This window comes from Nelumbo lutea, chromosome 3 (genome assembly GCF_056320005.1).
Source record: "Nelumbo lutea isolate HS-2025 chromosome 3, American lotus-T2T, whole genome shotgun sequence".
Taxonomy (NCBI): domain Eukaryota; kingdom Viridiplantae; phylum Streptophyta; class Magnoliopsida; order Proteales; family Nelumbonaceae; genus Nelumbo; species Nelumbo lutea.
The window spans coordinates 8,695,946-8,840,124 of record NC_142686.1 but is presented as its reverse complement, the minus strand read 5'-3'; the positions used below and the strand labels follow the sequence as shown (position 1 = coordinate 8,840,124).

The 144,179-nt window shown below is 39.1% G+C and overlaps 6 protein-coding genes and 1 long non-coding RNA gene across 39 annotated transcripts in view; 2 read left to right on the top strand and 5 right to left on the bottom strand.

The window, feature by feature from the left end:
* RCK (DNA helicase ROCK-N-ROLLERS) overlaps positions 1 to 14,998 on the bottom strand; it is a 20,770-nt gene extending 5,772 nt beyond the window's left edge. For 2 of the 7 annotated variants that reach the window (XM_088974584.1, XM_088974586.1), the window contains exons 1-12: positions 14,081 to 14,994; positions 12,425 to 12,557; positions 11,618 to 11,801; positions 11,104 to 11,265; positions 10,776 to 11,013; positions 10,608 to 10,644; positions 10,456 to 10,502; positions 1,549 to 1,586; positions 1,344 to 1,365; positions 1,006 to 1,218; positions 665 to 821; positions 493 to 544 (exon numbers count right to left, since the gene is read on the bottom strand). In XM_088974584.1, coding sequence (XP_088830710.1) covers positions 493 to 544; positions 665 to 821; positions 1,006 to 1,218; positions 1,344 to 1,365; positions 1,549 to 1,586; positions 10,456 to 10,502; positions 10,608 to 10,644; positions 10,776 to 11,013; positions 11,104 to 11,265; positions 11,618 to 11,801; positions 12,425 to 12,504 — 1,230 coding nt within the window. In that variant the 5' untranslated portion in view covers positions 12,505 to 12,557; positions 14,081 to 14,994. Of the gene's footprint in view, positions 1 to 492; positions 545 to 664; positions 822 to 1,005; positions 1,219 to 1,343; positions 1,366 to 1,548; positions 1,587 to 10,455; positions 10,503 to 10,607; positions 10,645 to 10,775; positions 11,035 to 11,103; positions 11,266 to 11,617; positions 11,802 to 12,424; positions 12,558 to 14,080 lie in introns of those variants that run through there. The other 5 variants (XM_088974590.1, XM_088974585.1, XM_088974587.1 and 2 more) reach the window with 5 other exon arrangements.
* A 15,600-nt stretch (positions 14,999 to 30,598) lies between these two features.
* Positions 30,599 to 51,599, top strand: DMS11 (Histidine kinase-, DNA gyrase B-, and HSP90-like ATPase family protein). Of its 22 annotated transcripts, none has more exons than XM_088976605.1 (22): positions 30,918 to 31,183; positions 32,083 to 32,247; positions 32,334 to 32,383; positions 32,695 to 33,069; positions 33,389 to 33,463; positions 33,586 to 33,620; positions 34,688 to 34,766; positions 34,900 to 34,989; positions 35,078 to 35,153; positions 35,841 to 35,919; positions 37,491 to 37,625; positions 38,408 to 38,506; positions 38,594 to 38,695; positions 38,787 to 38,933; positions 40,984 to 41,076; positions 44,228 to 44,282; positions 44,394 to 44,505; positions 44,725 to 44,984; positions 45,064 to 45,170; positions 46,171 to 46,250; positions 50,769 to 50,811; positions 51,275 to 51,599. In XM_088976605.1, the coding sequence occupies exons 3-22, from the start codon at positions 32,362 to 32,364 to the stop codon at positions 51,374 to 51,376; spliced, it is 2,166 nt and encodes a 721-aa protein (XP_088832731.1). In that variant the 5' UTR covers positions 30,918 to 31,183; positions 32,083 to 32,247; positions 32,334 to 32,361; the 3' UTR covers positions 51,377 to 51,599. The 22 variants fall into 22 exon arrangements, with proteins under 22 accessions (XP_088832737.1, XP_088832736.1, XP_088832742.1 ...); XM_088976603.1 differs by having other exon boundaries at positions 30,964 to 31,183; positions 32,331 to 32,383; XM_088976604.1 differs by having other exon boundaries at positions 31,117 to 31,283.
* A 21,400-nt stretch (positions 51,600 to 72,999) lies between these two features.
* On the bottom strand, positions 73,000 to 74,166 carry LOC148862764 (uncharacterized). Its single transcript, XR_016109110.1, has 2 exons — positions 73,453 to 74,166; positions 73,000 to 73,279 (listed from the first exon to the last, which is right to left on the bottom strand). It is a non-coding gene; the product is annotated as an uncharacterized LOC148862764 (long non-coding RNA).
* Positions 74,167 to 77,037: 2,871 nt separating this feature from the next.
* On the top strand, positions 77,038 to 80,305 carry LOC148862763 (polygalacturonase At1g48100-like). The gene is made up of 8 exons (XM_088980670.1): positions 77,038 to 77,376; positions 77,494 to 77,622; positions 77,760 to 77,927; positions 78,024 to 78,059; positions 78,201 to 78,408; positions 78,593 to 78,674; positions 79,408 to 79,516; positions 79,676 to 80,305. The coding sequence occupies exons 1-8, from the start codon at positions 77,080 to 77,082 to the stop codon at positions 80,078 to 80,080; spliced, it is 1,434 nt and encodes a 477-aa protein (XP_088836796.1). The 5' UTR covers positions 77,038 to 77,079; the 3' UTR covers positions 80,081 to 80,305.
* A 5,983-nt stretch (positions 80,306 to 86,288) lies between these two features.
* On the bottom strand, positions 86,289 to 93,816 carry LOC148862762 (uncharacterized). 4 transcript variants are annotated; one of them, XR_016109031.1, is made up of 5 exons: positions 93,553 to 93,816; positions 93,395 to 93,441; positions 91,904 to 93,246; positions 91,597 to 91,666; positions 86,289 to 86,660 (listed from the first exon to the last, which is right to left on the bottom strand). XR_016109031.1 is itself a non-coding variant. In XM_088974690.1 (3 exons), the coding sequence occupies exons 2-3, from the start codon at positions 92,498 to 92,500 to the stop codon at positions 86,598 to 86,600; spliced, it is 660 nt and encodes a 219-aa protein (XP_088830816.1). In that variant the 5' UTR covers positions 92,501 to 93,246; positions 93,395 to 93,526; the 3' UTR covers positions 86,407 to 86,597. The 4 variants fall into 4 exon arrangements, 1 of the variants encoding a protein (XP_088830816.1); XR_016109032.1 differs by lacking the exon at positions 93,553 to 93,816 and adding an exon at positions 87,642 to 87,702 and having other exon boundaries at positions 86,407 to 86,660; positions 93,395 to 93,526; XR_016109030.1 differs by lacking the exon at positions 93,553 to 93,816 and having other exon boundaries at positions 93,395 to 93,526.
* A 21,388-nt stretch (positions 93,817 to 115,204) lies between these two features.
* Positions 115,205 to 132,142, bottom strand: MOS1 (modifier of snc1). Of its 2 annotated transcripts, XR_016110486.1 has the most exons (11): positions 131,958 to 132,142; positions 131,416 to 131,482; positions 127,180 to 127,245; positions 125,682 to 125,765; positions 125,533 to 125,577; positions 124,008 to 124,386; positions 123,706 to 123,802; positions 120,341 to 120,421; positions 118,383 to 120,094; positions 115,674 to 118,300; positions 115,205 to 115,579 (listed from the first exon to the last, which is right to left on the bottom strand). XR_016110486.1 is itself a non-coding variant. In XM_088980181.1 (10 exons), exons 3-10 carry the CDS (start codon positions 127,209 to 127,211, stop codon positions 115,751 to 115,753), a joined length of 4,980 nt encoding a protein of 1,659 aa, XP_088836307.1. In that variant the 5' UTR covers positions 127,212 to 127,245; positions 131,416 to 131,482; positions 131,958 to 132,142; the 3' UTR covers positions 115,205 to 115,750. The 2 variants fall into 2 exon arrangements, 1 of the variants encoding a protein (XP_088836307.1); XM_088980181.1 differs by having other exon boundaries at positions 115,205 to 118,300.
* Positions 132,143 to 137,933: 5,791 nt separating this feature from the next.
* Positions 137,934 to 139,146, bottom strand: LOC148862760 (uncharacterized). Of its 2 annotated transcripts, none has more exons than XR_016110858.1 (3): positions 138,778 to 139,146; positions 138,600 to 138,698; positions 137,934 to 138,497 (listed from the first exon to the last, which is right to left on the bottom strand). XR_016110858.1 is itself a non-coding variant. In XM_088981442.1 (3 exons), the coding sequence occupies exons 1-3, from the start codon at positions 138,943 to 138,945 to the stop codon at positions 138,462 to 138,464; spliced, it is 324 nt and encodes a 107-aa protein (XP_088837568.1). In that variant the 5' UTR covers positions 138,946 to 139,084; the 3' UTR covers positions 138,310 to 138,461. The 2 variants fall into 2 exon arrangements, 1 of the variants encoding a protein (XP_088837568.1); XM_088981442.1 differs by having other exon boundaries at positions 138,310 to 138,518; positions 138,778 to 139,084.
* Positions 139,147 to 144,179: the final 5,033 nt, after the last annotated feature.

Here is a 144,179-nt window from a genome sequence, read left to right as displayed (position 1 = left end):
CCATGTATTTTTCAAATCCTATGGAGCAATTCTTTCAATACTTTGTTATTGATGGGCTGTTCCATCTGGCACCTCTGGCCTTTCTGTGATGTTCTGAGGAATGCATTTCCTCCATTAATTCAAATTTTACCATTTCTCAAAATAAAATTATATGCAAGAAATTCCATTCTGACAGTGCTGGACTCCACTTGCATCTATATTCCATTTATACGTTCATGTAAATAACAAAGCACAGACTATATGGAAAAACTAAATATATGAGATGCAGGATACATTACAAAAAGGAATTAACCATAGCTATGAGTTGCTTAGTCAAAGAGAAATGTCATGGAGGAGAGAGATAAAAAGTTAAACTTACATGAATACATTGGACCAAATAATTTTATCTTATTTCCAAATCTTAGGAATGGATATGCAAGGAGTTCCACTATATTCCTAATGCAAGGAAAGAAATCTATTTTAACTGAACCCGAAGACTGTGATATGGCATACCTGTAGTATCATGGACCTATCATACTCCACATAAAGGCCTTTCTCCTTGTTGCTGAACAAGGGAAAAATTTTTTTAGTGTCTAAACATGATGTCACTTATGGTACTCTTTGATCATTATAATTCAGAAGAATCAAACTCCAAATATGAATAGAGATCAACACTTTGACTTACTAGTATTGTGTTGATTTAATGACTACTGTATGTGCTGGTAAGTTTATCCCATGTGCTAGAGTATTTGTAGTGCACAGAATTTGAAGATCACCATTAAGAAAAAGACCTTCAATTAGGTTGCGATCTTTTAAGCAAAGTCCACCATTGTGATAACCAACTGCAACAACAACTAGCTAATAAGAAGAACAACAAGATAAAATATTATAAAGCCCATTTCCAAGTGTTATCAGTAGATACTCCAGGATCAAGCAGCTAGCCTAAGATGACAAAGAAAATTAGATAAAAAGAAAACATGATTGAAAATAGAAAGGACAATATCAAATAGTAAGCCAAGAACATACCACCATAAAGAATACATGATTGAAGTTGCTTGTCACTGCATGCTAGAGAAGCTTCTCTTAGCCTCTCCTGTTGCTCTTTGTATTTTATGAATGGATTTGAATGGCCTAAGTCCATTGCCATCTGAGAGAGACGGAGTGCAGCTTCTTGTGCTCCTTTTCTGGTGGAGCAGAAAATCAAGGCAGATTTTCCTCTTGAGTGTTGCATAAGAATGTCTTCAAACCAAATCTCAGCATCAGATTATTTTCAAACATTTTAAGAAGAAAGTAAGAGAGTGTAAAAAGAGGTAAAAGAGGGAGATTGGATCAACATTACAGTAAGATATGTGATCCCTGCTTACCAAAAATGAAGTTTTGAAGACGCTGAACAATGAACCAAGGGATCATCCAATCAGAATTTCAATTTTCCATTTATGACTAAGAATCTACATAGTACTTGAAAGTAGAAATCAAAGATTTATTTTTGATAAATGAAAATAGGGTTTAAGAGGATCCAAAACACTGAATATAGAAAGCAAAACAAACCAACCTAAGGTAACCAAATACCTTTTCAAATAAGAAGTCATTCTTGGTAGGAGAATAACCTACAAGTTTAATTCACTAAACAAATTAGAGACAAGCACAGCATATATCAATAAATAGAGAAAGCCTAACGCCCTGTTTGGATATACTTTTACAAAGTACTTTTGAAAATATGAAAGTACAAAAAGCACTACATATCATTTAGATTGCATACTTTGTACTTGTGCTTTCATACTTTTTAAAAGCACGAAGTTAGCTTTTATTACTTAATGCTTTTGGCAAAATTGTGCTTCCATTTTCGTGTGAACGGTGGTCACATGTGACCACCCTTAGATAAAACCCCTCGACTGAAGACTCTTCCTTTGACTGCCGTCTTCAAGCCACGGCCCTACCTCCTGCTGTTCAACTTGCTCTGTCGTCACCTATCTCTGATCACCAACCACCAGGAATTGTCGCTGGAAGCACGGTCAATTGTCGCCACTACTACTTCTTTGCTGGAATCGCCATTAACAGCAGAGAACTTGCAGGAAGTAGATAGGTTAATAGGGGGCACCAGAGTGTTGAAAAAGGAAGAGCAAGAGAAACAGCCTGAAGAGGTTTTCAGTCCAAATTCTACTATCAGGACAAGAAGGGCCGAGGAAAACTGAACGGAGTAGATAAAAAAAAGATCATCTGCCAATACCACTTCTGAGTCCCTCAAACCTCTCCTTAGTCTCAGATCCCAAAAGTCCTCAGAGAAACGAAAGGAAGAAATAACTTGAAACTTTTTCAAATAAGGGAATAGATGATTGGTAAACCATCCTTGATGGGAGAGTCCCCAGTCCAAGTGTCCTCCCAAAAGAGTACCTTATTACTTAGGCAAGCATCATACCTTATGAAAGGTGAGAAAACAGGCAGTACACCAACAATGTCTTTCCATGGGGAAGAGCGAGAAGCCCTTGGGAAATCTCCACAACCATTTGCCCAACAATGTTGTGCTTCTTAATCTATACTGCCAATCTTCGATCCCTCTTTGTCTTTCTTTCTAGACACCACTTCCCACTTTACCCTATGATCCTTTTTAGAATCACCAGGTTCCCAAAGAAAATCTCTTTCAATCTGGTCCACAATCTTAACAGGCATTTTGAAGGTAGACAAAAAGTACACAAGCAGGTTTGTTAGTTGTTATGCAGGAAAGAAGAATGAAAGAAGAGAGAAAAGAGACAGAAGAAGAGAGAAGAGAGAACTGAGAGCAAAAAGATTACCGTTGGCGGCGCAGCTTTTTAATATATATACTAGGGCGACAACAACTAAAATAAAAAAGGAGCAAAAGTACAATAGTACCCCTGCAGTACTATACATAGGAAAAAATAACAGCTGTTAACACTCCCCCTCAAGTTGGGACATAGATGTCAATCATGCCCAACTTGTCACATAAATCATGATGTCTTGAGTGGTGTAGTCATTTTGTAAAGATGTCTGCAAGTTGATCCTTAGAGCTGACATAGGGAGTACACACTTCCCCTTTGATAACTTTCTCTTTGATAAAATGCTTGTCGACTTCGATGTGTTTAGTTCTATTATGTAGCACAGAGTTAGCAGCAATGTTTATGGCCGCTTTGTTATCACTGAATAGAGTCATAGGTCTGTCCACTGGAAAACCCAACTCACTCAACAGATTCTTTATCCACATAATTTCAGCCAATCCATGAGTCATTGCTCGATATTCAGCTTCAAAACTAGATCTAGCCACCACACTTTGCTTTTTGCTTCTCTAGGTAACTAGATTTCCTCCTATGAAGGTACAATAGCCACTAGTTGACTTTCTGTCATTCAGGGATCCTGCCCAATCTGCATCAGTATACACTTCAACTTTCAAGTGCTCGTGCCTTTGAAACAACAAGCCAGCACTTAGAAACCTTTTAAGGTATCGGAGGATTCTTTTTGTTGCTTCAAGATGAGTGGTCATAGGGGCATGCATGAACTGGCTAAGGACACCAACTGCATAAGCAATGTCTGGGCAGGTCATAGAAAGATATAACAATCTCCCTATAAGTCTCTGAAACTGTTTCACATCCTCAATAGGTTCACCTTGGCTGTCACCTAATTTATGGTTAGGATCAATGGGGGAATCAACTGGCTTCACTCCCATTTTTCCTGTATCCTGGAGTAAATCTAGGACATACTTCCTTTGGGAAATGAAGATACCCATTTTTGAGCGGGCAACTTCAATTCCCAAGAAGTATCTTAAAGGACCTAGATCCTTTACTTCAAACTGTGTGGCAAGAAAACTCTTCAACTTTTGGATTTCATCCTTCCAGTCGCCAGTGATAATTATATCATCAACATATACAATCAAAGCAGCAATTTTACCTTCTCCTCTTTTCACAAACAATGTGTGATCAGATTAACATTGCTTGTATCCTTTCTGCTGAACCGCTACATGGAATCTGCTGAACCAGACTCTCGGTGATTGTTTCAGCTCGTATAAAGACTTCTTCAACCTGCACACCTTTTGTTCATTGCCTTGAGCCTGAAAACCATGGGGTTGTATCATGTAAACTTCCTCTTCGAGGTCACCATTCAAGAAGGCATTCTTGATATCAAGCTGATGTAGATCCCAATCAAGGTTAGCAACAAGAGAGAATAAAACTCTAATGGAGTTCATCTTGGCAACGGGTGCAAAAGTCTCTGCATAATCAACTCTGTACACTTGTGTAAACCCCTTTGCCACTAAACGAGCTTTATACCTCTCCACCGTGCCATCAGCCCTATGTTTGACTGTGAACACCCATTTACATCCAACTGGATCCTTTCCCTTAGGAAGATCTACAAGTTCCCATGTGCCATTTTTATGAAGGGCATTAATTTCTTCCTTTATAGCATCTGTCCATTAAAATACTGAAAGAGCTTCTGCCACATTCTTAAGGATAGGGACACTGTCATTGGATGTGAGAAAGGCTCGAAAAGAGGGTGAAATGTTTTCATAGGAAACAAAGTGGGACATGGGGTGTTTAGTGGTGCACGATCTAACACTTTTCCTGTGAGCAATAGGAAGGTCAAGGTCATTAGGAACAGAAGTATCAATTGTAATGGGGTCAGGGACATCAATGGGAACCAAGATACCTGAGTGAGTATGATCCACCCCCGAAGAGTTTAATGGCACTGGAGGTACAGCTTCTGGATTCTCCACAGCTCTTGAATTTGGTTGGCCTTTGTGACGACGGAAGAAGACACGAAAAGGAGGAGGATCAAGAAGAGGAGGGAGTCGAACCAGTTTCTCCTCATTCCTACTCTCCCCATGAGGAGAAACAAGGAAAAAATGCTCATTCTCAAAGAAAGAGACATCCATGGAAACATAAAATTTTTGAGAAATATGATAAAAACGGTATCCCTTCTGAGTGAAGGAGTACCCCAGGAATATGCAAGGAATAGCACGAGGATCCAATTTCCCACGAGTGGGGGACAAATTTTGGACAAAGCAACGACACCCAAACACACGAGGAGGAATGGGAAGAAGGGGGGCCTTAGGAAAGAGAAGTTGATGTGGGGCTTTGCACTCTAACCAACGAGAGGGCATACGGTTGATGAGGTAGGTAGCACAAAGGACAACCTCAAGCCAAAAGCATTTTGGGGCATTCATATGGAGTAGTAAACCCCAAGCCACTTCAAGGAGGTGTCAGTTCTTTCTTTCAGCAACACCATTTTGTTGTGTTGTTCGGGCACAAGAGCTACGATGAAGTGAACCACGTGACGCAAAAAATTCCGTAAAATCACTATGAAAATACTCTTTGGCATTATCTGACTGAAAAATTTGGATTTCAGTTTGAAATTGGGTGAAGACCATCCGCTGAAAATCTTGAATAACTTTTGGTACTTCATCCCTGGTTCGCATGGGATATACCCATGTATATCTAGAATAATCATCAATAATGGTAATAAAATACTTGTAACCACTCTCAGATGGTAAAGTAATAGGGCCCCACACATCTGAATGAACAATGTGAAAAGGAAATTCAGATTTATTTTTTTTTTTTTTAAATGAGTTCTACACTTCTTACTCAATTGACAAGTTTGACAAGAGAAATCTGAAACGGACACTGACTTGAACAATTCTGAAAACACCACTTTCAAAGACTCAAAAGATAAATGACCAAGACGACAATGCCATAAATAAACTTGACTCTTACAGGACTGACTCTTAGACTCTGTGACTTGAAGACCAGCCTTATTCTCCAGCATGTAAAGTCCATCAACCATACATCATCTACCAATCGTCCTCCCCGAGGCCAGATCCTGGATCACACAATAAGGGAAAAAGGTCACTAAGCAGTTTAAGGAATTAGCAATACTACTAACAGAGAACAAATTAATGGAAAATTTCGGAACATGTAAAACATCAGAGAGGGTAAGGCCGAGAGGGAGAGAAATGGTTCCTTGACCAGATATGGTAGTATATGATCCATCAGCTAGTCTCACCTTGTCTCTTCCAGAAAGAAGGTGATAGGTTTGAAAGTAAAAGGATGTACCAGTCATGTGTTTTGACGCTCCAAAATCAATGATCCAGGGAGTGTCAGGGTTATGAGAAGCAACATGGAAAGCTATGGAAGAGTTACCTAATGTATACGCAAATGAATTTGAGGGAGGAGCATCCATCTGACGAATTGTTCTACCATAGAGCTCTAAATGGTCACGGAAGAAATTTATAATATTCTCCCTTGGGTCAGATCCAGATGAATGTGTTTGAGTCACAGTATGAATGGGGGGGTTGATTCTCTTGAGTAGCCATGTTTGCCATAGTGTGTTTGCTTGTACCTTGCTGTCCTGACTTTTTATTCATATCTGAACTTTGCTTCTTATTCAGATCTTGAGCTCATTTCGGCTTTCCATGAAGATCCCAGCATGTGTCTCGGTTGTGTCGGGGTTTCTGGCAATGAGTACACCACAATTTGTCCTTGTCATCCATCTTTTTCTGAAGATCTCCCTTCCTAGAAGTATTTCCCCCACCGGTAGTAACACTCCCTTTCGCTGCCAACACAATTGCATCTCCTCCAAAACTGTTCATCAAATTCCTTCTGCTTTCTTCTGATTGTACAAGAGCATAAACTTCCTGAATTGATGGAAGATCCTTGCTACCTAGGAACTGGACTCTAATATATTCATATGTAGGGTTTAAACCATGTAAGAAAGCAAACACTCTCTGTTGGGAGACAAGTTTTTTGTACAGTTTTGCATCTTCATCACACTTCCAATCCACACTCTGATAATGATCTAACTTCTTCCAGACAGAGGTCAAGTCTAAGTAGTACACAAATAGACACCTCTCCCCCTGTTTACAAGTAGACGATTCTGCCTGTAGTTGGTAGATTTTTGCATAGTGTCATAGTTCCGAATATGTTGATTTTGCTTGTTCCCAAATCTCATTTGTCGTTTCAGCCCGCATGAAATTCCTTCTTATTTGAGGTTGCATAGAAACTAAAAGCCAAGACATGACCATGCTGTTTTCCTGGTTCCATCTGTCATATTCAGCACTCCCAGAATGTGGTTCTTTGATTCTCCCATTAATACAACCTATCTTTCCCCTTGCAGTGATGTACAGCTCGATCCCTCTTGATCACTCTAAATAATTTAAACCATCAAGAGGGATAACAGCCATGGGAAAGGATAGGTCCACACCCCCACTCATTCCATTCAGCATTGAGGAAACATGGATGTAGCAGAATCTTCACCAGTCATGATTTCAGATTCAAAAACAACTCTTAAATGAAGTACACAGCCTTAAAGTGTTGTTACAGGTGCTGTTACAGCACTAACAGGTCATCCCTTGACTTAATAGTTCAACACTAGTGTTGCCACAGTGCATACAGGTCATCTCTTGACATACGCATCAACAGGACTACTGTTACAGCAGGTACTGGTCACTTTCTGACCTTCAATTCACCATAAAAGCTGTTGTTACAGCACACAAGAGGTACTGGTCACTTTCTGACCCACAGTTCACCACAAAAGCTGCTGTTGTAGCACACAAAAAAGGTCCTCACGACCTACAGTTTCGCAAGGATCAGTCAACCCCACAAAAAAGGAAAGAAAGAGGTGCTAATCACCTCACATCCAATCGGCAGACCTAGTACAGGTTCTGCCCTGGCACACGACCAGAAAAAAAAGGTAGGAGAGAAAGGTTACTTCAATGTGTGAGATCTTCAATCAGCCGAAAAGCAGATGAGGGCGGCAGATCTGCTCGACTTCTCTTTTCAGATCTGGTTGTCCTGCTCTGATACCATATTATGCAGGAGAGAAGAATGAAAGAAGAGAGAAAAGAGAGAGAAGAAGAGAGAACTGAAAACAAAAAGATTACTGTTGGCGGTGCAGGTTTTTAATATATATATACTAGGGCAACAACAACTAAAATAAAAAAGGAGCAAAAGTACAATAGTACCCCTGTGGTACTATACATAGGAAAAAATAACAGCTGTTAACATTAGTATTGACTTAATTAAAGTGATTTTACCCCCTGAAGAAATGTAGTTTCTTTTCCATCCTGCTAACCTCTTAGAGATTCTCTCCATCATTGTGTACCAAAAACTTTCTAACCTCAGGTTCCCCCCAATGGTAAACCTACGTATTTTAGGGGCCAGTCACTTACCTCACAACCTAGAGATCTAGCTAAAAATGCCACCTTTGCTTATTGTTTATTAACTCCAGCTACACAACTTTTGTTCCAATTTACACTCAAGTTGAAGACCTTTTCAAAGTTCTCTACTAGAAACTTTAGGTTTTCCATCTCCTCTGGGTTTCCTTCACAAAATAGGATCAAATCATCAACAAATTGAAGGTGGGTAAAAATTATTACCTCCCTCCATACTCTCCACCCTCTAACCAAGTTTATAGCATCAACTATAGAGATTTGAACACTCAAAACATCCACTATTAGAGTGAAAAGGAAAGGGGAGAGAGGGTCCTCTTGTCTTAGTCCTCTCTTTGTAGGGAAAAAAATCCCTGGCTACCCCATTAACCAAGCTGGGGTAGTGGCAAGAAGAGATACAACCCTTAACCCAATTACACCACCTCTCTCCAAATCCTCTAACTCTCAACACTTAAAGCAAAAATCCCCAATCCACCAAATCATAGGCCTTTTCCAAGTCTAGTTTGCAAATTAACCCCTTTTCTCTGTGTCTTTTTTCTATGATCCACACATTCATTGGCAATAAGGATCTAATCAATAATTTGTCTTCCTGACACAAACGCTCCTTGGTTTGGAGAAATCACAGATTGTAGCACCTTTTTTATTCTCTCTGCTAAAACCTTTGAGATTACCTTATACATACTACCACTTAGGCTTATGGGCCTAAAATCCTTCGGGTGACTTGCATTTGCCTTTTTAGGAATCAAAGCTATAATAGCAACATTGGCTCCTGAATTGATCTTACCTCTCTCAAAGAATTTAGAGAAAACCTCCATTAAGTCACCACCTATAATGTCCCATCAATCTTGGTAAAAGGCCACTGTGAATCCATTTGGGCCTGGGGCTTTAGATCTTTCCATTGAAAACACAGCATTTTGTATTGCTTGGGTCTCAAAATTCTTTTTCTAGCTCAGCCATCAGATCTTTGCATTCCAATTGCCAATCAAAATCAGGAATATCTTCTCTCTCTCTTCTTGGGCTATCATATATGGATTTAAAATGATCCACAAAGGCTCTTGCTATTTCCTCCTTTCCTGTTATAACTATGCACTCTACCTATTCGATCTCTGATTTGAAAGGAACCCACTTCATGTGTTTAATGGATTCCTTGATGGAGCTCTGTCAACGAACTGTTATTTCCCTGCTTTTTGACATTCCCATTACTGACTTAACAACTGAATCACATGATTGTGGTTTAACCAAATAGGAAATGGTTCTTAGTTCTGTTCTGGAAAGTATACAATTTTTTTTACCCAAATGGTTTTCAAAGCAAAAATACCAAAGTAAAAGAATTTTATGTACCTTGTACTTTAGTACTATTAAAAGTACAAAACTAGAAGTCTACCCAAACATAGCCGATGTTTGTATAGTACTATCAATAAGAATTTCAAGAGGGAAGAAACTAATAAAAGAAAGAAAAGGTAATTCCGTTTTAATTTTATCCTCATGATCGTTCATTTAAATTTAAATTAGAGCAGTGGTAAATAGTTTTCAAAAGGCAGCAAGGTTCAGCCGTTCAGGAAAATAATTCATTTAAACAAGGGAAAAAGGATCTCATACTGTAGTTGGTTGTCATGTCACATCAAAAGTCTGCCCACTAAATTAGGAGGAAGAAAGTACTGCAACTACAAAATTTACTTTTTTGTTACATCAAACTTTGAAATTAAATGATGTTGTAATAAATTCATATCAAAATCTAACAGAAATTGTGGATTTGGGTTTCAACAAATTGTCACAAAGAAATCATGGGGAAAGAACTGTAAGTACCTGATGGTTTTGAAATTCTCAATGCCTAGAAGAGAAAACATGTGAGATAGACTGCCCTATGGAATATGGAGTCTACTTAGCCCTAGTTGTGTTGAAAATAACAAATGAACAAATGAAGAACTAATATGAACAAACCAATACAAATGAGTAGTGGTTTTATTTTTTCAGTTTCAGCCGAGACAAAAATCATTTTTCCAGTTAATCTATAAAGTGCATAACCTGGATATAAGATGAGTAATAGTTTAATAGTTCATCATGCCTGCCCATCAAATACATTTCAGACCTTGAGGGGTTAACATGAGGGATTTCAGATGAGGCTGCAACTGGAGTCTTTTTCCTTGATCCCAGTTGTGAGGTTCACACACCCTCTGGCACACTTCTTAGAACTAACTATAATTTTTTTCTTATCATTGTAGCTTGTTGCAAATTATTAGTATAATGGAGCAACACCGCTAAGCAGAAGCAAATTCTTTAGGAAGGAAAAGTAGAGGTTCTATGCATACCAAATACTTTGGTAGTCAATTTAACAGGCCTCATTTCTTCTCCAAATCTGCAAAGAGGTGTTAGAAGGATAAAATAAAAATTAAATGGGCTCTGCAGTGAAGAACCAAGAATTGTGATTAGTCAGCATGACAACATCAAGATCAAAGAGTACCTTTTGATCCCATGCACTGGAACCATAAGCCATTCAGCTGCAGAGATCAATATGGGGCAAGAAACACTCAAAATGTATGAAGTTTTGATTATTTCAGATGAAGTAATACAATAGACCTCATGCTATTTTTGTTACAAACACTTAAATTTTACCGAATATAAAATTTACCAAGGTCTTCAATATTTGGGATAGTGGCAGAAACAGCAAGGAAGCGAACATGGGCCAAAGGACTTGATTTCATTTCGGGGTTGCATGCAAGCATCTTTATTCTACTAACAATTGCTTCCAAAGCAGCACCACGTGTGTCACTTAACAAGTGAACTTCATCAATAAGCACAAGTGCTATATCACTGAAAAAGCTCAAGCCACCATCTCTTATACGGTACCGGGTCACTGCATCAAACTTCTGTGCAAATGATAAGCCATGCTGTAGCAGGACATAAAATTCAAGCAGATGACAAGTTAGTAAAAAAGGGCAAAATCCCCAATTATTTACCTCAGGAGTAGTTAGAATAATATCTGCTTCTTGTATATTTCTTATGTTATAAGAATCGCTGTCACCTGTAAGCTCCAAACAATTGACCCCCCATGAACCAAGCTTCTGGTTCCAATCCCGGAGCTTCTCTTGTACCAAGGCCTTTGATGGAGCTATATAGATCTTTTTTTGCAACATTCAAGCAAATGAAAGAAGGTGTCAGTTTTTGTAAGGGAATATATTTTACCAATGAAATAAAATACCAGGCAGAAAGGCATAGATTTCCCCTCAAGCATGCACGTTCAAAGACTCAAGATGTAAACTGTTCTATGTCAATTAGAAGGTACTAAATGCTAATCAAGATCGGTTATCAACACCAAAACTGAGATTTAGAGTTACCTTGAGAACATTTAGTTTAGACATGATCAGAATCAATAGAATAAAATATCAAGAACTTTTAAATGAAAAACTAAACTGAAAAAGGGCTTGATTATGGACGTTTGAGTCTTAAGGAATCTAGAGGTAGTTAACGTACTGTTTTGAGAGTTCCCTTTATATGAATGAACTCTCCTTCCTTTGAGAGGAACTTTGAGAGAAGCCTCAAAATGCACAGTTCAAATAAGACCGTTTTACCACTACCAGTTGGTGCTGAAATGACCATGTTTATGTCAGAGAGATAACTTCCAGAGAAGCACTCACTCTGCAATGAATTAAAATATCTGCATGCAGAAGAAACAAACCCATATTAATTCAAACATTTGAATCTCTGTGAATTTCAATTCAACATGAGCATCTTGCATTTGCAGTAACCATTTGTTATCATAATGCAGCTGCAATGCTTCTCAATATCACCACATCTAAGAATGATGCCATATCAGTTCAAATTCAAGCCAAAATGAAATACATAGAATATTAATATTTTAAAGCTGGAACTGATGTTTTGCCAGAGCCAAGTTAGCAATTAAATTCTTACATAGTTATCATCTATTTAGCTTACACCATTAGCTATATATAATTGGTACTGACAAGAATACAAAGGACAAAAACCACATTTCAATTGGACAAATAATGCCATAGAAGTCTAAAGGGATCAGAATACGAAGGCGCTTCCTTGTGTTATAAAGTTTGGGCCCACCATAGATTTGGTTTCAAAGAAAATGCACCTAACCTATGTTATTTGAAATAAAAAGATTATTCAATTTTTATTATTATGCAGGAAATTCCCTAAAGTCCAAATACACATTTGCAAATGATTTTCAGAAAACAATACATGACCAAGATAACAGATTATTTGTATGATCCAATGTCAAGGTGATAAAATACAATTGATTGGGAATAGCACCTGAAACTAAAAGTTGAACGAAAAGGTGCAGGCAAATCTGACACAGACTTTAGATCATATGAATGAATAGTTGAGCTCATCTCTTGTAAGACTGATGTTAACAAAAGACTAAATGAAGATCACTTTCACCAACCTAAACAAAAGAGAATAGCAAAGTTAAGTTCTGCTTTCAGACAGCTGCTACATCAAAATGATTTGCATATAACAAGAACAAAAATTATTCTAAGATACAAAAGTGGCCTATGGGCATTCAGATGAAAGCTAGCATTATTCATTGTTATAAATCATGAATAGAGTATCCACGTAGAACTTGTTTTCTTCATAATCTCAAATAAATTAAAGCTGCATGTATTATTACCAAAATAAACAAATAAATAAAGTTGCACCAGATTATGAAATGTGTTTCTATTTTCTCATCCATCATAATGCAAAATTGTACATAAGAAATTGACAAGCAAAAAAGAAAAGTATCAAAAGTTGACTGGTAATATTTAGTTTTTCAATTTTCTGGATAGACTAAATCACTGAATTGAGACCTGGAAATTCCAATCTAACAGTACAAAACCTCAATCATTGCCACGTGGAGAGCACTTATTTTCAGATGCATAAAAAATTTTCAATTTGTATCTTAAAAAGCAGTAAAGCATGACAAGCTTGCAATTTTGTCCACTGTTTAAAATTTCAATGGAATCAACTTAAGGCTTCCAAATTTGCAGTATATACATGAAAATACCGATGCATATGTAGCAAGCCTTCCTCTCTTACATCTAAACGAAACAAAATATCAAAATTCATGAAATGTCAAAAGAAATCAGTCCATCTTCTACAGATTCAAATATTTTCTTTAGAAGATTTAAAAAAAAAAAAAAAGAGTACCAGGATCCCGAAAATGAAATAGAATGCGAAGTTCATCTCTTCTACGCATTGTTAAGAAGAGGACCAGTAGAATTTTGTCCACTGTTTAAAATTTCAATGGAATCAACTTAAGGCTTCCAGATTTGCCGTATACACATGAAAATACCAATGCATATGTAGCAAGTGTTCCTCTCTTACATCTAAATGAAACAAAATATCAAAATTCATGAAATGCCAAAAGAAATCAGTCCATCTTCTATTGACTCAAAGATTTTCTTTAGAAGATTAAAAAAAAAAAAAAAAGGAGTACCAGAATCCCAAAAATGAAATAGAATGCGAAGTTCATCTCTTGTACGCATTGTTAAGAAGAGGACCAGTAGAAAGAAAAAACAATTCTGAGTTTCTTTCAAATTAAGCAACAACAATTCACCGATCTGAGTTTGTTAAGCAATCGGCAAATGCTTAGAAACAGAAATCCACACGTTCGACCATAATAAATCAAAATAAGTTCGGCGACACCATGAACACAATCGAGTTCGAAGCAGGAACTCACACATTCGACCATAATAACCAAAACGATACCGACAAACGGATAAACAAATTAACAAAATCGCCAAGTTCAATCTTCAATTCCTCCAACGAAAATGCAATAAAAGCAGGCAGGGATGAATCGATTGATAATCCTGACAGGTGAACGCTACTTGAATCAATAGATCCAGAAGAAAAAGAAAAGTAAAGCAAATTTAAAAAAAAAAAAAAAAAAGAAGGATGGAAGTGCAACATGGAGAGAAACCGCAGTACCTAAACCCGTAGGAAGCACAAGCTTTGCAGTTAGAACAGAGAAGTAGAGCAACATCCGCACCTTATTTATACTGTCAGTAACGTGTGGTCGAAGCGGTGATGAATAATGAATCGTTCTTTGGCGGGAGATTCTTTAACATGGCACCAGCAGACGTGGCGGACTATTCTATTTATACTGTGTCATCAAGATATCCTGTTTTTGTTAAAAGATATTACAGCTCTGTGCAGTGTGCAGAGACAGGTTTAGCACCTCGTGAGGCTAATACTGCTGCTCACAAGTTGGGTAGGCGTGGACTTAGCTAGTTAGCTTGGCTTTGGGCTTTGGCAATGGATGATTGTTTTCCTTTGTACTTTTGGATATAGTAGTGGGTGATCGGGTCGCTGGCCCCTCTTTAGGCTTAATTTCTTTCCCTTGTTTTTCCTTCCTTTAGTTTTTAGTCTCCTCTGTTTTTCTGTGTTTGTGTTGCTGTTTGTTGTTCTACCAAAAAATAGACGTGGCAGACGAAGTTACGCATGGCTAAAAGTTCTATGCTGCTGAAAATACATGATACCATAATAACTTTGATCTCCTACCCATATCTCTACACACGCCAAACTTCATGCTCGTATTGAAAATATTTCCCACATTCTTACTCACAAACTCTTCCCACATCCATGCGCTTAGTATTATAAATGTTTTAAATCAGAGATCCTTTGATCGCCCCCCATCGCTGTGGTCTTTGTCACAGGAATTATACTCTCTGGGAAGCTTTATCTGTTAAATTCGATATTGTTAGCAGATCTGTGAATGGCGTAGCCTTACACTGGGACTCAAGAGGCGTACTTGTGTGCTTTACTTCATGCAGAGATACTCAATGCATGGTTGTAAAAAACTGTTAGAAGGATGCGGGCTCAGGTTTGCATGCCCTGATGAAAGCCGATCTCCCTCAAGAGGAAGGTTGGGCTACTATGCATAATGGAGGAATCCCCTGGTCCCTCTTCCGTCTAATTGTTTGATCCAGCTGTGTTGTGAAGCCTCCTTAGTTTATTAGTTTTCCTTTTTTCTGTTCTGTTGTTATTTCTGCTGTGTCTTGTCTGTTTTCTTTAGGGGTGTTCATTTTGGTTCGGTTCCGAAATATAACTTAACTGATATATCGAATTTAAATCGGTCTGGTTCGGTTTTAATTCTGTTAACACATCAAGTTAAAATATAAATATAGTTTATATTTATATTAATGATTGTTATTAAAATATAACAACATTTATAATTAAAATATATATTATATATTATTATTAATATAAATAGTATTGTTAATATATATATTTATATATATATATATATTATTGCTAATATTAATATGAATATTTATAATTAAAATGTAAATATATGTGTATATTTGGTTAATTTGGTTTTCGGGTTGCATTCTTTTCTCAAACCAAACCAAAAATAAAAAAACAAGAATTTTAGAATCTTAAAAGTGAACCAAACTGAAATTTGAATTGAGTAAATAGCTATATAGGTGGGCATTTATGTATTTTGGTATTGGGTGGAGAAAGAATGACACAAATACCCCCCAACAACTATATAACAACTAGTTTGAGGGCATTTTTGGTAAAGTGATAAATAACTTTACAATGACCAAAATACTCCTCCTAACAACTAAAAGACGCTAGGTTTTAGGGTATTTTGGGTAATTTAATTATTTTCAATTCCTATAAATAACTCTATCCTCCACCATTCTCATCAAATCAATTCAACAATTCTTTGAATCTCTTCTCTTGTTCTCATACTCTCTCAAGTCTTAATCTCCCAATCTCTCATACATTATTTGATTATCTAATTCTTAACTTCATTGAAGTTTCAATAAGAAGAATGCTTGCTTAACAAATCAAATATCTCAAGTTAGCAATTTGGGAGGCTTTGACTCTTGGAATTGAAAGTCTTCAACCATTGAAATCAAGCTAAAATTCCGAACTAGCAATCCGGGTAAGTGTAATTAAATTAATTTTTATATTTTTAGAATAAAAAAATGATTGGCTTCTCCCAAAACCAATTCGCCAATGCATTCAATGTTGACGATATTCAATCGCAGCATTGTAGTGTTAACACCGATATGGATGCTATTGATATTGATGAAACTTCCACCCCTAGTATTGAAATTATGAGAAAGAAAAAGAATGCCACTAAGTTGATTAGCCAAGTTTGTAAAATATTTAAAGTATAAGAGGTTCAAGGGAAGGGAAAAAAGAATTGTTTTCTAAAAATTTATAAAAGACTTTACCTATTGTAGCAAGGGTGGTACTGGGCATTTGGGTAGACATTTGCTCACCCATGAGGAAGAAGAAGAATAAGGGAGAGAAACAATGCAAATACAAATTGGAGGGGGGGTTAGTACTTTTAAATATTCTCAATAAAAAATGAGGCAATAATTAACAAAATACATTGTGCATGCTGAAGATACTAAACTTGAAAAATGATTATGTAATTCAGTAAATCCATAATTTAAAAAAGTTTATAGGAATACTATTAGATCATATGCTTTAAAAATTTGTTATTCATATAAATAAAATTTAATTTATATGTTATAAAATTTTAATTCTAAAATGAAATTACTTATAATATTTGGACTTCTAAATTTAGCATAAGTTATATTTGTGTTACCGATCATTTTATTGATGAAAATTAGATTTTAAATAAAAGAATTTTAAGTTTTACTAGGCTTAAATGGCTAGATGTTGGCCCAGCTATTGCTACAAGTATTTTTAAATACTTTGCATGCTTATGGAATTGACAATAAATTATTTTATATTGGTTTTGATAATGATAGTAATAATGATTTAGCAACAAATATTTTAAAAACTCAATTAAAATCATGTTTAAATGGTAAACTATTTCATATCAGATGTGCATGTCACATCTTAAATTTATATATTCATGATGCTTTAAATATTGTTTATACTCATAATTCTAAAATTAGAAATTGTATTATATACATTAAAAGTTTTAGAGCAAGAAAACAAGAATTTAAATATTTATGTCAAAATCATGGTTTAAAATATAAACGTTTTTATTATATGTTAAACATAGGTGGAATACTATATTAAAAAATTGTATTTCCCACAAACAAATTCTTAGTGATTTTTATATTGCAAAAATGCCTACTAATGTTATATTTGAAGAAAACTAGGAAATGGCAATTTGTATAAGAGATTTTTTAAAACATTTTTATGAAGAAACTACTAAATTATCAGGCATTTATTATCCAACTAGTTGTAATTTAGCTTATCAATTAATGATGATTAGTGATTGTTTTGCAAAATATAAAAAGAATTCATACTTTAAATGTATTATTGAAATAATGGAAAACAAATTTTAAAAATATTGGTAGAACATTTTTATTCTTTATTGCTTAACTACAATATTATATCCTAGGATTAGGAAATATGGTTTAAATATTTTACTTGAAACATATTGTGAAAATATGAATATTGAAATTTGAAATAAAAGAAAAGAGGAAATTAATAGTTTATTGCTTGAAATGTATAATTTATATGAATCTGAAGTAATAGGAAATAATAAAGATTCTACAACTTGTACAACTGCATTTTTCCACTTCTAAACTTGAATCCAATAGTAGAAGAAAACTTTTGTATTTAATAAGTAAGAGGCAAAAATCCATCGCCTCAACAACAAGTTCATTTATTGAACTTAATTTTTATTTATAAGCAATTTTGTCTACTTTAGGTGATTATTCCTTCACCTCAAAGGGAATAAATAATTTTGATATTTTAGCCTAGTAGAGTGAACATGCAAAAAATTGTCTAGTTCTTGCTTCCATGGCACATAATCTATTAACCCCTCCGGTGTTTACAGTTCTATCGAAGTATTGTTTAAGTGTAGGTACTAAAACCAGGCATGGCACATAATCTACTAGGATATTGGACGATAACATAAATGTATGAATGATGAAAGTCTAGAGATGTGCATATGCTTTAAATATTGGTTGGATGTTGAATATAGATTACAAGACAAAGGAGGGCATAACACTACACCTGATGTTTCACATGAAGCAAATGATTAAAGTCGAGAACAATAGGAGAAAATGATGAAGCCAATATTTTTTGTATACTCAATAATTTTATAGAATTTTTTCAAATTATTGTAAATTTTGTTTTAATTTTATTTAATTTATTTGATTTTTTTAATAACATAATTTTTTATTTTCAATTTGTAACTATATTGTATTATTTATATTTTATTAATTTATTCTATTTTCCAAATTTCATATTTCATTAATCCAACCATTGTATGCTTTGTATCATTCAAATTTAAATGAAATAAAATTCCAATTTTCTTTCAATTTGTTATTCACTTTGAGTCTTTGTCTCTTTTACTTCTTATTTGGTTAAGTTTTTTTTTTCATTTCCTTGTTAGATTTTTTATTTTTTCAAATAGTTTTCAAATGAAATTTAAATATTTTAGTTTTATTTAGCAAATAAATAAAAAAATAAAAAATGTCAAAAAAACAAAAAACCAGTCTAGCTCAGATCGGCCCACGCCCAAGGCCCAGCCTGTGGCCTAGCCCAATACAACCAGCAACTCGCCCGACCCAGGGCCTACACAAGCTTGAGCTATGGGTCATGCTGGGCTAACCCCAACATGGCACATTTTACACCTTTAGTCCAGTGTCTACAATTCCATCGAAGTCTTGTTTTAATGTAGGTACTAGGGTGGTGGACAACAAAATAAGCTATATGAATGATGAAAGTCTAGAGATGTGCATCTGCTTTAAAGATTGGTTGGATTTTGAAGATAAATTACAAGACAAATGAGGGCATGCCACTACACCACCTGATGTTTCACATGAACAGATGATTAAAGTCAATGACAATAAGAGAAAATGATGAAGCCAATATTTTTTGTATACTCAATAGTTGTATAGCATTTTTTTCAAATTATTGTAAGCTTTTTTAATTTTATTTAATTTATTTGATTTTTTAATAACATAATTTTTTTATTTTCAATTTATAACTATATTGTATTTTTTATATTTTATTAATTTATTCCATTTTCCAATTTTCATATTTCATTTATCCAACCATTGCATGCTTTGTATAATTTAAATTTAAATGAAATAAAATTCCTATTTTTCCTCCAATTCGTTATTCACTTTGAGTCTTTGTCTCTTTGACTTCTTATTTGGTTAAGTTTTTTTTTTTTCATTTCTTTGTTATATTTCTTATTTTTTCAAATACTTCCCAATGGAAAGTTAAATATTTTAGTTTTATTTAGCAAAGAAATAAAAATAAAAAATAGATGTAAAAAAAAAACAATCTAGCTTGGTTCGGATCACGCCCAAGGCCCGACATAGTCCTGGCCCACAGCATGGTCTATAGCCCGCTTAGCCCAGACCTGCGGCATGGCATGGGCCTGCACGGGCTTGGGCCATGGACAGTGCTAGGCCAGCCTCCCAAATTATCCCTGGAGAGGACGACACGGCCCAAGACAGCTTGCACTTTGCATGGGCCACAAGCAGACCATATCGTACCGGCCCAATGGCCAATATGGCCCGTTTTACACCTCTGTTATTCCTTTGAAGTTGTGGTTAAAAAGTTGAAACATTGGAAACTTTATTTATTTATTTTTGAATAAAGAAAGCATGAGATGGTGTCCTACATTAGAATGGAAACGTCAAAAGCCACACAAATTGCTAGGAAGTCAAAAGCCTATCAAGAGGGGATTCCGGATTCGTCCAATACTCGGGAGTGTGCTAAAATTTTAGTAGCATTCTCCATGAAAATCAAATATTACATGCAATTAAGAGTAAGTTCTTCAATCGTGCTTGCCAACATTAATGGTTTTGGTTTTCTAAACAAAAAAAAGAAAAGGCAAACATCCTCGTTGTAGCTCTAATGATGAGCTTCATTTGTAATATTGATAAAATATTATCAAATGATAATGCCAATACTTAAGCAGAGTAGACATGATTCTTACAGGTTAGCACAAGTTGTGGTGGATTTGAAATATATCACAAAGGGAAGAGTGGTGATAATTAAAAGCACAATGAAAAGATTTAGTCCATTACACATTTTTTTAATGTTTCTTGTCATTCTAAGACTTAGTAATGGATGAAATGAGACAACTTCAAAGATATTTCTCATACTGTTTAAGGAATCATATTAATTGTTCAAAAAAACAAAAGACAACGAATTCATATAAGAGATTTGATTAGATGTATTGACATTTGGATTGTCTGGAGAGTTGAAACCCAAGCAAGAGTCTGATATTATAGATATGGTTCCACACTATTATTAGGGTGTTTAAATAAGATGATAAATATAGAAGTGGAACATTAAATGGCAATTGCTTTTTTGTGGTAGCATGCCTTTCCCCTGGTATTTTACTATAGAAATGGGAATAGTAAATATTAAAATTTGTTTTCTTGATCTTTGGACCTGGTTTGTTTGTGGTGCAATTTCATTTGCACTAATGCAAAAATATGAAAGTGGAGGTGAGTTTTATATGAATTTTGATTTATGTTTTTGAATTTTTGCTTTGTTTTGTTTGCTTGCAATGCAAATGGAGTAAAATAAAATCTAAAACAAAGTAAGGTAAAACCTAAGGCAAAAATTAAAGAATCAGAAATTATACTTCTGTTTACACTTTCATGCATTTGAACCAATGCAAATGGAGTTGCATTGCAAACAAACAGAGACTAGTTAGGATTGTACTCAAATATCCAAGTGTATTTCATTTCATACTAACACCCATGCAATGAAGAAAAGGATGGATTACGAATGCTCTTACATGGGATTTCCAACAATAAGAGATACTCGCCCTATGTTTCTAAAATTACAACTATTAAGAAACTCTTAGGCCAATAGAATTTTGCTGATGCGGCACAGTTTCTTTTGTTTTCAAAAATAAAACCAATCATGTTGTCAAGCACCTCTTAATGATAAATGCATGATGGTATAGATGCCCCATTCTATTATATATGATCATTAAAATCTGAAAGAACTCTTATCATCTTTAGTCTCAGTTTTTATGTTATTGTACTTAAGTTAAATGTCCTCTAAACAAGTAAGCCAAAGATGTAGCTACTATTTTGAAACGTCCAAATAATGTATCAAAGAGTGCAATTTGATCGTTAACTTGGAAGGCAATATATAATTGGAAAAGAGGAAAAGAGAGAATGGAAAGGAAAGGACTAAATTTTTGGAATGGTTGTCATTTTGACATGAGGCCAAGGCAAGCATTGGTATTATGTGGTAAAAACATACAGGGATAATTACTTAAATATACCTATATATGGTTTCACTAGGGCTATGTTTGGTTTGAAGGAAAAAGTAGGGAAAGGAAGGTTCCTTCAAACCAAACACAGCCTAAATTGCTTTAGTATACCCTATGATTTTGCAAAACAACTTGGATATACCTTGTAAAATGGCCCTACATAACATAAATAGCTTATCTGTTAATAAAACATTTTGAGCCATTTCACAATACAGGACCCCTTCATCAATTGAAGTATTTAATCATCGCCTTTTCAACTAGAATTGACATTGTAAACTTTGCTTTAGGGCTGCTTACAAACAATGCCAAACCAACCAAACTGCCCAACCTAATCCGATTTGGTGGGTTTTGGGTTGTGAAGAGGGATAAACCGAACCGAATTAGTTAGTTTTTGATTTCCTATTCTTTCCCTCACTAGGTAATTTCTATTATAGTTTCTTCTTTCTAGTTAGTTACTTATTTTTAACATTAAAGAACAATAAAATATTAGTTAAATGAGAAATACTTCTGTCTTTAAGATTGTTTGCCTTTTTTGAGTAGGAAATTTTACACCAAATATAGGGTTGTTCACAAACAATGCCAAACCGACCCTTCATGTTTGGGTCGGTTTTGCTTAATGGCAGGTCAGTTTTGGTTTGCTTTTTAAGTAACTCGACCAGTTCGGATCGGTTGAAAAAAAATCTATTAAACCAATCCAACCTGACTCGTGAACAACCCTACTTTGCTTTATGTGATTATCCTTTGTTTGCAGAGGTCAGGTCCAAGTATTTTTTTTCTCTGATTTTTATCTGGGGTTTTGTATTGTTTTCTTATACTTGTGGAAGTGAGTGAGAAATGAAATGAGATTCCTCAATCTTGGTTAATTCTTCATTATCACAAGTTGTAGAAAAACTAAATTGTTCCTTTTGGTAAATTATTTCAATGTACAAATGATGAGGCATTTTTATAAATATAGAGCATCATTAATTGACGATGGTTGGGAGATGGTGCCTTATGATCTAACTACATAAACTAGTGAGGTTTTGGATTCCATCTTGTAGGTAAGGGTGTCAATGGACTGGTTTTGGACCGGACCCCGTCTAGTCCAAAATCAATTTGGACAGATTGAACGGACCAACAAGACATATTGGATTAGACCAATCTGATCCAAAATATTTATTAGATTGGACTGGACCTGGTCCGTTTGTAATAAATTTATATTGGATTCAGTTGAATTAAGCCAATATCCGGTCCATTGATCTAAGATAAGAATATAGGTGTTAATGGATCGGGTTTGGGTTGAAACCAATCTAAATTAAAATGAATTTGAATAGATTGAACGGTCCGGACATTGAATTGGACCGATCCAAAATGGTCCAAAATATTCATGGGATTGGATTGGACCTGGTCCATTTGTAATGGACTCACATTGGATTGTATCAGATTGAACCAAATCCAGTCCAATTGACACTCCTACTTGTAGAGAGGTACACCATAATTCCCTCACTTTTTTTTTTTTTTTTTTATTTCCATAGGAGCATTTTGGTCCAAAGAATAAACTTTTCCCACCTTAACCAATATTGATTTTTATCAAATTGACAAACCTCATGATTTGTGAGTTGCCAAAGGGGATAGTGTAGTGGTGGTCTTTGAGTTGCCGAAAGTCATATTGGAATGAAGTGGTTGAAGGAGAGCAATGTCGTTAGAAAAACAACTATAGGGAACTATGTCGGTGGAGGAATTACTTGTTTTTTTGGTGAAAAAGAAAATTCATTAGACATAGGCACAAGGTTTGGAAGGAGTACAAATACAAATAGATATGAAATAATACAAAATACAAGGTTTTGCGCTCTACATATTTGTATTTGTATTCTTTCCAAACTGAGCCTTAGGCACAAAGGCCACCAAACAACAAAAAAATCCAACGAGAAACAACCCATAAGGCTCCATTTGGAAGGAGTACAAATACAAATATGTAGAGCGCAAAGCCTTATATTTTATATTATTTTGTATGTATTTGCATTGTATATATTTGTATATGTACTCCTTCCAAACTAAGCCTAATTAACAACAATTGAAAGGAAAATAATAGAGAATAAAGAACCAGACTAACAACAACTATTAACCAAGCAAACTAAACTAAACACACTAGACTATAAATTCTCTGGAATCACGAATATTGATGCTTTGGGTCCAACTAGGCACATTTGAAACAACATCAAGGATCAATCATCTTTTATAAAGAAAAAAAAAAGGATATCCAAAGGCACTTCCTTCTTAGAGTCAAGGAAGGCAAGAACAATATTCCAGCAACTACTCTCAAAAAATAATTCAGTGACATTTAACCTTTTGGCCAATTTTACTCCCTCCGTCAAGGCAAAAACTTCTGCTTGCAATGCCGATACAACAAAAAGGATCCACAACAGCATAGGAAGCTTTGTTAGTAGTAAAAAACCTCAATCGATATTTACGTTTACCCACCCAATGTCTGGAGGTGACCAAAAAGCAGCCTCGAGATTCAATCTTCAAGCATAGCAGCAAGCAACATATCCTCTCCTACACCTTCTTGTTAATACAATCAATGCTAGTACTTTCAAAAACATGGTTATTCATACTATTCCAAATTATCCAAAGAGTTATGGTTGCCTTTTACAGCAAGGAAGATTTTGAAGCTTTGTCTTTTGCACACATTTGAAAGCACTTATCCAACTATTTAAAAAACTCATAAGTTTGCAAACTCAGAAGTTTGCAAAGAGTTATGGTTGCCTTGTACAACAAGAAAGATTTTGAAGCTTTGTCTTTTGCACACATTTGAAAGCACTTATCCAACTATTTCAAAAACTCAGAAATTTGCATATATAGGCTGCCACATTAGATCTCAAAGAGAGAGAACTCCCGAACCAAACACTTTTAGCGAAGGGGTAGGCAACCATAGCATAGAAGATAGGTTCTTCCTTAACTTGGCAAAGGGAGGGGGGAAGAGGGGATCTGGTAACCTTTTTCTTCTAGAGAAATTAATTCACAATCTTTTTTTTTTTAGAGAGAAAAGGTCAAGTATTTTAAGACAAACTGAAAAGATGCAGCATTGGGCAGGACAAAAACACTTTGTACATCTCAAAAAAAAAAACCATTATATGAACATCATAAAAAATGTTATTATGCTCCAAAAAAGAACTGTAAGGACAATTCTTGAACATATTGTGAGTCGCCACCTAGGAGTATAACCTTTCCCCAAATGCTCTTTAATACTTGCTTCTATGACCTCAACTTGTCTTCAAAAAGCCTCACATTTCTTTCCAATCAAATTGACCACACTACAAGAGCTGACAACACATTCCAAAGAATCTTACCTCTCATCGACAAACCCTTCAAACCCCAATCTTTGGGAGGCACAATTGAACTCCAAAAACTTCTAACATTTTCATCAAAATTTCCCAACTAAATCCGCAATGCAGAAAGAGATGCTCCAACTTCTTAAAATTGTTACCACATAGGACATATTTGTCTGGCTCTACCACCCAACCTCTCTTTGATAGATTATCAATTGTTAGGCACTAGTGGTTTAAAAGGTGTGGGAGGCGTGCGCCTGGAGGCCCTCCAAGCAAGGTGCCCCCAAAATTCCCTGAAGCGTATACCAAAGGTGTTGATACCTCTGAAGTGTATGCCTCATACGCCTTTTTCATGAGGCATGCTAGAGGTGTTTGCCTCATGCACCTCGTGCACATTTCAAATAAAAAGACAAAAAATAAAAAAGAAAGATAAAAAAAGAAAAATAAATGAAAGGAAAAGAAAGGGAAGGGAAAGAAAAAGAAAAGAAAAGGGAAGGGAAGGGAAGAAAAGATAAGGGAAAGGAAAATTTTTTATTAAAAATAAAAAAATGAGATCCTCCTTCCTCTTCTTCCTCCTCCTCTAAAGGATGATTAGGCCTCCTTGTGTTCGGGAGGCTTATGCATCTTATATTCTAGATATGCCTCACGCCTCTAGGTAGTGGAATGACTCACATCACGCATTTGTATTTTAAAGCATTGTTAGGCACCTCCCTAAAGCTGTCACCCACAAAAAAAATGAGAAATTTAAAGGAGCCACTGTCCTCCATACCAAGTATTCGGGGAATTTAGCTTTCTCCTCACTGCATAGGTTGTTGTAGAAGGATTTGACTGTGAACACATCTGATTTCTCCCTTACCCAAGTCTTCTTGTCCCCCATTGTACTAACCACTCTTACCGAATTCAGGATCTGCATTAGCTCCTCCCATTACTCCATTTCCCAATCATTTAGGTTTCTTCTAAAACTAGGACACCGCACACCTACCCCTACATCTTGAGAAAACACCTCTAACACCATACACTCCTTGCTGATAGAAGTATCAAAGAGGCTGGAAAATCTATCCTTAGGAGAGTTATCCATGCACTAGACCTCCTTCGAAAAACTAACTAACTCTATAACCATCTCCTACTTCCATTCTTAATCCTTGACCAAAAATTTCTTCTGATTTCTAAATACCCATCTAGACTGTACATCTATAAGGCAAATTTGATTCCCCTAGGTCCTAGCTTGAGTTCATTTAGTCTTACTTAGCCTCTATTACTTTACTTGATTGACTCATGGTCTGTTCGTTCCACCTCCAATACCATTTCCCTAGAGAAATTAATTCTTAGTAGTTGCCTTATTTGAGCATTCCCATAAGAATGGCTTAATTTTTTGCTCTACATGTAGAGACCAAATTGTGTGCCAACACTTCTTTTTAGCTAAGGTTAGGGGAGCTAGGCTCCATATCCCTACTTGTAATGGTGTAATGAATTGACTTAACTAAAAAGTTCCCTTTAGAACATGGAACCCATCTCAAAGAATATTGCCAGGGGATGTGAGATACATTAATTTCACAAACTTTCCTTTCTACTTCAGCCAGGAAGAGAGAATTTATTAGATCAGTATTCCATGATCTACTAGAGGGTTGGGAAAGGTCTTTTACTTTTGAAGGTCCTAAGGGCTCTATACTTGGCCCCATAACCTTTAACCCTTCAATCCCTAGGATCCAAGGATCAAGCTAGGTGTTTAACATCCCTTTTAGTGAACCTCTCTCTTTACAAGAAAGCTTTTCTAACCATAAGACCCATTTTGCTTCACACCACTATGAAGGAAATTTCCATTTGGAAAGTATTTTGTTTTCATGACCTTAGTCCACATACAACCCTTATTTAGTGCAAATCATCAAAACTAATTTAGTTAGTAGAACAACATTATAGTCTCTCGAGTCTCTAAAACCTAAACCCCAATTCCTTTTATTGATGCATATTATATTCCAATATCTCTACCTCCAAGGTTCTTAGGAAAGAGGCCACCCCCTTCTTTAAAGAGAAGGGTGGCCATTGACAAAAATTTGGGTGAGGGGAATATGTACTAACATGTACAATTTTCCTTGCCTTTCATGTGATCTTGCCACATGTCACCATCAAAGCTTATTAAAATTGTTACATTTTGTCACATACATGCTCTAGGGTCTTGTAGGCTTCACAAATTATAAAGCACCGATGAATGGGATTTGCAATGTATTATATGATTCCATGACAATAGGCGTATCATGCTCTTACACTAGGTCACTAGTTGATCAAATCTTTTGTTCGTATAAACAACCCATGGGCTAAATTGGACCCACAAATCTGGTTGGATGACGAATCGTCCTAACAATAGTTGTAAAGTTATATGAGTATAAATGGTTTATTTTGTATTTGGATCTAACCCATACAAATGCAATGGCAATGTAAAATTGTTAGATTTGGGGGTGTTTAACAACATCATAAAAAACTATATATATATATATATATATAATTTTGTTGATGTGACTGTTATTGTTTTCAAAACCAAGACCAACCATGTTGTCAAACACCCCCTTGGACTAGAATGGAGAGAGAGAGAGAGATGCTATTTTTTCATGGAATTCATGGCCCTTTCTTGGCTGGTCCTAAGGGTGAATATATGGGCCCTTTTTCCATGGAATTCATGGCCCTTTCTTGGCTGGTCCTAAGGGTGAATATATGGGCCTTGACTTCCTTGGTAGCCAACACCCAATAAACTACTACGTTTGGATGATGAACTTCAACAAACCAATTGTGGGCATCGTCAAATAGCTCTATTGTTCTCAAGCCTCCAATGCGTTTATTGATCCTTGTAACAATACATAGTTTCATTGTTGAAAACATCTCCCCAATAACTACAATTTATCTCATAGGAACTCTTGATTTCTTCTCTCACTATTTTTTTTAACCCATCAACCGCTTATAAAGGCAACTCAACACAATTCCTCCTTAAAATCCAATACACATCTCTCTTTCCATTTTACGTTGTAGAAATCACCATATCCTGATAGAAGACATTCATCAGAGGAGTATTCCTTGTGTTTTTAGGAGTAAAACCTCCTACACTCATTAAAGCAATGTTTTCAAACCGTCGTTGACGTGGACAGTCAGACCGTTTGGACCGGAAACCATTTAAATGGTAGGTTTTGTTTTACCCCAAATCCGATCTCTGGTAAAAAACCGTTGAATTGGTTTTAGATGGTTTGCGGTTTATTAACTCGTCACAACAAAATGAAAAGGGAAGAAGATCTCTCAGATCTGAGATCTACCGAGAGATATGTGCGAGACAATGAGAGAGATCTCACATTTAGAGATATGGGAGAGAAGTTTAGACTCTAAATGACAGATATGCAAGAGAGAGAGAGAGAGAGAGAGAGAGAGAGAGAGAGATTTGAGACTGGGAAATCTCATATCCACTCTAGTTTTTCACCATTGCCGCCGCTGTTGTCGCCATCGACGTCATCACTGCTGCAGCCTTCAAGCCCTCCTCCTCCTCCACTTCCTTCTTCTTCTTCTAAACTCTTTCAGCCAACAACTTCTCAAATACCTCTCATTTCATATTTATTTATTTTTTATTTTTATATGCATCTTATCCTAATATTCCAATCTAATGGATAAGATGACATATCATCGTTAAAATATTCAAACCGTCCAAACCATTTAACTCGGACGGTCAAACCACTAACCCGAAAACCAATGACCAGAACAGTTCCTTTTCCGGATCGGTTTTTAAAACCTTGCATTAAAGCCCCAAAGGACACTTCTCTTCAAATAATAACTAATAAGAATTAGTGTCCATTGGTTGTACTCGCATAGAATCACAATCATTAATGAAGAAGGAGATCTGAGATGCAAGGGAATGGGAAGATTAATGTTGATTTTCCAAACGGATGCTTCATGTTTACGTGTTTGATTTGAACTATAATAGACCGTTGTTGTTTTACCAATGAGTATAGTTGTATAGTAGTCATGTAATTACAACTAATAGGACACATGTGGGTTCCATTATGTAGAGTGTGGGGAGTCTCACCAACCCATTTGTTGTGGAGCCCCAACCATCGTGATTTGCATCTTTCAAAATTTGGTTAAATGGTTCATTAAATTTTATTGGTAGAAATTAATTATAGGAGTTTCATTAGGGCCTTGTTAGTTTGGGGGTAAGTTTGTGGACAAGGGGGAGTTGGTCAATGGGAAAGTTGACAAACTTTTTCATTTTCATTTACTAGTGAAATATTGGTCCCATATAAACAAAACTTTTCCCTATGTAAGTTTTTGACAACTTATGTAAGAAAGTTTTACCCACCTTGGGGGTGGATAAGTTATTCATCCATGAAGGGGGGGGGGGGGAATTGGACAAACTATGTAGGACTAAAATGACTATTTAGAAAATCTGTTTACTTACCCAATTGGCAAAAGAACATGGATAGATGTATTTACCCAATTAACACTCGCATGAATAAATGCATTTACTTAGATAAGTATCTTATTACCAAACGAACCAAGCCTAGAAGTTTCTCCCCCCATTGTAGAAATTGTCAAAAGGAGAATTGTGATGTTGCCCTTGCAATGGTTTATGAATTTTTTAGCATTGAATGGGTAAAATCAAGATTTCATTTTTGTCAATAGTAAATGGTGATTTTGATTGCCAAAAAAGTGGGGTGATGTTTGGTACCATTGTTGGTTTTTCATAAATCGATGCCACAATAAAGCCACCATAGCAATTCAAAGATGTCTAATGAATTTGTTATTTGGTTGTTGGCTTCTTAAAAATCGACAAATCACTTGAAAGTGATTTCTAAAATTGGGCCTAAAAGATAAGTCACCATTTTCAATAATTCTTCTTTTAAAACCAATTATGTTTTTTTTTTTTTTTTGACAATCTAAGGGAGATTGTTCTCACTATCAAACAAGAGATAAGCCATCTGTGTCGTTGCTGGCTGTATAGTTAGGGATCATCACGGAAACTTGATTTTTGCTTGAGCTATCCCTCTTTGGCAGTGCTCGGCCTTGGAAGTTGAATCTCAATGCCTTGTTTGAAAGTTTGCATTTTGCTATTTCCTGTGGAATCTCCAAGGCAATTTTTGAGGGTGGCTGCGCATCTCTGATAAATTTCTTGTTGGACTCTAGCAAACCTCCGTGGAGTGTAACTACACTCATCTACATAGTGATTTCTCGGTAGTCTTCTCTCCAAGATCGACTAATAGAGCGGTTCATGCATTAGCTCGTTTTGGTCTATCGTGTTCTCCTTGTACCTGGTTAGATATTCCTATTTTCTTGAAGAAGATTATTGTTGAAGATTCTACTGAGTTATCTATTGAAATATAGGCTTATGACTTTTTTCAAAAAAAAAAAAAAGACCATATTCACATTGTTTACACAGTCCCTTTTTGCATAGGGATTTTTTTGTATTTGTATGCTTTTTTTTCATGGGGAGATATTCCCAAATGCAATGCTATAAGGGATTGTGCAAACAGTATGGGCACGGTCTTGTGAGGACCAAATTCAATTTCATCAAACAAACCCATTACCATGACATGGCATCAATGGTACAAAACCATGGTTTTAAAAATCAAATCATACCTGACGGTTGAACCACTTGACATGAAAACCGGTCAGACAACTGGTTCCGTTTCATCCTAAAACTGTTATTGAGTCAAAAACCGTTGATTTAATTAAGGATCCATGGTCCAGGTAGTTGAATGGTTGAACCACTAATTATCTTTTTATATATCTTTTTATTTATTTTTTAAATCAGAATGTATCACTTATTTGAATTAGACGGTGAGACCATTCGGCCCAGGAACCGGTCCCGAAAATGATTCCATGTCCGGTCCTTAATAAACAATTTCTTTAATTTAATGAACTCGAAAAATTAGTGACATAAATGTCAAAGCGGCCATGCGCAATGGTACCAAACATTAGGAAGATTCTTTTTAAAGAAAAATTTAAAAATTAGTACAAATCTTTTTTATTTTGAAAACTTCGGATATGCCAAGCATTTTTACCCAATTTAAAAGCCTAAGATTTAAATCGCTGCGGCCGAACCACCGAAAGCATCCAAAGAGGCGGTAGTCGATGAACTTTCATATTTCGTTATTTAGCGTGGGAGTTTCATTCTAAACCATTGATCGCCAAATGCCATGTTGCCAGATGAGCTTTCCAACGCCAGTTTCGAGATCCCTCACCTCTATTCTCGATTATAGCACCCTCGATTCTAGTAAGAGGCGCTGAACGAAGCTCTTGTTTTATTGCCGGAAAATGCTCGAGATGACTCCGAGCCTGGTTGCACGTCCGAGCCTGATCTCTTCGGTACGGGAACAATGATCTTAACAGCTGTCAAAGCGTGGAATACAGCTGTTATGCCTTCAATCACGTGACTTTTTAATACTATATATATTCTTTTACTTCAAGAATTTGCTTCTTTGGTTGGGCTTCAAAGTTCAAACCTCTCAGGGATTTTTTGGGTAGAAGGCACCTCTCAGTTTGAGTAATTAGGTATGAACACTAGTTCATTTCCCATTAGTCTTTTCCTTTATGGAAAGGGTTTCTTCCTGTGTTGCTTATAAGAATGTGGATTTCAGAGCCTAACAATTAGGTATGTGTTATCTAATCCCTGATTTCATTAGTTTGAGCAATTAGGTATTAACCCTAGTTCTTCTCTTTTCTCACTTTTTTCTTCAAAGACTGAGAAGGTTTCTGCTGTACTGCTCCTAATAATGTAGATTTCAGTGTTTAGCAATTAGGTGTTCCTGATTCCATTAGTCTTTTTCTGAGCATTTGCTTGTTTTTGTTTTTGTTTTTGTTTTTTTTTTCAATTTGGAACTTACTTGATTTGAACAAGAAATCCTTCTAATCCCACTGATCCTTATACTTATTTTCTTATTGTATTTATTTTTGTGGGTTTACTTTTTTCTCCTTTTTTCCCCATTCTTGTTAAACCAGCTTTGTGTCTTGTCTTCCTAATTAGTATGACTAATGTCTTCCTAATTAGACATTAATTAATTTAATATTGTTTATTTGAATATTTCCTAGTGGTGTTTGTGGTTGATATTCATATTAGATAAAAATAAAGTTTATTTGCAATATGAGGACTCCTTTTGCATTTTAGGAATCGGTAATATTGGTTTTATTATAGATCAAAGATAGTGTTCTGGAGATATGGATATTGCCCATTTTGCTTGTAGTGCTAAACTCCATTTGTTGTGATCACAGCATGTTCAAACTGCACCTTGCAATTTTCCCGGGACAATGCATATAAAATCCATTAAGGGGCAAAGATACATATTTCTGGCTCTTTGCGGTTTTTTTTTTTTTTGTAACTTTAAGAACACTGTAGCTATTGGATTATCTTTTAAATTTATTTTGGTTGTCCACCTTTTTCTTCTTGGTGATAGCATCAGGACCAGTGTGTGCATATCCTTAGAGCTCAGAGAGGGTCTGAAGCATGGGTTTGAGTCTGTTAGCGACCATTGTGTGCAAAAGTGCTGGAGTCTAGCTGTCTAGGTTTGTATGCAATCCCTCCCTCCAAAGTCTCCAAATAATGTCACGACCAGCGTTAGGTATGGCCTTTGACCTGTATCTAAATAATATTCACTTTATATTTTACTGTTTTAATTTTATGTATGCCAAATTTCTGGAACAGTAGGGAAAGAAACTAATGTGGTGTTGCTCAAATGGAACATTTTGTTCCAAGAGGTGTGTTTAGGAGCTCTGTCTCCCTTTGTTTCTCATTCCTGCTCAATCTTTTATTTATTCTTGGTCTGACAACTTAAGGGTCATAACGTTTGTCTTTTCTTTAGATGTTTGAAGCATTTCTATCACAGAAGATAGAGATTGTACCTTTGGTTATTGAGTGCATTTATTAGGAACCAAAATGCTGTTTAGTTGCGCCAAATTACTTGAACTTCCTCCCAATAACATTTTGCCTAGGCATTAAAAGCATGTTGTTTCCTCCCATTTCACTGACCATCTTACATTCAATTTTTTGTATCTTAATTTCTTTTCAGGTTTCAAGATGAGTGTTACACATTTCATAGATTTATGTAGTGATGATGAGATAGGAGAGGCAGTTGTGAAGGTTGAAAAACCCGACTTAGCCCCAGCCATAGTTACAGTGCAACAAAGTGAGTACAGTAAATCCGAACAGGTCCAACAGCAAAGCTCTGAAATCCTTAATACAAGGCAAGAATCTGAAGAGAGCAGAAATTCTAATCCTTTAAATACTGGCCAAAGTGGTTCTGTTATATTGGATGAAGGGGGTTCTCTGCTTGATGTGTCAAGTCTTTCCTCTACATCACCTGGATGCTCTGCACCACTCTGTCGGCAATTCTGGAAGGCTGGGGAGTATGATGTCAGACAGGCTTCGAGAGCTTTACTTCAGGGTATTCGCCTTTCACTTTGATTGGCCTCACTCATCTGTTTATGTTGCATATGTATATTTTGATTGATCTTCCAGTTGATGGTGAGGTTGGCATAATCATGTGGCAAGATTATCATTCAATCCAACAAGCAAGCATTTATAAACTGTAGAACCAAACCCTGGAAAATATTTATTTCTAGACAATATGCCCATGAGAGTAGGATCTAATCTTATCTAGTTGAACATTCCTAACTAATCACCATGGCCCATGTCTTTTTCTTTAAGAAGTATACTTATTGGTATATAATTCCTGAATGCTTTGTTTCTTCTTGTGTTTGCAGATGGGAAAAATCATGTACATGTTCATCCCAAGTTTCTTCACTCAAATGCTACTTCACATAAATGGGCATTTGGAGGTTTGTGCAATCGGTTTATATGATTTGTCAGATATTCTGTTTGTAATTATATTAAGTAGATCTTTTACACATTGTGCCCATATTTACTACTTCTTTTGAGATCTTTCTTGTCTCTTTTGCAGCCATTGCCGAATTGCTTGACAATGCAGTGGATGAGGTATATATCTATTTGTTGCTTTTGAGCTGATCATTTACTCTTTTCTATTGTTCATATCATGATACCACTACTCAACGTCGGCCTAACCTTCAAAAATCAGAAATGATGTCTGTGTCATGTTAACTTTGACCTCAAACATTCAAGGGGCACCTAGTATTAGCTCCAATGGGGCCATCTGGGAGAAACATAAGAGGAATTACGTTTACATTTACTGTCTCTTAAGTCCTAGTGTCATGTAGTAGGTTAATATGAAAGAGCTTACCGCTTTGTATGCATTTCACTAGGTGTTCTTATTCAGTATTTTTGGTGTCAAGTGTTGCATAATGCAATCTTGTTGCAGAATGTTACAGTCATTCAGACTGAATATTGGCAGAGGAGGTTGGGGGCATCAAATGCGTGATGATTGGATATATGGCCCTGTATTTTTAATTATGTGCTTATTGACTATCATGTTGACAAATGCAAATGCTTATTTCTAATATAATAGAGCTTTTTGCATACCTATTTCATGTTTTCTACTTTCTAATTTCTAAATTGTTTATTTGTATGGATTTCTCTCTCACCTTCTACTTTCTTGATTACAAGTTTATCTTGTAGTTCTTTTTAGTCAAGGTGGTTACTTTTTTTGATCAGAAATTGTAACTTCATTATTGAGATTTAAATTCTGAAATACAGAAGTCAACCCCTAGTAGAAGAGGTTGAGACAATAGACATCATACATTACAGAACTGCCCATTACAAACTCTCCCTTACAGTCCCTTGTTTTGCTAAGGTATCATCTAAACCATTAGCTGATCTCCTTACCCACTTAAAACAAACACCCACCTCCCTTGTTATGCTAAAAACTTCCCTATCAGCTGTCTATGTTGCCACATTCCCAGATTCCCTGATTGCATCCACCCAATTGCCAATTTGGAGTCCCCCTCTATCTCAATCTGCTGTAGCCCCAAATGTTTGGCCAATCTTACTCCTTGATGTAGAGCCAAGATTTCAGTCAAGGTGGTTACTTCATTCCCGTGGCATCAGTTCATTCATGTTTTGCAGTTTATTATTGTTTTGATTGCTAGATACAAAGTGGGGCCACCTTTGTCATCGTTGATAAAACCTCAAATCCAAGAGACGGGTCTCCAGCTTTGCTAATTCAAGGTATTTTTTATTTCTTGATTTTTGTCAATCATTTGGACCATGGTCATTGATGTAAGTTTGGGAACTTTTCATAGTTGACTTGTGTTCTTTCATCTGTATTTTGTTCATCTAAAACCTTGTTTGGTTCAACAAGATGATGGTGGAGGAATGGACCCAGATGCCATGCGTCGCTGTATGAGCTTTGGTTTTTCAGATAAGAAATCAAAGTCTGCTATTGGGCAGTGTAAGGAGTCTGTGCCTTCTTATTTGCACATTTCTTATTCTTTTGTTTTCTTCCCGTTATTTTAATTGGGTGGCTTGTAGACTTTCAGATGGAAATGGCTTCAAGACAAGCACTATGAGACTTGGAGCAGATGTTATTGTCTTCAGCCGTCATATGGGCAAGAGGTTTGAATTACGATATCAAAATCTTTAATTAGCATTTTATGCTGTTTTTCTTCTTTTGCTATTTCATAGATGAGTTTTACAAGTCAAGTCAGATTAGTCTTAAGGAGTTATAGCAATATCTCTTGTCCTAGGTGATTGCATTATGAACATTGACTAACTAGTTAGTGATGCAGTTTGTCTAACTCTCAACTGAGATGATTAGTTGGTACTTTTGTAACATTGAACACTATTTAATAACGTTTCTTGAAGGTCTTCCATCAAAAAATACAAACAAATTAAATATTATTTGACCTGCAAAATTCGATTGTTGAGAATGTCAGAAGTTTGTATTTTTTTCATTATAGTTGGGGAATGAGTGGGGGAAATTATATGGAAACCAAAAACCAGATATCCCCTTTATGAGCGAAACATTGTTTTCATTATATACAGAAGTTTGCTACTTGACTGCTGTATGAGTGAAACATTGTTTCAATTTTGTATTTTATTTTTTTCTGGTATGATTTACCTGCTGGGTAGATGATAGATTGGTATCATTTTCCTTTTGAACAAGTAAATACTACATTGGATTTATTCTCTTCTATAGAATTATCTTATCATGTTTCTGGACAAATGAAATATCTAATTCTTTTGAGATGTACTTTATCATTAAGATTCATGTTTCCTCTTTGATGGACTTCTTTTAAACAGGACGTTGACTCAGAGTGTTGGACTCCTTTCTTATAGCTTTTTGAGACAAACAGGTCATGATAGAATAGTTGTACCAATGGTGAGTCTGGTTAAATCATCTTGTTACCGTAGCTGGTTATATTTCTTCTAGATGGTTGACTTTAGTCGATATCAATTTATGTGTTCTGCTTTAGAGGGTTTAGATATATTCAGTGGGGTATCTATTTGTCTGAGTATTGTTGATGGTAATTTTCATGCACAAGTGGTGTATAAGTGGGGGCTGTCAATGGGTTGGGTCTAGTTCGAGTCAGGTAGATCCAGTCCCAAACCAATAAGAAAATACCCAGTCTCAGTCCCAATTCCAACCTAGAGCTAGGTCTGTAAGTAATAGACTGATTATGTACCTTGTGCTTTTGATTATGGTTCTATCTTATCATCTAGGTACATCTTCAAAGGCACGCCTGTGGTGTGCCTAGGTGCATTTTAGGGTAGTCGCCTCGCCCAGGTCCTAGGCGGAACAATTTTCAAAAGGCACACGCCTAATGCACCTAGGCGGGTGCCTGGTGCACCTTGTGCCTTGGCCCAGGCATGCGCCTTTTTGAAAATTGTACGCTTTTTTGTTTTTTTTGAACCTAGCCTGACCATGCCCCTTGAGGAAAGGCCAAACAAGTCCATGTTAGGGTCTTAAATTCTTAATTCTCACACAAAAAAATAATGATTTTATAATTTTAATTATCTTTTAAGGGCATGGCACAAAGGCTACTCGTAGAATCAGGAATGCAATATGTTTTACATCACATTAGCTACTTGAAGTAATGCAATTGAGGAAAAAAAGAGATTGTGGGCTTTACATGCTTGAAAATGTTTTATATGTTTGATTTTATTTCTAAATTTTCATTTAAATATGCTTTACATGTTATGTTTATGTATTTTAATTTTAGATAATAGGTTTTTTAAACCATTAATTTTAAAATTTAAGTTTCTATTTCTTATTAATATTATGTTTTATATTTTTGATTTTTTGCATTTTTTTTGATTTTTCTGACATTTTTACGTTTTAGCAAATTTTTGTGCCTTGCTTAAAAAAGGTGTGCACCTTGCCTTGCGCCTCAGACACAAAATGGCCCTTGCGCCTCTTTTGCACCTTGTGCTTTTAACACACTGCATCTTCTGCATTGGTGACAATTTTATACACTTTACACGAAATCATTACATGTAAAATGTGAGACAGAACCTGTATAATGGGGTTGGATTGGTTTCTGTCCGTTGAGTCAACCCAATCCATTGAGAGCACTAATAAATGATACAGTCTATGCATGTAAAAAATGACCATTTCAGGGTTAACTTCTAATGGTGGGAAAACATTTTTGTTTACCTTGGATAATTGCAATCATGCATACAATAGTAATTTTCAAGTGTTAAAAACATTTATATCTTTGTAACATGGATAGTCAGATAGTTATCTTTGGCTTTAGGGATATATTCAAGGGGAGAGTCATTGAATGGTAGGCCATGAATGCTTTACATGGATAGTGCATCCTGATGATCCATTGGTCTAGGGCTACTTTACTGGTCATAATACTAAGATTGTGAGTTTACTGTTTGTTGCCTGATATCCTTCTTGACTGATGCTGTCTCCCTAGCAATGTTCATGATATTTGTTATTTGTAGGTGGATTATGAATTCAACATATCAACTGGCACGTTCAGAACCTTTTTACGCTATAGCAAAGAGCATCTCTTGTCTAATCTGTCCATGCTATTGAAGTGGTCTCCATATGCAACAGAATCAGATCTGCTTAAGCAAGTATGTTTGTAAAATATCTTTTTTTATGGCCTGCTTGCTTGCTTGATTTATTTATTAATATATTTATTTGTTTTTTTGGATATTAGTGAATAGATAAATGTTTCTAGTTTCCTAAAGCACTTCATTAGAAAAACTTGGGCCTGATTAACTGTATTCACCAGTTTAGCTATCTTTAGAGTCTTAAGAATGCTATCAGATGGCAGTTGGTGATCAATGTCTAGAATTTCAACTGAAAGTTGAGTTGGGTTTTAAGTGCCTAATATAGGACTAGATAGGTAAAGATGCTCTAATGTGCGGTTTAAACTGAAAGTTCAGTTGGGTTAGAGGTGCAACGTGGGGGCTTGGATCTGCTACCCAAAAGTTGTTCCCACTTCCCTACCCACGGGAATATCTCCCTTTTCATTCATTGGGAGATGTTCGCAATACACGGTGGTGGTGTTCTGTGGGTAGAGATGTGGGAACATGTTGTGGTAGCAGATTGGAGTGTGCAACTTGGGCGGGCTTGGTTTGGGATTTTGTTAAAATTTGAATGGGCCAACCTGGAAACCTAGGCTTGATGAAGTGTAATATCTTCAAATCAGGTACCCTACTTGAATCCCTAATTTGGGTAATTTTCTGGGTTTTTTTTTTTTTTTCTGGAAATTGGATGAGCTTAACTGGGTTTATGGATGGTGCATGGGAAGTGTTTAGGACACAAAAGGCTGGTTTGATTTAGGCTTGCATATGGCACACAGAAGTCAGGTTTAAATTTAATGCACTCTCTTTTTGGATTTAATGAGCAGTTTGATGACATTGGACATCATGGAACAAAAGTTATTGTTTACAATCTATGGCTCAATAATGATGGGGAAATGGAGCTTGATTTTGAATCTAATAATGAGGTTAATCTTTACTCTTTCTCATTCCCATCTTATCCATATTGCGTAATTGTTTTCAATGACATTGATTCTCATGATTTGGCATTACAGGATATTCTAATCAGTGGTGCTGACCAAATAGTTAAGACTGGTCATCACTCAAAGATGCCAAGTGAACAGCATATTGCTAATCACTTCCGTCATTCTCTTCGTGTGAGTTCAGGTTGCTCTATCTGAGTTTGATATACCAGGAGTTAGAATAAGTCTCTTTATACTAAACCTTGTTCTTGAACAAACTCCACAGGCATATTCATCCATCTTGTACCTTCGGATTCCTCAACATTTTAGAATAGTATTGCGTGGACGAGTTGTTGAGCATCACAATATTGCCAATGATCTCAAATTTCCTGAATACATCATGTACAAGCCTCAAACAGGTGGAAATATGGAGGTTTGTGTCACATTGTCCTCTGCATTATATGTCATATTTTAGTTGTTTTGATCTTTTCTTTTGGGAGTTGTTGGTAGAACCTGCTAAATATAAGTTCTATGCTACACCTATTTTTGCAGCATATAAACTGACAATTTTGATATTGTTATTTTTCTGTACAAGTTCCTCCTTTGGTTTGTGCTTTAATGGAATCATGGTGCACCGTTTATCTATAAGAAAGCTTATTTTCTCTGTTTCATATGGGCTATCATACATACTTTTTACTATTCTTTTTTAATAGAACCAAGGTTTAAAATGTTGATGTCGATGGAAATGTCGCTTACCAAAATATAGGACATATGTCGGAAATGTTGAGGGGAAATATTGTAAAAATTAGAGACATTGTGGAAATACTACGAAATATGTGGGATGTGCAATGATATTTTGTAAAATGATAAAAGAAGCATTAATACATATTTCTAGACTATTATCTTATTCCCAACCATTATATAAAGCTAAGGAACTAAGATCAATAACAAATTAGTAAATGACGATTTACTGATTTATTATGCATTTTGATGTTTTTACAAGGTTATCTGATATTTTCTTTTCTTATTTTTAATTATGATTTAATATAAATTCTAAAATATTTATTTCACACTAGTAAATAGAAATACATTTATTCTGATTTTTTAAATATTAAAGTTATAATACATTACGTTTTATTATAAATTTAATAATCTGATTCTCTTTTTTGTAGTATTAAGATTATGATAAATTCTGATTTCCTATAAAACTAAATGAATTTATTATGATTTTTAATACTAAACTTAATAAATTATGATTTAGTATAAAATTTAATAAATTTATTTTGATTTTTTATATTAAATGTAGAATATGATTTATTATAAAATTTAACAAACATTTTCCTATTTTAATAAATATTTTAAAAAATACTAGCTAGTTATTATTTTATTACTTGAAAAGTATTTTATGTTTTATATTATAAAGTAATTAATTTATTCTTTTGTTTTTATATTTTGTTATTTATTTTTTATAAATATTTTATTTGAAATTTTAAATAGAAATTATTAATGGAATAATTTATATTAATATATTGTATTATAATAATATAATATACTAATTTATTATATTATTAATGTACATTAGTCAACATTCTGTCAACATTATCGACATCCTGTCAGCATAATAGGAAAAACTGTCTTTTTTTGTTATTTGGATTGATTTGGTTGACAATGTCGACTGAAATAATGTAATTTTTATATTATCATCCATTTTCATGTCGGTGAGCCTCAACATCAACATATGTCAGGCGACATTAGCGACATTTCGCGACATTTGAAACCATGAATAGAACTGATGGTTGAACATGGAGAAATGATTGCATTTTCACATTTTCAATGTATGCGTTATGCTCCAATTAGATGTATGCATAGATAATATACATGATATATTGATATGGAAGTTGACATGCATCTAGCTAGGATTTTTTCCTACCTCTAATTGGTAACTGCATGTAATATAGATTTCATATGTTATTAGTTATAGGTAAGCAGGAATATTTTGCCATTCTTGGTTGTGTTTGGGCTGGCAGAATATCCATGTCCTAGGACCTAAAACATTGAATAACAAAATATGTGTAGGGGTATGGCCTCTAGTGACATGGTTGTCCTCCAAAAGACTGGAATGGCACATAAATTGATTACCAAATATGCTTTGCAACAGAGTGATGGTATATGGAGGCATGCTATGGTACAATTACAATACAATTTTACTATGATAGTTAGCTATACCTTTAACCTTAATGGATCTATGCACTTGAATGCTGTAATTACAAAATGGGGAACTTTAAGTGCGAGAACAGGAATGCAGTCAACTGCTCTAGTTTTGACCTATGCTACCCAGATACAGCAAGGGTACAGTATCGGATATGATTGAAGTATCAAACATGATATGGCACCCTAGTACAGTTATCTGAATAACGTAGGTTTTAACTTCTAATTTGTTGCCATTATTTACTATTATCTTGCTTCTTGGTTTCAATTTTTAGGCCATAGTTGTCACGACAATAGGATTTCTGAAAGAGGCTCCCCAAGTGAATATCCATGGCTTCAACATATACCACAAGAATCGTCTTATATTGGTAAGATTTTTATTCTTGCTTGGAATTTACCGGGTGAACTCTCCTTTATTTAGTTTATATTTTCCATAGGTATCTTGAAACCATTATTTGCATTTTTTATCCCCTATTTTTTTCCTTGGTAGGTTCAGAAAGTTCAAACAATCTTCTTTGTGATTGTTCAAGCTTAAATAAGCTTTTCGTAAAAACATTTCCACGGGAAAAAGTGTGCCAGTTTTGGCAATGTGGTTCATGTGGGTGGAGTGGTTTTGAGGGAACAGTCCTTTGATATTGAGGCTCTTTACTTATTGCATTGCCTTCCCCTTATGGATTACATTACTTGGTCCTCTCCACATGAATACCCATTATTGTTTTCGGTTAGAATTGCCTCTAGTATAAGCTGTTAGACTTCTTTTCCTCTGATGTGTTTTTCATGGAAGCTATAGACTCCTTACTTTTTGCATTACCCTCCCCTTAGGTATATTACTTGGTCCTCTCCACATGAATACCCATTATTGATTTTGGTTAGAATTGTCTCTAATATAAGTGGTCAGACTTCTTTTCTTTTGTGTTTTTCATGGAAAGTAGCATCTATAGAATGGACATCATGTAGAATTTATTTAGGAATTTAATTTTCTATGTAATTTTGATTCCTTTTACGATCCAATAAGTGCCAATATTCCTATTGCTGGAGCTGTTAGGCTACTAGCCTACTACATTGGCCTTGATTATGTTGAGGAGAATTTTCATCTCCATTAGTTTCAACCTTTGGTCCCAGTTATCTGTTATCTTATTCCATTTGATCATTTCCCAGTGCATGATTTCTTTCAGGTTTACATATGCAGTTCAATAATTCAAGCTGAGTTCATTTTGAAAATGGTTTGCGGCTTTAGTTATATTGCTTTTCTCATACAATCTTTAGAAGGTAGAGACACGAGGCAAAGCACTAGGATCATTCATTGTGCGAGGTGAAAGCCAAATTTTGTTGTTTGAATGAAAAAAAATAAATAAATAAATAAACAAACTAAAATTAGAACAAAGTATAAATTATAAAATCATGCTCATAAAAGACAATATCTATGTATAATTAAACTAATTGTGTTCTTATAAATCCTTTGTAGTGCACAACCCAAAAATACATATTTGAATGGCACCCAAAAACAAAAAGAAAAACAGAGATAAAGATAAGTGAACAAAGAGAACACACAGACTTACATGGTTCATCTTATATAGCCTACATCCACGGGTGGAGGAGTAGAAGCCACTATAGAGTCAGCAATTGTGAACAGTACAGAGCTGTGCACACAGAACTGGTGATTTAAAAGTGCAAGGGGCAAATTGTGCTCAAGGCTCAAGGCTCATGGTGAGGCACGTGCATTTTTTGAAGCAAGGTGCAAACATAGTTTTCAAGGTGCCAAGGCGAGGCTAGGCGTCCACAGGGCGCCCAGGCGCCTAGGTGTTGGAATTTTAAAATGTTAAATTTCTTGAGTTTTTTACTTTATCTATGATTTTCTAAGCTATTTTATTGGTTTTGTGTGCTAACTAGCAACTAGCAAGCACATATACTAACTATTAACTCTATAAATCACTCTAATGAGTATAAATTTCATATAACTAGCAAGCATGTACACTAACTATTAACTGAAAAAAAAGTGCAGGAACTAGGAAGGGATGGGAGGAGTATAGGCCCCTGTTTTTTCAAAAGAAAAAAAGGGACTGAGACTATCAACTGAGAACAGTCAAGGGCGGAGCCCCTGTTTTTTCAGAAAAAAAAGGGACTGAGACTAGGACTAGCGACTGAGAACAATCAGGGGCAGAAGAAGAAGAAGAAGAAGAAGAATGAGTGGAGCTGTGGAGGAAGGGAGGAGAATAGGGGTTAAAAAATGACTGAAGCTGGGCTGGAAGAAGAAGGAGAAGGAGAAGGAGAAGGAGAAGAAGAACTTACCTGCTGAAGCCGGGGCATGAAGTCTTCGGCTCTACTCCCTCTCCAATCGAATCGAAAAAACATATGTTATGCATATGTTTTATTCTTTTATTTTAAAAGATTAAAGCATCTAATAAAATATCAAAATAATAAATAAAAAAATTTAGCCCGCTTAAGTGTCTGGGCAGGCGCCTAGCATACAAAAATCCAGGGCGTTTGGGCGAGGCGACCATGGAAAACCGCCTAGTTGCCTAGGTGTCACCTTGATACTATGGGTGCAAAGTACAGAAATGCCAAAAAAAATAAAAAATATTAAACATAATATAAATTTAAGTTTTAAAATAAATGTTTTAGAAAACCTATTATCTAAAATTAAATACATAAACATAACATGTAAAGCACATTCAAATGAAAATTTAAAAGTAAAAGCAAACATATAAAACATTTTTCATGCATGTAAAACCTACAATCTCTGTTTTTCCTCAATTACATCACTTCAAATAGCTAATGTGATGTAAAACATCTTGCATTCTTGATTCTACGAGCTTCCTTTGTACCAAGCCCCTCGTGGCAAGCCCAAATAAATCCATGTTAGTGTCTTAAGATCTTAATCCTTACACAAAAATAAATGATTTTATAATATTAATAGTCTTTTTTTTATTCATCAAGAAAATATTAATTGTCTTTTAAGAAGGTATTTTACTAGGATGAATGAATGAACAACATTAGCAAATAGTGGGTTCTTGTTGCTTGGTTCAGTGTAGGTCACGAAGCCAGTCATGACAAAGAATTCAAGGCACAAACATAGCATCCTTCAAGAACAAAACCTTTGCTATTAATGTAATCTCTGAATGTAAAATAAAACCTTGAGTATTAGAAACCTTTAATGTTTAAACAAATCACCCGTTAAAAACTTCAAATGGTCTTTAATTTGTTTTTGTGACGAGAATCCTACTTAAATTAATGTACAACACGTTCTTGACATGACAAGGCTTCTCAAGGTGTGCACCATGTGCCTTGTACTATTAGGCATGAGCCTGAAGATTGAACATCAGGTGGTTTTCCTTAAGACTTTCCTTGAGGTGAGCTTCAAAGCATAAACCTCACGTCTTCTAAGACAGTCAAGGTAATTGAAGTGCCGAAAGCCTTTAGCATTTATAATTCTCCCTTCATGTATTCAATATTCTTTTGATTCATTTTAGTGTGACAGTAAAGCTCTTCTTACATCATTCTGTTGAAATCTATTTGCAGCCATTTTGGCGTGTAGTTCGTCAAACTGGTGGTAGTAGAGGCAGAGGTGTTGTTGGTGAGAAGTCTTCGATGCACTTGTCCTTTATACAACTTTAGGTGTTTGTTTCCCTCCTTCAAGTGAATATATTCCAGATTCATACTGAAAGTTTTGGTAATGTTTTGATAGGCATATTGGAGGCAAATTTTATTGAGCCAACTCATGATAAACAAGATTTTGAGAAGACTACACTTTTCCAGAAGCTTGAAACACGCTTGAAGGAAATGACATTTGAGTATTGGTAATCTTTTTTCTGATCACAACAACATAGGAGTTCAAACACTTTTATGCTTCAATTAAGATTTAAGACCACTCTTAAACAAGTAAATAGCTTGGTACGGTTAAAATTTTCTATTCTATGCAGCCTCTTTGTTGTGATTACGAAATATTCAATTTTAATTGGATATCAGTGTTTTAATGTTATTACAAAAAAAAATTCAGATTCAATTAAATTTTGCAGGGATTTTCATTGTGAGTTGATTGGGTATCACCGGACTAAGAAATCTCCAGCTACACCAGTGCCTCCCCAGGAGTTGCCTCTTTCTGGAACGTATGGTGGTCCACAATCTGGTACGTTGAACCAGAGGTCCTATGCAGTTAACAGTCCAAGAGTAGCTTCTTCAGGAAGAACCCTTCAAAATCTTGCAGCAACTCCAACCCAAGTATCAGTAGGCACATCAAGGGAATCTATTAGCAACAATCAAACCAGCACCCAGCCTGGTAAATTCTACTTATTTTTTAGTGTCATGTATTTCAGTCTTTCAGAGCATTAGTGATATCCTGTTTACAATGTGGGCAGGGTTAGTCATGAAAAGGAAAGAACATGATCATACAATAGAACCAGAAAGGTTGAAAAGGCAGATAAGCACAGAGGCAAATGAGAATGATGCTGCAATCAGAACACAGGTTTTGCAATGAGAAACTTAACTGATTATGTGCCGGCAATGAGAATGCTGTTCTACTGTTTCCAACAAAAAAATGAGAATGCTGTTCTACATTCAAACTGATTTCAACATATAGGAGATCATTTATTATTAGCCTAAAATATCTTATTTTTGTTATATTTGATAGGATGACTGGTTTCCTTAACTATAATATTTAGCTGTGTTATTTGTATCTACTGTATAATGGGCTATTGTTTTCATTCCTTCAGGAGTTGGGAGATAGCAAATAGGATAGGCTGCTTCTTTAACTCTCCCCTTTTCTGCACTCTGATTTTGCAAGTAAAGCTTAATAGATATTATTTTCATTTCTAGTGTATAATGGGCTATTGTTTTCATTCGTTCAGGAGTTGGGGAGATAGCAAATAGGATAGGTTGATCCTTTAGCCTCTTGAACTCTCCCTTTTTCTGCACTCTGATTGTGCAAGTAATTAAAGACTAATAGTCATTTCGGTCCATGATAAATAATTCTGCTTTTTGGTTTAATTACATTTGTAAGGTTGTTGATATAAGTATTTTATATACCTATACATACAAGTATTGTGTGTGTAAACTCAAACCTCAAGCAAAAGTAAGATGAGGCAGTCGTTGTGTCCTGGTTTCTTGGTTTCAGTTTTGCAGAATTCCATCAAATAATGTTATACAGTACTTGTCTAGTTGGGTAGCTTAAGATGCTCTGTTTGTATCATTTACTTGGTATGGTTAGATCATATTTCAATCCTTGACCAAGCTTTTAGTGCATTTTATCTGTTTGTGTATTGCGTTGTATTTTTATTATATTGTCCATCAATTAGGTTACAAGTAGGACAACCTAAACAAAAGATCCTTTTATTTTGTTCTTTTGTGTATGTCATTTTCCTGTCTACATTTTTGTCATTCTTCCTTTTCTTTTGGGTTGAGTTATCCTTCTTTCTTTAGTTATACCAGGGGAATCTCATTTACTGACCTATCTGTTTTTTTGATAGCCCCGGGATCATATCGATAACCAATTGCAAGATCCAGAAGTCATAAGCCTTCTGCAAGAAAACAAGAAGCTCCATGCACAGTGAGTATATAAGAAGGCTTTTCAAGATTTCAGATGTTCTTTGAATATTGTTTTTTTTTCTCCAACTCGAAGAAGTAACTCGAAAAACCTTTTGAGGGTCTAGTAGTAGTTGCTTTTCACATTGCCTCCATTACTACAATAAATAGAGTGAAAATTAAGTTTAAATGAAAAGAATTAACGTGACTCTCTTTTGGGCCAACAAAGAAACTGGGTGAACTAGGGGTGGGTCGAAATGGTGGGCCTAATATTCAGGTGGGGTCGGACAAGAATGTTGAGTTTGTGGACCCTCTTATTTCTCCTGGGCCAAGGGAGAGAAAATCTTATTCAGTTGGGCCCAGTTTTGAGCCCATTTCTAAGAAGTCAAGGTCACATGATCACTTAAGTCCACACGTGACCACAAGGAGGTCACATGGTTACTTAAGTCCACATGTGACAGGGAGGTCACATGATCACTTAATGCAGCACGTAAACAGTGTGAGGGAACCTCTGATAGACGATGTTAACCATCTATCATCTTCATCCTCGAGTTCTTCTACTCGTTCTTGAAAGGGAGGGCAGAGTCAACACTCAAGCTGCTCCTTGTAGTGGATCTCAACGAAGAATCTGAATCGGCTGTTGCCTGAGAGGTGGAATCCAAGAAGCATCAAGCGGTCTGTATTAGAAAGGCTAGGATTTGGCGTTTGGTCTGGAGAAGAAAGCGGTAGTGATGGGGACTTTGAGTCAGATGGAACCTCGAGTCTGGGTAGTCTCGATCCGTGCACAAGACAAAATTTGATAGAAACAGGAAGCTTGAATACATAGGTTATGTTCTTAGAAGAAGAGGGGATTGTTGCAGACTATTCAAGGAAGAAAGAAGTACAGGAGGCATTGCAAATGCTGGACAACTCTTTCTATCTCAAGTTGAGGAAGTCAACGTAATCACTCAAGGCTCTCGGGATTTAAATGGAAAAACTCAACCCTTTCTATTGAACTTGGATAAGGATGACCAGAAAGGGAAGTACTGGAGTCGGGTCTTCAAGGGAGTAAGTTAGATGTTGCTGTTAACCTTATCATGAACGCTTAACAAATGTTCCCTTGTAAGGAAGTGGCACCGGAATCAGTCATCTTTGGCAAACAGTCCAGTCCTAGCTTCTTGAATGCTCTCCCTAACCTATTCACCCGGATTTTGTGAATAAAGTAAAATTTTGGTGGAATGAGGAATTGTGGGGTACAAAATGGAAAGTGGTAAGATTTCACAAGAAACTACAGAGGATAAGAGCCAAAATAAAAGATTGGAATAAGGAACATTTTGGAAGACTTGAGGAGCAAAAAGTGAATCTAATCTCTAGGATAGAAGAGTTGGATGAAAGAGAGAATCTAGAATGGAGGAGGGTTAGAGAGTTCTGAGGGGACAGTTGAAGGACCTAGAAGAGGTCTTACTGAGGGAAGAAATAAGCTGGAGGCAAAAATCAAGGCATTGACAGATTAAGGAAGGTGATGGGAATACTAAGTTTTTTCATGATGTAGCAAATGGGAGGAGGAGAAAAAATTGTGTCTAAGTTAGAGGTAGGGGGGAGGAATTCACTAACCTGGGTGATATTGCTAGGAAGTTTGTGGAACATTTCAAATCGATTTACAAAAGACCCTTGGAAGAGAGGAGGAAAGCGAAGGGATTGATTGGTCAAGGTTGGAGGAAGATCGGGTTAGGTGGTTGGAAAGAAACTTTGAGGAAGAAGAGATTAGGAAGACTATATTTTTGATGGACAAGTCCAAAGCTTCAGGATCAGATGGTTTTACAATGGCTTTTTACCAGGATTGTTGGGAGGTGATAAAAGATGATCTTTGTGAGGTTTTAGGCCAATTAGCTTGGTGATTAGTATTTATAAAATCCTAGCCAAGGTCTTGTCTTTAAGGATTAAAGAAATCCTCCCCTCCATTATTAGTCAGGCTTAAGGGGATTTCATCCAAGGGCATCAAATAATTGATCAGATTTTGATTGCCAATGAATGTGTGGAAGAGATGATGAGGTACAAGCAGATAAGCTTTGTTTGTAAGCTTGATCTAGAGAAAGCTTATGAGTTGGTGGACTGGTAGTTCCTACTAGAGGTTTTGAGGAAGTGTGGGTTTGGGGAAAGACGATGTAGTTGGATGACTGGTTGTGTTAGCTCTTGCCACTATTCCATCCTAGTAAACAGAGTGGTGAGGGATTATTTTCCAGCTAGTAGCCCTTCCTCTTTACCTTGGTAGCTGATGTGTTTAGTCGAATTATCGCTAGGGCTGATAGGGAAAATGTGATAAGGAGTTGGAGAGTAGGCACAAACCGAATTCCAGTCACTCACCTTCAGTTTGCAGATGACTTGATGATCTTCTATGAGGGAGGTTTCAGTGAGAAGGTGGAAAATTTGAAAGAATTGATTACAGTTTTTTTGAAGGAGTCTCTAATTTGAAAATCAATCTAGGAAAAAGTTGCATAGCCGGAGTAAATTTAGTTTTTGAGGAGGTTGGGGCGATTGCAGGCTGTCTTGAATGCTCGATTTCCTCCTAGCCTTTGTCTTACTTAGGGCTTCCGTTGGGAGCAAACCCTAGGGAGAGTAGGTTTTGGACCCCAGTCTTTGAGAAGTTAGAAACGGGACTAGCTGTTTGGAAGAAAAACATCTCTTTGGGTGGGAGGATCACTTTGATAAAAGCTACCCTCATGCATCTATCTACCTATTATCTCTCTGTCTTTAGGATGCTGTCTAGGGAAGCGAAGAAGTTGGAAAATTGATGAGAGATTTTAGGGCAAAAAGACCATTTAATTAAGTGGGGGGTTGTGCGTAGAAGCAAAGAGGAGGGAGGATACTGTCTAGGGATACTGTCTAGCATGAAGTAGTGAAGAGTATTCTTGGATGTTCAAAGAGTGGTTGGGATGCTGGTGCATCAAGGAGGGCTAACCTAGCCACACCTTGGAAAGCAATTCACAAAGTTCTTTCATAGCTCCTTAGTTGTGTCAGGTATGATGCTTGTTCAGGTAATTCTATTCGGTTTTGGGAGGACATTTGGGTTGGAGATCTCCCTTTGAAAGACCTTTTTCCTTCATTATACTCTGGTTCCTTGTATAAAAATGAGGTGATCTCAAAATTCCTTACGCCGAATTTATCCTTACCAACTTTGTCTTGGGATTTTGGTTTCCGTAGAGGATTAAGGGATGAGGAACTTGAGTGTTTGTCTACTCTTTTATGTCTCCTTGATAAGGTTTGGTTGGATCCCTCAAAACTTGATAAAAGGATTTGGGCCATTCGCCCGAAAGGGTCTTTTTCTAGTGGTTCCTTTTTCAAGTTCCTTTGCCAATCTCCCTCTCATCAAAGTTTCCCTTTCAAAGAAGTCTGGTGTAGGCCGGTCCCCCCCCTCTCAAGGTGTTATGGCTTTGTGTTGGGAAGTGTGGCATGGTAAAGTAAACACGATGGACAACCTACAAAAGAGAAGACCCGTCCTTTGTATTTTACCAAACTGGTGCATTCTTTGCAGATCTGATGGTGAGGATTGTAATCATCTATTTTTATCTTGTAGTGTCACTGCAGAGCTTTGGGCTTGGCTTCTATCTTTGTGTGGGTGTAGTTGGGATATACCAGCAGAAGTAAGCACAATTTTTAACCCTTCATTCTTCTCTTGGCCCCATAAAAGAGGAAGGAAAATGTGGAGATGCTCATGAGCAGCATTGTTGTAGATAGTATGGGAAGAAAGGAATGCCAGAATCTTCCAAGAAAAAGGAAGAAGCAGGCAAACCTTAAAGGACTGTATTTTGTCCAGGTCTTTACATTGGTTAAAGACTCTAGAATTATTTAACCATTTTACTTTTACTGATTGTTGGAAGGATTGGAAGTTGGTAGCAAGCTGTTCCTCCTACAAGGGAAGGGCAGTGACCAGCTGGGTTCCCCCTCTTCTTGGTTCTTTGAAGTTGAATTTTGATGGGAGTAGCCAGGGTAACCTGGGTCCCTCTGGGATGGGAGGTGTACTGAGGAGTGAGGCTGGAGAGGTTGTTTTAATCTACTCTGGCCCTTTAGGAGTTGGGAACTCTATCCGGGCAGAACTGCTAGCTGCAATACAAGGAATACTTCTTGCAAAAGAAGTGGGCGTGGAGCAGCTTCTGATTGAAGGAGACTCTAAGACATTGGTGGACTGGCTAAATAATTCGGAGGATGTCACTTGGGGCTACGAAAATGAGTTAAAGAAATTCAAATGGCTGACAAGAAATGTCTATAACAGTACAATGGGTTGGGAGATCAGCTAATGCTTTTGTTGATGTCTTGTCAAAACAAGGGATAAATAGGGAAACATTGTTCTGTGCACAGTTGTAACTATTGTTCTAATTTCAACATTCATGTTTTCTCTGTTGTTGTTTCTGTATTTTCTGTTTGGAGAGGCTGCTCCTTGCACCTCTAAGGGGATCTTCTTGTATAAAAAAATGGCTACATTTAACAAGTTTACCCTTTATGGAACCAAGACTGTTTCTTAGTCCATTTGGATTATCCTTGTTACTGTGTTTATCGCTTTTTTCAGGTGCGAGGAATATGAGAAGACGCAACAACAACTTAATCTCAAGGTATTTCAAGGTGGAATGGGAACAGATATCATTGCTCTAACATGTTAAGAAGCAAAAACGATATAATTTTGCTGATGTTGCAATTGTTTTTGTTTACAAAAACAAAGCCTGCCCATTTTGAACACCCCCTAAATGGTTCTTACAAGTTCATTTTAATATGAAAGACTATCAAAATCAGATGACTTTTGTCCCCATCCATTTTTCGAGTTTCCATCCTGTATCTTGGGAGTCTGGATCTCCTGCCCACAAGAACTCTGCCCACGTTTATCAGAGCCATACATAGAGAACATCTCATCCTCTTCGTAGTATTATGCAGGGGGAGATGTTCCCAATTCACGGGGTAGGCGTGGGCAGAGTTGTCGTGGGTAGGAGATCCGGAGTCGTATCTTGGTTGCCCAAGTCAATTTTCATGTTTATATACACATTTTAAAATCTTGTTGAGTCGTTTCAATTTGGCGCACAGGTACAGCGGCTTAGAAGCGAGCTTGAAGAGGTTCAACGTGAGTATGCAAGGCTGTTGGCTGAATCACAAGAGATGGACGCTATCAAGGTGGAGAAATTGTAAATGACTAAATGGGTGGATTTTTCCTTTTTCTTCCTCCAAGAATCCATTTCTCGAGCTTGGAGTTGTGTGTATAGATCAAAATATGATAAAATTATCCCCCTTAAGGGTGTGGTATACTAGGGTTGCTGTGTCCAGGAGTCTGTACATGTACTATTACATTATTACCAAAATTTCCCTTTTGTAAATGATAGAAAGGGTGAAAAAGAATTTTGCTTTGCTGATACATGAACTAGCAATATCTCCTTTTCCAAATCCGGACAAAAATTATGATTCATAAACTGCATAGGGAAACAAAAAATGTGAATAAATAATACTGAATCATGGTTGACACCCTTAAATGTTAAAGTCTTTAATGGTAATTTTTTTTGGTACTAATCTCTGCTTGACACCCATAGGTGTTACTACTCTTTTAAGTGAACAGTAGAAACTATTGGGGCAGTTCATCCGGTGTACCGGCACACCAACTGGGCAACCCCTTAGACTTTGTAAAATATAACCAGTTAATTGGGTGACAAAGATGATTATTAAAAACTTACAATTGGCCCTTGACACTGGGGCCTGTTTGGTTTGCAAGAATAGGGGTTTGCAATTGGATTTGGAATAGATCATTCTGATTCTAACTGTTTGGTTGGGCATAATTAGAATCCTAATCTTATTTCTGGTGGAATGGCATTCTCCCATTTGGACATTCCCTCTCTTCTTTTTGGGAATGAATTTCTATTCTAGTTGATCTTAATTCATATTCTGATTCATGTCTGAACCAAATAAACTATGGTTATAGACTATTTGATTCCGATTTTGAGGGATTTTGATTTCAATTTTGACATGAATCAAACGAACCCTTTGTATCACTCAAATGGGGCACATAGGGTTCAATAACAATGGTTTATATAACGTGTTTTGCATACAAGAAATGCGGTTTATATCATTTAGGTCCAAACCTGGCGGTGACAGACATGATGTTTATGGGTTTTGCCAATTCACTGGACTATCCGGTTGGAATCTGGATATGGTGTGATTATGGGTTTACCAGTTCCATGGGATCGAGTCTGGAAACACAAATGTGCGAACATGGCTAGGTGACCAATCACGAGTGAATATGTAGGTCAGTAGGTGTTGGGAACACAATACCGTTTTCAAAACGGTGCTTATTTTTTGTTTGGAAGTGGTGTTGTCACATAGGCTGTTTTCTAGAAAAACAACACTAATTTTGTTTGGTACCAGAAACATAGAACCATTTTCAATATTGATCATATTATCCAACATTCAAGATGGTGCCACATTTATGCCACATCATTGTACTGTTAGCAGTAATGGGCTGTTTTTTTTATAAAATATTGAATTTGGTGCTTTTTCAGACCACACTTTCTCGATTTTTAAGGTATAGTGTAAAATACTAATATAAGGCAACTTTCTGAAACATCACCTTTTCTGATGTAGTTTCTAGGTGGTGTCATTTTCTCAGAGAATGGTACCCATGCCAAACGCCGCCTATTATAATGTTACGTGATTATGAGACCCACGTATGGAACACTGGTAAGTCCACTCGTGATTGATAATTAATACAATTGTGTTTACAGCAGATCTGTTTGGTTGATGCCTGATTTAGTTTTTATTTTTGGGTAGTTTTCATTGATGGTTATTCATCCTTGACAATTTGGGCCTAGATACAACTAGTGGTCTGGTACATTCCTATTTCAATAGCTTTATTTTCCTCGTGAAAATATACTATCTTTTGTTTTAGTGAGTAAACATCTGGCATACTTGTACGTTTTCATTTATGGGAGAAGTTCACGATGCATGGATTTCTCATTCATGCATCTGTCCGGTCTGGATCTGTTATCTACAAAGGCTCTACACACAAGATCTCCCATTATACACGTACAAGTAAAGAGATATTCCCTATCTACGATGAATTCCGCAATCAGCTTTCTAAACTGATTAAGTTCTCCTGCCAAGGAGGAGCCAAAGCATTCCACTCGTTCCATCTTTGCGAACGGGAATTGAATGCCGCTATTTGATGAGTTGCACGATTGCAGTCCTGCTAATCCATTTGAAGGAGATCTGCTGAAACCTTTCAAGCAATAAAAGCATATCAGATAGAACAGGCCAGAGCTCACTAAAATGATTCTCATCTCTTTTTTAAATGCCTTCAATTACTTCTTTGCAATCTGATTTAAACAAAACTTGTCTGATGCCACACCTAATAGCCTCGGCCAAATTACGTCTGATTGCCAGCGCTTCCAAGATTGATATTGAAGAAGAGGCTATTGGTCCACCTCCTACCACTATTAAGTCACCGGAAGCTGATCTAATAATGAAACCTATTTGCTGCATTCGGATCTGTTTTGGATTTTGTTGCATCTGAGTTCAACTTAACAAAACCTCGTGGAGGTTTTTCTTGTGTGGCTATAAGAGAGGGAGGATCCATTTGGCCAAAGAGAAGTCAGAAAAGAATCCTTTAATTCTGCTGTTAAAAGCAGAGCTTTTTCAATTGCAGAAATAGGAGAGTCTTGTGTACCTTGATGAACCAATTCATTTCTGGATTTCCATATAAGCCAGCATGTGATAGCCATAAGCACTTCTGGATTATTTTGATTCCTTTTTGTGTCAATCCAATCACAAAACCACTCCTGTAACAAATTCTGCTGAACCAAGTTGGTTTGAATTGGGATGTTTAGTCCAAAACCAAATCGCCTTTGCAAAAGGGCTATGGATGAGCAAGTGATTTATAGTTTCAGCCTGCTCACTGCATCTTGGGCATGTCTCCTCTTCTGGTAAATGTCTTCTTTTCAAACACACTAATGTTGGGAGGGAGTTGTGAATACACTTCCATAGAAAAAAAATTAATTCTTGGGGGGTGTTATTTTTTTGGATTTTGAGATGGGGGAAAGTTGGTCAATGGAATTTTGGTTCCCATTGACCAAGAAGCCCATATTCTTTTTTCAGATTAATGTGGGGACTAAATAAAGTTTATTTTTTTGGGTATCACTTATCTTGATCTCCTAGGTGATCAAATAAATTTCACACTTGGGAGAAAGTTTTCAACACTTGAATGGGACAAAAATACCCATTTGATAATGAATATTTATGGTTAAAATAGTTATTTCCTCTTTTACTTGGAAAATAAAAGAACATGGATAAATGCACTTACCTGAATAAGTGTTTTCCAAGAAAAACCTACCTAAGTAATTACATATACCCAGATAAATAACTTACTGAAAAATGAATCGGGCTTTGGAGTAATTGCATATTCCAAACACCTTTCAAGAAAGATTGGTTTTCACCTGAGCTTCCAGTAGCGTGGTTACTTTCCTCATCTAAGCTAATTGCCAAATGATACGCATATTTTACCCCGAGAAACTACCATTATTTGTTGGGCCCCAGCCCATTGTGTCTTGAGTGAGATACCAGCTCAATGGAATTGCCGAGATAGCAAGGATTTTCTCATTTGAAAACAGGGATCTAAGCAACTCTCCCATTCCAGGTCCTTGATCTTTGATTCATCAGATCCCCCACCTTGGTAAGTCAGAAATCGATGAGTCCTCCCATATGTTGTTTATACTAAACCCTTTCTTTAGTAAATCCCTCTCGATTAACAAACTTCTCCGTGCCCATGAGGGACGGGAACTGATGAAGGAAGATTTGGCCCGACCTCACAGTTATGTGATACGTGGTAAAAACAACAGTTCGGCAAAAAGGCAAGCCTAAGGCGTGAACACCAAGGGGACACCAGCGAACCGAACTCCCTACTGGGGCCCGAACTCACACTTGGCCCAAAACCAGAAAGTAATCCGAACTGGCCTACCTTCAGTTCGGGATATACCTCGCCGAACTGGCCAACCTTGTAACAGCTTGGGGTATACCTCGCCGAACTGGCCAACCTTGTAATAGCTCGGGGTATACCTCGTCGAACTGGCCAACCTCGCAACAGTTCGGGATATACCTCGCCGAACTGGCCAACCTTGTAATACTTCGGGATACACCTCGCCAAATTGACCTACCTTATAGATACCTCCGAACTCAAGACTTCGCCTCGCTCACCACTCCACATCACCTTCTGGGCACCAAAACCAAACAAGTCGTACCATGCCTGACACTGAGGAAGTTCATGCCCGAGGGCGCCGCACCTGACTGACTTGGGATCTGACGCTTGGCGGCCGCACTCTAAACGGCTACCTGCCACCGCCAATGACACCGCCATCTCCAGTTAGAGAGACGGTTAGGCAGTGACGGTTCTGTCCCAGCAAAAAGGACGACGACCGAATTGACAAGCGCAAGGGTAATCATACCCTACCTGACAAGGGCCTCGGAGCGAGTGCGCGAAGTGATTATAAGAGCCCCTGCCCCCAACAAACAAGGTATGCAAACTTTGCGCTATCTGGATTTATCTTGCTTTTGAAGGATTCTAACTTAAGCTTCGGAGCCGTTACACCGGGTTCCTCCTGGAGCTTCCTCATCTCCTCCGTTTCAGGTTCCCTGTTACTCAGTTTAGAAGCAAGGTCGTTGACAGCTAAGACCGGACGGATCGCGCATCATCAATTGGCGCCGTCTGTGGGAACGCTTCAAAAAGCCTCCCTCCAAACTTCCATAACCCCTTTTCTTCAAAAAACCCAACACTCATGGCCTCCTCCAGCAACGCCGGACGTGGCACGGAGACAAACACCACCGGGGAACAACTTCAAGTCCCCGTGGTGTGCGTTGGATAGTTCACCATCCCCCTTTCGGTGGATGGGATCCCCAGTTTGAATGCGCCACAAGCAGTGGCGCCCGTAAACCTTTTTGCCACAAGCATCCCCTTTCCTCCCCCTATTGAGACAACCTTTACTGAACCGATTGCCGTCTCCCTAGCAGCCAGCCAAAACCGGTTGGACGACCTGATGCAGTGCATGCGGGCAATGCAAGCCCAAATGCAGCAGTTCCAGCAGCACCAGCTTCACCAGCACCAAGTGCTGCACAACATCTCCTAGTATAACTATCAACAACAGTTCCCCCAACTACCACTGAACCAACCACTACTTCCACCTCGCCACCCCGCTCCGAGGCCGGTCAAGGCCTCCCCGCAGGATGGATGCCCCCACCAGGGAAGGCCTCCCGGCCCTAGAACCCCCCTAACAGCCAGGCCTCGTCCCCAGGCCGAAGAGAGAAAAAAATCATCCCCGCCTCGTAGCTCGCAAGCGGGTCGGGAACCTCGCCCGCGAGATCGCGCCTCGGTGCTCCAAGCCCGAGTTCCTGCTCACGGAAAACCGATTCGGCGCCCTGGCAGCAGACTACCAGCATCCCGGGCCCATCGAGCTCGGCAACACGGAGGCCAGCAGCGCCAGTACAAGGCCCACTCAACAACGAAGGCGCCGGCGAAGTCACCGAACCGCCACCTGTGTCTTGTCAGAGCTCAGAGGCAAAGAAGAGACGAGCTCGAACGAGGTAGGAGCTGCCCCGATTCTCTCGGTTCCTTCCCCCATCGCATCAGAACTCCTGGCAGTCCCCTTACCCAGAAATTTCAAGCTCCCACCTCTGGACAAGTACGACGGGTCCTTCGACCCCAACGACCACGTTGACGCTTTCCAGTCCCAAATGCACCTCGCCAGGGCTAGCGAATCGTGCATGTGCGTGGCCTTCACCACCACCCTCAGAGGGGTAGCCCGCACTTGGTACAGGAACCTGGCCCCCGGGTCGATAAAGTGCTGGGCCCAGTTCGTGCAGGTCTTCACCGCACACTTTGTCACCAGCCAACGGTGCCCCAGAACAGAGGAAAGCATCTTCGGAGTAGTCCAAAGTGAAGGAGAATCCATCAGGGGCTACATCAAGCGATTCAACGAAGCATGCTTGCAGATACCGCGGTTGGACCCCGCGGTGCAGCTCACGGCGGCCAAAAGAGGGGTAACGCACAAAGAATTCAAATGGCACATGGTAGCTAACCAGCCCGCAACCGTGGCCGAATTCCTCAAGCTCGCGGACAAGTTCATGAGGACAGAGGAAGAAATCAACCAATGGACCGAAGGCGGGAACGAAAAAAGAAAGAGAGAAGAAGAGCTCTCCAAACCGGTGGACAGAAAAAACCCGACCCGGGAGCCAAAGCCGAACCAGTCGTTCCGAGCTCCCCTAGCAGTTTGGACGGACTACACACCGTTAAACACGAGGCGGACGGTGATCTTAATGACGATAAAAAATGCCCCGTACGTGAAGTTGCCATCTCGCCTAAAGGGAAATCCGAACGAGACAAATAAGAATTTGTATTGTAGTTTCCATAGAGACCATGGTCATAGTACCGAGTAGTGTAATAACCTCCGGGACGAGATAGAGGGGCTCATCCGTCGCGGATACTTGAGAAACTTTGTACAGCACAACAATAATAACAATAAGGCATGTCGGCAAGGGGAGCACGAAAAGGATGCCCCTGAGTCTAGCAGCAGACCAATCGAACCGTTGCAGCGACAGCCTCCGGAAGAGAGGCTAGTTCAGGGAACCATCCATGTAATTGTGGGAGGTTCGGTGGTAGCAGGGTGTACCTCGGCAGCGGCCCAGACTTCAGTTCGCGAAGCGGCCCTCGAGGAACGGAACCCCCCAAAGAGACCAAAGACCGAAGAACCAATCTTCTTCACGGAGGACGACGCACGAGGGGTCCGCTACCCCCATGATGACACGCTTGTCATTAAACTAAGGATCAGCAACTTCGAGGTTAGACGCGTACTCGTAGATTCGGGCAGCTCAGCAGACATCCTCTTTAAATCAGCGTTTGATCAGCTACAGTTACAGAGGAGCGAGCTGAAGCCTGCGAACACTCCCCTGGTGGGTTTCAGCGGAGAGGAAGTCAAGCCCCTCGGAAAAATAACAGTACCTGTGGAAGTCGGCACATGGCCTTGTGCGGTCAGACTCAACCATGATATTCTGGTGGTCGCGACCCCCTCCCCATACAATGCCATAATAGGGCGGCCGATCACGCATATCCTACGGGCGGTGGTCTCCACCTACTATTTGGCCATGAAGTTCCCTACGGACTTTGGTGTGGGGGTAGCGCGGGGCGACCAGCTCGAGTCCCGCAAGTGTTATGTTGCCGCCCTGAAGGGAAAAACCAAGGTGGCCGACGACCTCGAACTAGAGTGGCTTGCAGAGCAAGGTGAGGAACGAGCTTCACCCACAGAGGAAACGGTCGCAATCCCGACTTCGGCTACGGACCCAGCTCACACACTTCAGATCGGAGCTTCCGTCGAGGAACCCTACGAACCGAACTGGTGAGTTTTTTACTTCAAAATTTAGATAATTTTGCCTAGTCCGCGGCTGACATGCCCGGCATTAGCCTCAGCCTGATAACTCACAAACTAAATACCGACCCTGTAGTCAGACCCGTTAGACAGAAGAAACGCAACTTAGCCCCAGAATGCTGGAGGGCGGTCGACAAGGAGGTCGAGAAGCTCCTCACAACAAACTTCATAAGGGAAGTCCATTACCCGAGCTGGGTGGCCAATCCGGTGTTGGTAAAAAAGGCAAATGGCAAGTGGCGCATGTGCGTCGACTACACCGACCTGAACCGAGCTTGCCTGAAAGATTGCTTCCCCCTCCCCAGAATTGACCGCCTAGTGGACGCGACCTCGGGACATGAGTTGCTAAGCTTCCTGGACGCCTACTCGAGCTACAACCAAATCCGGATGGACCCATCTGATGAGGAAAAAACTAGCTTCATAACCGAGTTCGACCTATATTGCTACAAGGTCATGCCCTTCGGATTAAAAAATGCCGGGGCGACTTTCCAAAGACTTGTAAATAGGATGTTTCGGCCCCTGATTGGCACGAAGATAGAGTGCTATGTAGACGACATGGTCGTCAAGACTCAGTTTTCACAAGAATTAATACAAGACTTAGATTCTGTCTTCCAAATCCTGCGCCAGTTTAGCATGAAATTGAACCCCAACAAATGTGTCTTCGGCGTCACCTCGGGCAAATTCCTAGGGTACATTGTCAATTGGCGCGGTATTGAGGCCAACCCAGACAAGATAAATGCCATTCTAGATATGAGACCACCTCGGAAAGTAAAAGAAGTTCAGAGGCTAAACGGCTGCATAGCCGTTCTAAGCCGCTTCATGTCCAAATCGGCAAACCGCTGCCTACCTTTCTTCAAAGCAATCAAAGGCAAAGGGTTCGAGTGGACCCAGGACTGCCAGCTCGCGTTTGACGAGCTAAAAGGTTACCTCGCTAGTGTGCCGACCTTAGCCCGGCTCGAGGAGGGCAAGGTCTTAGAACTGTACCTCTCGGCAAGTGACGAGGTGGTCATTTCGGTACTAATAAAAGAAACAGACCGGGTCCAGTGACCCATCTATTATGTTAGTAAAATTTTGCAGGGAGCAGAGACAAGGTACCCGCAAATAGAAAAGTTAGCATACGCACTGGTGACAGCAGCTCGGAAACTCCACCCATACTTCCAGGCTCACACCGTCATCGTCTTGACTGACAAACCTCTGAGACAAGTTTTACTCAAACCCGAGGTTTCCGGTCGACTGACGAAATGGGCCATCGAACTCAACGAGTACGACCTCTAGTAGAAGCCAAGAACTGTTATTAAGGCCCAAGCTTTGGCAGATTTTATCGCCGAGTGCACTTTCAGCCACGAAGCCCTACAGGTCAAGCCCGAGGTCCCTAGTTCGGGTGAACCCGGAGCTCCCGAGCCAATAGAGTCTGAACCCCGTGAAGTAGCAGCCAGTGTGGCATCTCTCCTGGTCAGGCAAAACGCAAACTGGGATGAGGAGCCTTGGATCCTTCATGTGGATGGTTCATCGAACTGGCAAGGCAGCGGAGCTGGAATAGTCTTATGCGGCCCGGGCGTCACAAAATTAGAATACGCACTACGCTTTGAGTTCGCGGCATCCAACAACGAGGCAGAGTACGAAGCACTGATAGCTGGGCTGGACCTAGCGCGAAAGGTAAAGGCAAAACACTTGGTCATCTGCAAGCGATTCCCAGCTCGTGGTCAACCAAGTTACGAGCGAGTATGGAGCACGCGAGCTCTCCATGATCGCATATTTGGCGAAAGTAAAAGAGGCCCTGCTCAACTTCCAATCACACTTCATCAGGCAAATCCCGAGGTCAGAGAACACTGAGGCCGATGCTCTGTCTCGGTTAGCCAGCACAAGTCACAACAAAATGAGAACTGTGTACATAGAGGACTTACCTCGGCCTAGTATTCTCGGGGGGACAGAGGAGGTCGCTCCCGTCTTGGAAGCAGAGCCAAGCTGGATCGACCCACTCGCGAGCTTCTTGATAGATGGAACCCTCCCTGCAGAACGCAATGCGGCCAAGAGGGTGCAGCGGCAGGCAGCCAAATACATCATAATAGACGAACGATTATACCGACGGTCCTACACGCTCCCCTACTTGCATTGCCTGCGACCTGTCGAAGACGAGTTTGTACTCCGTGACACTCATGAAGGCCTATGCGGTGGACACTTGCGGGGTAGAGCACTCGCCCAAAAAGCACTTCGACAAGGATACTACTGGCCAACGATGAAGGCAGAAGCTGTCGAGATCGTCAGAAAATGCGACAAGTGTCAGAAGCACGCCAATATCCACCATCAACTTGCCTTCGACCTCAAATACCTCGCCAGCCCGTGGCCCTTTGCACAATGGGGCATCGACCTCCTGGGGCCATTCCCACCAGCAACAGGTGGAAGAAAATTCCTAGTTGCAGTAGATTACTTTACGAAGTGGATAGAAGCCGAACCTCTAGCAACTGTTATGGCCCGAAACATACAAAACTTCTTTTGGAAGAACATAGTATGTCGCTTCGGGTTACCTCGGGTACTAATCTCCGACAACGAAAAGCAGTTCAAGGATATCAAGTTCCAAGAGTGGTGCCAGAACATGGGGATTCGGAAAAACTTCACATCAGTCGCGCACCCGCAGGTAAATGGTTAGACGGAAGTAATGAACAGAGCCATCCTGCGCGGACTGAAAGCACGTCTGGATCGAGCTAAGAGATTGTGGGCCGAAGAGCTACCAACTGTCTTGTGGGCTCACCGAACTACAGAAAAAACTGCCACGGGAGAAACCCCCTTCAACCTCACCTACGGCACTAAAGCAGTGATCTCGGCGGAAATCGAAGTACCAACATTGCGACTAGAAACATACGACGATCGGACAAACGGAGATGAGTTACGTACCAACCTTGACCTATTGGATGAGGTAAGGGACCTCACGCACATCCGGACAGTGGCATACCAAAAGCAGGTAGCTCGCTACTACAATGCCAGAGTAAAGCAACGAAGCTTTCGAATCGGCGACCTGGTCCTTCGTAAGATTATGGTGCCCGAACCCGGCGTGGGCAAACTTGAACCAAATTGGGAAGGGCCCTATAAAGTAAAGAGAGCGCTCGGGGGGGCATACGAACTCGAAACCTTGGAAGGCAAACAAGTACCTCGAGCGTGGAACATCGTGAACTTAATGCGATACTACCTCTAAACCGCCAAGCGAAGTGGACGAAATCAGGTCCTATGGGCCACGATGTAGAGCCAAGAGGAACCTCGGCGTAAACAAGCAAAGAAAAGTCGGGCATTATATCAGCTCGGCAAAGAATCAGTTCACTGCAAAAGCCTTCGTGGCAAAACAGGTCGCAGAAGTATAATAACCCGGACAAGAAAATGGCGTATTCAGTTCGACAAAGAATCAATTCTTGGAAAAGAAACACAGGCAAAAAGATTATCTATTCCGTTGCAAGAAACAGGAGTACATTGGCCATCAGAAGGGACTAATATATATATATATATATATATATATATATATATATATATATATATATATATATATATATATATATACATGCCCGGAGCTACTTCTTCGCCATCAGAAGGCACTTCAACAACACCCGAAGGCCCTGCCTCTCCTTCAGAGTCCGGCTCGCCATCAGCAACATTGGCCATCTCCTGAGTTATACGCGAAGTGGATATGGCACTAACATCGAGGTCGGGGTACGTGTTCCGGATCATCCACCTGCTCAGTTTGAACCCTCTTCTGTAAGAATCCACCATCAGATCGTCAAAACGCGGAGAGGCAATGTAGTCTTCAACGGCCTTCTTATTGGCGTCTTCAATGCCTTGGGAAAAAATTTGTGTTCTCTCCCTGATGTCCTCCTGAAGATATTCGACTTGATGCTGCAAATCCAACTTCAAGTCCACCATGTGCTTGACAACTACCCCCATGGCCTCAGTGTCATGCTGAGACCTTGCCTGCCTGGCCATTGCGACACGAGCAGCCTCTTCGGCAGCATAAGCGGCCGCCTCAGCAGATCGGGTATTCGCCTCTGTAGCACGAAAAGCTTTTTCAGCAGCATGAGCGGCAGCCTCAGCAGCTTACGCCTGTCGCGAGCTCCTCTCCACTTGGGCTGCTAAGGCATGAATCGAAGAATTCACCTACCAAAAGAAACAAGTGAGCAATAACAACAAAAGCGACAGAAAATGAAAAAGGCAGACAAAATCTAACTTACCAGCATAGTATGTGTTACGACGTGACAGGCGACCTGATTCAAAGGAAGATCGGTCCACGCCGCGATCTCCTCAGGGAAAGTAGCCTCCCTATTCTTCTGAAGAGCGTGGTTCGGCATCAACACGCTCCTAAACTCCCCTTGAGCTCCCGAACCCGAGGGCCCAGCCCGCGTATGAGCAGACCCAGAGTGAGCAGGAGCACTTGAGTATGCAGGAGCGCCCGTATGAGTGGTCTCAACGTAAGGCGCCCCGGCAGTTTCATGCATCGGTGGAGTCACCTCGGGCTCCCTGGGCAGATCCTCCAGCGTGTGGTCTGGAACTTGGGGCTCCTCATCCAGGGGCAGCTCGGTACGAGTTTTCTTGGCGACCCGCTTCCTCCTCTTCGTACCTTGGAACAGACGCCCCCCACGAGTTCTCTCCGCGTCCATCACACCTGTAGAAACGAGTTCGACATCAGAAAAAATGAAGGAACAAAGCAAGCAAGAAACCGCATGGCTAGAAACCTACCCGATCTCAGGCCGGCCGCAATAAGCTTGGCCTTCGTTAAGTAGTGATGGCACTTTAAACCTTGTCGTGCCCATTGCCGGAGGCCCTTCACCGTCTCTTTATCGAGAGTAACACCTGAATCAGGAGCGGCCTCACCCCACCTGGTCTGAAAGGGCCATCCTTGTGCACTTCGCACACCGAAGTAGTCCCGCTTCCACGCCGGGACTTTATTAGGAAGATCGTGCAGAACCCGCCTGTCTCTTGAGCATCAAGATGGAGGAGAATATCTCTAAGTCTAAGGGAAAATTCTGCTCGCAAAAAAGGGAAACTGACCCACCAGGTTCCGAATGGAGTTCGGATGAAGTTGGCCAATGGTGACACCGAAGTGGTTTATGACTTCGACGAGAAGGGGGTGGAAAGGAAGTCACAACCCCGTAGCGAGCTGCTCTTGAAAAATCACGATCTCATCAGGACCGTGTTCCCAAGGAAAGCTACTCGAATGAATAAAATATGTATACCCCCTAGGAAGGTTGTAAAATATAAGTATAGATTGAAGCCTCTCAGGCGTCATGGTCGAGGGACCAAACCTGTCTAGCATCTGACCTCGGCGAGAGGTAAACGCCAAACTACCTGAAGCGGCTCGACCTACTGGTTCATAGTCCTCGAGTTCCACCTCAGGATCACTGAGGCAGTCGAGGGATACGACTCGGTTTATAGAACCTACGTCAGCCTTACTTGAAGAGTTGTCTGAGCTATCAAAGCTAGACATTGAGGAAAAGATGTGGATTCAGGAAGTACTCACCGGAAGAAAGTTTTGAAGGCTCCGGAGACGAGAACAAGCCAAAAAAAAAACCTTGGAGGCTATGTAACCAGCCTAGACGCGAGCTGAAAAAACTTGGACGCGAGCTCAGTAGGAAAACTGTAGAAGTGACCTTTTAGACCGTGCAGATCGACTGGGGTCCCCCACTATTTATAGCTACAGTAACCAAGAACCGACCGTGCAGATCAAAGACGACCCGACGGCCCACATTTGTGTTGACCGCACGCCCCATGTGGTCGAGACGTGATTGGCGCACGTCTTTCCGAAAAGAGCGAAACGTCAGTGCACGTCTTCTTGAAACCGACGTTGCGCCGACTGCGCCGCACGTCTCCCTGATAGCCGCCCGCGCGCGTACAGCAGTGGCACGCTTTTTTCAAGTTTGAATGACCCACTGTCACGTCCCAGCGACGCGAATTTTTGAAATTCAAGACGCGCGGTCACAACTATCAACATTTATGAGTAGTAGGCACGTTTCCCGCCTTCTCGGAAACTGAAGAACCCTGGCAAAAGCGAAGGACGGGACAAACCCACTGTCACGTCCCAGCAAAGGACGGGACAAATCCACCTACCACCTCGCGAAACTCCCCGCACCAGGGCAAGACCCTTGGCGCGAGGAGTGGGGGTCAATTGATGAAGGAAGATTTGGCCCGACCTCACAGTTATGCGACACGTGGCAAAAACAGCAGCTCGGCAAAAGGCAAGCCTAAGGCGTGAACACCAAGGGGACACCAGCGGACTGAACTCCCTACTGAGGCTTGAACTCACCCTTGGCCCAAAACCACAAAGTAATCCGAACTGGCCTACCTTCAGTTCGGGATATACCTCGCCGAACTGGCCAACCTTGTAACAGCTCGGGGTATACCTCGATGAACTGGCCAACCTTGTAACAGCTCGGGGTATACCTCGCCAAACTGGCCAACCTTGTAACAGTTCGGGATACACCTCGCCGAACTAACCTGCCCTATAGATACCTCCGAACTCAAGACATCGCCTCGCTCACCACTCCGCATCACCTTCTGGGCACCAAAACCAAACAAGTCGTACCATGCCTGACACTGAGGAAGTCCGTGCCCGAGGGCGCCGCACCTGACTGACTTGGGATCTAACGCTTGGCGGCCGCACTCTAAACGGCCACCTGCCACCGCCACTGACACCGCCATCTCCAGTTAGAGAGACGGTTAGGCAGTGACGGTTCTGTCCCAGCAGAAAGGACGGGCCGAATTGACAAGCGCATGGGTAATCATACCCAACCTGACAAGGGCCTCGGAGCGAGTGCGCGAAGTGATTATAAGAGCCCCCTGCCCCCAACAAACAAGGTATGCAAACTTTGCGCTATCTGGTTTTATCTTGCTTTTGAAGGATTCTAACTTAAGCTTCGGAGCCGTTACACCGGGTTCCCCCCAGAGCTTCCTCATCTCTTCTGTTTCAGGTTCCCTGCTACTCAGTTCAGAAGCAAGGTCATTGACAGTTAAGACCGATCGAATCGTGCATCATCAGGAACCAAGTTGAACCTCCAAAAATATTGTTCATAAGTGATTAACTGCATTCTATTTATTTGATTCGCTACTGTGTGGATTGTTCAATATGTTCAAATAGTCTTGTTCCAATCTAAACTTGGTCGATGGACGGTTGCATTTCTAATATAAATTCATTACAAATACACATCGTCCAATCCAATAAATATTTTGAACCTTGGTCTAATTTTAATTCGTTAAATCCGTTTAAATTGATTTTAATTAAACTGAAAACATCCACAATACACTTTTGCCGTATATTAAAATCATCTCTCAATGATAATACTAAAAATGATAATATCATTATCAGTAAATATTCCCGGTATATGGCGGTAATGAGCTGTAGAACGTTATGGGTGGCAATCTGTGGGAGCCGATTTAAACAGACGGTTATTGTTTTAGAGTCTATGTCTAGCCTTGGGTCTCAATCCCATACGGGTGCATATTTACGAAGAGTGACAGCCTCGACAATCAGATGTAAAGGTTGACCGTTGACAAATGAGGAAGACCAATAAACAGGAGCCGTCGATTTGCAAGGTGCCGTCACTGCCGCGTAGCTTGGATTGGGGATAACTTCTATGATTCTATCTCTATCTAAGCAGGACACACAAAGGGACATCATGGTCCTCGTTGCAGCTCGATAGATCTCTCTTTCTTTCCATTAGATAAAATTCCAGATTCGGCGGGTATTGCCCACTTGCGCATAGATAAATGTTCCAAATGTTCAATGAACAGAGACGATATTATTTGTTTAATCAATAGGGCAAGCCATTTTGATGCTGGACGTACAGCCTGCCCGCTGCCCGAAACCCTAAAACCAGCTCATTGGCCTAAGGTATCGGTCCTTACTTGAAGACATTATAAAATGCAAACCCTAGAGACTCATCTCATCAGTTTCAAGTTTCCACTTCCAATTCCTCTTTTCTTTTTCTTTTTCCTCAGTTCCATTTCTTTTAATTTCTAACCCCATTTCATGTTTGTGCTCAAGTCTCAGACTCTCAGGTAGAGAGGGAGGGCTTTTGTTCTTTCTTTTCTTCAACCATGTATATTAGATTTTCCAGTTTTAACTTTGTAGTTGACCGTTTGTGCACCAATGACATCCTTGTATATCTAAAATCCATCTATTTCTCCTCTTCCTCTTCCTGTGTTTTAGTGTGGTTTGTGTTTATTGGTGCAAAAACTTCCATCCGCTTGCGACACGTGGTGGGCAGAGCGGCCATATTTTGCACAGATCGAAGAAAAAAGAAGTGCTTTTTGGCTGTTCCTGAAGGTTGATGTGAGGGTTTTACGCAGAAACCTTCTTTGGAATATCAGCATACATTTTGTTTAGTTTTCTTTTGAACCGAATTGGATTTCAGAGTTTTGTCCGTTGATTTTGACCGTTTAGTCCATGGGATTGTTCGGAATGGTGCGGTTGCTGCTCGGAATAATAGAACCATCAGTGACAGTGACCAGAACGTGACCACATCCACATGGACTGCCTGTTTTGTTATAAATAAAAGGGAAATTACGGATATTGCTAATTCACCATTTTACTCCGTCTTTTTTTAACCAAAACCCCTAATATTTTGAACTAAGAATACCATTGTCACTTCTTTCACCCTTTGAGAAAGGGAAAATCATTGCCATTCATAAAATTAAGGAGATTTTATAGTTTAGTCCCCCTCTCGGGTGGAACTAAGATTTTTATAGGGGCTATTAGTAAACTAGGAATGGCTGCCATTTTAGATTTCTAGATTTCTGAGAGGAGTACAGTATACTTGTCTCTGGAATTAATTAAAGATGGTTTCAATAGAAGTGATTGATTAAAGAGATTTTCAAGAAAATACTAAACCACTCTTAGTTCTTGTTTAATACTGTTAAAAGCGATAATAAAAATTTATCTAGGAACTTTAAGTTTCGTTTTTATAAAACTTTAAGCATGGATTGATGATTTCCAAATCAATATAAATCAGAAAAAGGATGCTCTTTATTTATCTGTTAATTTTATATCATATTTTTTCAGCATATTATACTCAACTTCATCTTCATATTTTAATATCATTCCAAGTTGCTGTGTGAATCCAGAACTTAGTATTTAAGAACCCAAACTACAATGCCAGTGAAGATGGCATCACCAATTCACCATAATAGTTTCTCTAGATATTCTTCCTATGATTATCTTTGATTGGTGATGTAAAATCTACATACAATGATTGATTTTCTATGATTGTTACATCTCCCACCACGACATCAAATTCCTGTTCATTCCAAAAGGAATCCACTCACTCGGTCCTTAAATATGAAAATTTTCCACCACATTTTTTTTTCAAAATGACGAAATTATAAAAATATTCTAATGAAACACAATCAATTAAGTTCTTCGTTTTAGAATTTAAAATTTAGGGGGTATTCTTTAGTGTGGATAATAAATTAGTGTGGATGATAAATTGATGGGTGTGGATTGGTCCGCACCACACCATATGGCAGTGATTAATCCACATCACACCAGAGTCCATAGTTATTTTAAACCGTGGACAAATTGTATGGATATGACCAATCCACCCCCGTAGTGGTGTTTCTGTGTTGTGGTGTTGACCGGTCCATATCACACTATTTTGATTCCATGTATATAATGTACATGGAATTAATGGTATACATAGTTAATCATAAATATATAATTTTTACATTTTGTATGATAAATATTTAAAAATGCATCAATGAATTAATATTAACAAAAAAATATCATTTTTTATAAAATAATAGTAAAATAATTAAAACATATAAAATATATTATTTCGTTGATGTTGACATTCCCAATGGTGGCTTGAATGGGTTTGTTTGTGCTTTGCCTAATAAGTTTTGTGGACATGAAAATAGTAATTCTCATATTCGAAAACCAACTCTGCTCTCATCTGCAAAGCAGGTGGTGGAGGCTAACAGGGAGTATCATCCTATTGGTGACCCGGCTTTGCTTTCATCTTGACGAGTATCATTCTGTTGCACCTAAATAAGTATTTTATTTCATCACTATAATTGATTCTTTGTTTTCTTCTGTTTTTCCAACTAAATTCTTGTAGTTGAGATTATTGTGTCATATGACCAATTCTATTCACAAGTAGTAATAATGTCAAGGATTGTTTGAATCATAGGAAAATGTGATCAATGGAATTTTGTGCAAATTCATAGGTATAATTTGGTTTTAGGTTTTTTCTACCTATTTTTCATTGAATAAAAAGAAATCTAAATTTGTAATAAAGTTAAATAATGGAAGAAAAGATGATCAAGATAATAGGAGATGAATAAAAGAGAGAAAGGGGAGAAAAAGACCGCAACACAATACCCAGAATTAAAGAACACGCATGTTGGAGATTGTGACCACCAACCCACCAACGCAATACCCAGAAAGAAACGAAAAAACCAATAAAAAAAACATGAAAGCAACGTAGAGGTTTGATGAAGAGAAAAAAAAGAGAGGATGTTGTTAAAGATCAAAAAAGGATGCAACATGGGTCTTACCTTCGGTGAAGAACTTGAACAGCATAGGTGGATCACAACAGAGGCAGTGGAGCACAACAGAGGCGGTGGAGCATGTAGAGGCGATGGCGGTAGAGCACAACAGCAGAAGTACAACAGCAGAGGTTTGGCGGAGGAGCACAACAGCTGAGGCGGTGGCGGTGGAGCACAACAGCAGAGGTTTGGCGGAGGAGACCTTGAACAAGATGCAGGGTTATAGATATTGTGCATGAAACACATTATCAAAGGCAAACTGTGGAAGAAATCCATCCATGAGAAGAAGCCATTGCTGAGAAATTAGGGTGTGGACAGGACTGGTCCATGAGATAATATAGACCGGTCCCATCCATAATGAACTGAACGCTACTTTCATCTCATGGCGTGGACTGAAATGGTCTATCCACGAGATATAAACAGTACCGAACAACACCTTAGTGGGTGATGGGTGCTCTGGAAATTTTGTTTTTTCTCTGTGTTCATCAACCGCTTCTAGTTAGGGAACCAGTAACATATGGTTTTGGAACAAAAAAACCACCCCCACGCTCAATGAAAAAACGAGTGCCTTAATTAAGCAAAAATGAAAAAAAAAGGTAAAATAATTGATTAGCGGTTCGTTGGACGTTGAGAGTAAGAACTCTTTATTGGACGTTGAGAGCAAAGACTCATCCTTGGATGTTGAGAGTAAGAAAGACTCATCTTAACAAAACAAACAGAAATCTTATATATGAAAGAAGTTTGGGCGCTTAAGGGCACTTCAGTCAAAAAAAATTGTTTAACAGGTTGACTCACTATTAGGAGGCAGTTTGGCCATGAAATTTGCATTTAGGTTGACATGAATAATTTGGATCATTAAACTTTAAGAGTGCTTTAATGGATGGTGAGTTCTGGAAAATAAAAACTAATTGACATGGTGAATTGTGAACGATCTGAAAAGTTGATAAGTTCAAGAGAATCCATAAAATGTCATAGTGAGTTTTGAATAATATCCCGCTATGTTTGATTTGAAGAAAAAGGTAAGGAAAGGAAGAGAAAGATAGAAAAATCAATACAATAATTGTAAAGATTTCTATATTTTCCCTTTCTTCCCCTACCTTTTCCTTCAAATCAAACGTAACCTAAATAAAAGTATGCGCTTATAGACCAATCAGAGTTCTGCGACTGGAGTTGCATATATCTTACCGTATTGAGATGGGCTTGCCTGTCGCTATTTCGTCTCGGTCTATGGAAATAATTTAGGCTTGATGTGGAAAGGGCTGATGCCTGAATAACTATGATCTTTGTTTTTTACGATACCGGTTGATTGGTTATCCCTTTCCGTCATCATTGTCCAATTAATAATATGACGTGGTAGATCCCTGGCCCCTAAGTCTAGTTTTTAGGTGTCCTTGGCTTGTTGAGCACAAGCTTGATTCCTGAACTATTTTTAGATCCCACCGTGGTTGTAAAGTTGTAAACGTCCCTTTTGTATTCAGAATTAGACGTCATCACTTGTTGCTTTGAATACTCACAAAGTGACAAGGTATAGCGACCGTTAGGAATGCCAACCGGGCGGGGATTACATTTTCCATCCTTTAACTCCGACCCCTCAAATCATCCTTCGTTTTTGTCCCTGATTCTTTGCGGGGAAAGGAATCCCCCTTCTATTCCCAACCTCAATGGGGATGAATTCTTCATCAGGGACCCGAATCTCTGACGAACTGAGAGGTTATAGAGAGATTGAGATTAAGAGAGAGAAAAAGAGAGAGAGAGAGAGAGGTATCGTAAGAGAGTTAAGGTCGGCGATGAGAGAGAGTCCAACAGGCGATGGCGGTCAACGACAATAGACAAAGGTTAGAAGGACTGACGACTGAAACTCTTCTTTGAGCATCTCTTCTCTATCACTCGAGAATGCACGAAGCTAGGGTTCTGAGTCTTTTGACGGCAACGAAAAATCAAAGATGAAGGAAGATGAAGGCATGCACGAAGTTAGGGTTCACTGGTTTAGCTGTTCCAGAGGCCGAGTTGAGAGTTCTCGACTTCTTTCTTCTCTTTTTCGAGTGTCGAAGGTTTTATTTTAGTGTTTTATACTTTTATTTTTTTTTTAAAGTTTTAATAATTAATATTTTAAAAACAAATTATATATATATATTAATCGGGGATGGATGGGGGCGGGGATTGCATTCCCCGTCCCCGTCCCCGATCGGGGATTCAGGGGTAGCCACATCCCCGACCCCGACTCCGCCAAGGTACCCCCCATCCCTTTGTGCTATTCAAGCATTTCGGTAACACAGTCATCCAAAAGCAGAATGGATATATCCGCGGTCAATATCCAGTATTCAGTTCCAAAAAAATGCTACGTCATCCTCTCAATCTCAAGAGACAAACGTCTATAAAGTCAAATTCCCAATATTAGTATTTAGAAGAAATCAACTGTTCCGATTTACACTCCCATGAATAGAAATGAAATTGAATTGCAAACAAAGCCACCGTACTTGTTCAATTCCGGAGCCAGGTTCAAGAAACATATTTCAAAGTTCAAACATAGAACGTGCGCGCATTTTTGGATTTTATTGCTTCATCCGTGTTCAATTAAAATTTTGATTTAGAGAAAGAGGGGGAGTTGGGTATTGGGCAACCATCCATAATATTCCATATGCAGGACTCCATCTTAAAAATGAACCCAAACTAACTAATGAAGACAAACAAAAATGGCTTCACAGCTTTCACTACGAAAGTTCACCAAGAAAAAAAACAAAAGCTTTCACTTTGGAGCAGCCTGGATTTTACTTAGCTTTCCACGTGCACCTTTGGTGCTTCACCTTAGACTTTTAGCAGAGACAGCCATTGTTGATGAAAATCCAAGAAATGCCCCATCCAAATTCCACGAAAAGGAAAGAATATACTTCCTGCCTGGACCAGTGTTACCCCACTCAAGTCCTAATCCATCCCACCACTGGCAAGGAGTGAAGCTTGTATTTCCAAATCAGAAAGAAGATTAAAAGAAATATTAAGAAATGACGCCCTTTTGACAAACCAGCAACTAGAAATTAATTATGGAAAAGTTGTTCGTTACCAAGTACCAACTTAACAAGGCACCCGTATGGCGTTGCAAGCATGCGAGAAGTTGCACACCAAGAAGCAGACACAGCGGCCTACTAGCTTGTTAACGTAGGCTATGAAATAATTAGGTTCTTTCGCTAAAGAAATTGGAGTTCAGACATTGAGTTGTTGGGGTCAGGAAGTATGGATCTAGGGGAAAAATAATTAAGGGCCCATTTGGGAGTCGGGAGAGCATCAGTGTTAATTAAGCTGCGTTGACACTTTGGGAGAAATTACTAAAACTAGCTTAATTTTTGGTTTTCTGGGTTTTCATCAAGCATAGCTTCAGGACGTTCTGTATGAGGCCTACCTTGCAACGCCAGAAGCAGAAGCCGCTGTGTCAAGGCCCTCCCAAAGGGGATTTCATGCTAGGGCTTTTGACTTTTGGGAATCGGAGAACACTCGTAAATCTATAAGCAGTTAATGTTTAGTAATTTCAGGCCATTACCCGATCCAAACCTATTATTGCATGGGCATGCTGGTCCGAGGCTAGTTGGGCGGCATAGCTGACGTACACATACAGTGAACCTTGTGTTAGCGTTCAAAGTTTCAAACACAGAAGGAAGCTAACAGCTGCTTCCGAAAAAAACATTGAGAAACGCTAACATAATTTCCTTTCATGTAATTGAAAATTTGAGATTTCTAGACACCCATCCATAAATGGCGTCTGTACTTATGCATCGAAAACGAGCATTTTGCGAATGCGATTTCAAATGTGAAGTAATGCCCTCTTCTGATCATTTTCTCTACCCATGCCACTGATACGAAACAAAGTAACTTGATGCAATTATTGGACCATTCATCCTATACCAAAGACCGTCCCATTGAGACACAATTCCATGGTGGAACCCCTAATTAAGAAAATAAGGAAAAAAAGGAAGGAACAATTCCAATATGATTAGTCTTTTTGAAACACATTTCTCTGATGATTTCGGTGTCGATTTAAACCCGAATGACATACTTGGGTTTTCAAGCAAAACCATTCATTTTTGCGTCGGCTGGTTTTGTTTCGCTCCAAATACGCTCTCCACGGGGGCAGTGTCTGTGCATCAGTTTCATCACATCAGTGTCTGTTCATTATATGGAAAATTCGCAGCTAACTTCTATGTTTGCACTAGTTGAGCCAATGTGTCGAACACCTTATAGGCTTCAAAGGAGCAATAGAGTCACGACACACCCAATACCCATATATAACATGTATGAGAGAGTATTTACCAGATCAGGGTTGAAGACGTTGTGGATGACAGAGGCACCTGCTAGAAGCGAAACAATAACAACGATGCAGGACCATGCCAGTGACGGCGTCCCAGTTGGTTGCCTCCCTCCTCCAAACCTTCGCTTCATCCTTTTTATTCTTTCTTCCCTCTCCAGAATAATGATGCATTGCAGTTCTTCTGATTTTAAATCTATGATGGGAAAATATATAGTAAGGGAAGAGTTTTGACCAATCAAAGCCAACCCATAATATGAATTTTGATAAATAACACCTGATTGTCTATCATATTTATGATTTCAATTAACTGGTCACAAGTTTTTCAAATATTATATCTTTTCCGTATCATAGTTGAACCTTTTAAAATTTGAGGCTATGTTTGGTTAAAAATAGAAAAAACTTATAACTACTTCATTAGATCAGATCAGAGTATCTGGACTGAAAGCATGCCAAACACACAAATCGTCTGGGCCATGGGCTGCAGCATTCGAGCAAAACTCCGCTATATTATCCGCCTATAGGGACTTAAATGGGCTGGGCCTTGTTTGAACAAAAGAATCTCCCCTGCACCAGCACACATAAGGCTCATAGTAAAGCCAAAAATCCTTGGAGCTGTATAAATAAGAGAGTAACAGAAAGCGAGGGAAAGCATTGAGAACATAAGAAGATATCAGACCATTTTGGCTCAGTTTGAAAAAAAGTATAGATATTAAATCATCCCTCAACAACGTCCACAGTACATCTTTGCCGTGTATTGAAAATATCTTTTGATGATAATATGAAAAATGATGATATCATCATCCGGAGATATTCCCAATATACAACAGGAATATACTATAAAACGTTATTGGGAGGCTGATTTGAACTCTATACAAATATGTTCAGTGCAAATCCTTATATACACTCAAAATTGTTCCTCGTATCCTAAGGCCCACTAATCCATTGTGGAAGGTCCACTGAGGTAAGAGAACCTTGTTGAAGTAATAAGTTGTTCCCGCACTTCGCACTAGCCCAAACTGTGGGTCCAACTTCCATCTACGATAACGCCACATAAATCATTTATGCATCAACCCGTCCCACGTGTTACCCACTACGTGCAAGAAGAATAGATTATATTGTTGTCCCAAAAAGCATTGCAATGTAGATATTCAGAACAATCCGCCTTTTTACCTTCCATCTCATTAACATGTGATGTGACTTTGTGAGCCACCTGAAAAGGTTGTAGCTCACTACTATATATGGGTCCTTATATAACTAAAAAAACTGCCCTTCCATAATATTAAAATACCCAAAATGCCTTCTTCTTCTTCACCTTCCTTCCATTGCCAAACAACCAAATAAATATGGGCATATATCTGCTACTAAAGTGATGATTGCCCACCATTGACCTCCTTTGGGGTGCTCGGCGGTATGAGTGGGATGTGCGGACATACATCATGTTAAAATGTGTTGGAACATTTTGGCCTGCACCCCAAATAAGTAGTTTTTACTTGAGAAGCAGGTGAGAGCGCAGGAGAGTTTTCAGGTTGGATGTTTGAGTGTATTGTAACAAGTTCTCAGTGTGTGGAAGACTGGAAGGTATTCGTCTTAATTTGTATCTCTACCATTTGTTGATATAGTGGATTATCTACTCTGCCATCACCCATCGGGTTTATCATTGTGAATCTTTTTAACCTGGATTCACTTGACGGACTCATAAGCCTGTTATTTGTGATCCTACACCTTTGTCGCAGTTATTCTGTAGTATGCATTCTGGGACTCTCATATTTGTGATTCCTCCTATCTAGGCTTTTGCAATTCTGCTTTTTTGTTCTGGATTTGCTCAATATACCTCCAGACTCGCTACTAAAAGGGATTTGCTCATAATACACCTTGGAATCATCGCTCCAATGCTTCTAAGAGCACATGGAAAGAGCACTTAATATATACATCTGTACGGTACACATGGAAAGAGCACAAATACAAATATCTAGTGCGCAAAACCTTGTGTAAGTGATTTGTATGTATTTGCACTGTATTAATTTGTATTTTTACTTCAAATCAAATATGGTGTTTAGAAGTGTGGGTGCTTTTTAGAACTGATTTTCAAGAAAAAATGTTCATGTTTCTAAGACCTGTTTTTCACAAAAAAACGCTTCTGTCGCGTAGGCAGTGAGCAATACTATACTGTTTGGTAAATTTATTTTCATCACCATTTTTCATGTATATGTTGACAGGTAAGAACCACATAGGATACACATCAATCAACTGTTGGGGGAAACGGTTCACCAATGCATTAAACTCCAAATTTGGTGTTTTATGCATCGGTGGGGTCCCGATTTTCAAGGAATGTCCAGTTTTTAATAATCTGCTGAACCAAATAATAAGATACATGAGCATTTGTTAAAACGCCTGTATGGATCCGATGTGACACCGTTTTTTTTTTTTAAACGGCCACGGTTCCAAACATCTCCAAAATCTTTTGTTTTGTATGTATTTACACTGCACATATATGTTTTTGTACCCCTTCCAAACTGAGCCTAAAGTTGAGATTCGTAGAAGAACAAATCCCAAATTGTTTCACAAGTAATGGGGGATGTTAGAACCGGTCTGTGGCATTAGGGGTATTCGGACAATTTTCTCAAATTAAAAGAAAATGTGATTAGGAATACTAACTTATTTCAAGATTCACTAGGGCATTCTGGTAAATTCACTCTTGTCGTAGGGTTTGCGCCACGGCACCACCCATAGCCATGGGTACTTGATTGAGTGGTTTGCTCTCATTTATGTACAACTTAAAACTAGAACCATTTGGAGTGTGCACGGTCAGATTCCTAACAAGTATTTCTGTAACAGACCCCCCCCCCATGCAATTGAAATGACAATGCCAAGTTATGGTTTAAAAATCACACTTTTATGAAGTTTAGGGTAAAAAATTCTCTTAAGCTCTACTCTCCACTAACCTTTAGCATGCAATTGAAATGAGAAAGGCTGACATAAACAAACCAGACTGTACTAATCTTCATTAGCTTATCATGCAACCATAATTTGCTCTCCACGGGGAGTCCAAACATATTATATTCTAATGTAATGCTGTATTAGTATTCTTTATTACAAATCTCCACAACCCGGTTGAACTAATGATCTTGAGCTATGTACCCTCGAAGACCCTGCACATGGATCTAGTGGATCAGATTAACCATCCATGACTTGATAGAATTGAATTCTTCAATCACAACCATGATTTCCTTCTTTATTTTATTATCGTTATTCTTTTTTATTTTCTTTTTGATGGGTATCATGATAATGGTGGTTTAGTTTAGACCTAAATAAGTTGAATTCATGCTTGCTTTGCTTCCCCATTACATAAAGAGTTGAATTCTAGCTTCAGATTGCAGAGCTCAAAGAACCAAAAGCCTATTGTCAGTTGGACTGTGAAAGGTAGGATTACTTTCGTAATTAAGTCTTCAAAACATTCCAAATGAGTAAATGCCGGCTCTACTTGTACCCAGAAAAAGTCCTAACCATTTTTGTAATCTTCCTCTATATAAACTCTGTAACCACCATCTTCCACTGCTTCAAGTAGAGTTACACCTGAAACTCTTAAAACAGAGATCACATCCTCTGCTTAATAGAGTAAGGCTGAAGAGATGAAGAAAAGCAAGAATATATCTTTGCTCTTTCTGTTTATTTGTCTGATCATGATACTCCTTGCCTTCTCTACAATTTCAGTTGATGCTAAGAAGAACCATAAAAGGAAGAGCAAAGCTCACAGGAATCAGAAGCAAAGAGGAAGTGAGAATGGTGATAATTCCCCTGGGCCAGTTCATTCTCCTAGTCCTGAACCTGACCCTGCTCCTTCCTCTGGTTCTTATCGAACCCACTCCAGCATTTTTGATGTTCTGTCCTTTGGAGCTAAGGGAAATGGAGTTTCTGATGATTCTAAGGTGCAAACAATTGGAATTTGGAAAATGTGTTGAGAGAGAATGAGTGTGAGTGCATGTGAATATGTAGTTGTTAAATAGTGTTCTAACTTGTTAATGGTGATCTATCTGATGATGCAGGCATTCCAAGCAGCATGGAAAGCGGCATGCAAGGTTCCAGGGGCTACAGTAGAAATTCCATCAGAATTCAAGTTTCTCATCAAACCAATAACATTCCAAGGCCCTTGTATGCCTTACCTTCTTCTTCAGGTTTGTTGTGTACTTCCTTTCTTAAAAATGTGTGTTCTTCACCTCTTGTTTTATTAATATTTCTCTATTTCCACCAGGAAAGATAAATAAGCCTAAAGAGAAAATAGAGGAATCTGATCTGTTTGAAATTTAAACAGATAGATGGGACTCTCATAGCTCCTCCAAAGATTAGTGCCTGGCCAAAGTCCACCTTGTTTCAATGGATAAACTTCAAGTGGGTACATAATTTCACAATTCAAGGAACTGGCATTGTTGATGGCCAAGGTTCTGCTTGGTGGAATCTCTCTCAAATCAACCTTATTCAGGTTAGCTAAACAACTTCCTTCCCCAGCATTCAGGTAGAGTGGGAAAAATACAAAATACAATTGGTTAACAGCACGTTCCTGTCTATTTTCGTGCAGAAGAGATCCAAATGCATACCAAATGTAAAACCAACTGTAAGAAATCCTCAATCCTTTATATTTATGGCTCGGGCCATCAATTTTCTGAATGTTTCCTTCAAACTCATACGAATCAGCCTTCTGGGTTTTTCTAGGGTCGAAGTTATGGGCGTTTGAATTTCTGGGTTCATTTTGCAGGCTTTGAGGTTCTATTCAAGTTACGATGTTACAGTTCGTGACATCATGATCGTAAACAGCCCACAGTGCCATCTAAAGTTCGACAGTTCAGGCAGAATCAAGGTTAAAAATATCACAATTTCTTCGCCAGCAACCAGTCCGAACACCGACGGCATTCACCTACAGAACACACAAGATGTCGAAATTCAACATTCCCATATTGGATGTGGTAATATAGAATATTATTAAGCCATTCTTGTAGTATTGTTTACAGATCCATCAACCTGTTTAGCGCCTTCACCATACACGTGGCCAATTTTAATGGATAAAAAAGCATGTCTAGAGATCCATTAATGAAAGCTTAGAAATTTGCTTAATTTTTTCCTAACTATACACCAGTTCTATTTTTACAGGAGATGATTGTGTATCCATACAAACTGGGTGTTCAAATGTTTATATTCATCACATCAACTGTGGCCCTGGACATGGTATTAGGTAATAAGCTTACATACACACTCTGAAGGAACCGTCCAACCTAAAAACTTGAGCTGTTAAGTGCTGTTATGTGAGGTCCTGGATAGGTTTTTATTCTTTAATACCCCCCTCGCACTAAAAGTACATCGGGCTTTAAGCGTGGAAAAGCACAAAATCCACTCATACCTTGTGCTGATAAAATTTAATTAATTATAATAGAGTGATGGGGATCGACTACTTGGTCATAAATGTTCTAATATCATCTAAAGGAACCATTCAACCTAAAAGCTTAAGATGCTAGGTGATGTTATTAGGTTCCTGAATAGGTTTTTATTCTCTTAACACATGCATACCTTTACGAAGACCATTCCGGGTCTGGAATTGGAATCGGAACGGGCTATTCCAATTCCAACTGCTTGGTTGAGCAGAATCAGAATCCCATTCCCATTCATGCCGGAATGGCATTCCCCCATTTGAGGGAATGACCATTCCCTGCCCCTCCCTTGGGAATGAAATCCCATTCTCATTCCCAGTCCTATCTAAACTAAACAGATTATGGGAATAAATCATTCTGATTTCGATTCTAATTTCAAAGGATTTTGATTCCAATTCCAATTTTGATGTGCGAACCAAAAGGACCTAGATATACAGCTGAATTTCATTTTCATTTTGCTTAAATAAATAATGTGGATTATATCTGCTTATATATTAATAAATCCTGTCTCTTACTGTCATTTTCTCTTTCTCTTCACAGCCTAGGAGGGCTAGGGAAAGATAAAAGCATGGCATGTGTATCCGGTATCGTTGTGGAAAACATTAATGTGCAAAATGCTTTATATGGAGTTAGGATTAAAACTTGGCAGGTAGAAAATTGTCAAAGCCTAAATAAAAATTGATAATCAATTAGCAAAAAGAAGAAAAAAAAAAAAAACTTGAATTGACATACTCAAATTTTGAAAACTATACTAATGATGCATTTCTTTTCTCTGATTTGTTGTCTGTTTTCTGAAAATCCATTCCAGGGGGGTATTGGATCCGTCAAGAATGTATCATTTTCAAAGGTCCAAGTCTCAGAAGTGAAGGTGCCAATCATGATAGATCAATACTACTGTGACAAAAGATCATGTCGAAACCGAACAGGAGCTGTTGCAATTTCCGGTGTCAAGTATAATCATATAATCGGGACCTTTTCGGTGCAACCCATTCATCTTGCCTGCAGTAACAGTTTCCCGTGCACCGACGTTGATCTTATTGATATCCAGTTGCACAAGTCGCCAATGGGTTCGAGAGGTTTTCAACAGGCACTGTGTTGGAATTCTTATGGAAAGTCACAAGCTCCCCTTGTTCCGTCAAGCATCGATTACTGCCTGCAGAGGGGGAGCGGTTTGATCAAACGACCAGCCAAATCACATGAGTACAGCTGCTAGTGTTTTAATTAAGGTGACTCAAGACAGACCTTCATGGTGCTGTAGTGATCAGACACATAAATTATAATCATGTGCTTCCCTTCTGCAATTTTGTTTTTTTAATTGTAGGAAGGTGATGGCCCAATGCTTTAGATTGGTTTCAGCATAAGGACAATGTAAATCAATTGTCATTTTTAATTAAAGGCTGAAACATATGAGCATTTTCTTGCTCTTTACCATCATTAATGCTGTTGTATCATGTATGTTGCTGCAGCAGTAGCTGCTCTTGTTATGAAACTACTGGTGATCATAATATGAAGATGGTAATGGATTGGAAATGCATGCACCAGTCCTACCTATAAATAGGATTGAGTTTAATTGATCAGCTAAATTTGAAATGAAATGGGTTGAGGTTGTTTGGCCTGGTCTGTAATTTGATACCCGTGTATGGTGACATTCATCGGCATTCTACTATTTATTCACTTGCGGAAGGCAATATGTTATTCAGCATATACTCCTGGGAAAGATCCAGAAATGCTCAAAGTTGGAAAAAAAAAAAGTGAAAACTGAAAAGGGGAAGGAATATGATAATTTACTATATATGATACCTTAAAGATTTTACAACCTTCAATGGTTGGAAGCTTTCGCAGACGGGGACACGCAGACAAACTTCTGTAGCTGGAGTGGGGAGTTTCAAACCATAATCGATCAGGACTTGTTGTCTAAGACTAAAAAGCACCAGAAACCACATCAGAACTCCACTCATTCCCGCATTCCTAAGCTTTCCAATATATGATCACGCTATCTTTTGCACTGAAATAAATAAGAAGGAAAGAATACATGCAACCCGGCCGGGCGTTTGTATTAATTTATATTGCAACCTCAGAGAGAGAGAGAGAGAGAGAGAGGGTCTGGGCAATTCTGATAGAATTAATGGGGTTCATGGTGGTGGTGATGCTCTGTGAGGAGGGATGTGAGAACAGCTTGTGGGTAGCAGATTCGGAATGGGTCAATTCTGATAGAACTAAAACTGAGGCCTATAGGTGCAAGACTGCAAGTTGTACACGCAACACCCGCCAAGAAACCATTTAAAATTAAGCGTAGGGAGAAGAAGAAAAGAGCGGAACGGTAGAGTCCTATTTGAGCGGATAAAAGCTTTTATAATTTAGTATTGATGAGAGAGAGCACGGTAGAGTTTGTTAAAATAGAAAATGCCTATAGTTGAGTTGAGAGTAACTTTAAAGTAGTAACTGTAGAAGGGGGACGATTATGCTCATTTCCCATCCCCTTTTAGTTGGTTGCTTCTCTGTCTCTCCCTCTCTTTTCTTTGGTCGAGTGGCGCACCGCCTGATTCCCTTTTCGAAAATTTTACTGCATGCGCATTGCCTCAATTTTTTTTTTTTTTAAAGAAAAAGTTAAAGCCACAAAACCCATAACCTACCCCTCTCCCCCTACATCTGTGTGTTCTGCAGCTTTTAATTCCCTACTCTTACTTTTAGATCACTCGCTCGACCAAAGAATTCCCACAGAAAGCCCATTTGTGGGGCGGTAATAGCTAGCTAGGCAACTTTGTTAGTAATATGTAGTTGGGTTCAAATGGATATTGTAGTGGTTTGGCACATGAGACTGAACTCACATTACTTCCTGCAGTGATGTGTGGTGTTTATGGCAAGTTCCTACATATATATGACATCAGCAGTATGCTCATGGCCAAATTTGAGGGAAAGCAATATAAAGCTATATTGTAACGCCCGTCCCAACAGCTGCAGGAAGTAATGTGAATTGTACCAATCCACTACAATATCCATTTGAACCCACATATAAAGCTCTGTAGGAACTTGCCATAAACACCACACATCACTGCAGGAAGTAATGTGAGTGAAATCCCATGTGCCAAACCACTACAATATTCATTTGAACCCAACTACATATTACTAGCAAAGTTGCCTAGCTAGCTATTACCGCCCCACAAAAGGGCTTTCTGTAGGAATTCTTTGGTCGAGCGAGTGATCTAAAAGTAAGAGTAAGGAATAAAAAGCTGCAGAATATAATATATATATATATATATATATTCTGTTGTGCAGTAGACATTACCACTTAACAGCTTTTACAGCCTTCAATTCGGATTTATGTGTTTTATTTTATAGGGAGATATTCTCGATGCAAGGTTATAAGAGGTGGTTTGAATGGTGTGAGTACGGGTTTGTATTGACTGAAGCCTAACTCCAAAGTGAGGGCAGAGGGTTCTTCTTTGAAGTCCACTACTTATAATGAAAGAGAGAAATGTCAGATAACAGGAAATGTACCCTAGTAAATAAAAGAATATTGGATGCTTGCAAATATGGGTGTCAATTGGACCAGATTTGGTCCAATATGAGTCCATTACATATGGGCAAGGTCCAATCCAATTCAATGTATTAACTGTCCAATATGTTCAAATTGGTTTTAATTTAAAGTGATTCCAACTCAAATTTAGTCCATTGACACTTCTCTAATATCAATGGTCTGGATATTGGTTCAACCTGACCCAATCCAATATAAATCAATTACGGATCAGATGGACCAGCTCCTGTCCAATCCAATAAATACTTTGGACCATTAAATCTGAATTGGTCCACCCAATCTGTCCAAATTGATTTTTGATTTAGACAGAATCCAATCCAAAGCCAGTCAGTTGACACTCCTATTTGCAAACCTGAACCAACTTGTAGAGAACCAAAACACTAGGGATGACACTTGGAAATGCATGATAGAATAAAGAGAGGATCGATGGCCTTCACGTAATTTTCAAATGAATATTTTGGCATCAAGAAAGATATGTATCAAAATGGAGTAAGTAGCATGTGGGCAAGTAGATGAAAAGTCAAGTGGAAACAGAAAGCTTAATTAGAAGACCTTATAAGACCAACAACATTTTATAAAAGCATAATAAAACTAGAAAGTCAAAAAATAAATTATATCTATAAAATGAGAATAGCTGGGAAGAAACTTTTGAGATATGGCAAGCAAACTTTCTTCCAACAGGTCAAACTGAAACAGTATCCTTACAGAAGATCAAAAACACTTGTAAAAAGAAAAAAAAGAAAGAAAAGAAGTCTATGATGTATAATTCAAGAAATCAAATAACTAAAAGGGAGAATAATTGTTCAGTCCACCTCAAAATTTTTAACCCCACCATACATGTGGAATAAATCCTAACCATGAATTAATACCAAATCTATGGACAGGATGAAGTTTACAGGGGGGCTATAGTAGACTATTGGGGGCAGTGTACTTATCGTCCAGAACTAAAAATCAAGAAAGAGAATAAACACAACTCAATTCACTAAGCCTGGGGTTGGCTACTCTGCCATTCTATCGTGTTCAGTGCCATATCCATCATTAAAAAATAGACCATCAATTCACTGGCCTGCCCCTAGTTCTTCTAGACTCTTCGAACTTGTAATAATTCATTTCTTCTCATCAGTAGAAATCAATACAGAATTTGTAGAACTTAAACCTTGTTAAATATGACACATTACCGTGAATGTGGGGTAAAAGAATAATTTTCCTCAATATCTTTTTAATAGAAAAAGGCAAACATGTATGGGATAAAAGAGTAATTTTCCTCAATATCTTTTTGATGAAAAAGACAAACATGTGTGGGGTAAAAGAGTAATTTTCCTCAATACCTTTTTGATAAAAAAAGACAAACAAGAGACTAAATGAGTTGACCAAACCGATTATGTGGGTTCTGGTTATGCGGTATGTGTCCCAATTAACGAGTCAGGACCAGCTTTTGTTGTTCTGAACCAATTATATAGCTAATAATGTATAAAGATCTCCTGATTTTCTTGTAATATCTGTTATATTTTATGTCTAAAAGAGTTATAGGCCGTATATAAGAATTTGTCTTATAAAGACTTATTTTATGAACATATAAATTTACTGTTAATTTTTATTTTTTAGTAAAGTTATATCTAAAAAAAATGAAATTCTAATTTGTTATTTTATAATTATAGTTTGCTTCTGGGTTTATTTTATAGACGTAAACCACAAGTAGGAAAGAAAAAGAATAAATGAGAAAAGACCATGCAGATCCTTATGGAACCACAGAACTGATTGTCTACCTCTACATGAAACCAACGAGTCATATTTCCTTGGGAAGCAAATTACAAGCTTTGTAGAGAGACATTCTTATATAATTTCGGGCTATGAGTGTAGAGACTTTAGCCAACAATGAACTACGGTTGTTGATGTTTAAAGCAATAACAAACAACCACGATATACTCAAAGAAGTGAGAGTAACATATGTCGCGGACCCCATCATCACTTCTCCCTCTGATAGTATAAGTTGGCATAGCATTTAATCCAATTTGATAAAGAAAACCGTGAAAGAATTAAGGAACTTACCTTTGAACATCTTTTGAGATGTGGAGGAGAAACATATGGCAACCCAACAGCAGACCAAATAGAAATTGCCATCTCATTTCATCGAGGCAAAGTTCTTAACCTGTTACAGAGTCAACAACTTGCATGCCCATCGAGGCTAACTTAAAAAAGGGTTGACAGACGCCTATCCCATAAATTTGTCAAAGAAAATAAAGAAAAAAAGGGTGGAAGAACAGGATGCAAGGTATCAACGTTTTTGGCATTTGAAGTGAGAGAGAACCAGAACAAGCCATTACTAAACCTGTTGAAAAAGTTAAAAAACCGCTGACCCGGGTGATTGAACCGCTAAACCGTTCGACCCAGGCAGCGGTTTGCGGGTTATCATTTTTATTTTTTCTGGTTTAAATAAAATAAAAAACAAAAAAAATGAAATAACCTCCATATCCCCGATCCCAGATCTTACGAATATTTGGGGTTATACCCCTATTTTCGTTCTAACCCTTCCCTCCTTTCAGCCCTCACACAGAGCTGACCACCTGTGGCCGCTACGACCTATGGTGTCTGACGGCGACACACAGCAACCGGCAACGGCAGTGAGCTTCATCTACAGCGGCCAACGTTGATTTTGCAGCACTTCCAGGCTCTAGTAGTAATACTTGCGGCAATAATAGGTCTGATGACCAATTTGCAACGGTGGCCGGTGATTTTGCAGCGACAGACGGGATTTCTAGCGGCAGTAACAGTTGCAGCAGCAATTGCAGCGGCAATCACCTGCGACCAAGCCCAAGCCCACGCTACCCACCATCACACCACCGTTACCGGTAGTGAAACTGTGAAGGACCTGAAGGTATAAAATGCTTAGTTGCTTATTTCTTTGATTTTTTTTTATGAGTTTAATTGATTCTTTGAATTTTTTGCTTAATCCTTTGTTTAATTAATCTTGCTTAATTATTTTTTTTTCTGAATTCTTTGCTTAATTAATTATAGAGATTGACCTACTCACATTGGCTTAATTAATTTTGCTTTATTATTTTTTTTTTCAATTCCTTGCTTATTTGCTACGTGAATGATGATGATGATTAGATGATGTCAAAGAATGACAAAATCTCTTTTATTGGATTTTTTTATTTTCTGCAAACATATGGTTTTTGTATTTTCTACAAACTTAATATGGTAAAATTGCTGAAAGTTTTGCTTAATGAACTCTAAGTTTATATGAACTCAATCTTTTCTGTTTTATTTTTCTGTATGCATTTATTTGCAATTTTCTGTTTTATTTTTCCGTATTTATTTGCACTTTTCTGTATTTATTTATGTATTTATTTGCACTTTTCTGTTTTATTTTTCTGTATTTATTTGCATTTTGCTGTGTTTTATCTATTTTTTTTACAATGTTTTTATAAAGTTTTTTGGTTTTTTTTGTATTTTCTGCACATGTACGAGTATGACTAAACACATCCTAATTTATCTTTACTTTTTCTGTATTTTTTTTAATGTTTCTGTACTTTTTTTGTATTTTCTATTTATTATGTACTTTATTATTTTTGTATTTAGATAGTTTTATATTTCTGTATTTTTTAGAATTTTTCTGTATTTTATTTTTATATTTTCTGTGATTTGTACTGTATTATTTTTGTATTTAGATAGTTTTATTTTCTATATTTTTTTCTGTTTTTATTTAATTTTATGCTATTCTTTATTATTTATAAATATATTTTTAATTTTTAATTTATTTATGACATCACAAGTTGAACTGTTCGACCCAAACGGTTGAACCGCTTAACCAAAAACTGGTCCTCTGACCGGTTCTGTTTCCAGTTCGTTTTTTAAAACTTTGGTTTAAATGGGCTCTCACTGTTCACCAAACTACATAAATAATATATATTTTCTTTGTTCTCTTTTGTTTTTTGTTTTTCTTTTTGATAACTAAAGAAGCTTTAAACAGAACCAGCTGTGTTCAAAAATACAAAAGCTGATAATCAAGCACGAGGACTAAACCAAATTTCCTCCCCATAAGAGTTTTTCATATGTTGTGCTATCTCATGCGCAGCCCTATTAAGAGTTCCATTTATATACATGAATTTGGCAAAAGAGAAAGAAGAAGAAACATAGTGAATCCCCATCCAAAAGACAAAAATCTCCCAGGTAGTGGAGAATCAGTCAAGGGCTACGCCAGTAAGGAGTCTGATTCTATGGTGACAGACTTCTCCACAAGCCAAAAAGACTCCACCTGCAGTAGCAGGAAACATATTACTGAAGGAAGAAAACAAATAAAACCGTAAGTGTGTGTGTCCTTCCCTAGCAGACCTCCGTTGCATTGAACAAATCATCATTAAGAGAAACTCTGCTCTCTAAAACAGAAATATTTTGATGAGTTGCATGAAAATTATCATAATCATTCAAATCACTATAGGAGGAAATAATTCATTGAATTATGCTGTCAATCCAAATTGCGTATTTGCAAGATCCTTCAAAGATGTATTTATTTCCAGCGAACATGCAATAGTCAACCAACAAACGAAGCCTCGCTGCATATGAGCAAGGCTACTAAGGCTGCATTTGGCATTCCTTATTTTAAGGACTATCTCCTTTTTACAGTTTAAGACTCAGTATTCATAGTAGCATTTTAACCACAAAAAGGAGATAAACCCTTAAAATAAGGAATGCCAAATGCAGCCTAAGAAAACTTGAAATCAGATGAAAAAACATTCAATCTATCCTTGCTGAACATGCAAACCCCAGGAGGACCTAAATCAGATGCTTCTAGCAAAAGGACAAAAGTTAAATATATGCAAAATGGTTTCAATATACGTTCCACAGAAGGCACAGACAAAGTGTACAAGGTTTAAATATTTAGTAGGAATGAAACCCCTACTAAACAGGATTTCACCAACACCCACACAACTGATTGTTAAATATTTTGCTTCTTAATAGATTCACCAGAAGATCATTAATGCACGTGTACAAGGTTTGTACACGTTTCCCTACCCTTCTCTTTCAAACCAAAACAGCCTAAGAGAACTGAGGAACCTTCAAGCAAGTTAAGTAAGCAGTATCCCAAGATCATCCAGATAGATAATGGGTACCAAGATCTACAAGTGGGATGGCTAACACTCTAGCTAAGCAAGGGATTACTAGAAATCTGCTGTATTGGGCCTGTTTATAATGTGCATACACTTTGTAGTAGTAGGATAGTAATAGCTACACTCACTGGGTCTTCATAGAAACTGTCCATGATAATCTGAAGGGAGCTAGTGTCTCATTTTGTTGACCTAAAAAAGAGGAATACCCAAGTATTTAGAAATTGGATCTAAACTTTTCATTCTAAGCTGCATTCTAGTAACCTTCTGATACTTGAACGGAAATTTTTACTACAGTGAAATTCAGACTTATCAAAATTAACTAATTGACCAGAAACATTTTGAAATTGATCGATAACATCTAACAAGCATAGTTTTAGAAGCCCTAGTATACAGAAAAACATCATCATCAAAAAATAGATGAGAAATTGAGAGAGCAGCAGAAGAGATCTGAATACCTTGAATAGCATTGTCCAACTAAGCTTTATAAAGCATACAAGAGAAATCTCCATGGCCAAAATAAAAAGGAAAGGGGAGGGAGGATCCCCTTGCCTAATACCTCTAGAAGGTCTAAAGTAACATTGAGGGGATCCATTAATCAGAACTGAAAAGCTAACAGAAGAGATACACTCTAAAGTCATATTGCATCAATTGGATAATCCCACTCTAGCATATTAAAAGCTTTAGATATATCAAGCTTAATGGCTAGACAACCACCCTTTCTCCCTCTTAATGCAAAATCTCATGAGAAATGGCTACATTATCTAAAGGCTGTATGCCAGGAAACAAAGCAACTTGATAATAGGAAATGCAATTGTCCAGGAGTGTCGTAATCCTATTGGCAAGCAGCTTAGCAATGATTCTGTAAACAACATAATAACGGCTTATGGGTCTATAATCAAGAAGATAAGTGCAACTAGATTTTTTAGATAAAACAAAATAAAGGAGTGATTAAACCTCTTAACAACTTTTTATTTAAGAAGAATTTAGAAACAAACTCATGAATACCATGATATCCCAAAACTGTTGACGGATAAGAGCTGGCATACCATCCAGGCCAGGAGCCTTGAGACTTCCAATACTAAACACTACATCTTTAACTTTTTCTAGAGTTGGGGAACCTAGAAGCATCTTCCTCAGTAATACAAGGATCAAAAAGATTGTTGATACAACCAAGATTACTATGACCCTGAGATTTAAAGAGGCCTGCAAAATACTTGAAAAACATATTGACAGTATCCTTATGCTCGTTCACCCAAACACCATTGTCATCTTTAATCCACGTGATTCTATTTCTCTTTTGCATACCCATAGTACAAAGAAGAAAATATCTTGTATTTCAATTGCTTCCCCTAAGCCAAAGTTACCTAGATTATTGTTTCCACAAGCTATATACCTGATTAGTCACTAACTCTCTTTTCTTATATGTCTAGACAACCGATGATCAATCAAGGAATTAGGCTGCGACTGCTCAAGGACAATGGAATCATCTACACTTTTCAACTTGTCATTGATATCCCCAAAAATGTTTTTGTTCCAACCACAAAGATCTTTTTTTTTTTTTAATTTTATACAATCTGAGACAGATTTTATATCCAGCATATCCATTTAAGTTCAACTTCCAGCCATCTATTACAACCTTTTTGATAAATTCCCATTTCTTATAATTTGAATACAAGCAGGGTCCTCTTACCACATTTGGAAGAATTTAAATGGTTTATACAAAAACTGGATGGTAGGTTGAAGATAGTTAAGGATGGGCTGTTACATTTATCTTTATATGTTGGGTTAGTGAGCCTAATTAGTCTATTAGACTTAATTAAGCCATGTAATGAGTAGGGACCACACTTAATTAATTAGGGTGACAGGGGCTTTTTTGTCTGCTCATTGTTATCTAATTATGTATCTAAATGTTTCTTGGGGCGGCTGCAATGTTTTTTGGTCTCTCTTCTAAGTTTCTCTAGTTTCTTTTGTACTTCCTCTGTTTTCTCTCTTCTCTAGAGCTTTCTTCTTCCTTTCTTTTACTGTTTTCTCATTACCTTAGCAGTCTCATAATTTACAAATTGGTACAAGAACTGCTCCAGGAAGTTTCTTATCACATTCTCATGCAGTTTTAGGAGCATAGAGGGGCTGATCAGATTTTTTTTGGGAAATTTCCAGATTAGTACCCTGTACTTTGGGTCTGGTGCCAATTTTGGTCCCCGAACTTACAAAACGTGCTAATCTAGTGCCTGCCATTAACCAGTCCGTTAACCAGCCGTTAAGTGTCATTTGAAAAGACACAAATATCCTTCAAATGTCATCTAATTCTCTTTATCAACCATCCAAACTTTGACAAAAAATGAACAGTCCCAAATCCTTGCCTCTTCTGTTCAAGAAAGTTGGGGTCACCAGAATGCCCACACTCCAACTTTCTTGAATAGAAGAGGCAAGGATTTGAGACTGTTCATTTTTTATCAACATGCGGATGGTTGATAAAGAAAATTAGATGACACTCAAAGGGCATTTGTGTCTTTTCAAATATCACTTAATGGCTGGTTAATGGATTGGTTAATGATAGGTACTGGATTGACACATTTTGAAAGTTCGGGTACTGAATTGTCACGTTTTAAAGTACGGGGACCAAAGTGGCACTAGGCCCAAAGTACAGGGTACTAATCGGGAATTTTCCCTTTTTTTCTCATTCTTGGAGTTTTTTAGGAGTTTTCACTGCCCAAGTGATGTTCTTGGATAGCAGCCTAGAAAACGGGAAGAATCAGTGAAGGGAGGGTGATTCTAGGTTGGAAGCCTACCTTGGGGCTGCAAGTAAGGTTAAGTTTGGGAGTGCTTAAAAATAAGTACTTATTCAAATAAGCACTTATTTTGGGCCAGGACCACACCAATAAGCACTTATTTATGTTTAGAAAATAAGCCTAAAAGAAGTGCTTATTCTGAGAATACGCACTTATTTGAGAAGCACAAATTTTGGGCTAAGTGCTCATTTTCTTTCTGGCCTATCTTGGCCCACCACGTCATTTTGAAAATACCTATACTATCCCTGTTTAAAATAAGTGCTTTTTCACCAAACACTCATAAGTGCTTATTAGAACAAGCGCTTAGTTTTCAAATAAACACTCCCAAACATGGCTTAAGATCAATTGTACTAGGAAGTGTCTTTTGGCTGTCTAGGGGGGAGAAGGCCACTATTATTCTTATACTTCCTAGTCTCTGTACTGCTGCTGATTGCTCCGGGAAGGTTTTCAAATTGTTTTTGGGGGCTCTTTGTGTTTGGGAAGCAGATTTAAGGTGCTGCAATCTTCCTCTTGAGGTTGAAAAGGCAATGGACAGTCCAAGGGATGATCAGAAAGCTAATAGTGATTGCGGGAGTCTGACTTTGGTTGCTCAAATTCTACACAACCACACATCAGTAAGAACTATATATTCCTGAACTCATCTAAGGAAAGCACGATGGGATGGTGATCTAAACCCCATGTAGGAAAGAAATTTAAAAGAGAATTTGGAAATATTTTAGCTAATCAGGGGTAACATAAATTCTATCTAAATTCCTCTCAATACAATCAAATCCTTCTTTGTTATTAGACCAAGAATTCCCACCACCTCTAATGCTAATTTCTAAAAGACCAAAATCATCATCATCATCCAAGCCTTATTTCAACTATATGGGGTTGGCTACAGGAATCCCATTTCATCATTCTATTACACTTAATGCCATAAAACATTTATTGAGCAAAATTATCAGAATTAGTAACCCAAATCATTTAGGCTATGTTTGGTTTGAAAGAAAAGATAGGGAAAGGTAAGGAAACCTTTACAAAGTTTGTATAGGTTTCCTTACCTTTCCCTTCCTTTCCCTACTTTTTCCTTCAAACCAAACACAGTGTTATAGAGCTTATATCATCAAATTGAAAATAAACAGATTGATTTAGATCAATTATTATCACAAAGGGCATGTCAATACTCAATAGAATGAAAAACCGCATGGAAAACCAAATAGCATTTCTCGTATTTTCCCTAGTTTCACTATACACAAGAGCAACACTGCAATTTTGATCCAAGGGGCCGGATTTTACAAGGAGAAGAACATACCTATCAGAAGAATAAAAGATATCAACATCCATTTCATCCTTCCAAAAAATCGCAATACCACAACTCAAACCTTCAAAGAGGACCACATACTGATTAGGGTATTTAAGACTAATGCCCAGATAAGTAGCCTTATTAGAAGAAACTTTAGTCTCACAGGAGAAGAAACACCTTAGGTCGACTACACCACCGCAGTTGAAGTGTCGAACTGAACAACCTCCTGAGTGGTGCTGTGGCTGTTCTGGGCCAGCCACCACCGCCCCTATGAATAAAAATGAAAAAAAAAAAAAAAAAGAAAGAAACGCCTTACCTGAGTATTATCATGAACCTCATCCCCTTCCGAAACAGAGCAAACAGAGGATCTCCTGGAGATAGAGGCATCACTAGATGGTTGACCCAAAGCCTGAACCCCAGAAGAGAAACTAGTTGCAGGAACGGTAATAGAATCCAAGGAAATGACCCGATCAACTGGCTCTGGATCAGGAGTAGATGAAGCATCCGAAGCCAAGCCAGAGAAACTAACCCCAATACGGATACCAGAAGAGCCTTCTACACCTCCTCTGGGACCGTCAGGGAACACATTTCGCAAGACAGTATCAAAGTTCGCTGCCAAAGACGTAGTAACGTCAGCATTCTGATTCTCGAGCTGAGCACTGCCATCGTTACGAGAGCTAGAACTCCCACCAACTCCTGAAGAAGAAGGATTACCAGAAGAAGACCTAGCACCAGAAGATTCACCAACATGCATGTGCCTTCCCGAAGAACCAACTCCAGCATTCCTTTGTGAGGACCCCACATCTCTTTCCCTGGCTTGGCAATAAGTTAGCATAAAATCTCTGAAGACTGGTCTACGCCATTCCTCCCTAAGTGGATTTTCAGCACGTAACCACGGACCAGGGAAGTTCATCGTTATCTGATTGAACTATTGTTCCAAATTATAAACTGAAGGAATTGGATAAGAACGATGACGGTAGCGATGTCCTGCTCTACCACACGCATGACAAATAAGAGGCAGGTTTTCACATCTATAGATAACCTAAACGTTAGGACTCACAAATTCCCCCGTTTTAAGAGGTTTGTCGATAGAGATGACCACTTTCAACCTAATAAAAGACTGATTTGGAACAATAGCCCTGACAGTACCTAAAGAAGCCCCAATTCTAAAGCCAACAACTTCACAAACATGTTCGTGAGGGAGATTATGGATTTGAATCCATACCTCCGCTTCTCTCAGAACCTTAGGCCAAAATGATTGAGGCATATTCGCCTCCCAGGCCTTCAGAAGAATCCATACGTTAAGCACAGACCAGGGCCCATGCTTGAGGGTATTATCAAAATCCTCTTGAAACCTAAATTGAAGTACAAAGAAACCCCTCTGAAGAGGCCTCACTGTCAAAGAATTTTGATTAAGACCGAAGACAGCATAAAGAGCGACTCCATAAAGAATTTTGATTAAGACGGCATAAAGAGCATTAACAAACTGCTGAAAAGGGATGGAAACAATAGGAAAGATCCTCCCAATGATAGAGCGACTCCATATTTCTCGTAAGTCAGCAGGAAGTTCACCCAATTCAACGACATCGACGCCAAAATCCAGCCCGCCATTAAGTATGTGTGCAAAAGCTTCAATGTCTTCAAGTTCTTCCATTTACACTACAGAACAGAAAAAGGTAAACACCAGATAATAAATACAGGAAACTAGTAAAAGTACAAAAAGAACAAAGCTAGAAAAGAAAAAAAAAAGGCCCAAAAAGGAGGGGGAAAAACCCTCATAAGGGAGGAATAATTGAATAAACCTCACCAGGGACGACGAAAGAGCAAACTGAAAAGCACCAGCGGAAACGCAAACTTCGGTTGGGACACCAACAGGAAGAGAAATGAAAGGAATACAGTTACCAACTCAGGACCACTATTCTATATAACCAAGCACAAAATAGAGAAGGAGAGAAACAATCATACGATGGCATGCAATCTGAGCCGTCTCGCCCGAATCGGGATTTGCTCCTCACAGAGCTCTCCTCACACTGAACACCTCCCCACGAAAAACAACATACAAGTGGCGGGAGATGTTCTCGATGTGCGGAAGTTGGTGGAGGAACGCCCCGTGACGAACATTTCCGGACTCCGTCCGCCTCTAGTCCAGGCGGTTTTTTCAAAAGGACCGGTAAGGGTGAGCAAGAAAAATCTAAAAGCCGAATAGAACCGACGAGACCGAATCGAAAAATCTGATTAATCGAACCGGTCGATTCGATTTTATTTCGAGATTTAAAAAGAAAATGATGGTATCATTCGGTTTCGGTTATCCAATATAAAAAACAGAGGTTAATCTTAATCGAATGAATCCATGTATATGTATATCTATATTACTTATAAAAGTGTTAATAAGGAGGTATTGACTTTTTTTTTATTTTTTTATTAAAATATCTCTCTTATTAATTCATAAAGAGCAGAAAATGTAATTAAAAAAATAGTATTATGTATATTTAATTACCTCTCATTAAGTCTCACATTTAAGTCATTAAATAAATCACATTTTCTTTATCCAATATTTATACTTTTGTTTATCATCATTAAATTTCACTAATAAATCCATACACAATAATTATTAATAGAATGGAATTATATATTTTTAAAATAAACATAGAAATGAAATCATATTTTTCATTTAGGTGGTGAGATGTAGTTCAACCATTTGGGTCAAACGGATAATTTCATGATGTCATAAATAAATATACAAATTTAGAAATATAAAAATACTTTTGTTTATCATTATTAAATTTCACTAATAAATTCATACACAATAATTATTAATAAAATGAAATTTCATATTTTTAAAATAAATCTAGAAATGAAATCATATTTTCCATTTAGGTCTTGGATAAGTACCTCAACCATTAAATAAATAATACAATTTTAGAAGTATAAAATTACATAGAAAAAATAAAATTTGAAAAAAGTTGGACATGTTTCTATCATTATATATGTCATATTAAAAAATAAGTATGATAAAATAGACATAATTTTATTAATGATGGACATCAAATATACAACTTAAAACCGATAGGAAATTAAACCATCTTCATATCGGGGGATGGATTAATTAGTGATTCAACCTTTCAGGTCAAATGGGTTAACCCATGATATATAATTAAAAAAATATTTTTTAAATAGAATAGTACAAATAAATATGAAACAATTTTGGACACATCTATAATATTATATACTAATAATATAAAAAAACAACAAGTATGATAAATAAAAACTATCTTATCAATGATATAAATGAAATGCAAAATTTAAAACCAATGTGAAAATAAAACAATTTCCATATATAAATGGTAGGTAGGTCAATGATCTAACATTTCGGGTCAAAAGGGTCATCTATGTTGTTATAACTAAGTAACAAATATTAAATACATACATACATACATACATACATATATATATATGGAGGTAGATTTGGCCCAGCCCCTTGGCTGTGCGACACATGGAGGAAACCGGGGTGACCTGACAAGAACACCAGCTCGGCACGGTAACATAGCATGGCCATATCCCAAGAAGAGGCCCAAGCTTCCCAAGCTCCCCAAAAGGAACCCACACTTCCTGGGAGGTGAAACCCGAGCTCTCCCTAAGAATCCCGAAACTAGCAAGCCCGCGAGGGGCGAAGCCCGGACTAGCCCACCTCGGGTCAGTCCGGGTCATATCCCGACATCTCGGGACAATAGGCCATACTCTCATCCAAACTCAAGACTTCACCTCGTGCACCAACCCGGCAACTCGGGTCCAGGTCGCACAACTGTGAGATCGTACTGGACAGATCCGTACTCTAGGGCAGCACGCCTGACTGGTTTGGATCTGACAGACGGTAATCACACTATAACGGCCACCTGCTACCGCCATCTCAGTTGTGGCAGAGACGGCCCTGATAGAGAGGATAGTGGTGGTTAGGTCTGCCCCCCACAGAGGCGGTTTATACTTGACCTGGCAGAAGCTTGGGAGTGAGTGCACCAGGTCGTTATAAAAGGCCTTCTTCCCCTAGAGAGAGGTATGTGATATTTGTGCTTTCTAGTCTTAAAGCCTCTTACTTTTCCTTGCCTTCTCAAGAGTATTAACTTGAGCTTCGGAGTATTCCCACCGGGTTCCTCTCCGGAAATCTCTTATTTCTTCCTTGTTTCAGGCATCTTCAGCTCCGTCAGAGGCAAGGTTATCGGCAGCTAAGACCGACCAGGTAGTGCATCATCATTTGGCGCCGTCTGTGGGAAGACTTCAAAAAGCTTCCCCTAACCTTTAACTCTCTTCCAAAGAAAACTTAGCATTCATGGGTTCTTCCGACAGTGACAGACGTAACGCCGACCTGAATGCTATAGGGGAACACCCTCAGCCTACCACTGTGTGCATCGGACAATGCACCGTCCCCCTCTTGGCGGACGAAATCCCTAGCCTCAATGTGCCATGAACAGTGGCGCCTGTGAATGTTCCCCTTCCCCCCTCTATTGAGACAACCTTCTCCGAACCGACTGTTGTCCCTCTGGTGACCAGCCAGAACCAGCTTGATGACTTGATGCAATGCATGCGGGCCATGCAAACCCAAATGCAGCAATTTCAACAACACCAACTTCATCAGCAGCAAGTACTACACCACATTTCTTAGTACCACTACCAACAACACTTCCCCCAACTGCCTCAGAACCAGCCACAACTCCCACCTCAGCACCCTGCTGTTAGGCAAGTCAAGCCCTCTCCTCAAAGCGGGCGCCTTCACCGAGGGGAAGCTTCCTAGGCTCAGAACCCCTCCAGAAGCCAGACCTCATCCCTTGGCAGGAGGGAAAGACTAACTACCCCCACTTCGTAGCTCGTCGGCGGATCGGGAACCTTCCAGCCAATCAAGTCAGCACCACCTCGGTGCTCTAAGTTCGGGCTCACACTCATAGAGAACCAGTGCGGCGCCCTGGCTGCAGACTACCACTAGCAGTCCAGATCCATTGAGCTCAGCAACACCGAGGCAAGCAGCGCCAATACCGAACCTTCCAAGCAGCAGCGGAGGCACTGACGAAGTCGCCGAACTACCACCCGCGTCCTGCCCGAGCTCCGAGGTAAAGAAGAAGCAAGCTCGGACGAGGTAAAGGTTGCTCCTATTCTTTCAGTACCTTCCTCCCTGTCATCAGAACTCCTCGTTGTTCCCTTGCCCAAAGATTTCAAACTCCCCCCGCTAGACAAATATGATGGGTCCTTCGACCCCAGTGATCATGTTGATGCTTTCCAGTCCCAAATGCACCAGGCGAGGGCCAGCGAGTCCTGCATGTGTGTGGCTTTCACTACCACCTTCAAGTGAGTGGCCTACACCTGGTATAGGAACCTGGCCCCCGAATCGATAAGGAGTCGGACCCAGTTTGTGCAAATCTTCACTGCGCACTTTGTCACTAGCAAGCAGTGCCCCCGAACCGAGGAGAGCCTCCTCGGGATAGTCCAGAAGGAAGGAGAGTCCATCCGGGGCTATATCAAGCAGTTCAACGACGCGTGCATATAGATACCGGGCCTAGACCCTGCAGTACAGCTCGCGGCGGCCAAAAGGGGTGTGACGCACAAGGAATTCAAATGGCACGTGGTGGTCAGCCAGCCCGGGACCGTAGCTGAATTCCTCAAACTCGCGGACAGATTCATAAGAACGGAGGAGGAGATCAACCAAAGAACTGAGGGCGGGTTTGAAAAAAGGAAGAGGGAAGGCGAACCGCCCAATCAAGATGACAGGAGGAAGAAAGACTCAGCTCGGGGGGCTAGGCCGAGCCAGCCATTCCGATTTCCCATGGTAGATCGGGCAGACTACACGCCCTTGAACGCAAAGCAGGCTGAGATCCTGATGACGATCAAGGATGCCCCATAAGTGAAGTGGCCACCTCGTTTGAAAGGGAACCCGAATGAGAGGAATAGAAATTTGTATTGTAGCTTCCATAGAGACCACGGTCAAAGCATCGAACATTGTAAAAATCTCTATGACGAGATAGAGGAACTTATTCGTCTGTCGCGGGTACCTAAGAAATTTTGTACAGCATAATAATAATAATAAAGCAGGTCGGCAGGGGGAGCATAGCAGAGATGACCCCGAATCCAACAACCGGCCAGTAGAACAGTCACAAAGGCAGCCCCCGGAGGAAAGGCCAGTACGGGGAACGATCTATGTGATTGTTGGAGGATCGATTGTAGCAGAATGCACTTCGATAGCAGCTCGGGCATCAGCCCGTGAGGCCACCAGAGAAGAACAAAATCCTCCAAAGCGGCTGAGGATGGAAGACCCCATATTCTTCACCGATTATGATGCACGCGGGTTTCACTACCCCCACGACGACGCGCTCGTCATAAAGGTAAAGATCAATGACTTCGAAGTCCGACGCATACTCGTCGACTCCGGCAGTTCGGCAGGCATCCTTTTCAAAGCGGCCTTCGACAAACCCCAATTGCGAGAGAGTGACTTGAAGCCCACGAACACCCCGCTGGCCGGCTTCAGCGGAGAGGAGGTCAGACCCCTGGGAAAGGTCATAGTCCCTATGGAAGTCGGCACGTGGCCTAGTACGGTAAGACTCAAGCACGACTTCTTGGTGGTTGCGACCCCCTCCCCATACAATGCCATAGTAGGCCGGCCGATCACCCACACTTTAAGGGTTGTGGTGTCTACCTACTATTTATCCATGAAGTTCCCCACGGACTTCGGCATTGGGGTAGTGCGGGGCGACTAGCTTGAGTCCCACAAATGCTACGTCGCCGCCCTCAAGGGAATGGCCAAGATGACCAGCGACCTCGAGCTGAAGCGACCCGTGGAACAAAACGAGGAGCGAGCTACGCCCACAGAGGAGACTGTTCCCATCCCTATCTCGGCAGAGGACCCAGCTAGATCACTTCAGATTGGCGCATCCCTAGAGGAGCCCTTGCAACCCGAACTGGTATGCTTCTTACTCAATAACTTGAATGTTTTTCGCTTGGTCTATGGCAGAAGATCCTATAGTTAGGCCCATTAAACAAAAGAAACGCAACCTATCCCCAGAGCGCTGGAGGGCGGTCGATGAGAAGGTCGAGAATCTCCTCGCAGTAGACTTTATAAGGGAAGTTCATTACCCGAGCTGGGTAGCCAAACCCGTTCTGGTAAAGAAGGAAAACGGCAAGTGGCGCATGTGCGTCGACTACACCGACCTAAACCGAGCTTGCCCGAAAGGTTGCTTCCCCCTCCCCAGGATTGACCGCCTAATAGACACGACCTCGGGACACGAGTTGCTAAGCTTCCTGGATGCCTACTCGGGCTACAACTAAATCAGGATGGACCCAGCCGATGAGGAAAAAACCGCCTTCATAACTGAGTTCGACCTCTACTGCTACAAGGTTATGCCCTTTGGATTGAAAAATGCTGGGGCAACCTTTCAAAGGCTTGTGAATAAGTTGTTTCAACCCTTAATTGGCACAAAGATAGAATGTTATGTAGACAACATGGTCATCAAGACATAGTTTTCGCATGAATTAATACAAGATTTGCATTCTGTCTTTCAAATTCTGCATCAATTCAGCATGAAACTAAACCCAAACAAGTGTGTCTTCGGTGTCACCTCGGGTAAGTTCCTAGGGTACATCGTCAACCGACGCGGTATTGAAGCCAACCTAGATAAAATAAAGGTCATCCTAAATATGAGACCACCCCGGAAAGTAAAAGAGATTCAAAGTTTAAACAGAAGAATAGCCACTCTGAGTCATTTTATGTCCAAATTGGTAGACCGATGCCTGGCCTTCTTCAAGGCAATGAAAAGCAAAGGGTTAAAGTGGAACCCAGGATGCTAGCTCGCGCTTGACGAGCTCAAAAGATACCTCGCTAGTATCCTAGTTTTGACCGACCAGAAGAGGGCGATGTTTTAGAACTGTATCTTTCAGCAAGTGACGAAGTGGTCAGCTCGGTACTAATAAAGGTAGTAGATCGGGTCCAACAACCTATCTACTATGTTAGTAAAGTGATGTAGGGAGTAGAGACGAGATATCCAGAAATAGAAAAACTGGCCTACACGCTGGTCATTGCGGCCCGTAAACTCCGCCCGTACTTCCAAGCCCATACCATTATCGTCCTCACCAACAAACCCCTGATGCAAGTATTGCTCAGGCCCGAGGTCTCTAGTCGATTGACGAAGTGGGCCATCGAACTCAGTGAGTACAACCTCTAGTACAAGCCACGAACTGCAATCAAAGCCCAAGCCTTGGTGGGTTTTGTTGTGGAATGCACATTCAGCTCCGAGGTCCTTAGTCCGGTTGAGCACGAGGTCCCTAGTTTGGGTGAGCTCGGTGCTCCCAGGCCGATTGAGTTCGGGCACCGTGAGGTCGCACCCAGTTCAGTATCTCTCTTGATTAGGCCAAGCGCGAACTGGGACGAACAGCCCTGGATCCTTCACGTAGATGGCTCCTCAAATCAGCAGGGCAGCGGAGTCGGTGTAGTTCTTCACGGCCTGAGTGGCACAAAACTGGAGTACGCACTACGCTTTGAGTTCGCGGCATCCAACAATGAGGCGGAATACGAGCCATTGATAGCCGAGCTAGCCCTGGCGCAAGAGGTAAAAGCAAAACACAGTTATCTGCAGCGACTCCCAACTTGTGGTCAACCAAGTTACAGGCGAATACGAAGCCTGCGAACCGACTATGATCGCTTACTTAGCAAAAGTAAATGAGGCTCTTTTTAACTTCCAGTCACACTTCATCAAACAAATCCCGAAGTTAGAGAACGTTGAGGCCGATGCCCTGTCCCGGTTAGCCAGTCACACTTACCTCGGCCTACCATTCTCGGGGGGGGGGCAGAGGTCGCTCCTGTCGCCCAAGCAGAGCCGAACTGGATCGATCCACTCGCGTGCTTCCTGCTGCATGGAACCCTCCCCGTAGACCGTAATGCCGCCAGGAGGGTAGAGCGCCAGGTAGCCAAATACGTCATAATAGATGGATGGTCGTAACGAAGATCATACATGCTCCCCTACATGCGCTGCTTGTGGCCTCTCGAAGCCGAGCTTGTACTCCACAACATTCATGAAGGCCTGTGCGGCGGACACCTGGGGGGCAGGGCCCTCGCTCAAAAAGCACTACGACAAGGGTACTATTGGCCAACAATGAAAGCAGATGCCGTTGAGCTAGTCAGGAAATGCGATAAGTGCCAGAAGCACGCCAATATTCACCACCAGCCCGCCGCCAACCTCAAGTATCTCACCAGCCCATGGCCCTTCGCACAGTGGGGCATCGACCTACTCGGGCCATTCCCACCAGCAACGAGTGGGAGGAAGTTCCTAGTAGTGGCAGTAGATTACTTCACAAAGTGGGTTGAAGCTGAACCTCTCGTAACAATCACATCTCGAAACGTCCAGAACTTCTTTTGGAAGAACATAATGTGCCGCTTTGGGCTACCTCGGATACTAATCTCCAACAATGGAAAGCAGTTCGAAGACATCAAATTCCAAGAATGGTGCCAAGACATGGGGATCCGACAAAACTTCACGTCGGTCGCGCACTCACAAGCAAACGGTCAGGCGGAAGTCACGAACAAATCTATTCTCCGTGGACTAAAGGTCAAGCTAGACCGAGCTAAAGGGTTATGGGCGGACGATCTGCTCAACGTTCTATGAGCATACCAAACTACAAAGAAAACCGCCACCGGAGAAACTCCCTTCAACCTCACCTATGGCACAGAGGCAATCATCCCAACTGAAATCGAAATCCCCTCACTTCGATTGGAAGCATACTGCGACAATACCAATAACGACGAGCTACGTACCAACCTCGACCTGCTCGACGAGGCGAGGAACTTTGCATACATTAGGACCGCAGCGTACTACCAACAAAGGGTAGCTCGGTACTACAATGCCAGAGTCAAGAAGTGAAACTTCCGCATTGGCAACTTGGTTCTCTACAAGGTCATGGTACTTGAGCCCGGCGTTGGCAAATTCGAGCCGAACTGGGAATGGCCCTAACGAGTAAAGAGAGCACTTGGAGGGGCGTACGAGCTCGAGACCCTGAAGGGTAGGCAAATACCCTGAGCTTGAAACATCGTCAACCTAAGGCGATATTACCTATAAGTTATCGAACTGGGCGGACTGTGAGCCACTCCCAGATCCTAAGGTCCAGAACGCCGAGGTAACAAAGACCTCAACACTACAAGACCCAGTCACCTCTCCGGCATGGGCAAAAACCTAGGAATATCCCAAGGGCTAAAGCGTCAAGCTGAGGATGACCTCGGGACCTCGTCAACGCAAACTAAGTGTTAGTGCCAAGAGAGCAAGCAGCACGGGTATGAAACCCGAGGTGTATAGCTCGCTCCAAGCCAGACATACTGAACTAATGTTTCCTTCACGCAGGCGGAGAACAGATCGGGCATATAGCCTTACTATGTTAAACCGCCTCAAGGAATCCCCTCGTTTCAGGGACCTAATTCTATGCAGCTCGGCAATATAGTCACTTTGGAAAAACGAGAATAGTTGCACAACACTTGAGCAAAAAAAGTACTTCATTACTAATAATTGCTTTACAGTGTTCAAAAAAAAAGAGAGGAGAAAAATGAGCTCGCAGGCTCAATACATATCACTTCGGGCTCATAGGCCCGGTACACATCACTTCGGAACTGCATCCCCCTTGCCCTCAGAAGGGACTTCGGCAACACTAGGGGGGCCAACCTCGTCATCAGAGTCTAGATTTTCATCAGCCGCAGTTGCCACCTCCGGAGTAATACGCGAGGTGGTGATGGCACGAGTATCAAGTTCGGGGTAGGTGTGCCTTATCATCCACCAGCTCAGTTTGAAGCCCTTCCGGTATGAGCCCACCATCAGGTCGTCGAAGCACTCTGACACTATGTTGTCGTCAATGGCCTTCACCTTGGTGTCCTCAAGGGCCTGGAAGAAGATCTCGGACATGTCCTTGATGTCAGCCTTGAGGTATTCCACCTCGTGCTCCAAGCCCCCTTTTGAGGTCGCAAGGTGTTTCACTATGAGCCTCAAGGCACCGTTCTCCCTTCGGAGTCTCTCCAACTCACTCCTCTGAGCCGCAGTCTCGCCCTCAAGACGTTGAACCCGCTCCCGAGCTGATCCCAAGGCCTCTTTGGCAGTTTGTGCCCGCTTCAGGTTACTCTCTGATTGGATAATCAGGGCATGGATGGAGGAGTTTGCCTGCCAAGCAAGGAGTCAACTCGGCAAGAAAGTAAAAAATGAAGGAAAAAAGCACAAGGGGAAAACCACGTCAACTTACCACTAGACCTGTTCATGGGTCGGGTGGCCTGACGGGCCGGCCCGGCCTGCCCGACCCCTAGACGGGCTTGAACATGCTTATAGGCCCGTAGGCTTAAATTCGAGCCAAAAAGCCCAGCCCGCAATAAATTCGACTCAGGCTCAGGTTTTGTCAAAATAGCCTGGCCCGACTCGACCTAATATTAAACATAAATTTAGTTATGTGATTATGTTCATTTGAATAATTTTTTTTATTTAAGAACGTAAAATTGTGTTTTAAAATATAAAAGAAAGGGAAAAATACCATATTGTAGGCCCATTGTTCATTGAAATAGAAAAAAAAAATACTATCTGAATTTTTAATTCTAATTTGAATAGGGAAAATTTATTTTTTTTTTCAATTAGGTCGGGCTTCGGGCTCGGGCTCGGGTTTCGGGCTTTTTACCAGGGCTGGGCTCGGGCCCAAGTTATAGGCTCACTGGTCAGGCCAGGCTCGGGCTCGGGCTCGGGCTTAGTATATTTTCATTAGTGCCAAGTGAAAGTCCGGCCCGGCCCATGAACAGGTCTACTTACCACCATAACATGAGACGTAGCACGTGCGCCGATGTGGCCTGGAGGAAGTTCGGACCATGCTGCAACCTCGCTTGGATAAACAGCCTTCTGACTCTTCCGAAGAGCACAGCTCGGAGTCAGAACATTGCCATCCCCTTCTTGGCTCCCCGAGTTGGAAAACACTGTCGGAGTTCGAGAAGCCTCTACAGTTTCAGCTTCCCGAGCCTCTTCGACACCGGGCTCTACTGCCATTTCAGGGATAGGTCCAACTGCCTCAGGTTCCATGGGAGAATCCAGGTTGATGATCGAAGGATGGCTCGGGACTTCGGACTCCATGGCCCGAGGAAACTACACACGAGCTCACTTGGTAAACCGCTTCCTCCTCTTCATTCCATCAAGTAGGTTGACACTGCGGGTCTTCTCTACCTCCATGATACCTACGAAAAGAGCTCGACATCAGTACAAAAAAAAAAAAAAAACTAAGTAAAGAAGCCTACCCGGACTCAGACCGGCCTGAATAAGCTTAGCCTTTGAGAGGTAATCTCCGCACTCGAGCCCGACCTGGGCACAGGACCGAAAGGTCTTCTCCATGTCTTTATCTAACATGACGCCGAGATCAGGGACAGCCGCCCTCCAATGAGTAGGAAATGGCCACCCTGAAGCACTTCGAACCACGAAGTAGTCCCGCTTCCACGTCGGGACCTTATTTGGAAGTTTGTGAAGAAGTTTAAATCTCGGGCGGGGAGACAGGTAGTAGGCCCGCCTGTGCTCGGGAAGGAAGCTCGCTTGTTTTTTAAGCATGAGAAGGGCAAAAAAAATTTCTAAGTCCAAGGGAATAACGTATTCGCAGTAGAGAGATATGGTCCCGACGATGTTACGAATGGAGTTCGGGTGAAGCTGACCGACTGAGATGCCGAAGTGGTTCAAGACTTCGGCGATTAAGGGGTGGAGAGGAAGGTGCAGGCCGGCAATGAGCTGCTCCCGAAAGACCACGATCTCATCTAGACCGTGCTCCCAAGGGAAGTTGCCCAAAGATAATCTATATGCATACTCCCCGGGCAGGTTGAACTGACGAACAAGGGACCGAAGTCTCTCAAACGTCATAGTGGAGGGTCCGAACGTGTCTGGCATCAGAACCCAACGAGAGGTGGACTCTAGCCTACCAGGGGTGACCTGGGCTGAAGGCCCTGCCTCAGGCTCATCCAAAAGGCTATCAAAAGAGTCCACCCGACCCGAGGTCCCCGCCTCAGGCCCTTCTAAAAGATTATCTAAGCTACACGACCTACTCGAACTAGACTTCGCAAAAGGAAAGTAAAGGAAATTGAAAAGGCTAAGGGGACTCACCAAGGGAACGCTACCGAACTAGGGAAGGTGACGCGAGCTGAGGACCTTGGACACGAGCTCAAGAAACGATTGTTGAATATTAACAAAGGAAAAGGTGACCAGGGCCCCCACTATTTATAGTCGTTGTATCCGCGCATCAACGGTCGAGATCAAAGCCATCCAACGGCTCTCAGGAAAACAAGTTGCATGACCCCCGAGGTGAAATAAGTTTAGCGTGAATTTTTTACGTCTGAGAGCTGATAAATCGTTTGACGTCTGCTCGTGAGTTGTACGCGACCCGGGTTTACTCTGGTCGAGCCGCACTGATCCTGGTTGAGCCAAGGGCATAGGCGAGTCAAATCGGGGGATCTCCGAACTGGACGAAGCACGTCACGGGGCAAATCCACCCGTCAGTTCGTGAACTCTCCACGGCGGGTCAAGACCCTGGGCACGAGGAGTGGGGGGCAATTGATGGAGGTAGATTTGGCCTGACCCCTTGGCTGTGCGACACATGGAGGAAACCGAGGTGACCTGGCAGGAACGCCAATCGGCACGGTAACATAGCACGACCATATCCCAAGAAGGGGCCCGAGCTTCCCAAGCTCTCCAAGAAGAGGCCCGAGCTTTCGAGCTCTCCAAGAAGAAGCCCGAGCTCCCGAGCTCCCCAAGAAGAGGTCCGAACTCCCCAAAAGGAACCCATACTTCCTGGGAGGTGAAACCCGAGCTCTCCCTAAGAATCCTGAAGCAAGCAAACCCGCAAGGGGCGAAGCCCAGACTAGCCCACCTCGAGTTAGTCCGGGTCATATCCCGGCACCTCGGGACAATAGGCCATACTCTCATCCGAACTCAAGACTTCACCTCGTGCACCACCCCGACAAATCGGGTCCAAGTCGCACAACTATGAGATCGTACCTGACAGATCCATACTCTAGGGAAACACACCTGACTGGTCTGGATCTGACAGACGACAATCACACTGTAATGACCACCTACTACCGTCATCTCAGTTGTGGCAGAGACGACCCTAACAAAGAGGACAGTGGCGGTTAGGTCTGTCCCCCACAAAGGTGGTTATACCTGACCTGGCAGAAGCTTGGGAGTGAGTGCACCAGGTGGTTATAAAAGGCCTTCTTTCCCTAGAGAGAGGTATGTGATACTTGTGCTTTCTGGTCTTAAAGCCTCTTACTTTCCCTTGCCTTCTCAAGAGTATTAATTTGAGTTTCGGAGTATTCCCACCGGGTTCCTCCCCGGAAATCTCTTATTTCTTCCTTGTTTCAGGCATCTTCAGCTCTGTCAGAGGCAAGGTTAACGGCAGCTAAGACTGACTGGATAGTGCATCGTCAAGTTCTATTGTTATATATTCACCATATTAAACAAAATAAATGAGAAAATAAGAATTACTTTTATTGATGATGAAAATGGAATACATGATTTAAAATTAATCGAAAAAGCAAAATAGTTCTTCCATCCAAGTGGGTTAGCGATTAAACTATCCATGTCAAATGGATCAACACATGATATTATTATTTAATAATAAAATATAGAAAATTAGAAAATGTATAAATTTATCGATAATTTTGGGTACATTCTATAATATTATATATTTATGATATAAAAAAGTATGATTAATAAGAATTATTTTCATTAATGATAGAAATGGGATAAAAATAAAGAGCATTAATGTCTAGCACATGACCCAACTAACCATGACAAATGGTTCAATAATTTAATTAGTTGGGTCATCGTAGACAAGTGGTTTGGTAAGGATGCAAACAGATCATATCAAATTTGAATCAGGGTATATTCAAATTAGATTTGATCCAAAGATTCAACCGGATCTCATAAATATTGATTTGAATCTGAATCCGATCAAGATGTCGGATATACAAATTTGATACGATATGATTTTTTTAAATAATAAATTAGTAAAAGAAAAAGGAAATATAACAGTTCAAATAAAAAACAAAAAATATAAGTAGTTTTTAACTATTTCCATCATATAAAAAGTTTACAAAAATGCAATATAAATAACATATTTATAAATAAATAATAAATAACATATATATTATATATAAATAATTGATTTGACTGCAATATTAAAAACCAATGTTCAAACAATATATTGGAATTGCATTTCCTCTTGGTAAATAAGTAAATTTTATTATCTCATAAATTAAGTAATAAAAAATAAAAATATAGAATCTTTTATAAATTTTATAAAAAAAATTGAACATACATTAATATTATATATTGTTCATATTAAGCAAAAATATGTTTAAAAAATAAGACTTATTGTTAGTAAAGATAGAGATGGCTAAAATACAAAGAAAAAAAATGAATTAATGTCTAATCATAGTCTATTTTCCTGGTTAAATAGGTTAACGGTTCAACCAATAAGGTCATTTGGTTGCCGATTATTATTGCCATCATCATTTGATATTGCCACGTGCAAAAATAAATGTGAAACAAGAATTACTTTTATTGATGATGAAAATGCAATACATGATTTAAAATCAACTAAAAAATAAAAAAAAATGGTCTTTCCATCCAAGTGGTGGGTTAGTGGTTCAACTATCCATGTCAAATGGATCAACAGATGATGTTATTATTAAATAATAAAATGCATAAAATTCTAGAAAATGTAGAAATTTGTATATAATTTTGGGAGCATTCCATATTATTATGTATTGATCATATAAAAAAGTATGATTAATGAGAATTATTTTCATTAATGATAGAAATAGGATAAAAATTAGGATATAAAGAGTATTAATGTTTAACACATGACCCCACTAACCATGTCAAATGGTTCAATGATTTAATTAGCTAGGTTATTGTAGGCAAGTGGTTTGGTAGGGATTAAATTTGATTCAATCTGAGGATCTTATTGGATCTCATAAATATTGATTCGAATCTGAATCTGATTAAGATGTTGGATATCTGAATCTGGTACGATCTAATTTAATTTAAAAAATCATAAATTATTAAAAGGAAAAGAAAATATAATAGTTGAAATAAAGAAAAACAAAAAATACAAGTATTTTTTCAACTATTTTCATCGTATAAGAAGTTTACAAAAATGCAAACAGACAAATATAATTGTATTTCCTCTTGGTAAATAAGTAATTTTTATTATCTCATAAATTAAATAATAAAAAATAAAAATGTAGAATTTTTTATAAATTTTATAAGAAAATCTAAACATGCGTTAATATTTAATATTCTTCATATTAAACAAAAATATGTTTGAAAATAATAATTATTGTTAGTAAAGATAGAAATGGCTAAAATACAAAGAAAAAATGAATTAATGTCTTAATCATAATCCATTTTCCTGGTTAAATAAGTTATTGATTCAACTAGTAAGGTCATTTGGTTGGTAACTATTATCATCATCATTTGATATTGCCATGTGCTACATGCGTATACAATGCATAACATATGTATATTAAATATATTTTATATTTTTATATATTATAAATAATAAATATATATTATATATCAATATATATATATATATAATGTATAACATTATTTATTATTTAAAATATAATATTATATATATTTTAGTTTTTTATCATATATTTATTTGTGATATATAACTATAAATATAAGAAACTAAAAAATGATGATTAACCAAACCTGTCAATCAGTTAATTGAACGGCTTCAATTTGATTTTGATTACCGATTTTCTTGAAACCAATAGTACCGGTTCGATTTCTAAACTGTGAGAACCCCTAAGGGTTAAGGTGGGTATCGAAGAAAAACCTGAAATTCAAGGACAATGCGGGGTGGTAGCTGTACACTTCATCCATAGTCTAGCCCTGAATATATATAATGAATATATCAAAAGTTACTTGATAAACCAAGCCATATATTCTTTAAGGTATAAAGATATTAATAATCTTATAATAATTTATAAAAAACAACTTGATCAAATTTAAATATATACCTAAATGAAATTTTATCCAAAAAAAGTATTTAAGGATGCATTTGGTTGCAATAGTTTTATTTGCACTAGTATAAATGCATGAGAGTGCAAATGAAAAAAAAATGCAAATTTTTATTTAATTTTGTTTTGAGTTTTTATTTTATTTTGTTTTATGTCTTAATTTACTTCTTTTGTATTGCAATCAAACAAAATAAATTTAAATTAAAAACAAAAATAAGTCAAAATTTACACTTAAATAATTTGCACTGCCAATACAAATTTATTTTAACTGCAACCAAATACAAACTAAATGAATGAATGAAACCATAACTAGAATTGCCCGGAGCCCAGGGCAATTTCAAGGATTCCCATTTCCATGAGAATGAGGATGTGGTCGGGGGTCGGACATTGAATATGCAAAAACCGGGCCCACCCCACCCACTTCCATTCCAATCATAATGGACCGAGTTATATAATCTTAATCCAATCAAACCCAAGGTCCAATCCCATCCATTTTAATGCAAATGGATTGGATTGGACCCCGTACAACCCAAAATGATTGAAATAACAGAAATTACATAAAATATAAAAACATTATAAAAAATTTGAGGAAAACTATTTGAAATTTCAGATAATAAATATATATATATTTTTTTCATTGGTTAGAATTTCTTCCATTGGCATGCTTTTCTTGAATCTACAATTACAAATGCATTAGGTTAAGTAATCAAAGATTAAGAAGATCAAGAGATAACGCAATGGGACCTTTTTCAGGCACCGTAGATTAGTAATTTTAATTTGTAAGAAAGAAGAGATTGAGGAGGATATTAACCATAAAATTAGAGTGAGATGGAAATATTGGAGGGGTTCCTAAGTCTTGTGTGATAGACGAATTTCACTTAGATTGATGGAAAACTTTATAAAATTGCTGTAGCTTGTAAGACCAGTTATATTGTACCAAGAAAAATGTGGGCAGTAAAAATATTAGACATTTTTGCATAATAGATATCAATAAATATTATTCCCGGTTATACATTCAGAAGTTCTTGTTTTTTCCCCAAAAGAAACCCAGAAAGCATTCATTGATAAACACTAAAGGAGTACAGGAAGGAAGATGGCTGCCCTATACACTTGGAGTTTGTTATATTTACAAGCCTGATAAGCAAGTTCATGAGCAGCCCGATTCAGATTTTCTATTTATATAGTTTATGCGTACAATATCAAAAACGGTTAATAAGTGGGTAGCTTTTTCCTTGGTGGATCCAATAGTCGAGTCCTATGCATCATCACTGAAAAACAGGCCACCCATCTACTGCCAATAATTAAAAAACATATATTTGTGTCCAATGCACGATATTGAGAATGGAATAAAAAAAATAAACTTATCTATATTTTTTTGTGCTATAAAGTTAACGGAAAAGTAGTGACAGGCCCAATGCAGATTTCTGAATTCCACTGCAGAGTTATATACATTCAAAATGTCAAAAACCCCCATTCTATACACCAATGCCCACTCGTAAATTAGCATTAATTCCGAATAGGCACCTACCCCAATTATACTTTGGGCCAAAAAAATCCGACCCTGGGCTGAACCGAAATTCTCCCTAAAGTCAATTGAAAATATTTTGAAACGAACACTCACCAATAGCTTTTTTTAAAATATGCCTACCTTTAAGTATTAATAATATTTATGCCAATTCATGGTAAAAACGAATATACATCAAAGTACTTTTTTGGTGAAATGAGTGATTGACTCATAAACAAAAGAACAATAGAAACGAATAAAACGAAAGGAAAAAGCAAGACACTCACATACAACAACTAGCACAGAGATTGCCAATCATTTAAGCATAGCTTCAGTGAAACAGCTCTAAGAAGACAAATCATGGAGAGCTAGTTTATGTGCCACCCCATTAGTGGAGCAAGGCACCCAACAAAAATCAAAAGATCTTCCTTGAATCAGCTTCCTTAAATCCATTCATAAAAACAATAAATCACGGTGGCAATTCAGATCAGAATAAAAAAGACTGTCTATTAGAGATTTATAGTTTGATTCAAAAACCACTGCTTCCAAATTTAAATTAATTGTAGTTTTCAATGGTTCAAATAAGGCTTTGGCCTTTGCAATCAAAGAAGAAGAAGCTTAGACCTAATTAGCCTTTGCAAAAAGAAATATGCTTGTACAATCTCTAAAAACAAAACCCACTAAAGCTTTCCTTGGATTTCAAAACTCGCCATCCACATTTGCTTTGACAAAACCCGCTTTTGGTGGAACCCAAAAAGATGAAGTGATCTTTGAACACAACTTAGCTCTCGAAGAGCTTTCCTATCTCAAAGGCAAGTTCTGAGATATCTCTACTATAAATCTGTGAATAGAAGAGATGACATCCAAATGATTAAAATCAAAATTTTTCATAATAAAAAGCATTCATATCCTTCCAAATTTCCCATAAGCAAATAGCACAATTAGCTAGGATATCATAATTTTTTAATCCGATCTCATTTAACAAAAGCATGAACCAACTATCAAACCTATGCATATGGCTAAGTTGTTGTAGGTCAATCTCGATGCCTACCCCTAACTAGATGCACTTAGCTTAATCACAATATGCTAGAGCATGCAAAATGGATTCAGCATGATGGTTACATCTTTCACAGTTGGAGGATGAAACTATTTTTCACAGTTGCATGATGGTTACATCTTTCATGGTTGGAGGATGAAGCTATTTTTTTGTTAAACAGATTATCCTTAACTTCAATGTTGTTCAAGCAAAATTTCCTTAGAAATTTTAAAATTTTTTGCTCTACTTGAATCTTCCAAATTGCATTTCATCCTTCATGAGTGATCATTGAAGTCTGAATTACAAAATTCCTATTACCCCGATTTTCAAAAGCTATTGAATAGGTTGACTTGACTGAGAACAAACACTTCTTGTTTGGATTCCAAACCAATCTGTCTTCTCATAGATTTTAGCAAGGTCAATGTGCATAATTTTTTCAGCAAGTGTAGGGGTGAATAAAGAGTTTAGCTTTTCAAGGTTCTATTCCCTATTTTCCTGGTTTATGAGGTCAGAAACTAAGTCAATGTTGTCTGGCCTTGGTTTTGGACCTAAAGGCTTAAAACCATTAACACCTGGAATCTAAGGATTGTCCCAAATTCTTATGTTAGTTCCTCTATTAATTTTCAAAACTACCCCTTTCACAATCACACTCCTCCCTTCCAGCACAATCTTCCACCCCTAAGATTGCCCTCTTCAAACTTTGGCCTTTAAGAAGTGATCATTTGGGAAACGTTTAGCTTTCATGGCTCGAGCCCAAAGGATAGAACAGTTAAAACAAAGCCTCTAAGCTAATTTTGAGAGAAGAGCAATATTAAAAGTATGTGAATCTCTAAAGCCCTGCCCTCCAAAACAAGGGTTCTTACAAATTTTATTCCAAGACACCCATCTCACCTTTCTTTTATCTTCTAAATCCCTACACCAAAAGCTTTTTTAAATCTTACTAATGTTGTCACAAGTTTTATTTAGCAACAAGAAACAAGACATACAATTGGTAGGGATGGTTGTGATTACTGATTTGAGCAACACTTCTTTCCCAACTTAAGAGAGAAGAGCATTCTTCCAACCCCTAGCCTTGTTTGCAACTTTTACAATTAGATGTTTAAAAAGTTGACACTTGCATCTATTAAATGATATGTTCCTAAATAATTAAATGGATTATCTACCTTTCTAACATAAAGTCTATTTGCCACCAGCCTTTTAAGTTTAGGATGCATGTTGGGACTAAAGAAGACTTCGGGTTTTGAGTAGTTCACTTGTTGGCCAGAGACTTTCTCATAGGAGAAAATAACCTCCAATAATGCTCCACCTTCCAAATCAGCCTTAGCAAAGACATGGCTATCATTTGGAAAAGAGAGAGAGAGAGAGAGAGAGAGAGAGAGAGGATTGGAGCTTACTTGCAAATCTTGACACCAGAAAGCCTTTTAACTCTAACTAAGCCATTTAATAAAGAGGAGAATACATCAGAGCATAACAAGAATAAATAAGGGGAGAGAGGATCCCACTCTTAGCCCTCTTTGTGGCCAAATTTTCTTCGAGGGAGAGCCATCAATTAAAATTTGGTAGGATTCCACTCTACACATCATATGCCTTACTCATCCAATTTGATTGTCATCCATCATTTTTTTTATTTAGATGTCTTCATATGGTGTAAGACCTCGTGAGAAATTAGGATGTCGTCAGTGATCACTCTCCCTTGAATGAAGGCACTTTGATTCTCATAGATAATCTTTTCCAGCTTCCCTTAGTTTATTTGCTAAGATTTTGGTTATTATTTTGTAAACAGAATTGTAAAGGCTTATAGGCCGAAAATGCGAGGCTGACTTAATGTTTTTTTATTTTGGGAATTAAAGTTATAAAAGTGGAATTTGTTTCAGAACTCAATTTCCCTTCCTTAAAATAAATCCCCAATTTTTTTATAATGTCTCCTTTGATCAGGCTCCAAAACTTTTGGTAAAAAAGATTGGGGAATTGACCTAGAGCTTTCCTCAAAGCCATCTAAAACAAGGCTTGGTGAATCTCATCCTCAATTACCTCTCTCTACAGATCATCTTCCTCAAAAATTACTAGATGAATATTGTTGATAGCCAAATCCACATCCGTAGGATTGGAGGTGGTAAAGATTTCTTCAAAGTAATATGTAAAGATTTTTTTAATATCATCTTCACCTTCCATCCATTCCTTAACTTTAGGATCCTATTTCTAACTCTCCTCCTAGTTGTAGTATTATGCAAAAATCTAGTATTTTGATCCCCATACATTAACCAATTGACTCTGAATCTCCTGCCCACAAAGACCCTGCCCACACCTACCCACAATACACTACTCCCCTTGAATTGGGAACATCTCCCCCTGCATAATACTATGTAGAGGAGGAGAACATCTCATCCTCTTTTATGGCTGAGAAGTTAAAATCAGAACCATGTCTATTTTTCTCTCTTTCCAATGATAGTTTTGCTTCCTTAATTTGACTTTGCACTTTACCAAATTCTTCCTTGTTCCACTTGATCAAAAGCCCCATCAGCCTTTTGCACTTCCACCTCACATACTTGCTCCCTCCACTCCAACTGTCTCTAATAATTTCCTCACATTTACTATGAGTCAATCACATTTCTTCAAATCTAAAAGGTTTTTTCCTTTTACTTCTAACCGGGTAAGTGTTGAGATAGACAGGTAAATGATCAGACCCATAAGACAATTGAGAAAAGACTACAACATCAAGAAAGAGTTCTCTCCAACTGGTATTACAGAGACCTCTGTCCAACTTGGCCTTAATACATCAAAAACGGTACAGTACCATACATATTGAAATATGAAAGATTGACTATTCCATTGGTGTCACACGCACCATGCATTTGTAACAGTTGTTTTTATTTTAAAAACAAAATCATGAAAAACCTTTGTTTATATAGGATAATTCAAAGCAATGTTTAAAAAACTGGATTGGGCCGGTTGAAATGTAACAAAGGTGAAATTTAATCATACCCCCAAAACTGGACTAGATTGGGTAAAAATTCGACAAAAACCACCATCCTAACCAGTTAAACTAGAAAATCGACAAACCAATCCATTTTTTGAATTTTTTTATCACATAATTGCGAACTTCTAAAGGCTATAAACATTGAATGTCTGATTGGGGTGACCTTAGTTTTAATTTTGGGTGCTTGTCCCACTACTTTATCAAAAAACACTTTTTTTGGCCTCAAATATTAATTTTTATTATAAAAAATAAATCTAAAATAAGAAATATGTTGTCAAAGAATATATTATTCTTTGAATATATACATATAATTAATATTTTTATGCAAGAATTTTAAAACCAAACCACACAGGGAACCGTTCTGGGTCCAGTTCCCAAGTCTGGTCTAAATGGACAACCCTCTGACAAAAAAATTAAAAATAAAAAAAAAACCCAAAAAATGGTAAAACATCATTCTTGAATGTAACAGTTCAATGATTCAACCACCCGAATCAGCAATTCAATGACCAAATCAATGGTTTTTGGCCAAATAACAGCTTTGGGGTAAAACAGAACCGATCAGGTGACCGATTCCCAGCTTTTCTGGTCCGACCATCCAATCCAGTTTTGAAAACATTGTTTTATGTTATATCATAACCTGCGAACCTCTCCTTTTTTTTTCTGGGTTTGATGCACAGTCTGGTTCTCACATTGATCCAAATCCAAAGTCCATTACTAACTAAAAATAATTAATTAAATATTACGATTAATAATTTTAAATATAAACGAGATTTATAATGTATAAAACCATATTTTAACTTTCCTACCATTTTATCTATGTTCCAATAGTTACGACTTAGGACCTCACGTAAACGATTAAGAAATATTTTTTCCTAGCATTTTCACGCATATATTATTTATTCCATTATATCCATGAATTTGTAACCACATCCAGAACACCTAAGCATCTTAGAATACGAATCTCCAACAATCCGTGATATTATCATACAATTTGAATGAAAGACAACTGTTTGGTCGAAGCAAAGATCTGTATCTTCCATAGAGTGATCCAGTTAAGAAATGCAATGTGGTTCGTCATTTCTTTTGGTCAGACTTCAAGTACAGGTTAAGAAAATATTTTTTTTTCACTTGGGAGGGATCCAGTTACCAGGAGTTCTAGTACCATTTTTTTTCCTGTCGATACGATACCCCCCCCCGGTCCACCAACAATCCTTCGAGGCACAAGGAGTGAAGGAACTACCACCAAGATACTCGGACCTTATAAAGAATGTAAAAAAATTCCGCTGTAAACAATCCATGGACCATGGCCAAAGAAGCTGTTAAAGTCAAATACACTTTTAAAAATCAAAAGGTCAAGCACATCAGCTACCACTCCCCGTTCCCCTTTTCTTCAACCACGTCCCATCCGAAATACTCCTGGCCCTGGATCACGCTCAACACCCATGTACAATCAGATGAACTAGATATAATTACAATTAATGCACTTAAAAAACAGGTCAAGCCACAACCACTATACCTGCAAAACATGTGCGTTTTAGCCAAAGAAACCAAGATACCCTTTAAATGGGTTTGCATTTGGCTTTTTCAGTGTCCTCATTCTCCATTGCCACCACCTGTAGATACTTTAACAGCACTATTGTTCCGCCCATAAAAGTTCCCCCCACCACGCCTGGAGTGATTCTGACCCCTATCACGGTATCTCGAACCAGTGATACGTGAACCATCAGTTGTTCCTTCAGGCGAGTAACCTGACTTGTTACTGTGAGTCCCAATTGGTTGGTATTCATAATGTGAATTATACCGCCTCCTGTCCCCATTTGCAGGCAGATGATATTGCTTGCTGTTATCCTGCCCTTCTAAACTCCAACCTCCTTGAGACTCTTGGGCTCTACCAGTACGGCTATTGTGTTGGCCATGCCTAGGCAACCCTGAGGAAGAAAATGATTGGTCATGCTGTGCATCTGCATCTTTAGGAGCTTGTTCATCTGGGGTAACAAGACCCCGAATTGGGGGTAGTGCTCCTTCCTTGGATGTGTCAATGCCCCTTCTTTCTCTCTTAATTTCTTGACGCCGTATACTGGGTGCATCACCTAAATTGATTTTTTGAGTATCGGATCGATGAGGCTGTGCTTGGACCATGGCAACACTTTTACCCTTGTCACTTTGTGATGGTAGATGCTTTCCACCATGGGGACTAAACTCCATTTCACCACCACTAGCCTGAGCTGCAACCTTCTGATCTCCACTGGCCTTGCTTCCTTGCCGATTATGAGCCAAATATGTCTGAGACTTTGGTTGCCAATGGGAGGTTGGATGTTCACCAACCCCATGGTTTTCTCTTGAAGTGATCCTGCCCTCTTGTTGACTCAACTCATTGTTCAATGACAAGTTATCAACTTTACCTGTGGTTCCAATATGTGAATCTTTGTGATCAACAGGGTTCTGATTAGGACTAACACCCTTATGCCCCTTCAATGGATTTCGCTTCCCTCGACTTGTTCCATGATGATCCTTCATAGCAGTGCCATAGACTAGTTCGGCTGAAATAGGATTTACAGGAGCACACCAGCTGTCATTATGTTTTGTTTGGCCATCCAGTGGGTGTACCTCAGTCTTCAAGGGCTGATGCTGCTCATTATGTGTCTGAACAGTCTTGCCTAATTTAGAAGGCAAAGATCCATCTTGGGAACTCTGTATAGATGTTTGTTCAGTTGAACCACGTTGACGCCATGCTCCATGTGCTTTACCATGCTTATGAGGCTTACTGTCTCCATTTTTGGAATCAACAGAAAACCCAGACTTCCCAAGGATCGAACCATCAGGCCCAGCACTCTGGGAACCAGAGTCTGCTCTACCACTGGTCTCACTGGATGTAGCCTGTCTGATTGAGGGAGACAAAGGTGGTGGGGAATTCCCCTGCTGGGATTGTTCCTTGTCCTTGACCACAGGCTTCGGGACGTACCTCTCTATTTCAGCTCTCTTGTTTTTCATCACAGTATTCTGCATTCCATGATCATTCTTAGCTGAAGGAGTATTTGTCTCAACAGTAGTGCTTTGGTTGGCTTCTTCTGAGAAATCATTCCTATTCTGTGATCTCACAGGTGCCCAAACAGCTTCACCAGTATGAAACTTATCTGCAGATCTAGTAGCTTGTGGGTTTCTTGACATCCGACGAGCAGGTTGAGGTTTCCACTGATTGTTGTGTCTAGAATGAGCTTCTTCAGTCGGTAAGGACCACCCTATTTTTGTGGATGGAATAGCATCCAGAGAATATTCTGTAGTTGTGCTCAGAATAGAAGCATGAACAATCTGAATCTCCGAATCAGCTTCATGAGCCTTAGATTTATCACTTTCAACTGAAACTTTTGCAGCATACCTTTCAATTGGAACCAATGATGGTGAATAGCCAGAGACAGGCTCATCCAGCTTGTGCTTGCTCTTGCCACTCCTGTTGTTTCTCTTCTTCTGTTGTGGCAAGGGATCATCCACTGTATTGGAGCCACTGGATAAGCTAGGATCAGAACCCATGGTTAATGCATTTGTAGAAAGATTAGCTTGACTTACTGGGTCTGCATTGGTTCCAGTAGCAGCCAATTTTTCACTTGTATTCTCCAATGTAATATTTTGCTTTTTCTTATGAACCATTTGCTTCTGTCTGGAAACGCTAGAATCATGAATTTGTGCTGCAGGTTTCAGATCAGTAGCCTCAGATGAATCAGCATCCAGTTGCATTGGTAAAGCTAAATCATGTGACACAACATCTTGGGATACAGATTTTTGGAACTCCGAAGATATGTTCTTCGAGATATCAGTTGATTGACCCAGCTTTTTTCTCTCATTCTCATTCAACTGAGCAACTGCATTAGAGTTCTTACCAGAGGCAGATATTGGTGCTTCTCTTGAGCTGCCTGTGTCACTGGTTGGTAAAGAATGAGTGGAGGATTCTTCTTGCCCATGTTGAATGGCACCACTCAATGACGAAGAATGATCCAGTTTCTTATTCAAACTATCTGCCACTTGTGTCCTCCTATTCAGCTCTTCCAATTTTGCCAGTGCTTTAGCTTTCTGCTCTCTTATCCGCTCTTCTTCCTCTTTCTGAAGTTGTTTTGCTCGCTGTGTGGCTAATTCCTTCATTTTAGCACGCTGCAAACAAGTCAAAACAATATTAATTAACACAAGAAACATCAAAATCATGGAACCATAGAAAGCCATAAAGAAAACCTACTTGTGTGTTGTAGTCACTTGGATCAAAAGCAGGTGTCCCATATTCTGTCCCAACCTTCCCTTGAAAATTTGAGCCATGCTTCTCAAGAGTCTCTTGAGAAGCACCAATACCTTGCACATGAACATCAGGACAAGGCTCCTTATTAGATGGAACAGGAACTGAAGTCGTAGACACTCCCCCAACAGGAGGCTTCTTTCTCCACTCCTCACCCTCCTGGCTACTAAACCTTCCCTTGCCTCGGTAGTCAGCTCTACCTTGCACACCATTGACTCTCTTGCTCATCTGAGAATTAACTTCCCTTTCCCCAACCTCGGAAGAATTCATCATAGTGCCAATAGACACTTGTTCACCAACTGACATGGACATGACTGCTCCACTGGGAACTGCAGAAGAGACTCCGTCATTAGAGGAAGTGGTACGTGTACTATTACTGGATGTTCTTTCAGCAGATACAACATGCATGCCAGCTTGATTAGTGGAACAGTCAGCCTTGGCATTTGCAACCCTGAACCGTCTCGTTTTGTCATCTCTACTAGACTTAGGACCACCATCATATCCGCCATCCGAAATCCGAGCTTTCGAATTCAAACCCTCTATTTTGTCTATTAGAGTGGGATTTCTTCTAGTAGCTAGGAATACAAGTTGACTCTGTTCTTGAACAGGTGCAGTTTCTGGTTTCTTTAACAAACTGTCATCAACTGATCTAGCATTGTTCATCTGTCCAGGCACAACAGGGACTGGAGAAGATCCCCAATTGTCAGTTGCTTCAGCAGAAGCTCCTCCCTGGTTGTATGTGACCAAAGAACAGCCTCCATGCCCATCAGCAGATTGAGAAGAAAACCCACCAAATACTGTTTTTGGCAAACCAACCACTTCTTCCTTTCCATGATCAGTTCTCTGGTCATTCTCCATTATGATTGATGCCGGTTCCTTTCTTCCATCACCGTGTGGTGCACTTGATATTACAATGCGCCCCATCTTCTCTACATCCTTTTCTTCCCAACCATCATGTTGCTTCAAAAGGACCTTGTATGGTCCTCGATGACCATCTTGACCAGGCTCCACCTGCTCATTGGTCATTGAAGGGCTAGGGTATCCACTGGGCCTCACCTGGTTACCAGACTCAGGGAGGATCATATGGTTCGTATATCTGTTATATACACAAGGACCAGTAGCCATTCCAATGACAGGGGAATCTCTTTCATTTGAGTTGCAGTAGCCTATACGTGGAGGACCATAATAGCCATCATAAGGCAACATAGCAGGGTAAACACCAGGTCTAACTGGCAAAACAGGCCGGATGTAAGAATCAGGCATCTGAGGACGGTAAGAATCTCCACTTTTTGGGTGGTATGCACTTGGACCAGCTCCTGGCCGTGGACCTGGCTGTGAGTTGGCCAGAGCCCTAGCTGAAAGCTGTGGATGGTAATAGGCAAATGGTTCAAGGGGAAAGCTACCAGGAGGGCCCGGGGTTCCATAAGGGGGACATCCAGGAGGTCCCCTATACCAAACTCCATCAGAAGCATTACGTACAGGAGTACCATGCCAAGGGTCAAGCTGCTGAGGTGGCATACCAGGATTAAGGTATGGCTGAGGATCCCTCTCCCACTTTTCCATGCTAGGTGGGGCACCATCTCCAACATATGAGGAACCATCAGTATTCCAGGTATTTACAGTTGCCCTCCCAGCTTTCAGATCAACAGACTCACTTTCTGTGCAAGACAGCAAGCAGATGCATTTCAATCAGATAAGGAAAAATTTAATGGTTTAGAACATCATATCCAGAAAAAGGATTGTCCAAATATTTCAAATTAAAAAGTGTAGCTTTTAAAGATGCATTCATCGAAAAATAGGTGAGAAAAGGAAGATTTATTAGGAAACCTTGAGGAGTTCTGATAACTTCTATTTCTCACATATTTTCCAACAAATCAAATGCAGATCAAATAACTTAAACCCACCAGTGGGAGAAGTTCCTGAATCATCTTTTGGTGTTGCTACCCTGCCAGAAGCAGAGGCAGGACGCCCATGAGAACTGTGACCTGCAATGGAGTTGACTAGAATATCAAATATCAAGACAACATTCATATAGAAGTAACCATCTCCACAAATGTACCAACTGGTCCGGTCACAATTTAAACACTTCCAAGCCATCACAAAGTAAAGTAAGCATACCAACGGAGAAAGGCATTACATGCATAATTGCACGTGTAGACAATGTCATCAAAATGCATAGTTCCAGTCATCATATGAAGAATATTGATAGAGGAACATTTATCATGTACATGGCATTTTCTTTTCTTTCTTGTTTTTGATTATTAACATTATATGCATGATAGAACATAAAAACGACTCACCATGGTGATAATACTATACCTTTGGCAAAAAAATATATAAAAAAAGGAGTGACATCATATCTATGTACATAATTAATGCAAGAAACCAAAGGGAATATATAGTTTTCAAGGCGCTAAGGCGAGGCTAGGTGACAGGGGTTGTTGCCTAGGCGATGGATTTTTTATGTAAAAACTAGAAATATAGATCCTAGGGTAGTAGTTCCCTAGGTACCATAACCATATTTCCTTAATAATTATTAATATTTTTCATAAGAAAACTATAAAGTTCTTGCTTAAGTACAGAAAATCAACATATTCATGAGAAGAAAAATGAGAAAAAAAATTGAAAAAAATATAGGGTGAACCCTTATTTTTGTTATAGGAAAAGAAGAAAAGAAAAAGTTAAAGGAATGGAAGATATGGAAGAAAAAGTAGAAGAAAATAATTTATCTAAAAAAGTAGAAGAAGAAGAAGAAGAAGAAGATATGGAAGAAAATTTGTTGATTAGACAAAATTTTAAGTTATACCTTACTTATTGGTTCAGGTTTTGAAGTCTTTGGGGGTTCAATATAGCATTTAGCAATGCTTGTGTTGATTAAACCTTACAAAAAAAATAATAATAAAAAGAAATTAGTATATAAGAACACAAAATGAATATTTTGGTTTAATAATGTCTATTTTATAATTATAATCTAAAAACATACAGAATAAAAATGTATTTTATAATCAAAGTACATAACTGCTTGGCAATTAGGCAAGGCGAGCCTCCAAGGGCGCCTTGTCACCTTGACAACTATACACACTCAAATAGCTACAATACGGTTGTTCATTGCCCCAAAAACCCCAAGCATCATCATCATCATCTAAGTATTGTCCCAACTATATGGAGTCGGCTACATGAATCCTGTTTGGTAATGCAGGATGATAAAAAAATTATGGTTTTCTTTGGTTTGGCTTCAGAAAAGATCATGTAAAGACCGGAAAACTCATAACATCCTTTACGTTTCCAATAATGAAGATAAAGCTTAAAAAGCCTGTTTAGTAACTTTACTCTCCAGACTCTTGCCTTTGGTCTCACAAGAATAGAAAATGATCAAAGAGTATCTTTCAGTAGTCTCATACACAAAACTCTGATGAGTTAGAAAGATTCCCGATAGAATGGAAGAACAAAAGAATAAATTGAGGGGGAAAAGACTTCAACTTAAGTTCCTTATTTTTTTGGTCTTTTTTGAACTTCAGCTTCTTTTGGGCAGTGGCTCTCAAAGATCATATTACCAAACTACAAAAGATCAATCTAAACCTTTGGGCAGTGGCTCTCAATGATCAAAGAGTATCTTTCAGTAGTCCCATACATAATACTCTGATGAGTTAGAAAGAAACCTGATAGAATAGAAGAACAAAAGAATAAATTGAGGGGAAAAGGCTTCAACTTAAGTTCCTCATCTTTTGGTCTTTTTTGAACTTCAGTTTCTACAGGGCAGTGGCTCTCAAAGATCATATTACCAAACTACAAAAGATTAGCATACCCTTTATGGATTTGAATATCCCAGCCACAGCCTAAGCAGACAAGGTCTATTAGTCTCTATCTAGATAAATGAAGATAAAGAAACTCCAAAGAATGCCTATCTGAACTTTCATGGTGTTATATCAGAAGCCTGTGGCAGCAAGGGATAAGGGGGCTGGTGGAGTTTTTCTGGAATTGCATGTGAAAGTGTTCATGGTATGCTAGGGATTAGGGATGTAAACGGGTCGGGTTTGGCACATGTTAGACCTCAACCCAAACCCAAGCCACCTTAAAATACATAATTTCTGGGCCTGACCCAACCCGTAGCATTTCAATTGTATTTTTCAACATGCTTTGAAGACCTAAATAACATTAATTTAAGTTAGGAAATCATTTTATAGAATCTAAGATGTCACTTTTCCCATTTAAAAAAATGAAAAAAATCAAAAGCAGCATGTAAATAAATATTTAACTATAATGCTATAGAGTTAGAAGTAAAAAAGTTACAAGAATACTTAGGGTATTATGACCCGGCGGGGCAGGTCAGCCAAAACCCAAACCCAACTTGTGTTGAAGAATCAAAACCCTAACCCGACCCTAAAACCAAATATGTTGACCCTAAGGGTTGGGTCAAGCCAGGTTTACCATTTAACCCAACCCATTGGCATCCCTGCTCAGGATCAACAGAAGATGGAAACTCTGCCTGGGATAAATTGTTTTCCCAACAGAAGTGCTGAGACACTAAGCTTTTTTTCTTGGACACCCCAGCCTGGATAAGGAATAACACTTTGGAGTGGTAATTAGCTTGAATGTTAGATGCAAGATAGACTTCTCCTTAGATGTCTCATCACCAGGTAAGGGAGGCTAGATTGTTAGGCTATAGAATGAACATATCCTTCAGTTAGCTGAGAGAAACAGCCAACACACTTGTGGATTATATAGACGAGGGAAGAGTAAAGAAAATTTGTTTATAAATGGAGTTTCCATGGAGAAAACAAAAGGATCCATTTTCCCTACAACAGCAGGGCTGGTTTTTGTTTGATCAATGGTCTCCAATCTTATACATAATTCATATCCTGTTATGAAGTTCTGATAATGTTAATGACCAAAATAATAATTAGTATGAGATTTTTTTAACAGACCTATATTACTCACAACTCACAAGAGTCACCAACTTAGAGTCATAGACCATTTATCATATATGGAGTTCCTAGATTAATCATGTATTTTAACAAACCACTACATGCAAGTTCATCATCTGACCATGCATGGTATAAATCTGCTAAAATAGGGTTTGAGTAGGGTTTAATTCTCAATCATCTGACTTAACATGCGGGCTCTAAAAGATAACAAATAACAAACACCAATCACAAACTGAGGGTCGAGAACCGAGTGCATTTTCAAGCTTTCTATATATCATAAAGATTAAAGAAAATTCATGAATTAGGTCAAACAATATCTACATCATGAGAGCAAACACAAGCACCTTGACGCCCATGGGATTCAACATTCTTTTCAGAGCCCAATGTTGGAAAATCTCCAGAACTCAGAGTGAAACCATAATCCTTGGATGATGGAGCTCCCTGCATGTGTAAGAATTAGTAATAAGCGGCCAGGCAATCAGGGAATAATGCCAATGATCTCCATGGATACAAATTATGCTGCCATAGAAATTGTATATATTTCTGCAAGTAAATAATTATAATTGCAAACTAAAAAGCATAGTAAGAATATAGTTCTAGAAAATGATTGTTGAAAAATGATGAATACAAATTATAAGCTAGGTACCAATTTTTCTGCAGTTCCTGGTGCACCCCATGCAACTGAATTTTCAGATACTGGATCAGCAAACCGTGACAATTGAGAGCTACCAGGTCTTGTTTCAGCACTGCGAGGACGTGTTGCCACCATAGATGCCTGATTTGATACCAATAATCCAGAGGCAGAAGATGGCCGAGAATTTGAGCCCCATGCATTGGGTGCAGGCTCATGGGATCTATCACTACCAGCGGTCGATGGCCGAGTTCCACTTCCACCAGAAGAAGGACGGCCATTAAGACAGCTTGGTGAACCAGAAATTCCATCTGTGCTAGGAGGTGAGAATGCTGTGGAACCCCATGCTTTTGGTGCGGAGGAAGATGTTTGGCTGCCCCAGCTAAGTGTACCCCTAAATAAGTTGAGCAGAAAGCACAATTAATCAAGTTCAAGAAACTGAAAGCAGAATAAGTGACACAGGAAGAAAAGTGAAAGATCTGGAAATTTTTGAGAGGATTATACATGGAACAAAACAATTAAATAGTACTATGGGCATTTTCCACCCAAAAGTGGAACAGGAAACCCCATCGAGTTTTCTTGGGTTGATGGAAGCACCATCAAGTTCAAGAAAACGTAATTGTGCTTGGGAGTGGAATAGCTTGCACAACTTCCATCTCGAACCATAAACTGAAGACAGCAGATCTTGGAAGTGGAATAGCTCAGGAAGTTTCATAGTAAAATCCATGATTCATCATGGATTCTCCACGGCCCCAGACTTCCCACCCAAGCTCTGGGAACACAGGATCCCCTCCAATATAGCATTATAGCTTTTCATACTTGGATTGCAGCCCTTGGAAAATCCCTTAAAAAGATAATCGCACCAAAAGGGGAACAACCATGCCTTCACCCATTTGTGTTCACTGCAGTCTTGAGATGGACTCTGATGGAGACAGTGAATCACCTTTTTCTCCACTGCCCAGTCAGCCAACAGATCAAGGCCCAATTTCTCAAGAGTTTAATAAAAGTTAGGTGTCTCCAAACTCAGTAATGGAGCCCTCTAGAGCTGGCAGGTTTGCCTCCCCAATCCAAAACAACTTATCATTTAATCCCTGCTGCCACTCTCCAGTGCATTTGTATGGAGAGAAATAGCAGGACCTTCAACAACAAATATTCTCAGCTGGATGAAATATGCCAGAACATCTCTGCAAAAGTTATTTCTTAAGCAAAACTCCGCTATCTCTAATATTGTATAGCTTTGGTGCTTACCATACTTTTGCTGTTCTGTGATCGCCTTTACCTGTATAGCACCTTACCGTATAGGGGTTTCCCCTCTTTTTGAAAAATCAATACAAATTTTCCTTACCTTTTCTCGAAAAAAAAAAAAAGAAAAAACAAAGAAAAAAGATAGAATGTCCTGTGGGCATTTTCCAGTCAACTTCAATATCTTATCCAAAGAAGCTAAAATTCATTAAAAGGGCAAAAAATACAAAAAAAAAAGCGAAAGGTTTACATGTAACAAAGCAATTGAATAAATGGAAAGTTGAAAGCAACAACTTACTTGGGGACAATTTCCACATTTGGATCTACACCATGGTTTTCCAACCTTAAAATAACAGAAAAAATAGAAGATTGATCAGATGATAGACAAAAGCAGTCAGTCAGCAATATTGTACAAAAATAATAATTGCCCTCACAAGATGTTAATACCTTTGACTGGGTAAGTTAACAGGTTTTGGGACGGCAACTTTCCCTAAAACTGTCATACCCCCTCTTCGTGATGAAGAAGCCCACCTGCAAGATTTTAACACAGATATAGATAGTACAAAGTTAAGGGTACTGGCAGATCATACCATGTCTGCATGTGTGTGTGAGAGAGAAAGAACATTAACAATGTGTTATGGGGATGTATAGACTTTTCCCTTAATTAGGGAGGCAAGTTGGATACCCAAATGAAGAAATTACACAGCATTAGATAAGGCCATCAGGCTGGATCCATACAAGTTTTATCAAATGCTCAATCAAGACCATCCAAATTGCACCAATACTCTTAAGACACAATGAAACTACAAAAAGGTACTAACTACCAATAGCATTTTTTTGAGCCTACTAGCAGTGCAAAATCCAATCCAAAATATCATAATTGAATGAACATTTAGTACATGATAACCTTATCTCCTTCTTGAGAGAAACCATTGTGGCTCTTTTTTAATTTAGATGGTCTTTTGTACACTCAAAGTAAAAGGATATAGTTGATTAGCATCCTTGTATGGCTGTATGTCCCCCTATACAAAGAGTCTCATCGTACAGGGGCTTGTTTTTGTATCCTTTTGGTTTTTGAATGAAATTCAATACTTCACAGTTTCAAGAAAAACAAAAAACAACAAAATGGTGAATATATTAGAGTTATACTACTTTTAACCCAGAATTCTCAAACTATAAATCAAGTAAAGGTCAAAATGAGAATGGAGCAAATGTCAACTTTCAAACATCCAACTAGATGAAATCTTGTATATTTTTGCTGGAAATGGCATACTTCAGTCAAAATCGATCATGACACCAGGATGTGTCACATGTGTCCATCTCGTTAGGAATGAAGAAACTAAAAATTACATTCTTGCATTATCAACAAGGATCAAGAGTCCATCTCGTTGGGACTCTAATGCAAATAGCTCCCGGTTGTGGGCTTTAGTAGCCCTATTTGTCAGGCTGATCTTTTGGAAGCTGAGATCAGAGCCCAATAAAGGGTTTAAGGGCTACTAAAGCAATCCAAGCTAGACCTTTATTGGTTGAGATATGATTCAAACACCATGATAGATTGGGCTTCAATGCTGAACAGGCCCATTGAGACTTGCACACTTCCTGAATGAGATCCAGGAGATTTCATCTGAGATCAATTGTTCTTTCAGATGGATTCCAAATATCCAAGGGGTTTCAATGCCTTGGCTGATTCTCTTCCTAAAATGTGGGACGATATATATATATCTTATAGTGCTAATACACTACCAATGTAAATTGGGTTGGATTTTGTAGTTTTTTTTCTTTTGTACTTCTTTTTTGTATATCCCCCCTCTTGCTCTTGAATGAAAGTTGCTTTCCTCCAAAAAAAAATTATTGAACTGGACCAACTAAATCTCATAAAAGACTGGTAAAAAGACTAAAAACTCATAAAAGAGAAAACAGTGGAAATTGCAATTGTAAATCATACCTTCGCTTTCCAGTCAACATACTTGAAGCCATAGTTAAATTGTAGTTGCAAGGACATCAAATCGATCTGTTCAAGAGTAAGAGCAAAATGATAGAACAATTCCATTAAAAAATTGTTTTTTTTTCTGAAAAAATGGTAACAATTCCATTAGCCAATTGTAAATGGCAGCTAACTAAAAATAAATATTAAGCTTAACTAGTTAACTAGCAGGTGCATATTGCATATGTAAGAAGTAGATGAATATAATAGGAAAAGAAGAAAATAAATGGTATCTTGTTTTGATATGAAGCCAAGGCAAGTATGGGCATTATTATATGGTAAAGGTGTCTAAGGACAAAATAAGAGAGGTCCAAAACGGTCAAAAGCCAAATAAAAAAGGCAGCCAACTGAAATAAATATTAACCAAAAAATCCTAATTCATTAAATTTGTTGACGCAAAAATCAACAAGCTTCTTGGTATTCATCAAAAGAAAATGCTCAAAAAGGATCTCACCTTCAGAAGTAGATTGAACTATAAATACTAGAACCATAACAAAAAAAAAAAAAAATCTGAGCCTCTGAGAATCACTCCAAGCCCAAAACGCAGGTCAACTCTGTAAATCAGTTTATGAACATACATTCTATAACTTGAAAACTCAACAAGTTCAAAATAAATGAATCAATGCCTTGGTAACAAGAATTGCCCCAATCTTTTTAACACCAAGCTGGGAGCTATATAAGCTAATGGGCTCGATAGTTGTCAAGGTGCCACCTAGGCAAATAAGACACCCTTGAAGGGTCACCTCACCCAAGCGCCTCTATATATTGTCATAAGGCGTCACATAATGTTTTTATTTTTTATTTTCTAATATAATAACATTACAATAAATATTATTACACCACGTTATTCATTTTGAAGATCTATTCCTAGGACAAAAACAAGGGCTCAGCCCCTATATTCTATGTTTTCTTTTCTTTCTTCATTTCCTTCTCATAAATATGCTGATTTTGTATGCTTTGAGCAAAAAAAAACTATGTTGGGTTCCTTGAAAAATAAAGAAAATATAAATACTAGGATAGTTCCCTGCTACATTGAAAACTATGTTGGATTTGATTCCTGTGAAAGTGAAGCTATAATTAATGAAGAAGGTCTTCCTAGTCTTTAAAAAAATTGCTCAGATGTATCCTTGCACAGCCTTGTGATGGACTCCCTTTCTGGTTTGGAGATGTGTTCTGAAAAGCCCCCATCTTATTATTAATACAACCTTTTTTGAGAATTAATTGTTGCCAAAAAAAACATAGCCACTCTTTCACCAGGAAAAGATAGCAACTTTCACTTTTCTGTTTCAATATCAATACAAACAAATATTATGCCAGCATAATAATGGTAACCACAAAAATCCTCTGGAAATTACAAATCATGATGCTGCAAGAATGGAGAAAAGAATGATGACCTCAAAAAGCTGTTGTACTGGTACTAAAAAGCTGGTGGCTGATCATTTCTTCAGATCAGATATCAATTTTAGGAGATTTCCAACTACGGAAGAAGGTTGTTAGTCCCTCAGATACACTGGTACTTTTAAGAACCCTCTTGAACTGCTCATTCAGTCGGGTTCCTAGATGAGTTAGTGGTTTTTTTTCTTTCCTATATTTTTGCAGGAAGGCTCCCAGACTCGGGTTGATCCTTGATGTGATTGTATTGTCATTTTCTTTCTGTTCCATCCAGTATTCTTCTGTCGTATCCACATTTTTCTGATACCATGCTTTTTGCAGGTGTTTTTACTTATTATCATTGATAAAATCACTTATTTTTATTGATCAGGAAGAAACTCAAATGGACAGTTTTGTACATTGTGTTTTAAAATACTTTTATATTGTTAATTTTTTATATTACAATTATAAAATATCCATTATTAAACCAAAATATTCATTTTGTGCTTACATACTAATTTCTTTTTATTATTTCCATATTTGTTAGGGTTTAATCAACACAGGCATTGCTAAATGCCATATTGAACCCTCAAGGACTTCAAAACCTGAACCGGTAAATAAGGAAGAACTTAAAATTCTGTCTAATGAACACTTTTTCCTTTCTTCTTTTGTTGTAACAAAAGTAGGTTTCAGCCCCTGTATTTTTTGAATTTTCTTTTCTTTCTTCTTTCTCTTCTCGTGAATATGTTGATTTTCTATGCATTTAACCATAGTTGTCAAGGCAACACCTAGGCAACAAGTCACCCTTGGAGGCTCGGGTCGCCCAGTCGCCATGCAGTTTTGTATACTGTGTGTAATAAAATATTATTCATAAAATAGACACTATTAAACAAAAATATTCATTTTTTGTGTTTATAAACTAAATTACTTTTATAATTTTCTTATTTGTTAGGGTTTAATCAACACAAACATTGCTAACTGTTGTATTTAACCCTCAACTTCTTTTCCTATAACAAAAATAGGGGTTCAGCCCCTATATTTTTTGAATTTTATTTTCTTTCTTCTTTTTCTTCTCATAAATATGTTGATTTTCCAGACTTAAACATGAAGTTTATAATTTTCTTCTGAAAATTATGGATAGTTATTAAAGAAATATGGTTATAGAACCTAGGGAACTACCCTAGGATATGTAGTTTTTACTTAAAAAATCCATCACCTAGGCAACTAGGTGACAAAGCACCCCCAGTCACTTAGCCTAGCCTTGGCACCTTGAAAATTATGCTTTTAACATGCAGTTTTTACTTTTCTTATGAAATTACAGATACTTATTAAGGAAATATGGCTATGGAACCTAGGGAACTATCCTAGGATATATGTTTTTTACGAAAAAAATCAATCGCCTAGGCAACTAGGAGACAAGGCACCCCCCCTGTTTCCTAGCCTCACCTTGGTGCCTTGAAGCCTATGCTCCAAGACAAGCACCAAGTATTTTGGAATCATGAGTCAAGGATGGATTAGTGAATAAGAAACGCAATAGACACACTAATCGAATAAAAGAAGAGGTTTACAAGTGACCTGTTAGACAAGGTTTTACTTGGCAAAAATTAAGGAATTAAGAAATAACTAGCCCATGGATGAGACTAGTGGAGATCAGGAAGTTAAAATAGATAAGCTGCAAGCGGAAAACAAACAATGAGGATGGACCTAATGGACACGAAATGTTAAGAGTTGGTTCATGTTGCTAGTCCTACATGATGGCATAGTTGTCGAGGTATATATACACAAACCTAGACAACATTAGAGCATCTCGCTAGTTGCCCAGGTGATATATTTTTTTGCCCAACTGAGGTAGTCTTCAAGTGGAAAACAAACAATGAGGATGAACCTAATGGACATGAAATGTTAAGAGTTGATTCATGTTGCTAGTCCTACAAGATGGCATAGTTATCAAGGTATATATGCACAAACCTAGACAACATTAGAACACCTTGCTAGTTGCCTAGGTGATAGATTTTTTTGCCCAACTGAGGTAGTCTTCATGCTTAAGGATATCTTGGAGCTTTGCAAGGACTTTGATCTAAAACTCCAATGCTCATGATCATGCAACTCTTGGTTCTACCAGTCAGGGTGGCACCCCCCCCCCTTTCTCCTCCAGTTTGGATGGAAAGTAGCCTTTTTTCTTCTTCTATCACTTTTTCTCCTTGATGCTTTTTTGTTATGCAATGTTACTCTTGTGGTTTGTTTGGTGGCCTCTGGATCTCTGTAAACTCTTTGTTTCGCTTAATAAATGATGATCCTTTCAACCAAAAAAAATATAGTTAATATTTTTCTAATTTTCAACAAATTGAAGATAAGTGTCATCTTTCAAGTTTACACTTTTCCTTTTTCTGAGTAGCAATTTGTGATTTATTTATCTCGTTTTCCACTACACCAATAACTAAATCATTTCACTGGTCAGGCAGGTATATAACACAAATGAGTTGTTGAACCACAGAAATTAGCCAATTGTTTATAGCTAAAGTTATGAATCATGATGGCAAGATTAACTTAATCGGCATCATATCTCTCTGCTGTGTACAACATTTCACTGGTCTGGCAGGTATACATAACGCAAAGGCATTGCTGAACCACGGAAATTGGCAAATTGTTTACAGCTAAACTTATGAATCATGATAGCAAAGATTAAATTACTGGGCATCATATCTCTCGGCTGTATGGACCAATACGTGCAAATTTTGAATAAATACATAGTCCCTAAGCATGAATTTCATGAAATACAACCAGAAGAATAAATAAACGATTCAAAAGCGACCAGTAACTGCGTACTTTTTAATAGTAGGTACCAGATATTCCAGGTTATAACTTGGAATGAATGCTGAAGTTGGAGGAGCTCCTAAAAACGCAGACAGTAAACCACGTAAATATTAGTAAGACATTCAATACTTGGTTTGCTCTTCAATGGAAATTAAACAACGCATATGCACAAAGAAGGCGACGCGGACACACATGGTCTTATCTCAGTTTTAACAAAAATATTGGTGACAGAAAAAAATAAAGACGAAGCCCCTGATTTCTATTATTAATGCAAATAAGCAAAAGGATGAGAGGAAGAGGAAAAGAGGGGCGGATCCCCTGGATTTTTATGCAAATACGGGGGAAAAAAGAAGGACAAAAAACGAGAAGAATAAGAAAAGACAGAGGCGGGAAAGAGCCTGCATCCGATCAGAGAAAAAGAGGAAGGATATTGGGCGGAAACCCTGTTTTCGGCTTTCCAAAGAAGGAGAGGAAGATGATGGGGTGGAGCCCCTGTTTGAGCCTCGGGGAATAAGAAGAAGAAAGAAGAAATAAAGAGAAAATTAGAGACGTACCTGGATCTTGAATGCTTGAACTATCGATCGACTTCTCCTCCTCCTTCTATCGATTAAATACGGAGTTCGGTTGACTTCTCGGTCGGAGCTCCTTCCGTCGAGTGCTCTGCGCTCCAAACCCTCGCCAAATCGAACCCTAGCCAAGTCGAACCCTCAGCAACATCTAAGAAAAACGAAACAAGCACGCATGTTTGTTATATAATATATGTATATAAGCTAATTATTCAGTGCATCAAGGTGTAAAATAAAACGGTAGGCCAGTGACTAAAACGCCACCTGACCCTGGCCAGCAAACAGAGGATCCGTAGGGCACAGCTTAGTGGTTGTTTGGAACCATGGCCGTTTTCTAAAAAAACGGTGCCACGTCGAATCCACACAGTCGTTTCAACAAACGCCCATATATATGAATGTTTGGTTTAGGCGTTTATTGAAAAATCCAGGCATGCCTCGTAAATCAGGACCCCACCGATGCATGAAACATCAAATTTTCCATGTATTGGTGAACCGTTTCCCCTAAGGGTTGATTGATGTGCATCCTATGTGATGCTTACTTGTCAGCATATACATGAAAATTTGTGATAAAAATCATCTTACCAAACAGCATAGTGTTGCTCATTGCCTATGTGGCATAAGTGGTTTTTTTGTGAAAAATGGGTCTTGGAAGCATAGACATTTTTTCTTGAAAATCAGTCCCAAAAAGCGCCTATACTTCCAAACACCATCTTAATTGTTAAACTGATTATATAGTAAAAAAAATTAACAAAGTGGGTGTCTGGTTCCGCTTACGTTTATTCAATAAACGTTTATTGAGGGTGCCAAATAGGCACCATTTCAGCATTTTCTCTCTCTTGCTCTTCTGCATGTACCGAAAAAAAAATGTCAAATTTGGTTTATGTGCATGTCAACCATTTGTGGAAATTATTTTTTAAAGTTTCTACAAACAGTCAAACATTTCTACAAATTTCATAATTATTGTATTTATCGATTTTATCAACAAATAAAGTACAAACATTTATTCAATGAACATAAATAGAATCAAACACATACAAAATAATTAAACTATAATTCTTTATCGGTTTGTCTTTTGGTGGAGGGGGAGAAAGTCATATACGTACTGCACCATTCAGAAATAAAAATAGTCATTTTAGCATGCCGTTTAGTTTAGCAATTGAGAAACTTGCAAATTACTTATTCATTAAAGGACAAATTGATTAACAATTCATTTCAGCCAATTCAGTCATTATCAAATTTTATGTTTGTGGGTTATGGTTATGCCCGGGCCCTGTAGTTATAGACCTTTGCATGAGTGTATTTACAAACATACTATGTTTTTTTTATATTTCTGCTTTTTAGGCCCTTTTTGGTTTATGGGAATAGGGGTTTGGAATAGGTTATTCTGATTTCAACTATTTGTTTGGGCATAATTGAATAGTATTTTCTCATGAAGGAATGATTATTCCCTATTCCTCCCTTGGGAATGAAATCTCATTCTTACTGATTCTAATTTTCATCTCCATTCCAACAGAGTATGGAAATGGATCATTGTAAACCAAATAGACCTTTATTTCTATTTTGAAACCCCGTGCTACGTGTATAAATATCAGGGTAAATTATACGATCCCCTTATACTATGAATATGAGATAAAAACCCCTACACTTTTATTGTGAAAAAAGACCCCTAAACTTTGGCTCTTAGACAAAAACCCCTCCTTAGTGTTCCATCAGTTAACTTTAGCCGTTAGACAGGGGAAAGGAGGAAAGAAGAGAGTGGGAAGTAAAGAAAAACGGGAGACGAGAGAGAAAGGAGAATGACAGAGAGAAGAAAGTGTGAGGTAGAGAAAAATGGGAGAAGAGAGAGAGGAAGGAGAAAGAGAAAAGAGAGTGAGAGGTAGAGAAGAATGAGAGAAGAATGAGAGAAGAGAGAGAATGAGTGAGTGAATAAGGGAGTGTTGCCGCTGCAAGCGGTGGTGCAAGAACACGACTACAAAAGTAAGCCAAAAATTACCAATAATGCTTTCACAGTCACAGTCACATTAGAATCCACTACCTCACAAACTCAGGTATCAACTAATAGCAGCTGTAGATAGAAAGCCATGATTTCACATCACAGCAACTAATAGCAGAGTCATTCTCATATACAGAGCCATGATTTCATCTCAATTCGAGTGTAGAGTAATTCCCATATATCCACCATAAGTGGTTTATTTCTCCCACTCTTTCATAATGCTACCCATGGAACCTCTCTCTCTCTCTCTCTCTCTCTCTCTCTCTCTCTCTCTCTCTCTCCCATACCAAGCAAACAAACAAACAAACCTTCTCACAACCACAACTGATAAATGATGATTGGTTCATCTCCATATATACACTGGAAGACAGAAAATTCTGTACTTAACTCGTCAAAAGTAGAACAGCATTTTATTGTACCGTACACTCACAATCACCACCCACATCTACCGTTACCAAAATCAGGAACAGTTCTTACTCTATTTTACAGCTGTGTTGATGCAAATTCTAAGGTTTCTGAGTGGTTCCAGCTATCTTCATAGGTCTTCCCCAAACGGTGGCACTGTTGCTTCAACAATTGTTGCTGCCTTGGATGGTGGAACCCTATTTATGAGAAAAAAGGAACACTCAAGACTATTATCAATGAAGTGAACTAAGATGGCGTTCGGTGTCCATTTAACAAGAAAGCTGGAGAATGTTTACTTGATTAGACTGCAGGTGCGAGAGTGGCTAAGAGTCTGGTTTGAGTAGAAGTCGGCACTAACGTTGGGATTATTAGAGGAGGTGGGGAGGTGCTGTTACTCGTAACAGTAAAAATAATCTCGAATTGCATGGGCGTGCCGGCAGAGTAAGATGATGATGCAATGACGTAGGATGTAGAACCGCCCGCGTCCTCTGTTGCTTCCCCATCGTCATGCACCGCCTTAACAATTTCCTCGAAGCCTTGCCGATGCTGTTGCAGCTAGAGAAAAAGCTCGAGCTTTGGAGATCGCCCACCACGATGTCTACAACTGAGCTAAGGATGGAGTACTGGTTCTGGATCGGCCAACGGATTGCTCTCTGCTCACTTTTTTGTACAACAATTGTTCTTTATTATTGGCTTTTAATATAACAAGCGAAGGGACGACTTGGCGAATCACGAATATGTGGTTTACCGTTTCGAACCAAGAGTCTGGGACTGGTAGGAGTTTAGTATGATAGAAGGAGGCAACAGACTTAAGTGGACCAGAGCAGGGACTGAGGAGGGCTTCCGGGGCAACCCAGGAGCCCACGGTGCTTGGTGCTGAGAAAGTTAGGTTTTTCGTTGCCGGAGATCTTTCAATAGATTTGTTCCTTCCTCCGTGACGATTAAAGGTATTTTTAAGTCAATTAAGTTTTGAGAGGAAATAGCAAAAAAAAAAAAACGAAAATTTTAATAAGGTATTTCGATAATTAATGCCTTCCCTATTAAGAATTTAAGAGGGTCTTTTTGACTCTTTATCACTGACCAATGGTACCTGCCTCCGGGGTGACGTCTCGCAACACATTACCCTCGCGAATTGGAGATCCAGCCGGGGGCTTCCCGTGTAACTAACCCTAAATATTAATACACTTAATCATCTACTTTTTCTTGATAAAGAATCGCCAACCTAACAGATATCATTGGATTAGGCATTTAGCTGTAACCACCCCGATGAAGTAAAACTTCTATTTGCTTGGGATCTCCAATATGAATTGTTTTTCTTGTCAATTTCAAAAACAAGGTAAAACTAATTGGCTTGAAAATAAGGAGGAGGTATAGAACGTGAATTGTTGTTTTAAATGAAAAAAAAAAAGATAATTATTTATAGGGAGAATGATGATTCAATCCAGGGTCAAAATTTTTAGGCCCAAAGTATTGTTGGGGTAGGTGCCAGCTCGGAATTGATGCCAATTCACAGGTAGGCGTTGGTGAATAGAGTATGAGTATTTGACATTTTGAATGTGTATAAATCTACATTGGAATTCAAAAATCTGCATTGGGTCTGTCTATACTTTTCTGTTATTTATACATAACGTATACATTTGAAAAAACCTTTGCAAACTGAGAAAGTAATCACCCTGATGACCTAAACAACCACGAACACAACGGATTGGCAAAACAATGAAGAATACACTTCCGGCTCCAATTCATAAAGGGCTAAAGCATACAATTAAAATCAAAATCATATAATTTGTATACTAAAAAACAGTTTTTCTTTTGAAATCCATTATTTTGATGATTCAAAAAATAAGTACTTTTTTAATAAAACCAATCTGTTTTTTCCTTTGCAAACAAAAACAGAATTCAAGGACATGGTTTTGTTATTGTTCTTCTTTGGTGTGGCAATTCCAAAAATAAATGAAGGTAAAAACATTCATGTTCCTAAATTGGTTCTTAAAACAATCACATTAAAAAAAAAACATATTTTGATTAAATGTGTTTTTTCATTTCCAAAGTTGGAATAAAAATTATTATGTCAGTATAAGCTCGTCTCCAAAAATAAAGGAATAGGGTTGCATCAAGTTGGCAAGTCATGCTAAAACTTTTTGCCAAACTCTCATGATCATGTATTATGATTTGTCTTTTTGTGTTAAACAAAACAAATCAAAGAAACATGATTAACATAATCACCCCCCATATAGTTGGAACAAGGCTTGGACGCCGACGGCGATGATGATAGTAAAAATTTGCTTTATTAATGGTTAAAAAGAAGCGTATATATTTGTGTAAGCTAGTACCATGTCTTTCCGATATCATAGATTTTCCCTTTTTAAAACAAACTAACATGCTATTGCATTATGAGGAAAAAATGTTCGATAATGTTTTTCCTTGATGTGGCAGTTTAAAAAATAGATTCATTCATGTTTGGGTGGAATATCCTCGAATGGAACTTATAAACAAGAGTTTGACACTACTTTTAACCCAAAAGCTTAACCCATTAGGTTGTGTTTTAAGGGTGACAATTTTTTATCCAATCCACTCTAAAATCTACCCATAGCCACTCATATATCATGCAGGTCAATTAGAGTCAAGTAACCCCATTAGGGTTATGAGATAAGCGTTGGATTAGAGTGGGTCATGGGTGTCCATAGGGTGAGTATACTACTGTTTAGGGTTTGAAAATAAAACATAACCGGATAATTGTTTGCCCTCTCTCTCTCTCTAATATAATTAAAAACTTAAAAGTAGGCAACGTTTATGTATTGGTTGAAGGAAACAACAAAGGATCAAAACGGAGTGAGGAGAGGCTTAGATTGTCAAAAAATAAAAATCGTGGAAGGGAATGGCAATTCAAATCTATATATGTCGAAGGAAACAATAAATGATAAGATTGTCGGGACTCAAAACATATAAAACTTGAATAATGGATGGGAGTGATGTCTAAAATCTATGCAGGATAGGATGAGGTCTCAAATATTGATATTATAGAATTGGGTGTTGGTAATGCAAGTGGAGTACAGAAAGTTGTAAATAAAATTTTGATGTTTAGTGGAGAATTCGACAAGGAAGAAGAGAATGGAAAAAACAAAAAATAAGATAAATGGTTGTGGATCCCATGTGTTTTATTACAAGCGTGGAGCGTTATTATTGGTTTTATAGCCCATTGATAATTGAACATCTATTACATTCAACTAATCCTTACTTAGTTGTTATTGCAAGATGGTGGGTTCCAGAGAGGCAGTGATTGGATCTTCAAAAAATTTGAGATGGCAAAGGTTCCATGTCGATTGCAAAAATAGATAGATAGAGAGAAAGAGGTAAGTATTGGTGTCTTTGGGTAGATCATTTTTTGCCCAGTCCAGCTTGCAAATTTCCAAGCCTAGGGCCAGGCTTTCGTGTACAAGCCCAACTAAGCCTGGGCCCGCATCAAGCCCAGAAAATTTTGGTCTGGACTTAGGCCCAACACTTCAAGCCCAGCCCGGCCTGCAATATATTATAACATTATATTATATATGTTATAGATATACATGTATATTTTATTCTATACTAAATGTTTATTATTTTATATAAGATATACAAATTTTAAGTTTTAACATATAAATAAAAATCATGTCAACTAATTCACCGATTCACCGGTGGCAACCTCACTAATTTACCGACTTCCGGTGGTGAAACATTCAAACAGCGACAAGCAAAAGACCCTCCGGTAAGCATTTTCTCCTTCTCCGATGGTCCTAGAACCCTGTATTGAAATGCTGATGGTATCTTCGTCCTCTCTTCAGGTAACCAGCAACATCCTTACTAATTCATCGACCTCCAGTGGTGAGACATTCCACCAGCAGCAAGCAAAAGACCCTCCAGTAAGTGGCTTCTCCTTCTTCGGCAGACCTGGAACCCTATGTTGAAATGCTGATGTTATCTTCTTCCTCTCTACAAGTTACCGGCAGCATCCTCACCGATTCACCGACCTCCGACGATGAAACATTCAACCAGCAGCGTCCTCACTAATTCACCGACCTCTGGCAGTGAAACATTCAACCAGCGGCATGCTCACTAGTTCACCGATCTCTCGTCATAGCCGGTGCACTGAAATTCTGTGCTGGCATCGTCACAACCTAGAATAATAAAAAAAAGGAAGCACTAACACAACCCCAAAAACTAAAATTCATTAAATAATTCAGCAAATGAGTACCCACTTGTGGATTGTGAAAATGTTGCTGGTTTGCTGTTTGAGCAATGCGAAATAGAGATCCGGCGAGCCCGTTGTACAACCTTTGAACTGAAGCTTCTCTGTTCTACAGATTCAAATAAAGAAAAAATTAAGAAAACGATAGAAAATAATCAGCTTTCTCTTTTTTCAAGTAAGGGTCTCACTTGGCTTGGAGATTTAAAGGGAGTATCAACAACATCATCCCAAGATTGATCGACAAGGAGCCTAGAATCTGAGGAATCAGCGCCGGCCAGGCTTAGAGGAAGTGGGCGAAGCCCCGACTCACTGCCCTGAAAGCTAGTGTCGGGAATAGACGACGGCGATATCGCCATTCTAACGCCGCCTCTCAAAAGAAGTAGCTGCTGCCGAAGGGCCAACGTTTTGGGTGCTAGTGAATTCCCGCTTATATGGTTCTGACGAAGCCGTGAAGCGAGCAACGTGGAATCGTCAAAACCGTAGTAAAGGTTTTCCAGCTGCGATGATGTCTGTTGGTCATCGGATAAATCTCTAGGTTTGCCGGTGGTAAGTTCCTTTTTTTCCTTCCAACGGCAAACGCCGGTTATATTGAGATTAATTCAAAAGAGTCGACGTGCACGCCTCCTATTGGAGGGTTCACGTGCCCCGTGAACCCAGGGGCCCACTGAATCCGGACTCCAACTTCCCCCAACTGCAACGTGGCTACGTCCAACGCTCCTTGATGTTCGATGTTAGATAACCAATTCACCACTCTATTGCCTTTCATGTGCGTGTGATTGTACTTGGCCACGTCTAATTCTTTATTTTAACCTGATACACTCCTTTATGATTTGACATTTTACAAGGGAATTTTTATTTCCTCTAATTTATGAATGAAGAGAATGTTGTTCAATTATCAAATATTCAATTTGATCTTATATACTATTTTATTTATTTTTTTAGGGATATTATTGAAAAACAAAAAGTTGTATGATTGTACTTTAAGATATAGAAATTAAGAAGAAATCTTAAAATTAAAAGATTTCTTTTAAGAGATAAGAGTTAATATAAAACGAATACACCTTTACTTTTGAGCATATCTATTGTTAGTTTTGAGTCATCTAAATAACTTATTTCTCTTGCCATACTATGTGCTCCTAAATAGACTCCCATTTCCCATTTCTACAACTATTATGGATTTTTTTCTTTTTTTATCCAAATAGTCTCGCCGTTCTAGATAATTTATTGCAATACAACTGTTATGTAGGCGCAATTGCTATTCTCTCTCCTTGAGGCTTCGAAATTGATTTTGATTTCACTAGGGTGAAGTGGTAACTATTTTATCATTTTGATATCATTTTTCATTCCTTCATTTCTACTTATTTGGGTTTCGTTGAACTCTCTTAGGCTAATAAGAACCTTTTTAATTATCTCAAGTGGTTTGAAAGTTTTGTCTTTCCAAAGATCCCACGGTAGGTACTTGCTTTTTTTCAATAGGAGTTTCGATTTTTGTTCCCTTTGGATCCGAATAAGTTTGTTCCACTAGCTAGAAATGGTTTGGTTTTCTTGTGCTTTCAGTCCACTAGGTCCCAAACCTGTTTGGCTAGGTGGCATTGAGTGAAGATATGATTTGCATCTTCTCTTTGTCCACATAAGTGGCAATCCGGCTGCATAATATTCCCCTTTTCACTAAGTTGTCCTTTTTAGGGAGTTTATTTATCACTAGAAGCCACATAAATACCTTTATTTTAGAGGGGCAGATGATTGTATTTTTTTAGGGGCGAAAATTCCCGATAGGTAACTTGTACTTCAGGTCGAGTGCCAATTTAGTACCCGAACTTTAAAATGCGACAATCTAGTATCCGAACTTTTATTTTGTGACAATCTAGTACCCGACGTTAACCAACTATTAAGTGGCATGCAAAAAGACAAAAATGCCCTTCAAGTGTAAACTGATGGTGCGTAATCCGACCGGTCCTACCTGTCAACGGCCTTGCCTCTGAACGGAGCTACAGGAAACCTAAAACGGAGAAGATGAGGTAACTCCAGGGGGGAACCCGGTGAGATTGCTCCGAAGCTCAAGTTAGTATTCTCTTGAAGGCAAGATAAAAAACCAGATGGCGCAAAGTTCACATATCTTGTTCTTGGGGGGCAGGGAGCATTTTATAACCACCTCGTGCACTCACTCCGAGGCTTCTATCAGGTCGGGTATGATTACTTCTGTGCTTCTGCCAGTTCGGGTGTCATCCCCTCTGCTGGGACAGAACCGCCACTGCTCCTTGTCGGAGCCGTCTCTGTAACTGGAGATGGCGGGGTCAGGTGACGGTGGCAGGTGGCCATCGGAATGCGGCTATCAAGCGTTAGATCCCAAGTCAGTTAGGTGTACCGCCCCAGGATACGGACTCCTTTGGTGTCAGGTACGATTTGTTCAGTTCGGTGTCCTAGGCGAGGTGCTGGAGTGGTGTGCGAGGCAAAGTCTTGAGTTCGGAGAGAGGTGGGGCCTGAACTGCCATGGGACAGGCCAGTTCGGGTTGTTGCCCTTTGTGCTCATAAGGCTCGGGGCCCAAGGGAGAGCTCGTGATCCGTACTGGGAGTTTGGGCTCCTTGCGGAGAGTTCAGACTGCTGGTTCCTCCCTTCGGAGCTCGCGCCTTGGCGAGCTGTTATGTCGAGCTGTTGCTTTCGCCACGTGTTGAGTGATTATGAGATCGAGCTAAATCTCCCTTCATTAATTGCCCCCACTCCTCATGCTAAGGGTCTTGCCCTGGCGCGGGGAGTTCGCGAGGTGGCGGTGGATTTGTCTCGCACTTCGAATTAGTTGAGTGATAACGCAAGGTGCGTTGCCAGGATTCTTTTGGGTTTCTCGAGCGCCCAAAAGACGAGAGACGTGCTGATCTTCCTGCAAATGCTGACTGACGTGACAGCACGCGCCTTATTTCAAAATTCAAAAAACGGACTACTGGGAGACATGATAGTGCACACCTTATTTCAAAATTCAGAAAGTGCGCCACTGGGAGATGTGACAGGGGGCGTCTTTTCAAATTTGAAAACGTGCCGCCGCCGCCTTTAATGTGAGGAGACGTGCGGTCAGTTCTGAGAGACGTGTGGCCAATCACATCTTGGTCTTAGGAGACGTGCGGTCAACGCGACTGTGGGCCGTCAAATTGGCTTTGATCTGAGCCATTGATTGTTGATTTCTGCGGGTATAAATAGTGGGGGACCCCAGTTGCTTTTGTTACTTATGCGTTTTGCTTCTTGAGCTCGCATCTGAGTTTCAGCTCGCGTCCAAGCTTTTAGTTCGCATTCAAGGTTTTTTGCTCATGTTCCAGTTCCCGTAGTCTGCTTAAGCCTTTTTCCGAGTGAGTACTTTCCTGTAATCCATCTTTTCTCCTCGATGTCTAGCTCGGATAGCTCAGACAGTTCTTCAAGTGGGTCAGATGTAGGTTCTACGAACCGAGTTGCATCCCCTGGTGGTCCTAGCGAACTGGAGGTAGAGCTCGAGGAAGAGTTCAAACCCATAGGCCGAGTTGCCTCGGGTAGTTTGGCGTCCACCTCTCGTCGAGGTCGGACATTAGACAAGTTTGGTCCATCGACTATGACACCTGAGGGGCTTCAATCCCTTATTACCTATTACAACTTGCCTGGGGAGTACGCCTACTTCATACTTTCGGGTATCTTTCCTTGGGAACACGGTCCTAAAGAGATTGTGATATTCCCGGAGCAACTCGCTGTGGGACTACGACTGCCTTTCCACCCCCTTCTCGTTGAGGTTATGAACCACTTCAACGTTATTGTTGGCCAGCTTCACCCGAACTCCATTCGTAACTTGGTGGGGACAATCTCCCTATTTTGCGAACAAAGATTTCCTTTAGACTTTGAGATATTCTCTTCTATTTTAATGCTTAAGAAGCAAGCGGGTCCCCTTCCCGGGCGTAGGCGGGCATATTACTTGTCTCCTCGCCCGGGTTTCAAGCTCTTACACCAACTTCCCAACAAGGTCCCGACGTGGAAGCGGGACTACTTCGGGATGAAAAGTGTATTGGGGTGGCCATTTCAGATCGGGTGGGGGATGGCCGCCCCTGACTCCGGTGTTACGCTTGATAAAGAGACGGTGAAGGGCCTCCAGCAATGGGCACGACTTGGGCTAAAATTCCATCAGTATCTGACGGAGGCCAAGCTTATTGCGGCCGCCTTGAGTTCAGGTAGGTTCCTTGCTCAGAGGTTTCTTGTCTTGCTTTGTTCCCTCTTTTTTTCGATGCCGAACTCTTTTTTGCAGGTGTGATGGACTTGGAAATGACTCGTGGTGGGCACCTGTTTCAAGGCATGAAGAGGAGGAAGCGAGTCACCAAGTGAACTCGTTCCGAGCTGCCCCAAGACGCGGAGCCCGAGGTACCAAACTACCCGTCAGAGGATCCGCCCAGGGAGCCCGAGGTGGCTCCTCCAATGCAAGAAGCGGCAGGGGCCCCTTATGCCGAGACTACTTACATGGGGGTTCCCGCCTACTCTAGGTCCGCTTATACACAAGTTGAGCCCTTAGGCTCGGGAGCCCAAGGGGAATTCAGGAGCGTGTTGTCGCCGAACTACGCTCTTCAGAAGATTAGGGAGGCCACCTTCTCTGATGAGGTCGCAGCGTGAACCGGTCTTCCTTTGAACCAGGTGGCTTGTCGTGCTGCCACTCATGCCATGGTGGTGAGTTAAATTTCTTGTCGAGATCTTTTGCTTTTATCCCTCTTGTTGTCGTTCTTCTAATCACTTGTTCATTACTTTTGGTAGGTGAACTCTTCTATCCATGCCTTGGCGGCCCAGGTGGGAAGGAGCTCGAGGCAGGCGTGAGCTGCCAAAGAGGCTCTCCGTGCTGCCGAGACGACATCCCGAGCTGCTGAGGCGACTGATCGCGTTGCACAGACCAGGCAGGCGAGGTCTTAGAGAGATGCCGAGGCCATGGGAGTAGTGGTGAAGCATATGGTGGACCTAAGGCTGGACCTGCAGCATCAGGTTGAATACCTTTAAGAGGATATTAGGGAGAGGACGCAAATCTTTTCTCAAGGCATCGAAGATGCCAAGAAGAAGGTCGTCGATGAGTACATCCCCTCGCCGCGCTTTGATGACCTGATGGTGGACTCATACAGAAGGGGTTTTAAATTGAGCCGGTGGATGATCCGGAACACGTACCCCGAGCTTGATATCAGTGCCATATCCACTTCGCGCATAACTCAGGAGATGGCCAACGCTGCTGATGGTGAGCCAAATTCCGAGGGCGAGGCAGGACCTTCGGGTATCGTTGAAGTGGCTTCTGATAATGAAGAAGTAGCTCCGGGCCTTTGAAATCTATTTTTTTTTCCGAAATGTACTCCCTTATTTTGAAATGGAATGACTTTTCTTTTGGTTAAGTGTTGGTTGTTATTACTGACCGTATTTGCCGAACTGACCATATGCCCGATATGTTTCTTGCCCGGGTTACTACACTCGCACGGCCTGTTTTGATGTTTAATACTTAGTCTCTGAGGTGCTGATGTCCCTATTAGTTCGTTGTTTCCGCTTCGCTTGAGCCTTTGGCCAACACTTTTCTTTGCTTGCCTATGCAGAGGTTCCTTCGTTAGCTCGGTAACCAAG

Bases quoted from the DNA above. Each gene is read 5' to 3' on its own strand.
- DMS11 (XM_088976605.1), top strand. From the start codon at position 32,362: ATGGAACATTTTGTTCCAAGAG. The intron at 34,767-34,899 runs GTATTTTTTATT...TGGTTCAACAAG, and splicing joins TCCAGCTTTGCTAATTCAAG to ATGATGGTGGAGGAATGGAC. The intron at 44,985-45,063 runs GTAAATTCTACT...CAATGTGGGCAG, and splicing joins TCAAACCAGCACCCAGCCTG to GGTTAGTCATGAAAAGGAAA.
- MOS1 (XM_088980181.1), bottom strand. From the start codon at position 127,211: ATGGCTTCAAGTATGTTGACTGGAAAGCGAAG. The intron at 125,766-127,179 runs GTATGATTTACA...AAAATCTTGCAG, and splicing joins ATGTTGACTGGAAAGCGAAG to GTGGGCTTCTTCATCACGAA. The intron at 125,578-125,681 runs GTATTAACATCT...TGTTATTTTAAG, and splicing joins GTTAACTTACCCAGTCAAAG to GTTGGAAAACCATGGTGTAG.
- LOC148862763 (XM_088980670.1), top strand. From the start codon at position 77,080: ATGAAGAAAAGCAAGAATATATCTTTGCTCTTTCTGTTTATTTGTCTG. The intron at 77,623-77,759 runs GTTTGTTGTGTA...AAATTTAAACAG, and splicing joins TGCCTTACCTTCTTCTTCAG to ATAGATGGGACTCTCATAGC. The intron at 78,409-78,592 runs GTAATATAGAAT...CTATTTTTACAG, and splicing joins ACATTCCCATATTGGATGTG to GAGATGATTGTGTATCCATA.
- LOC148862760 (XM_088981442.1), bottom strand. From the start codon at position 138,945: ATGGCGATATCGCCGTCGTCTATTCCCGACACTAGCTTTCAGGGCAGT. The intron at 138,699-138,777 runs GTGAGACCCTTA...TTGAATCTGTAG, and splicing joins CCTTTAAATCTCCAAGCCAA to AACAGAGAAGCTTCAGTTCA. The intron at 138,519-138,599 runs GTGGGTACTCAT...TTATTATTCTAG, and splicing joins AACATTTTCACAATCCACAA to GTTGTGACGATGCCAGCACA.
- LOC148862762 (XM_088974690.1), bottom strand. From the start codon at position 92,500: ATGAACTTCCCTGGTCCGTGGTTACGTGCTGAAAATCCACTTAGGGAG. The intron at 86,661-91,903 runs GTAAGGCGTTTC...CTGCTACTGCAG, and splicing joins AGGTTCATGATAATACTCAG to GTGGAGTCTTTTTGGCTTGT.